The 106,171-nt window shown below is 39.3% G+C and overlaps 2 protein-coding genes across 2 annotated transcripts; both read right to left on the minus strand.

The window, feature by feature from the left end:
* Window positions 1-4,891: 4,891 nt before the first annotated feature.
* NDUFA12 (NADH:ubiquinone oxidoreductase subunit A12) lies at window positions 4,892-27,194 on the minus strand. The gene is made up of 4 exons (XM_069095178.1): window positions 26,994-27,194; window positions 19,985-20,067; window positions 19,038-19,125; window positions 4,892-5,172 (listed from the first exon to the last, which is right to left on the minus strand). The coding sequence occupies exons 1-4, from the start codon at window positions 27,077-27,079 to the stop codon at window positions 4,992-4,994; spliced, it is 438 nt and encodes a 145-aa protein (XP_068951279.1). The 5' UTR covers window positions 27,080-27,194; the 3' UTR covers window positions 4,892-4,991.
* Window positions 27,195-42,179: 14,985 nt separating this feature from the next.
* On the minus strand, window positions 42,180-103,515 carry NR2C1 (nuclear receptor subfamily 2 group C member 1). The gene is made up of 14 exons (XM_069095066.1): window positions 103,274-103,515; window positions 99,963-100,047; window positions 96,650-96,880; window positions 90,669-90,750; window positions 83,111-83,290; window positions 79,628-79,775; window positions 79,420-79,510; window positions 75,292-75,476; window positions 73,010-73,175; window positions 64,530-64,651; window positions 56,325-56,464; window positions 54,833-54,970; window positions 48,320-48,425; window positions 42,180-44,149 (listed from the first exon to the last, which is right to left on the minus strand). The coding sequence occupies exons 1-14, from the start codon at window positions 103,513-103,515 to the stop codon at window positions 43,975-43,977; spliced, it is 2,091 nt and encodes a 696-aa protein (XP_068951167.1). The 3' UTR covers window positions 42,180-43,974.
* Between the last annotated feature and the right edge of the window lie 2,656 nt (window positions 103,516-106,171).

A 106,171-nucleotide genomic window follows, 5' to 3' on the forward strand; every position in this document is an offset into this window, starting at 1 on the left:
AGGAAGGAAGGAAGGAAGGAAGGAAGGAAGGAAGGAAGGAAGGAAGGAGGGAAGATGGGAGGGAGGGAGGATTTAAGTACTACTATGCCAAGCACTTTAAAAAGATTTCATTTGATCCTCACAGCAACATTCGAAGATAAGATATATTATTATCCCCATTTTACAGTTGAGGTAAAAAGAAGTTAGGTGACTTGCCCAGGGTCACAATGTTTGAGGCTGGATTCAAATTCAGGCCTCCCTGACTTCAGGCCCAGAGCCCTATCCACTGCACCACCTACCTGACATAAATTCATAGATTCTGAGCTGGAAGGGATAAGGAAACAGGGGCCCAGAGAGGGTCTGACTTGTCCAGTTTCATATAGGTAGTAAGTTAACAAAGGCTATATCTGAACTCAGGTCCTCTGAGTTGTAAACTAGCGATCTTTTCACCGCACATAAAAGCTCATCACAACCTAGCCCCAATATTCCCAGCCTCATTATATAGTATTACTCTTCCTGTGTTCCACATGCCAGGAAAAACGGCTTCTCTGCTTTGTACACAACACACCCTCTTCTCTAGCTGTGTGGGCTCCTCCTAATGGAATGTAAGCTCCTTGAGGGCAGGAGTCATTTCAGTTTTGCTTTGTTTTCGATACCTAGCCCAGTGCCTAGTATGTAACAAATGTTTAATAAATGCTTGTTGGTCATCTCCTTTTTAGAAGTGCATAATTTTAGAATAAGCAATATTTGATTATTCTGGGATGACTAAGCATAGGCAAATTTATAAGTGAATTTTCATACCAAGAAATTTCAGGTCAACCAATATGCTAGGCTAACATATTCTATGCCATACAATGCTGCCATCTGCAAATACACTGAAATTCCTAGATGGGCATTGTCCAAGTATAAAAAATTAAATATCAACATATTTGGATTAAACGTACAAATGCCATGTTCATCACTTGAGCTAAACAGAATGCTCAAAACAATGAATCCATTAGAAGCTACTTGTGAGATACACAGGTATTGCTGAAATACCTTTATCTGGGAGACTAGTTCCCATTTGCCATCTTCGTGACTTTCTAAACCATGACTCCCTATTTCCTATATGTACTTCTTCCATTAAGATCTCATTTCCTTGAGGGCAGGGACTGTCTTGCTTTTGTATCTGTATCACCAAAACCTAGTTCAATGTTTGGTACATTTTCATTCATTTGTCTTAAGAGGAATGTGTTCATTTTACTTAACTCACCAAAGCTATTGTCTCTAATGGTTTTGAATAGCTCTAAAACACTTTTCAAATGTAGGCAGAGTCCCATAATATCAATATATTTATCTGCAAACCAGCAAGTTTTCAAAAATAGAATATAACATATATATATTCCTAGATAATGGAGTAATTTTCTACATTTAAAGTTTTTGATTTAGGGCACAGCTTTTACGTATTACATAGCATGAATCTGCCACCTTGTTTCTATGCTTTGAAAATACTGGCCAATTAATCCCTTATGTTTATGGTTTTTATGCTCACTATTTCTTAGTCACATAAATTTTTTTTTGTAGCAGTCTTTAGCATTTCATAGGAATAAATTTCAAAATATCTGGCTCAGGGACTCAGGCCTCAGCCTATCCCCAACTCTAAATTTGTAGCCAAAGCTGTAAACCTGTCTTTACTGGAAAGCCACAGAATTCCCTATGAGGTAGATAAATGAATAAACTGCGCCAGCAAATGCAAACAGTACCATCATTTGCATGAATTTCCTAAACTTTAAAAGGATCCTCAAATACATAAAGACAGACTACATCAAAACACAGGCTTGATTGATTAGAGAGATGCAAATCAAAATAACTCTGAAGTACCACATCACACCTATCAGACTGGTTAACATGACAAAACAGGAAAATGATAAATGCTGGAGAAGGTTAGGAAAGTTGGAACACTAATTCATTGTTGGTGGAGCTGTGAGCTGACCCAACCATTCTGGAGAGCAATTTGGATCTATGCCCAAAGGACTATAAAAATGTGCCTACCCTTTAAGCCAGCAATACCACTTCTAGGTCTGTTTTCCAAAGAGATCATACAAATGGGAAAAGAACCCAAGCATACAAACATATTTATAGCAGCTCTTTTTGTGTGGCTAAGAACTCGAAACTGAGGGTATGCCCATCAATTGGTGAAAGGCTGAACAAGTTGTAGTATATAAATGTAATAGAATACTATTGTGCTGTAAGAAATGAACAGGAAGACTTCAGAAAATCCAGGAAAGACTTATATGAACTGATGCTGAGTGACAGTGAGCAGAACCAAGAGAACATTGTTCACAGAAACAGCCAGTGTTCCATGACTAATCTTGATAGACTTATCCCTTTTCAGTAATACAAGGACCTAAAATGATTCCAAAGGACTCATGATGGAAAATGCCATTCATATCCAGAGAAAGAACTATGGAGTTGGAATGCAAAGGGAAGCAGAGTATATTCTTTTTCTTTTGTTGTGTTTTTTCTTAACCATGGTTTTTCCACTTTGTTATAATTCTTATATGTAACATGACTAATGTGAAAATGTGTTTAATAGGAATGTATGTGTAGAGCCCATATCAGACTGCAAGCCTTCTTGGGGAGGGAGGAGGGAGAAAATTTAAAACTTATGTAAGTGGATGTTGAAAACTAAAAATAAATATATTGGAAAAAAAACAAAACAAAAATTTGAGCTTTGAAGATAAAACACTACATCCTGCAAAACGGCAAAGATGACAAAAAAATAGACAACATTGGAGGGCTTATGTACAATAATATACCGTTGGTGGAATTGTGAAATGGTACAACGATTTTGGAAATTACATTATTATTTTAGAAATGTAATTATGTAAATAAAGTGGCTAAATATCCATACTCTTTGAATCAGAGACTTCATTAGTGGGCTTATGCCCCAAGGAAGTCACTGATAAAAAGAAAGTTCCTATGTGTACAAAAATATTTTTAGCTGCATTTTTTTTTTTTGTGAGAGCACAACAATGGAAACAAAATTGATACACATTGATTGGGGAACAGCTAGACAAACTGTGGCAAATGAATGTAATGGAACATTACCACACTGTAAGAAATGATAAATTTGATGAATACAGAGAAGTATGGAAAGATCTACATAAACTAATGCAAAGCGAAGTCAGTAAAGACAAGAAAAAGAAAATGCACAATGGCTGCAACAATGCAAATGTAAAGAACCAGACCCCAAAATCAAGTAAATATAGCAAAATAATAGAAATGAAGAGATAGGAGACAGCCCCACCCCTTCTTCATGGAGGTAGGAGATCCATAGGTGGTAGACCTTGCACATTTTCAGACATTTTTAATGCAATGATTGGTTGTATTGGTTTTTGTCCTTTTTATAAAATCTCTAAAAATACTATTTTAATATATTATTATATAAATATTATATTTATTTATTATTATATAAATATTATATAAATACTATTATATATTATATATATATATTTATTTTTTATATGGGATGGGATGTCATATGGGGAAAAACTATGATGATATAAAAAACAGAAGACATTCCCCCAGTGACCCAGGTTCACAACTCTGGGGTCAACCTTGAATTCTCAGTCTCATCCCACAATCCCACAGAATCATGCAATCTCTTGCCAAATCTTGATGTTTCTACACCAACAGCCTCCCAATTAACCTCTGCCTCCAGTCCCTCCCCTCTCCCAGCCATCCTCCACACAGTCACCAAATGATTGTCCTAAAGGCCTGACCATGTCACACCCCATGCTACTCAATGAATTCCAGTGGTTCCCTTTATTTATAGATGTCTTCCCATCAAGCTCTGTATCTATTTCCTAAGTATATGTATTCTCTCCTCCAACAGAATGTAAGTCCCTTGAGGGTAGAAACTGTTTTGCCTTTTGTTTTTATAGCCCAAAGATCTAGCACAATACAGTCAACAAGAGTATCTATTAGGTACCAGGTACTGAAAAAAGCAGGTGTTTAATAAGTACTGAATGAAAAAATATGGTGGTCTCATTTTCCTTACAAACTCGAATACTTCTATATAATTTTCTAGGAACATAGCTGCCACAAATACCAATGGATTTACTGTACATTTGTGAGGCAATGGTACCTCATATGCATGTATAATGGTATATATTTCTATATATGATTTTTCACTAAAAATACAGCATTTCTCTTCAGCAGGAGCATTAGTGAATAGTGATGTAGATTTGCCAAAATTCACCTCACTGCACATATAATTACAAACACCAGAGATGCCCATCAATCTATCTGGAGTCACTATAGCATGATATTGGGGTAACTAATGTAGTTTTTCTTCCCGAAAGATGCTGACTGCTTCTGTTTGGGTTTTTTACTTATTCATTTTTATGACTGATGCCTGTTATTTCCCAGTGGGCTTTTGTCTTATGAAATTTTAAAATGTATTGCTTTTGTTTTATTATAGGACAGATGCTGTGCCTTTAGCAATGTTATTAAACCTGTTCATTACCAAATGAGCTCAGCTCAGCACCAAGGGCAGCAAGGCAGTGTCCAGTATAGGTGCTGCAGAAGGAGTGATTCACATGGTGCCCTTACCTCTGAGTGGGGCTGCTCCAGCATTCCAAGTTGTCCTTGGGCCTTTCGGGCCAAGAACCAACAGGGCTACCATAAAGTTGAGAGCCATCAGGCAGGCTTGGAAAGCTTCAAAACCCTCTTACTACACACTACATGAAATAAAACTTTTGAAAAGTCAAAATGGGGGCAGCTAGGTGGCATAGTGAGTAAAGCGCCGGCCCCGGAGTCAGGAGGACCCAAGTTCGGTTCCACCCACACAAAAAATCTAGCTGTGTAACCTTGGGCAAGTTACTTACCCCCAATTGCCCTCCAAAAAGAAAAAAAAAAGTCAAAATGGTTGTGAAGACGCAATACAACTTTATTAAAGGATTTAAGCATAAAATGCACAATTTCCCCACACCAGAAAACAAAGTTGGAGCTTTTCTTCTCAACTGGGTCTATCTGGAAGGTGTGGAAGGTGGAGCCCATTCCTGAATCTTCTTCCGAGTTGTAGAATATGGGACGTACTGTTCGGGGGTGCCACTCAGGTTGAATTTGTGGTTCTTCCAGATGAACTTACGAGGAGTGGGGGGGACAGTTGTGGGAGGGTCATCAGTCATGCAGTGGAGCCAACGGTGCCTAAGATTAAGAGCAAGCAACGGTCAGTAAACAAATGTAACTGAGTGGTGGCCTCTAGCCACCCAGGCCCAAGAGGCCAATCTGTGCTTGGGGAGTGATCCAACACTCGACATTAAAAACATCTTCAGCATATACTGTGTTAGCTAAGCACTAGAGAGGCAAATATGAAAAAAAAATGACACCATTTTTGCCCTGAAAAGGCCTACAATCCACTGGGAGGATATGACATGGTCACTGATAAATATACAACAAAACAAAGGATGCTAGGGACAAAGGGGAGAAGCTAAAGCATTATAGGAAAGTCTGAAAAGGGAGGTTTTCCAGCTGGGGTTGAGTGGAAAAGGAATGCAGGCATCTGTGGGGAGAAAAAAGGGTCGGCTTGGGTCTGCATGGGTAAAGCAGCTAATTAAGTCCTTGAAGATATTTTCACATACATCGGTCCACTTATCTCCAAAAGGCTTGGTAGTGTTTAAGACAGTTTTGCCTTTCTTGCCCTTTTGGTTCAGGGACTGCTGCAATTAGATTAGCTCGAGTGAAGTCACTTAATGGTTGGCAATAGCCAAGTAGTTCTTGACCAATGTGTAAGAGTCATCAGCAGAACCCAGACAAGTTCTAAGTCTCTAAGATTTAGTGGGTGTGGCCTTTGCAGGCTTGGTGCTCATGTCCTGCTGAGACACAATGTGGCTCAAATGAAGCTCTGCAGCCCAAGGAAATTGGTCAACCGGCAGCTTCAAACCCACTAAGGGCTCAAGAGAGGAGCCCTGAAAGAGAGGGATGATTATAAGAGACAAGAAAAAAGGTGTTCCCAGTATGGGAGAAGTGCCCAAGTGGGGCATCAATGTGGAAAACAAGATCAGGGAGCAGCTCATCATTCACAGAGTACATAAAGAGGAACAAAGTAAAATAAGTCTGAAGAGATCGGCTGGAGCCATCCAATTCTAGGCCTCCTGCAGGCTCTGAGCAGGGGAGTGACCTGTGGTCAGCCCTGCGTGGGCTTTAGGAAGGTTTTCCTGGAAGATAAGGAGTAGGCTACAGAAGAGAGAGATTGGAAGCAGGATAGGAGTTGGGAGACCTCTGGAAGCCTCCAGGGCCTGAGCTGAGGGTAGAAGGATGAGGAAAGAGAAGGGGGATGTAAGAAATGTTACGGAGATAGAAAGGCAGAATCAAGGCCCCGGGGACACGCCCTCAGAACTGAGGATGACGATGAAGAACCCACTGGTGACATGCTGTTCAACTGACAAACAGAACATTATTTCAATACTGAGCCCGGTGAAGGCCTCTCTCAGAAAAGAGTCCTCCAGTCCATCACTAGGCTCAACAGCATACCTAGCATCCACCTACTTTTAATGGCCTGGGAAGCTTAGAACAAAACAGAATTGTTTTTCTTCTACTCTGTAGTTTTGTTTTTTAAAAAACATAGTTTCCTTCAAAATTTTCCAGTCATAAAAACTCCAGAGGCTAAAAGCTAAAGAATTACAATGTGAAGCTGAAGAGGCAGACAAACTGGAGCTCGGCGTTCTGGTCGATCATCTTTTGATCATATACCACACAAGATGCAATTTGTGTTCTCTGGCTGAGAAGTTCAGCCCTGCCTGTGTCCATGGGACTGGGTCAAAAGCATGACAATTTGCTATAAGTGCACAGTCAAGGAAACCAAAAGTTGTTTCAACATTTTTATTGTTTAAACAAACAAAAGAGAGGCAAGACACACTCCTTAGAGTCCTTTCCCAGGCTAAAATTTCTACATGAATACGTTTCACATTACTCAGAAAAAGATGAACAGAAGTGTTTTTCCATAAAGAATTAAATCATGCATGCAAATAAAGGGCTAAAGTGTATAAACCCGCTGACTCAGAGATCCCAATACTAGACAAAGAGATCTTGCTAGGCAAAAGATTGCTGAAAAAAAGAAAGTCTCCACATATACCAAAATATTTATAGCAGCACTTTCTGTAGTAGCAAAGAACTGGACACAAAGCCCGTTGCCTGGGAATGGGAATGGCTTAACAAACTGTGGTACAGGAATATAAGAGAATATTACTGTTCTGTAAGAAACAGGGAATATCAGAGAAGTATGAAAAGACTTATATTAACTGATACAAAGCAAAGTAAGCAAAGACAATGTACACAATGAATACAGCCATGTAAATAAAAAGTACACCCACCACAAAATAATCAAGAATGAATGTTGCAAAATTACAAAAAATAAGCTTGGATTTAAAAATTAGATATGAGAAGACATCTCCCTCAACGCCTCTGCAGAGGTGGAGGGTATACAGGTGTGACACGATGCATATAACGTAATTTTTTCAATGAAGTGATCCGTTTTGAATCCCTTCCCCCACTTCATATAAAAAAAAAATCCTTTGGCTCTCTGGCAGAAGGAAGGGGAAGGATACAGAGAGAACTCTAGATGACACAAAACAAAAAGAAAGCAATAAAAATCACTTTTAAAAAGAAATTATGGTACAACTATTTAAATGGGATTTGGATGTTGGAAATTTCCTTCATAGTCTAGAGCTATAAACTAGAGAATTCAAAAACATCCCTTAGCCCACTTCTTATAATACCCCAATTAAGAATGAGGCTGCCAACTAACTCACAAAAATTGTGAAAGTCATCTTTAATTTTCTTTTCCTTTTTTTTTTTTTTTTTTTTATCCGGGTTAAGTAATTCGCTCAAGGTTACACGGCCAGTTATTTCTGGGTGTGGTGATGAGTATCTGAGGTGTAGTGTGGTATCTGAGCCTGGGATTTGATCTCCAGGTCATCCCGACACTGGAGCCAGTGCTCTTACGCTGAACCACCTGGCCGCCCCTAAGCAATTGGGGTTAAGTAACTTGCACAAGGTTACACAGCCAGGTGTTTCTGGTGGGTGCTAAGTGTCTGAGCCCGGGATTCAATTTTCAGTTCATCCCAACACTGGAGTCGGTGCTCTTACTCACTGTGCTACCTGGCCGCCCCCATCTTTAATTTTCAATCCTGGGAATGACAAGTAAATTTGAAAAATATAAAGTAATCATCATGAGGCAGTGAAATAATCTCTCTTTATTAAATTATTATATACAACACTGAAAACCAAGAATTCAGGCCGACTTCCAAAACAAACAAGTAATAAGAATATCAAAGGCCTACATGCAAGTGCTAGAATATCAAGGCATCAAAATTAAGGGGTTTTTTTGATACACACACACACATATAAATATATATTTATATATAAAAACACATATATAAATATATAGCAAATCAAGGCATCAGAATTAAGACTTCTTACTGAAGTCTTACTTAATTAAATCAAGTCATAATTTTGATTATACAAGATGGGGGGAAGGAAGGAGTGGGAGGAGGAAAGCTGCTTCAACCAGGCCAACAGCAGCTGCTGACTCATAAAGAATACCTATTCATGTACACAGCCAGAAAAAAAGAGAAGGAACCTCAATAGAGGTGGAAGGCCTCTGAAAAGTTCAAAATGATGCCACTAACCCCCAACAGCTCTGAAAAAGAGATCTGAGGGAAAGAGGAACCAACATTTAGGTTTGTCCCCATGACAAGTGTTGATTTTGTTACCTAACTTCACTTAAGAATCAATGTGAGACATCATTTCTTTCCCAGAAGATGAAATAATTTTTTCCCCTTCCAATTCCATATTATCTAAAAGTCTCTTAGCTCCTTGGAATTTCTGCTCAGAATCTCAGATGAGACAATGGTCCACTGTTAAAAAACACCATTTTCACTAATAAGAGTGTAGCACTTATCAAGATATCCTTGACTAGAAAAGATGGGAAGCTTAGATAACAAAGGACAAAATATTTTTGAATACCACCCTCTCTACTAACGATACATCTGTGAATCTGATGTCCAAGATGGTGTGTTGAAGGAGAAAAAAAGAGGTCCTAAAGAAACCACCACAGTATTTTCCACTTATCAATTAATGCCACAGGCAAAAATATGAGGGCAAAAAAAAGGTTCTGAAGAAGACACAGGGCACCCTGGAGTCAGGAGGGCTTGAGTTCAAATCCAGCCTCAGACACTTGACACTAACTAGCTATGTGACCCTGGGCAAGTCACTTAACCCCTACAAGAAGAGGAGAAGGAAGAGACAGAGGTTGCAGATTCAGAGCCATCATTCTCCCCCAAAAGATTTCTCAATTTATTTTTTCTTCAAAAATCTACTTTTTCAGTGATAAGCAAGAAAAATGTATTCTTGTAGCCCTTGCCCTATCTCTGTATCAATGCATAGTTGGAAGGGGTGGCTTTCTATCATGTCTTATATCCAGGCTTAGATCAAATGCAAATCACTCTCTTCAGAACCTTCCAAATGAATTAAAAGTACAATTTATGCCAAAAGTTCCATATTTTCCAACAACAATAATATTGATAATAGCTAACATTTAAATAATGCCTATGTGCCATGCCCTACAATAAATATTTACAAATATTTGATCCTCACAACAACAATGGGAGGTAGGGACAATTATTATCCCCATTTTGCAGTTGAGGAAACTGAGGAAAACAGAGGTTAAAGGACTTGCACATGGTTAACAAAGCTATTAAGTGTTAGGCCACATTTGAACTCAGGTCTTCCTGACTCTGCTCCCAGCACTCTATCTACTGTGCGCAACCTAATTTTCTTTACAAGTTCCTTTGTTCTCAATTGTATTTACTTATAAGGGTTAACCAGGGGACTACCTCCTAATCCAGCACCTAATTTTCCAATGGCAGTAATTACTCATAAAATAAAGGATACTTTCCCAGAAAAGGAGATGAACTACAACACGTAGATAGTAGTACAGAATACCATCTTGTCGAAGACCCACTTCTTCCCATAAAATGAGAGACAGAAGTTAGAAGAGAGGAAAGTATGCATCAAGTGAACATAAAGAGATAGGAAATACAGAGCTTGTTTGCCCACAAATATTATTTTTTTTAGTGTTGGGCTATCACCCCATTCTAATTTGACAATCTAGTATATAACACTCCTGAAAAAGAGTGAAGTCTTACTAAAAATTAATTTTAAGGAAATAAAGCTATAAAGTGACAAAAACCATGGAATCTCAGTGTGGACAGGGAGTTCAAAGGTCATTCTTATGCATGGACTACTCTCCATCTTTACCTCTCTGCCTCTTGGAATCCTAGCTGCATTGAGGGCCAAATCAACTGCCAATTATTAGAGTTCCCCTGCTCCCACAAAAAGTTACTCTGTTTTTACTTTCCATATATTTTGTGTTCACTTCTCTGTGTACACCTTGTTTCCTTCAAGGGAACATAAGCTCCCTGAGGGCTGGGGCTGTTTTTTATTTTGTCTTTTGTATGCTCAAGACAAAGCCCAATGCCTGCCAAACAGTGAGCACTTAATCAATGCCCAGCAGCCATAGCACACCTTGGCCAGATCTCTGCTACCTTCAGAGACAACCAATTCCCAATCTGGGGCAGCTCTAACAGCTGGGCACACTGGACTACACTGGAATTTCACTGTAATGAGGAAACTCAAAGTGAAGTTCAGAATATCTCATTACAATTCAAAGAAACATTTTTTTTTCAGATTAACTACAATCAATTATGTCCTCCAATGGATCAGCAGGCAATTATTCTTATGAATGTGATTAACATAGAGAACAATACCAGATTTTGCCACATTTTCTTTTTCTCCTGACAGAATCAACGGCTTCTACAGTTGATTTTTCTTCTTGAAAAGAAAACTGCCTAAATTTCCTGCCTCCTTATGAGCCATAGCTGTGGAATGAGAGCTTCTTCACAATGACGTAGTCCACTTATGCAGATGCTATTGTATACAACAAAGACTATGACATAGGCAACACTGCAAAAATATATCATGGGATTGGATTGCTGACAGAAGCAAATTGTGCTACAAAAATAAAATATGATTGTTGTTAGCCACTGTCCAAGATTTTGGAAATTGCAATGAAATTTGACCTCCACTCAAGCCTGGTAACAATAATATAGGATCTGTCAGCACCACGGAGAGCACTTAGCTATTCTATGGACCCATATTAAACTATGGTTAATAATAATAATAATAAACCCACTATTAAACTATGCATTTCATTAGTCCCAAAGCCATGGAAGGATAACAGATTGTTTTAAAAAAATAAATAAATCAAACTCTAACCAAGGTGTCTTAACGTTGTAAGTAAGAGATCTTGCCCTCGAATATAAATGCTATTTTTTGGTAACTAACAAAATCTGTAACTAAGAGATGGAGCTGGGTTTTCATCAATTTACTAAGGATACCTGTACAGGCCTGAAGAGTTTATAAAGCTTCCACATGCACTACTCATTTGATCTTCACAGATCAAATGGCAGATCACAAAGCAGCTGCCAAATAGTGGGAAGGAGGCAAGATTTGGAGTTGGAAGAGCTCAAAGGCTGAGATGTCCAAGTCAGGTAACCTCTCTGAGCCTCAGTTTCCTCATCTATAAAAGTTTCAATGGAAATATAAACTGGGTACAACTAATTTACTGACAGAAAGTTCATTATTTAAAAATAGGAATCCTGGGGCGGCCAGGTAGCACAGCAAGTAAGAGCACTGGCTCCAGTGTCAGAACGACCTGGAGATCAAATCCCGGGCTCAGACACTTAGCACCCACCCAGAAACACCTGGCCATGTAACCTTGAGCAAGTTACTTAACCCCAATTGCTTAGGGGCGGCCAGGTGGCTCAGCGAGTAAGAGCACCCGCTCCAGTGTTGGGACGACCTGGAGATCGAATCCCGGGCTCAGACACTCAGCACCACACCTCAGACACTCATCACCACACCCAGAAATAACTGGCCGTGTAACCTCGAGTAAGTTACTTAACCCTGATTGCTTAATAAAAAAAAATAAAAATAGGAATCCTAAATGTAACTAACTTAAGAAGACATGAAAAAAAACATAATCCCTACATTAATAGAACACGGTATTTACTTATTTGTTATTTCCCCACTAAAACCTAAGCAATTAAAAATACATCTCAACAACCTGATAGAAATAAAATGTTGCTTAGCATCTGAAGATATGAGGAAAGGAGCCATTCCAAAGACAGAAAACCTAAAGTATATTTAACCTCAAAACATTTCCTTGGAAGGAAAGAATGGTAAGGATGGCTTACTGATGGAGAAAGCATTTTCCTCCATGTGACTGGCTGACTTCTTTCAGAAACAAAAACAGACACCTACAGTTTGGTACAATGGCCATCATGCAACACTCAAGGCTCTAAAACAGATACGCTGCAGATTAGAAGGACTCGGGCAATGCTTCACAGGAATCTCACCACAGAATTTCTCTGAAAAGCCAACTGTGCCTCATTCTACAGACCTACAGATTGGGTTTAGTGGGTTTCCTAGCAAGCCTAAAAGTGCTGCCATTCTGTGAGCTGCCCATGGCCTCATGCTCACAATTACATTACCACTGAAATAGGCAGCGTGGAACACGGGAAAGAGAATGGGATGGGGAAGTCAGAGAGCATGGGTTCAAATTCTGCCACTGCCATTTACTACCTGCATAACCTTGGACAAGTCAGTGAACCTCTCTGTACCTTTGATTCCTCATCTATAAAATGAGGGAATTGCAAGAGATGACAGCTACGGTCCCTTTCAGTATCTATTGTTCTGCTCTAGTATGTTAGGTGGATCAAAGTGGGAAGAGTGGTGAAGGGGGCTGGCACAGGCTGCCTCCTGTGTCTCCTTGGGGGGACCTGGCTGCTTCAGCTAGGTTGGCTTGCATGCCCTGTGAGGCAGCTGGTAGAGATAGCTGCTTCCTTAGGAAGCATGTCCTTAGGAGCCACATCCCCAGCTTATAGCTGTGAAAGCGAAGCTGGAAACAGACATGGTGGTCTAGGCAAGGTAGGGGATAGGGGTGCTGTGACTCCCAGGGTTCCTGGGCCTCTCTGCTTGTGAGTCTAACTAGGGCACAGAATTATGCAGAATTTCCTTCATTCTGGACACAATGCAACTGTGAGCAGATTTTTTTTTTAAACCAATACTAGGACTTTACATGTATTCCTACTAAATCTTGTTTTATTAAAGTCAATCCATCACACTATCCTATAAAGATAAATCAGTCCTCTTCTTGGAGCCTGACTATCCTCAGATGCTAGCTATCTCTCCCAGCTTTTTGTCTCTTTACATTTAATAATCCTAACATTCACCCTTGGAAAAAATCCTGAACAAAACAGAGTAAGGGCAAATCACTGGGGCAGTCCACTAGAGATCTCTGCCCACCTTCTCCTCCTCAATCAATCAACAGTCTTTGGGTCTGGTCATTCAATCAGTTCTGAACTGATTCAACCATTCTAACATGTAGCCTATATATCTCCATCATTTACAAACAGATAACATAAGACACTTTTGGAAATGCCTGCTGAAATCCAAGTATAGTAGATCTATGATATTTCCCTAATCTATCTATCTAGTAAACCAGGTGTGTCCCCCACACCCCCCAAAATAAAAGAAACATTACTGATTCCTGATAGAACCATGAAATTCAGAAAAGTAAACTTCCTAACAATTATAGCAATTATGACTTCACATGTATAACGAGTATCATATTGCAGTGGGTAGAGGATGGGGCTGGAGAGAGGGAAAGAAACTCAAAATAAAAAAAGAGCATTTAAAAGCATAAACAAATAAATATAAACATATGAGCCATATGTGGTAGAGTGGATAGTGAGCTGGTCTCAAGGCCTGGAATAATCTGGAATAGAATATGGAATATTCTATCTGGAATAGAGTCCTATTTCTGACTTACTAGCTGGGGGATCCCAAGAATTTAACTCACCTGACTTCTCAGAGCTCTAGGCAACTCTCTAAGAAAATAAGCTGCAGAGAAAGCGCCAACCTGCACTGGTACAGGGAATTTCCTCACTGAGAGTTCTCTAGACCAAGGAAATCACAGGGCTAGTTCCCATCCCCATATCCTGGATACATTCAGAAGTTCAAGAAGCTTTTTACAAGGTAAAAAGAATCCTCATCTCTTGTCCCTCTGGTGGGTCCTCCAACTTACAACTTTTCTCACAGACTTAGGAAGGAGGACAACCCATTTTAAAAATTTTCTTTCACACTGATGTCATAGAGTGAGCTGGGGCATAAAACAGCAAAGCCAACACAAAGCCTAATTCCAAGATGCTGAGAGAAAACAGAGCTTCATTTTTGTGGTACCTGGGCATGGCAAAACCTCTCCATCATCTTTTGTCCTGAAAAAATGAAAGGGTGACATAGAACATCCTACTTTCTAAATTTGGAGAGAAACACTCCATGAATTCTTTCCATGACCAGTTAAAGCTTCATCTTATCCTAAAAAAGACATAAGACACAGAGCATTTAAACAAAGGACAAATAGCTCAATGTGAAATAGGTCTGTTGAAACAAAAGAAGTATAAACAAATCTCATGAATGTATCTAAAGATTCACAATTAGAATACCACCTGTGGAGAAAATACTGAACTTGACAACCTCCTTCCCTTTCTGAACATTATTAAACATAAGTAGCCAAATTATTTTAATTGGTCTCAATCAGCATCCCACCACACATGTAGTTTACCCTGCAAGATTAGAATTTAACCCTCAGTAGTGTGATCAGAAGACAAAAACTAAAGATAAATCAGCATCCAAAGGAAGGAATTCTTTCTGAAGGACCAGAAAGGAAAATATTATGGAAGTTCTAAAAATATTCTATTAAAATGCTTTTTATGGTACAAAACAACTTCAAAGACCATTTCCAAGTAATTTGTCATTTATTTTGAGGACATAAATAGGTTCTCTTTATTTCTAACTCAATTTCACTCCACGCAAACCATCACCAAAAGGGCAAACTCAGACCTCCCATCATTCCTTCTAAAGAACTCATACGTTTTAGTGGCAGCCAAGCACAGAGAAAGAAAAAGGCTGTCTACATGGAAAATTTTTCAATATCCATTCCACTGCACAGTATGATTCACTAAGGCTTTGTCAGAAAGGGTTCAAAATGGGTTTTTATCTAGAAGCCTTCAAATTTTTCCATGAGTAACTGTGCCCAGCATGTACTATAACTCTGATAATCTGTGAAAAGGAAAAAGATTTCTTGAGTGGCAGAATCAAAAATACTTCCTCATTCACCCCAAGTTATCAAACAGACTTAGCTTCAAAGCCCAGGTTTGGAATTTCCCCAAACTTCTATCATGTAAAATGGAAGCATCAGCCTAAACTGACATGCTCTAAAACATACACACACACAAACACACACACAAGCACACACACACACATACAAGTCTAGGAAACAAAGACTGCATAAGAATTAGCAAAATAATTTAGAAGGGAAAAATATAACCCTGTCAGTTGGTTGCAAATTATTTTTATATGAAAGATAAGATTATAAATTAGCAAGAGTAACACTTTGTTATACAAAATAATCTACTTTAAAATATGCCTTCCAGACATCCAAACAAAACCTTAATATTCATATACTTTGGAAAAGAAATTCAAGAGAGTTCTATTTGACACCAACTTGGCAAGAGACTGTTTCAAACAATTTCTGAATGAGCAGTGCCTGCTTCTTGGAAATCTGCAACTGGAGCCATGCTGAGGAACAGGTTATCGTCAGAAAGGGAAAAATCAGTGGTAAATTTGGTCCAGAATTTATGCTGGATTGGGGAGAAACTGATGAATGAATGTCAAAAGCAAAAAATAAATATTTTTAAAATTAAATTAGCTGCAGGTGACCACACACACACACACACACACACACACACACTCCACACCATTACTCCAAGGTTTCAAAATTCTTGTGAAAGCACATCTTTTTCAAAATTCTTACTCAACAAAGTAAAAAAAAAATTTTAAATAGCTGCTTAATACCTGCTAAATTTGGAGTGGGAAACCTTGTGTTCAAATCCCTACACTGCCCATCACTATCCACATGACCTGTTTCCTCAGTTGTAAACTGAGGTGTTTTAGACCAAATCAGCAGGGTCCCATTCCTTTCAGCTCTAAATTGATCCAATGGTATGTTTCCTTGAACTAGCACAGACATCTGCTGACAGTCTGTATATTGTGTACAGGTATTAAATCATGAGAGTCCGTCCATCCATCCATCCATCCATCCATTCCTCTCTCCCTCTAATCAAAACCCAGTTAAATTCAAACTTCCTCTAGGAAGCCTCTCCAATTACCTAAGTTACCCTGTTCTCTTCCTCCTCTTTTGAAAGAATATAATCTATTGTCTGTGTTAATCACTAAGCACATAATTATATACCACCTTATAAACATGTGCATCTTCCAATCAAATACACCTTTTATGTTATTATATAATCTTTCATATGTATTTAGCTTTACATCTTTCCCCATATACACTGTAAATTCCTTACAGACAAGATACATATGCTGCATTCCCAGAGTTCTTAGTGAAAAGTAGCCTGGCCTAGTGGAGGGTGTGCTGGACCTGGAACAAGGAAGTCTGGGGTCTAGCCCAGCCTCAGGTGCTGTAAAGCCACGCGGGAACAGCTTTCCAGAGGACTGCTGCTGTGAACAGCTTTCAAGCTTCTGATTACATAGTATAGCAAACTCTCTATTCAAGAACAAATCAGAGCAAAACATTTACAGAAAGTCAAGGTACAGCATTCAGAATGTTACAACTCATCACAGAAATTCAAAATACAGCATTCACCATGTCACAACTCAACAACTTATCACTAAAATGGCCACAGTCTTCACCAAAGTGGTCACATAGTTTTGAACAAAGTACAATCATTTAGTAACTCAATCATTCAGTCGTCCTTAAGGAGGCAACAGGGGTTCATACCTCCTGTTTCTTTACAGAGGCTTAATTTGAAACTAGGTGCTAAGTACCTGTTAGCTTAGCAATACAAAGGGATCTTCAAATTTCATTACTATTATAGGTGCTTGTTAGATGTGTGATCTTGGGCAAGAGAACTAAACTCTGTGCCTATGAATAAACTTCATGAATAAGCTCCATGAAACATCCTTCTGTTAGAGCAGAGGTTCTTAACCTGGGTTGCTCAGACGCTTTGTTCAGGAGATCTATATAAATCTGAATGGAGAAACCCCTTTACCTTCACTGCCTTCTAACTGAAATTTAGCGTTCCCTTCCATTATGAATGTGAGAAATACTCATAATTGTGAGGAGGGCTGCATGGACTTCACCAGACCACCAAAGTGGTCCATGATACAGCAGGGTTAAGAACTCCCATGCAGAGTGAGTGTGTCCAGAAGGCACTTTTGGAGAAGCAACCTTCCAAGATTCCTGTGTTCTTGGAAGATGTTACAATCCCTCATATTGTATCATTCTCATAGGAAGAGCTGCCCAGCCACATGAAGCCAGTTACAAAAGCAGACAGACAAGATGCTATACATCCTACATAGGGCTAATGTTAAAATTAAAGTTTTCCTTAGCCTAGAATATCAATTACTATAATTCTGCCAATGGCACAAAGATAAAAAAAAAAGTCCCTACTCCAGGTTTATGGAAAGAAGCCAAAGATTTGAAAGTGAACATGAGATGCCACCACATGGAGACAAGCTCTGCAGAGGGAAAAAACCCAGGGACCATATGATCTTTGCTCTGTTCCAAGCACAGGAGATACAGAGATGAAAGAGTCCCTGCCCCAAAGGTGCTTACTTCTATTTAGACTTGCAGATAAACACAAGATGCATAGAAAGTGTGAAGATAAAGGAGTTGGGGAGGCCTTGGGTAGGTGATGCCTAAGCATCAGGGGTGAAGGGACAGGCTCTTTACAGAGTTTCCAGAACAAAGCTCAGACAAGGAGACCAGAGAAAGAATGTTGTGTATGAGGACTCGGGTGTCTTGGGAGGGGTAAGAGAGAAAGGTGTCAAGCCTGAATGATGCCATCAAGAGAAATAACAATGCTCAGAAAAGGGCAGGGTTCTTGGGGGGAGGGAAAGGAGTGTAGGTAATTGGTTCAGTTTTGGACATGCTGAGTTGGAAGCCGAGCTGAGATGGGGAGCAGTGAGCATGTCTGTAAGGAGTAAGGAAGGAATCAATAGAAAGAGAGAAACAGAGGAGAGAGTAGGAATCCCTTTGGGGTCTTTTGGTCAATGGCCTCTTTGGGGTATAAGTGTCAATGGATCTAGGGGCATGAGGAGAGATAGCATGCAGATAGCAGACTACCTGGGATCTCAGAAGTAACAACCAACATTAGGAATCCTATTCAATGGGTGTATGAGTCTTCAAAGAGTGTAAGCTTCAAGGAGAAAAATAAGAGTGCAATAATTCAGTGCAATACTAAAAAATGTCATAAATGTAAAGGATAGGATAAGAAAATGAAGTTGTTAAAAACAAAAGGCAAATAAGGAAAACACTAAATCTGGGATTCAAAAACATTTTAGTTCTGTAAATGTCTACATCACAGGAAAAAAAAGTCAACCACAAGTCAACCAAATCAGAGACAAAATTTAAGAATATTCATGCACATGGCAGAGCAGAAAAACATCCCTGGGAAACCAAGCTCTCTTTCTTACCAGCACAAAATTGATGTTATAAGTACAGTAGCTCCTGATCCCTTCTGCCCAGGATCCCAAGCCACTCTCTGAGCTTCTCCTACCTATTCAATGCCATCCTACCCATGGTCAATAGCTATTTGGCCCATAAGTATTTATTAAGCACTTGTGTGCATAGAACTGGGATTGGTGGCTCTCCAAGAGTGAGGAAAGAACCACCTCCCACTTCTCCATAACATCTCAATGTCCTGGGCCCACATCAGGCCAGCCTCCTTGATGGCTGCTCATGGGCTCCCAGATTTGCAATGGTTCTTTACATTTCACCATATTGTTTCCTTTAGTCAATATAGTTAAAGTTCAAAAAGAATAAATAAGCATCCATACATAATACATAACAAAATATTCCCTTGCTTTACCATTCGGGGGGCACCATGCTTCCATCCACATCCCAGAACGTATTTTTGCCATTCATTTCAGTGGTATAGATAACCCATCGATGTCGGCCTGAGTGGAAGGAAACAATACTATTGTAGAGATTTGAGCAGCAGAGAATAATAAAAAGTATAGTTCTATGAAGATAAACAAGTCTTCTGATGAAAAAGATATTTACTATAATCTTTGAAGAGAGCTGTTCTTAAAGGAATAAATTATCTATTTATTATATTGTAAAGCCACTTCCCAAACTCCACACACTCAAATTATGACCATGTGTACCCCAAAGAGCTGCTCCTTGAGGAAGCCCCACTACAACGCTGTCAGAGCCCCCACTTATTCCAGCTTGCCCCAAAGCCCTACTCCTTTCTCTTCCCTTATTAAGAATCCTTGGCTTCTGAAGGTCAGGGGCAGAGGACAAGATCTGCTTCCTTGATCAGGCTCACAGTAAAAGCAAAGAGGACCTTCCCCTTGCTGGGTCTATTGAGTGGAAGGCAGTCCAATTACCAGTGTGGAATTCAGATTGCACCTTCCCATAGAAATGATGTTAAAAATGGCAATCAGGCTCCCAGCGTGGCATACAAAAATCTTCTAGCATAAACAGTAAAACTACATCATAGGCAAGTCTTTTAGTATCCCTGGGGGTCAGTTTTCTCATCTGTAAGATAAGGATAATAACACCTTTAATTTACTGGGTTATCACGAGGACCAAATGGGATGTAAAGGTACTCTATAAGCTGGAAATTGTTACACAAATAAAACATGATGATTAAGAGAACAGTGATAAGCAAGGATATTTTCATCATGCACTATTTGGTTTATATGAAATATACATACTAGACATAAATTTTAAAGCTCTTAGGCCTGCACTAAATTCTAACATCTAATACTGTGCTCATTTTTAAGTCTCCTTACCAGATATTTCACTTACCAAAAAACTGTTTGTTGTCTTCATAATATTTGTTTCCATGTTTGTCTTCCCCCACTAATGTGCCAACCCTCACGTCATTTACCCTGCAAATTCCCAAAAAGAAGGAAATATTTTAAGGTATGTGTGATTCTTTGTGCAAAGTGAAGTCAAACTCTATTCATCATTTTTTAAAAATATATATTTTACTTTTTTCCCAAATTACAAGTTAAGACAATTTTTTAGCATTTAAAAAAATTTTGAGTTCCAAATTATATCCATTCCTCCCCTTCCCTTTCCCTGAGATGGCAAGTAATCAGATATAAATTATACATGTGCAATCACGTAAAACATTTCCATATTAGTCATTTTGTACAAGAAGACTTAAGTGAAAGAAAAAGTGAAAAATAGCATGCTTCAGTCTGTAGTCAAACAATATCAATTCTTTCTCTGGAGGCGGAAAATATGCTTCATCATTATTCCTTTGGAATTGACTGGGATCACTGTACTGCTAAGAATAGCTAAGTCATTCACAATTCTTCATTGTGCAAGGTTGCTGTTGCTATGTACAATGTTCTCCTGGTTCTGTTCACTTCACTTTGCATCAATCAGTTCATGTAAGTCTTTCCAGCTTTTTCTAAAATCATCCTGTTTGTCGTCATTTCTTACAGCATAATAATATCCCTTGATCCATTCTTTTCTTTTTTTTTTTTTTTGCCTTTTTTTTCTTTTGAGGGCAATTGGGGTTAAGTAACTTGCCCAAGGTTACATGGCTAGTTTTTGTGTGTGGGGGGGTGTTAAGTGTCTGAGGCTGGAACCAAACTTGGGTCCTCCTGACTCCAGGGCCGGCGCTTTACTCACTGCGGGATCCATTATTTTTCAAACAAGAAGTTTCATTGAGTACTTCAATCAGAAGAGCATCAGCATTCAGAATATGTAAAATCAGAACAACTTTTGCATGCCTGGAATCACTCTGGCTACCAAGAACTACCAGCTAATTAGGCTAACAAGGCACAACAGGCAAAATGAAAGAGTGGAAAAGGCCTTGCCCCATGAGGCAGGAGGCCTGTGGTTAGACCCAGCTCTGCCACAAACTACCTCGGTGACCTGGGGCAATTAACTTATTACTTCTGGACCTCACAAAATAGGCCAATGGTAAAATAATAATACTCACTGTCCTTGATCTCAACACCAAAGTTCTATGTGTCTCTCAGAAGGGCTAGAGGCAATGTTTCCCAGCAGGTGGATCCCTCTGGTCCTCAATCTCTCCCCTCCCCCCATTCATATTCTCCCAGGGCTGATGTGGACTTTGCAGAGCAGCAGGCACTTACCGACTTTGCCAACAGCATTATATGTATACATGGCAATGAGAGGCACCAGAAAGAACTTCACAGAAGAAGTGGGAGGCCACTTTAAGGATGCAGGCTTAAACACACTCAGCTGGTAGGGGCCTCAGAGGCCATATAATACAAATAGGAATCCCCTTTCTAACACAGCCAGGAACTCATCATCCACTTTGTTTGAAGACCTCTGGTGAAGAGAAAACCACTACCTCCCAAGGCAGTTCATTCCACTTTGGAACAACCCTAATTGCCAGGAAATTTTTCTTACATCCTGCCTAAATCTTCATAATTTCCACCTACTACTCCTTAGTTCTGCCCTTGGGGTCCAAATAGAACAAATCTAAACTACAGCTGAATATTGAACTGCCCAATAAAAAACCAACAATGCTGGCCCCCAAAACACAACACAGCTTCCCTTTCCACCCACAATCTCTGTCATGTGTTACCCACCAGAGTGGACAGAAGGCTGAGTCTTTTACTCCACATCTAAGACAATTTCTCTCTTCAAAGGCCCTTCACCTAATGACTCTGGTTCCTTCTCATTGTCTGATTTCCATTCAAAGTGTTACTTTGGGCCGGCTAGGTGGTACAGTGAATAGAGCACAGGCCCTGGAATCAGGAGGACCTGAGTTCGAATCCGGCCTCAGACACAACACTTACTAGCCATATGACCTTGGGCAAGTCACTTAACCCCAATTGCACTGCCCTACCCCCTCCAAAAAAGGCAAAATAAAAAATAAACAAAAATAAAACTGTCATCCAAAGTGTTGCTTCTGAGTTCAAATCCAGCCTCAGAAACTTACTGGCTGTGTGACCCTGAGCAAGTCACTTAACCTGTCTACTTCAGTTTCCTCATACATAAAATGTGAATAACAGCCCCTACCTCTCTCCATTGCTGTGAGAATAAAATTAGATGCGGTTTGTAAAGCACTTAGCACAGGGCCCAGCACACAGTAGGCTAGCTCCACAATTATTACTACCTGTACAATCTTGGGGGCACATTACTCTATGTCCTTGGTTCTCATTTTCCCCCTCTGTTAATAAATGAGGGTGCTGAAACAAATGTCAAACCTGAGCACTCTATCTGGTTACTAATTAACCAGGTAATATTGTATGACATAGCTCCATGTGTCTTATGTAAACATCATATCTCCCTGACAGCAAGAACCTTAGAGGTAGGGACAATATTAAGTGCCAAGCATGGGCAGGACTTGACTTCTGTGATTCAAAGACCAAACCAGCTACGACTGGAAAGGGAGGACCGCATTGGTCCCAAGTTAAAGTGAGTATTTTTACCATACCAATTCTTAGGAATGGTCTACTTACATCAAAGAGGGCTGGCATCAGATTGGCTAGACGACCTCTAAGATCCCTTCCAACTCTGAGATTCTTCTGTATGATTCTATAGGTAGTATCACTCTGTCCTTTTGGCATTAGGTAGAAGGTTATACCTTTTACGCAGTAACTACACAGCTGAATTCAGTAATTCAATCCATCAAATGTTTATTAAGTGCTTTCTGTGTGTCTGGCTTTGTGCCAAGCTCTGGAGTTCCAAGACAAAAAGGAGAACAGTCCCTGCCCTCAAAGAGTTTATGTTCTACCCTATAGTAAAGTAAAAAACATGCAGAGTATTATGCACTAGGAGAGATGGATAAGACACAGTCTCTAATTTCAAGGGGCTCCTACTTTTTAGGAGGATGAGATGAACATATAGAAGACCTGATAGACAGATTCCACAGTAAGTGCTTTAGATCACCAAGTAGTGATGTGGGATCTTCTCATCCCACCCTTCACTGTGCAGAGGAGAAAGTGAAGCTAAGAGAGGAAAGTAACTTCCTCATAGTCTCAAGGGCAGGAAATCCAGCATTCGAACCCAGGTCCTCAGATTCCACGTCCAGTGCTCTATGACATTACAACTGCCTAGGGCACTGATTCCAAGGACACATCCTCATCACCAAAGACCACCCCAGCCCTGAGTCTATAGCAGGTCTTCCCAGAATGGCACCCAGGCTTCAGGGCTGCAAGGGACTCTAAAGGCGGGTTTTACAGTGAAGAAAACTGAAGCCCAAAGTGACCAGCCTGGCCAAGGCAAACAACTGAGGTCAGTTTCAGACCCAGTACTCGGACTCTAGCTGCCATAAGACAAGGGTGAGGGGGCCTGAGACAGAGGGTGGTGGCCTAGAAGAAGCACTGGAAGGAACATTAGATTCAGAGCTGGAAGAGACTTTACATAAAGAGGAACCAATTAGTTCAAGCCCCTGATCATTTTAAGAAAAATGATGTGGAGGCACCTTTGCCAAGGTCCCACATGGAGTCAAGTTGCAGAGCTAGGATTCCATGGATAATCACATCAAGAACTACAGCTTACGATGATAAATGGCCTTCTCTGTTACTTTCACGACACTAATACTAAATCAAATAATAATGCTAAAGTATACCTATTTTAATTCACCCTGCTCATTCTGCAGAAAAAAAAATAATAAACAACTTTGGGACAATTCCATTCCAAACAAATCACTCTCAAGAAAACTTCACCTTTCCTCACAAACAACTCAGCCTAATGCAAACATTTTAAAATGTAGTTAGCTTCATGGACAAGGTTAATTCTTGACTAGATGTGCTGATATTGGAGAAGAATAATCCTTATTAGAGAATTATGTTAATAGACGAATGGGTAAATGAATAATTAAAAATGCTTAGCTTTTGAATACTGTGCTGGATTTGGAGTTGGGAAGAACCAGGTTCAAATCCTTCATCTGACATTTACTGGCTGTCACCATGGCCAAGTCATTTCATTTTCTTGAGCTTTAGTTCCCTCTTCATTTTGAAAAGCAATTTGGCATTAGGCAAATATTAGACTCCAAGGAGGCAATCAATAAGAAGAAAATCCCCATAAACACCAAAGTATTTTTAGCAGCATCTGTTGTGATAGCACAAAACTGGAAGCAATGTAGACACCATCAATTGGGGAACAGTTAAACAAATGGCAGTAAATAAATGCAATAATTAGCGGTCTATGAGAACTGATGAGTGTGATTCAGAGTGAAGTAAGCAGCGCCCAGAAAACAAGATACACAATGCTTACAGCAACGTAAATTGAGAAGACTGAAATGTAAAGAAATGAAATGTAAATGTAAATGAAAAGACACATCAAAAAATCAAATGAAAACAGCAAAACCATCAAGATGAAGCAGGTCTCAAAAGGAGATTTGAAGGGATACCCCCCCAACCTACTCCTGTGATGTGAGAAGTACAAAAGTGTTACACATTCCACATGCTTTCACACTTTTTTGATGTATTGATCAGTTATGCTGATTTTTTCCTCTTTATTTTCTTTGTGTGTGTGGGGGAGGTCTTTAAAAAAACATTTGTTATGTGTGAAAAATTTCTTGGAGGGAAAGTAGGAGGGATACTAGGGTGAAGACTGAGGATATAAAAAATGGGAAATCAATATAATTTCTTAAAAATCAAAAGACAGATTGGAATACAAGAATTTCCTTCTTTTAATAATTATACTTTTGTTTATTTTAGAATTCACTTTTTAAAATTTTGAGTTCCAAATTATCTCTCTTCCTCCAGCCCCTTCCCTAACCATTGGGAAGGCAAGCAATAATATATCACTTGTAGATGTGAATTCATGCAAAATATATTTCCATATTAGGCATTTAGCAAAAAGAAAAAGCAAGACAACTAAAGGTTTTTAAAAAAAAGTCTGCTTCAGTCTGCACTGGAGGTCCACCAGTTCTCTCTCTTGAGGTGGAGAGCATTTTTCATCACCCATCCTTTAGAACTGCCTTAATCAAAGTCGTGGAGTTCTTCACAGCTGATCATCGTGAAGACATCCCTGTTACTTTGTATAATGATCTCTTGGTTCTGCTCACTTCACTTTGTTCATAAGTCTTCTCAGGTTGCTCCGAAACCACTCCCCTTGCCATTTCTGACAGTGAAGAAGTTGGAATTCGAGAATTACAGACTCCAAGTCCAGCACTCCATCTACTAACACCTACCTCACACTTCGTGATGATGTGCAAACAAAATAAAGATGATGACAGCTAGCATTTCTGTAGGGCTTTAAGGTTTGCAAAGTACTCAATATATTATCTCATTTGATTCCTCCCCAAACACTGTGAGGTAGGTGCCATCACTAACTCCATTTTACAGATTTACTTACAATAAAAATTGTATTAATGACTTTTGTTGTTTACATCCTCAAAGTTTTCCCCAGTATCTCTCCCTTTCTCCCTTCCAGAGAGTTATCCTATAACACAAATGTGATTTTTTTAAAGACCAAAAGGCTAAGAGAGATTCAATGACTTGCCTAAGGTCACACAACTAATAAATGTCTAAAGCTGGATTGGAACCTGGGTCCTCTTGACTCCCAGTCCTAATCTAATATTCAGGGTAACATATGAAAAGTATTTTGTAAAACTGAAAGCCCTGGAAAATTGTCAGTCACTATTACTGTAGTGTGTATGATACAATAAAAAGTTAGAACTTTTAAAAAAAGTGGTAAGCACTGTGTTTGGACATCAGGGAATCAGGGCTCAAATTCTGGTTCTAGCACTTTCTGAGGAAGGTGTGTGATCCTGAGAAAGTCTCTTCTCTGGGCCTCCATTTCCACACCTATATAAATGAAAGGGCTTTATTAAGACGGCTTCTGAGGTCTCTTTAAGATGCACTTCTAGGATTCTTACTAGTGCTCTTTAATTAATTCTAGTGCTCTTACTACTTGTGTGCTATGCAATTGTTTTCAGTTGTGTCTCACTCTTTGTGACCCCGTTTGGGGTTTTCTTGGCAGAGATACTGGAGAGGTTTGCCATTCCTTCTCCAGCTCATTTTACAGATGGGGAAACTGAGGCACACCGGGTGAAGGGACTTGCCCAGGGTCACACAGCCAGTAAGGGTCTGAGGCCGGATTTGAACTCAGGGAGATGAGTGTTCCAGCTCAGGTTCACTGAGCCATCCAGTTTCTTCATCTTTAAAGGAGGGGAGGAACCAGCTGAAAGAGGAGCTGGATGCAAGGGAGACACTGATGAGGGAAGGCTTCCCAGCTCCCTCCAGTTCTAAGGCTATGACCCTAAAAAAAATGGTGTTTGTATTCCTGGAATCCAGGAAGACATGAGTTCAAGTCTCACCTCTGACATCTGCTGGGTAGTGTGACCCTGGGCACATCACGACCTCTAGGCTTTAGGGTCCATTTAGGAGACACTGGCGTCACTGCTGGGTCTGGAGTCTGGGAGACCTGGATTCAAATCCTGTCTCAGGCACTTACAAGCTGTGTGACCTTAGGCAAGTCACTTCACCGCCTCCTGCCTCAGTTTCCCCATCTGTAAAATGGGGATAATAATAATAGCACACACATGCCAGGGTTGCAGCGAGGGCAAAATGAGATAATTGTAAGGCTACTCTGAGGTCCCTTCCGGCTCCAGGTCTATGAGTTTGTGATTCTCCCCCCGCCCCCAACTTGACAGGAGTCATGGCCTGCTTTGTATCTCAGTTTCCCTACCTGTAAAATGAGCGACAACTAGATGGTGCTGTTTCGAGGTACTCCCAGTTCTAGTTCGGAGAGCCTGTGACCTCCCTGGGCCTCAGTTTACCCCTCCCTCTTCGGCCGTGCCCTTGACCTTTGGGGCGCCCCAAGGTGACCCCGTCCCCTCCCGCCCCAGGTCCTGGCGCAGCTCTACGCTCACCTGAATAACTGGCGCAGATAGCCAAAGACACCTCCGTGCCCCGTCACCTGGCCGAAACCCCGGCCCAGCACCCGCAGGTACTCCATCGGGCCCCCACCACCGCCGTCTCCTCACCGGAAGCCCCGATGCACTCGGCAAACAGGCCCGGCCGGAAACCGGAGCTCTGGCCCCTGTGGTGGCGCCTGGAAAGTTCCGCCGCCCCGCCTCCCGGCTCTCCGCGAGACTAGAGCGAGAGCGTAGACCCCGCCCCTTCCCGAGGCTCCGCCCCCGACAGCTGGCTGTCTCTCAGAGCCTCCTAGACGTAGAAGGGAACCATCCGACCTGAGGAACATCTAGTCTGGTTTTACAGATGAGAAAACTGAGCCCCAGGGAAGTCCAAGTTCACAAAGACAGAATCTTAGATCAGAGATCTAGAAGGGAAAGGGACGTCAGGGGCCTTCTGATCTAACCCCCTTATTTTACAGAAAAGGAAACTGAGGCCCCCAAAAGAAGTATCACCCAGGGAGAAAGTCAGCATTTGGACTCGGGTCATAGATTCAGAGCTGGCAAAGACCCCTAGAGATGATCTAGTCCGACCTGGATATTTTACAGATAAGAAAACTGAATCTTGGAGAAGTTAACTTGTCCAAAGTTACATACCTAACACAGTCAAAATTTGAACCCGGTGTTCTCCAGGTCCAAATCCTGCACACTTTCTGAAGTAGCGAGCTGGCAATCTAGTTTACATGATACCAAATGAATACATGTGCACAGATAAAATGAAGTAATTTGGTTGCAGTGGAGAGATCTCTCCAGGGGCCAAGTAAGACCTTGTGTTGAATCCTAGATCTATTTGCTGGTGGACATGGGCAATAATAATAATAATAATAATGGCAGATATTTACATAGTATAATATATCCCACTGAGAGTTACTTCTATGACTTCTGCCAACATTGTCAGGGTGGGACCCCAAGAAGCAACTCACTACTTCTCCCCTCGATATTGGCTGAGGTTTCTAATAAGATTGCTCATATGCCCCCAAATGGTGTGCTCTCCATTGATTATCAGTCAGTCATACTCAATTTGTTTTTACAAAAGGTATTTACTAAAAAGAACAGTTAATACACAACACCCCCTCCCAATTGGGGGCATTCTCTCCTCTTGCATATAAAAGGTTCTTGGGCAGACTGGACTCAACCCTAGGGAACACAGACCCTGATTACTGGAGGACCTTTCTCAAGTTCAAAGCCAGGATTCTTTTATACTACAAGGGGGTTGTGCTTCTTGAAGGCTATTTTTCCCTTAGGTGACTATCTTTCTCAATTGATCAACTATCAACCAATTATATTTACTAAACACCTACTGTGTGGCATGCACCTACTAAGTGCTAGCGACACAAAGAAAAGCAAAAGACAGTCCCTGCTCTCAAGCTCACAGTCTAATAGAGGTGGTAATATAAAAATAACTAGGAGTTTACAGAGATTTCTGCAAGATGAATTGGCACTAGTCTAAGGAATTGCAAAGCCTTTCTATAGAGTCCTACGCGTCGATCTGGGTCACCCTTGTCCTCAGTGTGGAAGTATTCTTCCCTGCTCTTGGCTGGACTCATTGTCACCTACGAGTTCATGGTCATCATGAAGGGGTGGTGCTGGACCACTTACTCCAGGATCACTTTCCGCTGGAATAGACACAAAGGTTAACTAACATATTCATGGCTTTCCTGAGTCTTGGGGGCAGAGAAGATACACTGCTTATAAAGTGCCGGGCCTGAAGTGAGGAAGACTTCAGTTCAAATCTAGTTGTGTGATTCTAGTCAAACCATTTAGCCAGTCTGCCTCAGTTTCCTCAATTGTAAAATTGGGATAATAATAGCACCTACTTCCTAGGATTATTGTGAGGATTAAATGAGATACTTGTAAAGTGCTTAGGACAGTACCAGGCACATAGTAGGTGCTTAATAAATGTTTCCGACCTTCCTAAGCCTGGAATCTCCTGAAATTTGATTGTTTCACTGTTGAACTTTCATGTCATATAAAGAGTGAACCTGAAGTCGAAGATCGTGGGAAGAGCTACCCTAGCACTTCCATTTACTATGTCTATGACCTTGGGCAAATGGCTTAACTTCCCATGGCCTCTCTTTCCTCTTCGAACCTGATGGCTTCTCAGGTGTCTTCTGGCTCCATACCAATGATCTTTTGATTCTATAATACTATGATACAGACGAATGGTATCAAACTGAAATACATAGGATCCTTGTTGGGCTGTATATTGACTTAGAAAACCACCAACTAATATTATATTGCATTGTATTTATTGTTGTAAACATTTCCCAATTATGTTTTATGAAAATTATTCCTGCCCTGCCTAGGAGGGAGTTTGACACCTTTTTTTTTTCTTTTTTTAAATTCAATTTTTAATTTATTAATTTGTTTGTTTCCTTTTAGTTTAAAGGATTCAATTCCACAATTCCTTGAATTTCACATTTTGTCCCCCTCCCTCCCCTCCCCCCACCATGGCGGCTTATAGTCAAGTATAGGATCTGTAAATACTTTCACATTATACAATGGTCAGGTTATAAGGATGGATTATACCAGCTGGAATGAAAAATGGTAAAGAGGACATAAAATCAAATAAGAGAACGAAAAAGATCAGGTATTTTGCTTCCACCTGGATATAAATTTAGTTCTTTCTAGTTCTTTCTCTGGATGCACGTTTTTCTCTCCATCATGCGTCTTTTGGGATTGACATATCCCTGCATTGTTGAGAAGAGTCCAGTCTATCAAAGTTGGTCATAACACATACGTTGTGTCTGTAATTGTGTACAAATTCCTCCTGGTTCTACTCTTCTCACTCAGCATCAGTTCTTTTAAGCCTCTCCAGGTAAATATGAAGACCTCCTGCTCCCCGTTTCTTATAGCGCAATAATATTCCATAACATGCATATACCACAACTTGTTCAGCCATTCCCCAATTGATGGACACCCCCTTAATTTCCAATTCTTTGCCACAACAAAAAGAGCTGCTACAAACATTTTTGTACATATGGGTCTTTCTCCCATTTCTATGATCTCTTTGGGATATAACCCTAGGAGTGGTATTGCTGGATCAAAGGGTATGAAAGTATTTATAGCCCTTTGGGCATAGTTCCAGATTGCTTTCCAGAAAGGCTGGATCAATTCACAACTCCACCAACAATGCATTAGTGTTCCAGTTTGCCTACATCCTCTCCAGCATTTGTCATTTTCCTGTTTTGTCATCTTAGCCAATCTAACTGGTGAGATGTGGTACCTCAGAGTTGTTTTGATTTGCATTTCTCTAACCAATAGTGAATTAGAGTATTTCTTCATGTGCTTATAGATAGCTTTAATTTCTTTCTCTGAAAACTGCCTGTTCATATCCTTTGACCATTTATCAATTGGGGAGTGACTTGTATTCTTATAAATTTGACTCAGTTCTCTGTATATTTTAGAGATGAGTCCTTTGTCAGAGACATAGGTTGTAAAGATTCTTTCCCAATTTCCCACCTCCCTCCTAATCTTGGTTACATTGGCTTTATTTGTACAGAAACTTTTCAATTTCATGTAGTCAAAATTATCCATTTTACATTTTATAATGTTCTCTAATTCCTGTTTCGTCATAAAGTCATTCCCTCTCCACAAGTCTGATAGGTAAACTATTCCTTGTTTTAGCAGACTGCTTACAGTATCAACCTTTATACCTAGATCATGAACCCATTTAGACTTGATTTTGGTATATGGTGTTAGATAATGGTCTATGTCCAGTTTCTGCCATACTATATTCCAGTTTTCCCAGCAGTTTTTGTCAAATAGTGAGTTCTTATCCCAAAAACCAGGGTCTGGGGGTTTATCAAACAATACATTACTGTAGTCGTTGACTTCTGAATCTCGTGTGCCTAATCTATTCCATTGATCCACTCCTCTATTCCTAAGCCAGTACCAAGTAGTTTTGATGACTGCTGCTTTATAGTACAGATTGAAATCTGGTAAAGCTAGTCCACCTTCCCTAGCATTTTTTTTTCATTAATTCCCTTGATATTCTGGACCGTTTATTCTTCCAGATGAATTTTGTTACTATTTTTTCTAACTCTATAAAGTAGTTTTTTGGTAAATTAATTGGTATGGCACTAAATATATAATTTAATTTAGGTAAAATTGTCATTTTTATTATATTAGCTCGACCCAGCCATGAGCAATTGATATTTTTCCAATTAGTTAGATCTGACTTTATTTGTGTGAAAAGTGTTTTGTAGTTATGATCATACAGGTCCTGGGTTTGTTTTGGCAGGTAGATTCCCAAATATTTTATAATGTCTACAGTAACTTTAAATGGGATTTCTCTTTCTACTTCTTGCTGTTGAGTTTCATTGGAAATATATAGGAATGCCGAGGATTTATGTGGGTTTATTTTATATCCTGCAACTTTGCCAAATTTATTTATTGTCTCAAGCAGTTTTTTACTTGATTCTCTAGGATTCTCTAAGTATATCATCATATCATCTGCGAAGAGTGATAGCTTGGTCTCTTCTTTGCCTAACTTGATTCCTTTGATTTCTTTTTCTTCTCTAATTGCTACTGCTAACATTTCTAGTACCAGATTGAATAAGAGGGGTGATAGTGGACACCCTTGTTTCACCCCTGATCTTATGGGAAATGCTTCCAGCTTCTCCCCATTGCATATAATACTTGCTGATGGCTTTAAATAGATGCTACCTATTATTTTAAGGAAGGCTCCATTTATTCCTATACTTTCTAATGTTTTTAATAGGAATGGATGTTGTATTTTGTCAAAAGCCTTTTCTGCATCTATTGAGATGATCATGTGGTTTCTGCTAGTTTTATTGTTGATATGCTCAATTATACTGATGGTTTTCCTAATATTAAACCATCCTTGCATTCCTGGAATAAATCCTACCTGATCAAAGTGTATTATTCTTGAGATAAGTTGCTGTAGTCTTTTGGCTAGTATTTTATTTAGAATTTTTGCATCTATATTCATGAGGGAGATTGGTCTATAATTTTCTTTCTCTGTTTTATCTCTTCCTGATTTAGGTATCAGTACCATATTTGTGTCATAAAAAGAATTTGGTAGGACTCCTTCTTCACTAATTTTCCCAAATAATTTGTAGAGTATTGGAATCAATTGTTCTTTAAATGTTTGATAGAATTCACTAGTGAATCCATCTGGCCCTGGAGATTTTTTCCTAGGGAGGTGACTGATGGCTTGTTCAATTTCTTTTTCTGAGATGGGATTATTTAAGTAATCTACTTCCTCTTCAGTTAATCTGGGCAACTTGTATGTTTCTAAATATTCATCCATTTCCCTAAGATTGTCAAATTTATGTGCATACAATTGGGAAAAATAATTCCTAATTATTGTTTTGATTTCCTCTTCATTGGAGGTAGATTCACCCTTTTCATTTTTGATACTCATAATTTGGTTTTCTTCTTTCTTTTTTTTTTATCATATTGACTAAGGGTCTATCAATTTTGTTGGTTTTTTCATAAAACCAGCTCTTGGTTTTATTTATTAGTTCAATAGTTTTCTTAATTTCGATTTTATTAATCTCTCCTTTAGTCTTCAATATTTCTAGTTTAGTATTTAATTGGGGATTTTGAATTTGTTCTTTTTCTAGGTTTTTTAATTGCATGCCCAATTCGTTGAGCTCCCTTTTCTCTAATTTAATCATGTATGCACTCAGGGATATAAAACTTCCCCTAAGAACTGCCTTTAATGCATCCCACAGATTTTGGTATGTTGTCTCATTATTATCATTCTCTTGAATGAAATTACTGATTGTTTCTATAATTTCTTGTTTGACCCACTCATTCTTTAGGATCAAATTGTTTAATTTCCAGTTAGTTTTTAGTCTGTCTTTCCCTGGCCCTTTATTGCAAATAATTTTTATTGCATCATGATCTGAGAATGATGCGTTTAATATTTCTGCCTTACTGCATAGAATTGTGAGGTTTTTATGCCCTAGAACATGGTCGATTTTTGAATATGTGCCATGAACTGCTGAGAAGAAAGTATATTCCTTTTTATCCCCATTCAGTTTTCTCCAGAGATCTATCATACCTATCCTCTCTAAAATCCTGTTCACTTCCTTAACTTCTTTCTTGTTTATTTTGAGGTTGGATTTATCAAGTTCAGAGAGGATCAGATTAATGTCCCCCACTAGTATAGTTTTATAGTATAGTTTTGCTATCTATTTCTTCCTCTAATTCCTTTACCTTCACCTCTAGGAATATGGATGCTACACCACTTGGTGCATATATGTTAAGTAGTGATATTGCTTCATTCTCGATGGTGCCTTTTAACAGGATATAGTTTCCTTCCTTATCTCTTTTAATTTATCTGAGATAAGGATTGCTACCCCTGCTTTTTTTACTTTAGCTGAGGCATGATATATTTTACTCCAACCTTTTACCTTTACCTTGTGTGTATCCCTCTGTTTCAAATGTGTTTCTTGTAAACAGCATATTGTAGGATTATGATTTCTAATCCATTCTGCTATCCGTCTCCGTTTTATGGGAGAGTTCATTCCATTCACATTTACAGTTATGATTGTTATCTGTTTCTTTCCCCTCATCCTATTCCTGCCCCTGTTAATGTTCGTATTTTCCCTCCCTTCTCCCTTCCCCCCCTTAATAGTTTTCCTTTTGACCACCGCCTCCCTCAGTGTTCCCTTTTCGGCCCCCCTCCCTTTTCCTCCCCTTTTCCCCTTACTACTTCCTTCCCTACAAATCACTCCCACCCCCCTTTTGTAACCCTTTCCCCCTCCTACTGCCTGTAGGATATTGTTATACTTAATGAGGTATGCTATTTTTTCTTCGCATCAAGAATGACAGGAACAGATCTCATGCGAAGCTCCTCTCCCTCCCCTCTTTCCCTCTAAAATGATGTGTGTTCTCCTTGTTTACCTTTCTAAGTCACTGTTGCTTCTCGTAATTGGAGGTTGAATTTTCCATTGAGTTCTGGCTTTTTTATCAAGAAGGTCTGGAACTCTGTTATATCATTGAATGACCATCTCTTTGCCTGGAAGAATATGCTCAGTCTTGCTGGGTATGTGATCCTTGGTTGTAATCCAAGCTGTTTTGCCTTCCTGAAAATTGTATTCCACTGCCTCCGATCCCTCAGTGTGGAGGCTGACAAATCCTGTGCAATCCTCACTGTGGACCCTCGATATTTGAATTGTTTCTTTCTGGCCACTTGAAGTATCTTCTCTTTTATCTGGTAGTTCTGGAGTTTGGCCACAACATTTCGAGGATTTTTCAGTTTGGGATCTCTTACAGCAGGTGTCCGGTGGATTCTGTCAATTTCTATTTTCCCCTCAGGTTCTAGTATCTCAGGGCAGTTTTCCTTAACGAGCTCTTGGAGAATGTTGTCCAGGCTCATTTTTCCATCATAATTTTCTGGTAGGCCTATGATTCTCAGATTATCTCTCCTGGATCTGTTTTCCAGGTCAGTTATTTTTTCTTTGAGGTATTTTACCTCTTTTTTTAATTTTTAATTTTTGTTGTTTTGCTTGGCTAATTCTTGGTTCCTCATAGAGTTATTTGTTTCCATTTGTTTAATTCTGGCTTTTAGCAAATCATTTTCCTTGGTTAATTTTTGAAGCTCCTTTTCCATATCATACACTTTTCTTTTTAGAGAGATGTTTTCCTCATTATAATATTTTTCGAATTCTGCTATTTTTGTTTTGAGAGAATTATTCATTTTGTCTTCTATCTCTCTCATTTTGCTTTCAAAGTTCCTTTTGATCTCATCTAGGAGAGCCTTCTGGACTTGGGATCCATTCCCTGTTGAAGTCTCAGCTGTGGGTGTGGAGTCCACAGTGTCTCCCTCTGAGGTTGGTTCCTCCCTCTGAGGATAGTAGGACTCTAGAGTCTTTGTCTTTGTAGTCTGCTTTCTCCCCATTTTGAGGCAGTGTCCTAGCCACGCCCTTCCTCTAGGATCCCAAGCCTTTACTGTAGAGGGTTTTGCCCTGGGGAAAGAGTTACTATATTTTCAGGGTCAGAGGGGGGGTTTGGAGCAAGTTTCACTCTGCCATCCTTGTCTTTGGAGGTACTGAAAGGGGCTTGCTCTTTCCAGTCCCAGTCCTTTGGTGATAGGCCTGGTAGTGGACCTTGTGGTTGGTGGGAAGACTTGCCCTCCGAGTTGATCAGGCCCCTTCCAGGCCTGCGTCCCCCACGCCTTCCCGCACAGGCCGCTGCGCCTTCCCGGCCTGCGCCTGCCGCGCTGCCGCCGCCGCACCTTCCAGTGCAAGCCGCCGCGCCGTCGCCCGCTATTATTCCTTAGTAGAACTTGTCCTTCGCATCTATGTATTGATAAATCTGGAAACGGCCACAGCTGCTGCTGATCTGGAGTCCCTCTGGCTGGTGGCTGGTCAGGCCCGCCCTGGGGCTAAAGCCTCAGCGTGGGGCTGGGCTCGGCTCCCAGAGCGTTGCGCTGGCCGATTTCTGCCGGCCTGCCGGGCTGTTCTCAGCGGGAGGTTAGCTTCTCTGTGTCATTTTGTGGGTTCTGCAGCTCCAAAGTTTGTTTAGAGTCCCCTTTTTACATGGATTGGGGAGGGTGGAAGCCGGAGCCGGGGGAGGGTCATGCCTCTACTCCGCCATCTTGGCTCCGCCCCCTCGAGTTTGACACCTTTGATTTAGGTCATTGGTACATATAGCTGGAACAGGCATTTCAGATAGATAATGATCTGGGTCCAGTACTGAAGAGGAAGAGAAGGCCAGTCTGGATCACATTTGGGAAAATTGTATGGCACCTGTGATCATTCCAAGTTGATCTCTTTCACCAAAGTTCATCTTTTCAACACTAATAATCTCCGGGGCTATAAATCATGGAATGCTGTGACCCTGTTAGGATCAGAATTCCACATGACACAAATAGTAATGGAAAGATACATAATGGGTAGACATAGGCTACATCAGAATACCAACAATGACTTGAATGCAAGAGGTAGCACAAAAGGTACCATTAATCACATTTGACCAGAAAAAAATTAGACTGGTCATGCAAAGAGAGGACATAGCATATGGACAGCCAGAAAATTACACCAAGCCATAAAATACTAAAATAATAATAATAGTAACAATAATATAGAGGAAGGCCTCTATGACTCATTATAAGCATGTTGAGTGGGTTGTCTATGGAGGATTTGTACAAAGACAGGGTAAGAAGATCTAGCTGGGTTCTGATCTGTTTCAGTGAACAGAGTACACACACCAATAAGATCACAGCAATACAAATATATTGAAGTGTATATTTACCTCCCATATATGTGTGACTTTTTCATCTCTGAAATCATTATGAGAATGATTCATATACCCACCTCTAAGAAGGGAATAGGAAGACATTTGTAGATTATTTTCTATAGCAGATGTCTTCACTATCATACAGTTGACTGAGAAGTGTTAAGAATGTAAAATCCCACTGTGTTCACTGTTTGCTGCTTAGAAATAAAAATTTGATTCAGTATCAAAAACATCCTTGAGTGCTCTAACAAGGCACCTCCTAAGTATATAAGTCTGTGATATATACAACCACAGGGATCACTTTTATACTTTTTGGTGTCACTATCAAGCAAAATACAAAATGGGGAGATGAGATGTATTCACCAAGAATCATGTTTCTAAAGAATTGGGGGGGAAATGTTTGGTGAAACCTATAGATCCACTTCTCAGAATCATGTTTTTAAAGAATTAGGAAAAATGCTAAATTTCAGTTAAAGCTTAGTAAAAGTGAAGATGTAATTTTTTTTCCTTATCTAACTTCACGGACTCCTAAAATCTGTCCATGAACCTCAGGTTAAGAACATTTGATCTAGTCCAATCCTGCTCTATTTCAGGGCTTTTGTTTGTTTGTTTTTGCTTTTTAGAGGGGTTTCTCCCCCTCCAGGGCAATTGGGGTTAAGTGACTTGCCCAAGGTCACACAGCTAGTAAGTGTTAAGTGTCTGAGGCTGGATTTGAACTCGGGTCCTCCTGACTTCAGGGCCAATGCTCTACTCACTACACCACCTAGCCATCCCTATTTCAGCTTTTAAATGCTGATGAAAATACTTTTTTTTAGAGGAGCTACTATATATACTTCCTTGGCTATTATGTTTTCCTAAGAAGAGGCAACCTAATCTTTTAAGAAGTTTCATAGGTTCATGGATCACAGAATTAAACCTAAAAAGGACCTTGGAATCATATGGTACAGCCTCATCATTTTGCAAATGAAGAAACTGAGGCTTAGGGAGGCTAGGAGACTCACCCAAGGTTATAAAGGTAATAAACATCAGAAATGGAATCAGAGCTCAGGTCCCCTAATGCCAGAGAAAGGGCTCTTTCTACTGTACCTAAGCAGCTAGGTGGCCAGAAGCTAGAGTACTGGACCTGGAGTCAAGAAGACCTTAGTCTGAATTGTGCTTCAAACACTTATGTGCCCCTGCACAAGTCACCTAATCCCTGTTTCCTCATCTGTAAAATGGGGTTTATTAAGAGTATGTACTTCAGTTGTTGCAAGGATCAAATGAGAAGACATATATAAAGCATTTTGCAGAACTTAATAGAAATGGTAGCTGTTATTGTGTTTGTGTGTGTGTATGTGGGTGTGACCATGAATGTTTTAGGGAGTTTATTGTTCATAGACGTTTTCTTAGGCCACCGAGGAGGAGATTCAGTCCTGGTCTCTCTTACTGAAGCAAATGCTTTCCCTGTCTTTTGAAAAGGTCTCAGATTAGATTGATCTTTTGTTTGCTCTTAATAAATGTGTTAAAGATGGTGGGATCCTCTTCCCTCGAAGGCTTCAAGTGAGGCTAGATGACTACTCACTGACTATGTTATAAAGTGGATTCTTGGTCAGGCACTGGTCAGCCTAGATGGCTTGGGAGGTCCCTTCAGGTTCTGTGGTCCCTACTGGCTTAACATCCTTGTGCCCAGCAGCCCTCAAAGACGATGGAAGTTCCTATGCTCAGACTGCCCTCTAGTGGCAGAACTGAGGAAAGAAATAAAATGAGCCTTTAGCTCAGCCAGAGCAAGTGTCTGTTGTGAACGTTCAGGCACTGCATTGGGTAAAATTATCCAGTGATAAATCACATAGGATGAATGCTTCAAGGTTTATAAGCTCTTACATCGTTGCCAAATGCAATAGCTCATTTTTATTCCTCCTCCTCATTGATTTGGTACTGTTGGCTACCCCTGCTTTGGGATTTTCTCTTCTCCGTGGATTCCATTACCACACTCTTCTCATAACAAGTTCTAAGTTATGTACTGGGGTACTAGTATCCCCAAATGTGACAGGAAGATGCTGAGGCTCAAAATGTGAGTGATGCCCATTATCACATAACTAGTTGGCCTCAGAGCTGGGGTTTGAACTCAGGTCCCTTGATTCTTAAGTCTAGCCTTTCCCTGGAACCCACAATGTTGATTGAGGTCCTTTTCACAGACAAAATCCTGCACTAAGCAATGGGTGTAAGGAGGAGAAGATTAATCAACAGTTTTTGATGAGTGATTCAACACTGTGATAAGACCTATGCACAAAAACACAGATTTAAAGCTAAATATAAAATTTCAGAGCTAGAAAGGATCTCATCTCTCTTGTTTTTTTTTCAGTATTTCCTTTGCCATAGGTTCCATCCCACCTGCCTACCAACATGGTCTGGTCTCCCTAAATCCTAAAAAAAGTCATCTGGCGATCAGTCCATCCCATCCAGCCTCTTTACCAGCTCTTCCCCATCCCTGCCGAACTTTTTGAAAAAGTTCTACCTGCCACTTCTGCTTCTGTACTATCCCCCCTTCCTCAACCACTCTGCTGAAATTGTTTTCTCAAAGGCCACCAGTGACCTCCTAATGGCCAAATGCAATAGCTCATTTTTATTCCTCCTCTTCGTTGACCTGGGTAGCACTTGGTACTGTTGGCTACCCCTGCTTTGGGGTTTTCTCTTCTCCCATGGCTTCCATGACCACATTCTTCTCTACCTCCCATTCTATGGTCTCCCTTCTTCCTGGTCCCTTAAGGTAGATGCTTTTGTCTTTGGCTCTTCTGTTTCTTGGTAATCTCACTGACTCCCACAACTTCAATTACTACTTCTGTGCAGATGATTTTCAAATTAATCTTAATCTCCAGTTTAATCCAATTCAAAAAGCATTTAAAACATGCATATGTGCAAAGCATGACAGGAGGGAGGGATTGGGGTAAAGAAGACAAAAAGAAAAATAGTACTTGCCTTCAGAGAGTTTACATTCTACTGGGGACATAAAACATTAAGCTTATATGTAATGTATACACACACATATATAAACCCATATAGGTATACATGTGAGTATATGTATATATACATATAGATACACCTATATCTAGATATAAATATACATATAATAATATATGAACACTCTTATTCATTAATTTATTTATATGGTGGCAAAGTGGATAGGGTGCTAGGCCTAAAATCAGGAAGACCCCTCTTCCTGAGTTCCAGGCTGGCTTTAGATACTTACTAGCTGGGTGATCCTGATAGACTTTTCCCTATTGGCTGAGAAAAGTTCAACCTTCTTGGCTTGTCCTTTGAGGCTCTCCACCATCTGGCACCATCTTGTATTTCCAGCCTTATTCCATTCTCCCCTCTATGTACTTTACTCCCTAGCTAAATTGTACTTTTCATCTCTAGAACACTGTTCCCTATGCCTGGAATGTCCTTCTGACCCTCCCCCCCCCCCCCCCCCCCCCCCCCGCTTTTTATTCCATTATAGTAGGTAACCCAAGCCTTAGTTTCCGCGACTGTAAAGTAGGTAAAATAATACATAATATTCTACCTTCAGAATTGCTGAAAAACCTTAAATTGCTAGGTGAATATAAATTATTACTTATCTGTTGAATTCCTACTCATTCTTTAAATCCCAATTCAGACATTTGCTCCTATGATCAGTCAGGAACTGGCCTCCACCCCTTCAGACCTCACAGAACATTGTTTGGCACCTTTCTAATCCACTTTGGGGCAGGTGCAGTAGATAGAGTACCAAGTCTAGAGCCAGAAGATGTGTTCAAATCTGACCTCAGAAACTAGCTATGTGACCCTGGGCAAGTCACTTAACCTCTATTTGCCTCAGTTTCTCATCTGTGAAACAGGGACACACTGGAGGAGGAAATAGCAAACTACTAGAGTATCTTAGCCAAGAAAACCCCATGGATAAAGTAAATGGGAACATGTAGAGCTGGCCATGATTGAACAATTAAACAACAAAAATCTACCTGTGTTATAGTTGTGTGTAGGTAGCATATTCTCACCAACATCCAACCTTCTTCTTTTAGAATACAAGCTTCAAGCAGACAGAAAATTAAACACTACATTTCCAATTTATCACTGGCAACCAAACTAACCCGGTATCCTCTGCTGCTGATACTACAGTGACTGCTACCACCAAAATCCAACACTTTTAAGTGCTGCTATGAGAACCTGGGTTCAAATCCAACCTCTGAAGCTTGCTGCCCCGCGTAGCTTTGAGCAAGTCACGTCTCTCCTTGGGCCTTTGCCCTCATCTGTAACAGGAGTGGATTGGGTTAGGTGATCCCAGAAGCGGCACTCACACGCTCCCACCTGGCTGGAAATTACAAACAACCCAGAGAGCATCAGAAAGGCAGTTCATCTGTGGGCATAAGGAAACTGCTGCAAATAACAAGTGATGTCTTTTCAATATGAGGACATTGTACAATGGGAAAAGGAGATGAGATGGAAATAGAAAGAGGAGAGAGAAGGACAACTGAGTAAGTACATTGGCAGCTGAGATGTTAAACATGATGGTGAACTGGGAGTGGCACATTGGGTAAATCTGTGTGAACAGAGAGAGCATAACTCACACTGCTAAGGAGGTGACAATTTGCATCGGCGGAAGAATGACACTGATGAAATCATACAACCAAAATTTCAAATCTGCCTCAGGCGGTTCCACTGAAAGGGGCTCCCTAGGTGGTGGATATTTCCCCTCCCTTGGACCTCTTCTAAGTGGAAAGAGGTTCTGGAGAAGCTCAGAATTCCTTCGTATTCCTTTTTACCACCCAGGTTATTCTTTCCCTCTCCTGAAGCCTCATCAATGGAAACTCCCAACTTTAAAAAGTCTCCTATCTGAGATTTCATGCAGCTCTCCCCCCAAGATCCAATGAGCAGAGTCGAGGGGTGCAGCAGGTTCTGCAGTTAGTCCTCCTGACCAATATTCAGCCACAGAAGAAATCACTTGGATGATTGAGAGAAACCCGGGTAGGAGCCTGGAGGATGTTAAAGGAAGGTGGGAGACACAAAGGAGAAAACCAAGGGAAGGAGAAAATAACAAGCCAAATTTGCAATCTGACAATGGCAACCTCACTCATCCTCTGCCCCACCTTCCCTTCCTCCCTCAACTCCCAAAGCAAGGAAAATGGATCTAATTTAGAACCAAATGGAACCCTATGAAAAGGGATCATCTAGTTATTAAAGCAGCATGGTATATATATATAGTGAGAAAAACACTGGTGTTAGACAGAAAATCTGAGTTCAAGTCCCAGGTCTGACCCTAAGACCACTGAAATTCTCTGCACCTGTTTCTTCATCTGTGATATGGGAACAACAATTCTTGCACTGCCTTTTTCATGGGAGTTACTGTGAAGAAAGGCTTTTGTAAACCTTAAAGCACTCTTAGAAAACTGGTTGTTACTCCAATTCCCTCATTTTCCATGCGAGGAAGCACACTAAGGCTCATGAAACCTCTCTAAGTATACACTGGTAGCAATACTAATAGTTCTTTATAAAAATTTTTAATCTAATCTTTAATCTTTATTTTTATATTTCTATATTTTATGTTTATATATTTATATTTTTAAATTTATTTTTAGGGTTTACAAAGCACTGGCCTCACAACTACCTTACAAGGTAGACTATATAAAACTATCTTCATTTTATAGGGAATTGATATTGGGGCAGTGATGTGCCAAGGTAGTGCAGAGAGGTGCCAAGAGCCAGAATCTGAACCCAGACCCTCTGACTGGGATCTTTTCCCAGCTATGGCGTGCCAATCACTTGTACTCAGACATTCTGTCGCATGAGCAGTAACACCTCATTCCTTTCTGAATGGCAAAGGCTCATAACGAAAAGACGAAAACAGCCTAAAGAGAATACAACGGAGTAAGTAAAGCAAGGAATTTTAATGAGACTAAAGACACAAGACAGAAATTTGTAACGCAAGTGATATTTTAATGCAGTTCTTTGAAACACTTCCAAATATAACTACAAGTTCAATCAGGAAAATGCCTAAAAGACACATATCTCTTAACTGTATGTACATTGTTTTTAAAGGATTATTTTCCTGAATTCTTGTCTTGCTACATTGGATTTTATAAAGTATAAAATTATTTTTTTTCCATTTGAAGGTTTTATACTAAATGTATTGTTCCTCTCAGTTTAAAATTACAAACCTGTTGACAAAAATGTCATTTTTTAACTGGCAAAATAGCCACCCTTAATAAACAGGTGAAGACCATAGGCGAACACATTTTAATTTCTGATTTACTAGATAGTAATGATTAGTGAACACAACAAGAAAAATCCAGCTCCTCTTTTGTTACAAAAGACTTTACCAAAAATTCATTTTTGCTACCTGTAATGAAATTTCCAGATTGGTTTTTTACAAATCGGTGAATTTAAACACTAAACAATTTACAGGGGGAATGTTTTAAAAATTAAAAAAAAAAAAAGAAATGTTTTAAAAATCAATACCAAATTAGCTCAGAAAAACATGTATTATGAAAGACACTGTAACCAAGAAGTCAAAATGTTTTTGAAATGGCAATAATGGGACCTTATGTGTCTACTATCATTAAATACAGTGAGCTTCCTCACATATTTCTTCCTTTCACAGCAGTTAAGAGACCTGCTGCCAAATGAAAAATATATGATCAATTTTTAAAAATTAGGCACAGGCACACAAAAAACTCAAATTTGTCCTTACAAATGGGTTATTTAAAATCAACAAATTTATTTTCCTCACAAATTTTTTTTTAAAAGCTAAACTTATGATGGCAAAATCATCCAGTAGGGTAAATGTGCTTTGAAATTAGTCAGAAATGTGAGAAATGAAAATCCTGAGGTCAGAATGCTCTTTAGAAAAAGAAGAGCAAGAGATACTAGTGTTAGAAATGCTAAAAAACCCAAACCAAACCAAAACACAACTCTGGGCTCAGTTAGTGTGGCTCTCTTAAAATACAGTGGATAACTAAAAATAGGAGAATATAGAATAAAGTGTCTTGGCCAACACTTTACTCATAAACCAATTTTCTACTGCATAAATAAAAAGTGCTTGTATCTACTAGTACACAACACTAAAACATCAACCCTGAACATCCAGAATTGCCCATGACCCATTGCCAGCAATGGGAGTGGTGTACTTAGGGGATGCCATGGTATTTACAAAAGTTAAAAAAATTTTTTTTTCTACTTTGATTTCCCTGCAGTTTTAATGGCATCATCACACCATTAAGCAAAAAACTATTTCTTTTTCACATATCAACTGAAACAAAAGTGAGTTCTATTACAGAAATGTGAAAATTGAAGGCAATCCCTGGGCTCTTTAGGGATTTCAGATCACTGAGTTTTCATATTGGTTCATGATTAAATTAAACATAAATAGAACAACACTCTGAAAGGAAAATGAATTTATTATTATTTTTCTAACATGAAATGTGCAGAGACATCTTAGCTCACACAGGTCTATGGTGCTCCTGATGGCTCTTTGCCAAGGCTGAATTCTGAAGACTCCTCATCCACTTAAATATGAGAGTAGGAAGATGTTGCTCATTTCTGGTACGTGCTGAGTCTCTTACAAATTCTTGACGGTCACATGAAAAAGAAAACCATTTTGGATTTCAGTCAGATATTAAAAATGAAATGTCCAGATATGGTGGAAGGACCAGATACAGTCTGGTGTTCTGAAGAAACGAGTTTATGTCTACAGCACTACAACATCAAGCTTTCAAATGCCATGACCAATTATTTGAGAGTTATAATCTGCAGTCTCCATCTTAAAAATGTATGGGATGACGCTGTCAATTCGTACATTGCCAATGAGACCTTTAAAAAATAATTCTTCTGTGATAGTAGCACTCATCAGCCTTAGTGCAGGCAATCTGAGAAGAAGCCTGGACAACCTAAAAAAACGACAAAACCAAGTCAGAAATCAGACAAAGAAAAATGCAGGAGAGCTTATAGGCAAAATCTACAGTCACTTATTATCTCCTGGGCTTGTGGCTTCACCTTGTATGGCTGTTTTCTTGTGCTGTTGGTTATATAGTGGCATACTGTTTCTTGTCAATAAAAGTTATAGTAGTAACACTCATAGAATTTAAAGAGGAAAAATAGAAGAATTTTGTATGTATACATGATTTGTGGCTTAATTTAAATCTCAGATTTTGGAAAGTTTAAAATGGAAAATGAAGTTCTTAATTCAGTTATCCATAAAATGGAGTCTGCAGAGATGTGTAGTTAGTGTTTAGAGGGGGAAGGCGAAGGAAGAAGGGAGGTGTAGGAAATCACCTTATGATAAAGGGTAGGATCACCAAAGACTTCTCTGACAAAAGCAACAGATTTTTAGAGGGGAAATGAAGCATGAACAATACACTAGAAATCTCTGAAAGGGCTGTTTGTCCTTCATTTTTGAAGAGGACATCTCAAACTCAGGATGTCCAAAGCAGAACTCACTATCTTTCCCTCAAACTCTCCCCCCTTCTGTACTTCATTATTATAGTCGAGGGCAGCACAATCCTCCCCCTCCCTCTGCTTTGTAATTTGGTGTCGTCTTTGGCTCGTCAATCTCACTCCATCCATCCAATCCAATGATGAATCTCATCATTTCTGCTACCACAACCTCTCCTCTATGTCCCCTTCTTTTCCCTGACAGTCACTAAGCTAGCTCAGGTCACTGTGATCTCTTTCTAAATGGTTCTAAAATGCCTCAGATCTCTCCTTGCTCCAATCCATCCTCTTTTCAGCTGCCAAGGAGCCTGTCTACAGTATGGTCTGCCGATGCCACACCTTCTCCTCACACCCTCAGTAAGGTCCAGTGGTTCCTACTGCCTCTAGGATCAAATATAGGGCTCTGCTTGGCCTGTAGAGCTCCGCCTCCAGCCTCCTTGCACTTTGCTCTTGTTCATATGCTTCCTGAAGTAGCTCTCTGTTGGCTTCCTGATTTATCCCTTGCGTGTGACATTCCACCTTCTGTCTCTGACTCCATACTGGCTGTCTTCCCTCCTCACCTCTACCTCTTAGCTCCACTTGGCACCTTCAACAGGTAGCTTAAATCCCACGCTCTGCTGGAAGTTTCTCCTGCTTTTTCCTAATAGCTGGGGAGCCTTCTCTTCTGAGATTACAGTACAGCTGATCTGTATACATCTTTTAAGTACTTCCCTTAACATGTTTTTTCAATTCGCCCTCAGCTCCATTGGATGGTGAGTGTCTGAAGAAAGGAGTTGTTTTGTCTATATCCCTAGCATTTAGCCCAATGTCTAACAAACAGTAAACACTTAATAAATGCTTGCTGACTGGTTTTATATGACATGAAATTCTTTCAACAGTAAAGTACTAAGGCAATAAAAAAGTGATCACCTTAAAAAAAAATCACACTTCTTTTGAATTTTAAATTCTACAAATTACTTTACTCACCACAAACCCATGAGGTAGGCAGAGCAAGTATTACCATCCACATTTGACAGGAGGCTGAGGCTTAGAGAGGTTAATTATCTGCCCCTAAACTTACACATACAAAAAGATTCCCAGCTGGGATTCAAACCAACATCTCCTGACTGAATGTATGAAAGGAAAAGGTCACCAGGGTATGTGAGGAACATAAAAAATGATACATGAGCTTCAATGGGTCTCAGGGTTTAAGGAAAAGTCATCCTAACCACCTTCAGATAGGAAGATAGCTGCTAAGCTATGAGTTACATCTCAGGAAAAGGATCTGTGTGCCCATGAATACATATATCCACAAATATCAACCCAAAAGAACCAACAAAACAGGAAAGGCACCAGAAACAAAGCTGAAATGACCATCTTTCCAGTCAAAGCATGACAGTAGCCATCTCTGGAATACTCAATGCAATTCTGGTGATTCTATATCAAGAAAGACATAATAATGCTGGAGAAAGTTCAAAGAAGTGGAAGAATTAAGAAATGGAGGCACTTTCACCTGGAGCAAGAAAGGGTAGGTTTTCTGATTTAAGGCTTTACTCTAAAAAGAGAGGACTTGAGAAGAAACACAAGTGTTGGCCAGATAGGTTTACTGAATCCCCAGATTCATCACCACCACCTAAAGCTCAAATAAAATTTACACAAAGATCCAAAGGGTTTGTTCATGGAGAAGAACAATTTCTTGTCAATAAGTCAAATGAGAGGCATTTGGGGGAGCACATGGCTGACTTTCTAAGGTTAAAATTATAGGAGTATAGATCTAGAGCTCAAGGGACCCTAAAGGTCATCTAGGCCAACCCCCTCATCTACAGGAGGAAGCAAAGGCCATCAAGAGCCAGAAATGGCAAAGCTGGAGGTCATATATTATAGAAACAGGGGAAAGTGTGAGCAAAGAGGTGGAGATGGGAGAAGACAGTATTTGAATAGTAGATGAAGATTAGTTCCCTTTGTCTAGAACAGAGTATGAGATGGGATACAGAGAGTACTCAGACCTTGGTAACTGGTCCCATCACTTCCTGGCAAACAGGGAGAAGAAATGGAAGGAGAGTCATATTTCATATTATTGGGCTCAAAGATGACTGCAGTCATGAAATTAAAAGACGTTTGCTCCTTGGAAGGAAAGCTATGGCAAACCTGGACAGCAGACTTAAAAAGCTGACACATCACCTTGCTGGCAAAGGCCCATATAGTCAAAGCTATAGTATTCCCAGTAGTGATTTGTGACTATGAAAGTTAGAATATGAGAAAAATTATAAAAACACTTTCAAAGTGTGGTGTTGGAGAAGAACTTGAGAGCCCGTTGATAGCAAGGAGATCAAATTGGTCAATACTTAAAGAAATTAACACAGACCATTCATTGGAAGGTCAAATACTAAAGCTGAAGCTTAAATGCTTTGGTCACATAATGAGAAGACAGGACCCACTGGAAAAGCCCTTGATGCTGGGAAAGACTGAAGGCAAAAGAAAAAGGGGACTGCAGAGGATGAGATGGATAGATAGTGCCATGGAAGCAATACACATGAGCTTGGACAGACTTCGGGAGATAGCAGAGGGACAGAAGGGCCTGGTGTACTATATAGTCCATGGAGTCACAAAGAGCTGGACATAACTGAATGACTGAACAATAACAGAGATTACAAGAAGAAAGGGCTGGATAAGTAGGTAGTACTGTACAGGGTCCTGAACACCAAGATCAGGAGGTTGTATCTCAATGGAAAAGCAATAAAGGTTTGTGAGGTATATGGGTGACAAGGTCAGATCCATGCTTTACAAAAATAGCAGGGCAGCCAGTCAATAGAGACAGGCCTTGGAGTTGGTAAGACATGTTTGAGGATCACCTTTGACACTATGTGACGCTGAGCAAGTTACTCAGTCTCTCATGGGCCCAGGTAGCTAAGATTTTAATCTGCTGAGCAGTTACTGCATTTGAAAACATTCTGAACTGATTTCTTCTGCCCCCACCCCACTCCACCCCACAACACTTCCATATATAGCAAAAGAGCAGAGTATAAAAACCTCTATGCTGCTGAGTTAAAGTTTATTTAAATGTTTATGACTGGGTCAGGTGAGGTAGTACACGCCTGTAATCCCTGCTCCTGGGGAGGCCAAGGTGGGGTGGATTGCTTGGGTTAGGGAATTCTCAGTTGGGTACCAATGATATGGCAGGCTCCAGGCTGTGTATGGAGGTGCAACCTGGCACAGGTACAGAACCTAAGCAAGTCAGTTTCCACAGATGCTTAGCAGCAACGGGACTGAGCCTATGGGTATGACAAAGATTGAGCTTCAAAAAATAAATGAATGAATGAAATTATTCATTGAAAGGAAACTCCTGACACACTCAATGACACAAAAATTTCTTGCCCCAATTTTTGAAATAAATCTAACTATAGAGGTATTAATGCTAATTTCTAAAAGAATTTCTAGTGAGCATAACTGAATTAGTCTTTTTTGTAATCCCCAAGGAGGTGCTACTACTACTACGACTAAGTACTAACCACCACCACCACCTCCCCCCCACCCACCACCAGCAGCTGGCATTTATACGGAACATTTTGGGTCTGCAGAACAGTTTGCATACTTCATCTCATTTGATACAGAAAAGATTATTACATAATCATCTAAGTTCTACAAACCTGTAGGTATCATCTGGGTATGTTTTTGTTATGTAATCTTGAAACTCCATGTAAGCTTTTTCTTGAAATTTCTCAATCTGTCCCATGTTTTCTAGACCTGGATGATCTGAAACAACAAGGCAGATGTGGTTATCTTAGGTCAGAAAGGCTAAACAGGTGCCAGGCCTGAGCAGAGTGGCTCAGCGAAGAAGTACTGTTAGGGAATACCAATACCAAAGCTGAGCATGCGCTTTCCAGGAAGCCACTGACTGCAACTACAGCTCCCTCACCCACTGGTCGCTAAGCCTGGAGTAACAGCTGAAGATCTGGACGGAGAAGCAGGTGCCTGTCTGGGCTCCGGATGCTACCAGTCCATGCCCCAGGGTTGCCATTTTAATCCTCATTAACCTGAGTCTCAGATGCTAAAGGACTAATGCCCTTATGGATAAAAACCATAAGAGCATTTAGATGAATTCTGACATGCATTTTCCTCCACTAAATTAAGTTCAACTAATGTTTATTAAGTGACTCTTTAGGCAAATGACTTAACTTGGGTGGGCCTCAGTTTCATTATCTGTGAAAATGAGCATGTCTCTAGGAGTTAAAAGAAAGAGGGAAGAAATCCATAGCTACAAAAATATTAGCTACAGTACCTTTTAATGTAAGAAAAACTAGAAAAGAAAAGAGTACCCATAAATGTGAATGGCTGCAAAAATGATGGTATAGGAAAATAATGGAATACTGCCACACCATAAGACATAACAAAATGAACAGTTTCAAAGAACAGAGGCCACAGAGAATAGAGAACAGGATTATGAGTAATAAGACATGGGAAGCTGAACCGGGTGAAAGATTATGATCTGATAAAGGTGTCTCAGAATGTGGGCGACAGCTATCTCTGTCTGTAACTGACAGTGAGAGAGGAGAAGGTCACAGGAAATGAACAAACTGAACAAGTGGGAAGTCGAGCTAATGAAGGAACCTCAATATGGAACAAAACCACTGCTTAACTCAGCGCCCGGTATACGGAGCAGGCCCCTCAATGCTTACTGATCGATGTGTATGTAAGTGCCCTAGCATCTGAGCAGGAGTGTGGAGAAAGACTAACGTAGGCACTGAAGTCACTGAGGAAAGGAAGAAAATGCTGCAAGAGTTGATAGATAATAGTCATAAGAATCTGAACTATTTAAAAAATGCTAAGAACAGCAATTAAGAAAAGTAATGTCCTTGAAAGGCATATTTTATTTGGGGGTTTAAGTTCAGAATGAGAGCTGCTAGGTGATGCAGTGGATAGAGCTTCTTCAGGTCCTGGAGTCAGGAAGACCTGAGTTCAAATTCAGCCTCAGACCCTTACTAGCTGTGTGACCCTGGGCAAGTCACTTAAACCTGTTTGCCTCAGTTTCTTCATATATAAAATGAGCTGGAGAAGGAAATGGCAAATCATTCTAGTATCTCTGCCAAGAAAACCCCAAATGAGATCATGAAGAGTTGGACATGACTGAAAACAACCAAACAACAAGTTCATACTAAAAAACATTAAGCATTAGCCTAAAATAGATTCCAAGCAGTGGTGGTCTTTATTCCATAATCTACTTATCAATCAAGTCTTTACCTTACCCTGACTCCAGTGCCAGGATTCTTTCCAATGGCACCAATTTGGGGAAAACCAAAGGTATCCAGAACTAAGAACAGGATGAGAATGACAATACTAATGCACATTCAGATAAAACCAGAGATCCTGACATACTAGATGGAATCAGTTTGCAAGTGACATAAAGGTGAACTGGAAAAGACATCAGTGATGAAACAGGATGTGAGCTCTATCTTCCAAGATGGGTGATCTGGAAAGGTCACTGAGTGAGGAAAGGGAATGATACTAAGATGAGAGAAGGCACAGACCAGGAAGGAGCAGGACACGGAGAGGAACAAGGCCTTGAAAGTTATGAAGAAGCTCAGAACCACTTCGATCAGGAAGTAGTGCGAGTTTTCTGAGGAGGGACAGGATAAGAACCAAGTTTAAATAAAACCAGCAGGACAGCTGCACACCACACACATGTGGTGGAGGGAAGTCATCACAAATGCTGCTGTAGATTTTCAGGTGTGTAGAGTGATGTGAAAATGGACCAGAAAGATCAGGCAGAAGAAATGTCTCCAAGGAAGAATGAACAGAGCTCAAAGTGACTAGAATTAAGAAATAAAGAAAGAACTGAAGATGACCTCAAGGTTCTAAGTCAAGATAACTGCACAAGTGATGATGCCACCAAGGGACAGAAGAAAGACCAAGGTGGGGCCCTCTGGGAGAGGAAAGTCCTGTCTGTGAGGAAGGCATATGAGTTTGGTTTGGGACAAGATGAGTTCAGGGCAAGACTGGCCACTGAGCACTGATGTGGCCCACAAGCTTCTGGAGACCTAATAACAGAGCTCAGGACAAAATATGCGGTAATTGTTTCTAATAACTAGGAGATCATTTCAAAAAGTCAGCTTGGCAAGTACCAGGTGGGAGCCCCATAGCTAGACGGTAGTTCCTTTGAAAGTTCTGGCACACTAAAGTTGGTGTACTAAAGCTCAGTGTGTGTAAACAGTACCATGGCAGCTAAAAAAGTTAATGTGGTCTCAGTCTACATTATGAAGGGTGTAGCTTCTGGGAGTGAAGAGGTGAGAGCCCTATAACCTCTCCTGCGAAGACCACAGAACTGATGGGTACCACATTTTAGAATCCAGACAACAACCAAGGTATTGAAGAACAGCAACATTTGCTCTTTTACATCACTGGCCTGGAAAAGGGCTTTGCAAATTACAAAGTTCAATAAGTATGCTGTTGTTCAGTCATTTTAATTATGTGCAACTCTTCATGACCCCATTTGGGGTTTTCTTGGCAAAGATGCTGGAGTGGTTTGGCATTTCCTTTTCCAGTCATTTTATAGGCTACTGTAAACTGAGGCAAACAGGCTTAAGTGACTTGCCCAGGGTTACACAGCTAGTAAGTGTCTGAGGCCAGATTTGAACTCAGGAAGATGAGTCTTCTAACCCCAGGCCCAGCACTCTATCCACGTCCAGCAATAAGTATAAGTTACTATTATCAGTGGCATAATATACACACTGACACCCAAGCAGAATTCTAAAACTTGGAGACTTCTAGATAAAAAGAGATAACCAATAAAGGTAACAAAAAGAAATGGAAGTAATTCTTATTATTTTATGCATCAAGGAGAGGTTGAAAACAAGATACTAAAAATGTTCCAAAAACAGTAAGAAATCTGGCAGATCAGATTCTGTACTACATTTTTAATAAGAATAAATCATTCTTACTGCTTGAGCCAAATAGTTTTGAAACTACAAATTTTGAAAACTGTTTAACCTTTGCAGGCAAAACATTGCTTGCACATAGTAAAGAAAAATTATTCAAGGCAATTATCAATAGCTATAATAGCAAATGCACAAAAAGATACCAATAATAAAAATACATTACCAATTAATATTCAAAATTAAGAAAAAGTTAAAAAAGATAGGAAGGGTTCTCTGGTGATTACAATAGAACAAAAAATGATGTCTGCGGGTGGGAGCTGCAGCCAGACGCCGAGCCAAGCCATCCCGCTACCTGTTGGGTGGTGCTCAGCGACAGTGTGCAGCTGCCACCTGTGGATTACAGCACCACCCCTGGAGGTACTACCGTGTTTCCCCGATAATAAGACCTATCCCAAAAATAAGCCCTCCCCTTACTGTGTAAGATTCCTCTAAAATAAGCCCTCCCCCGAAAATAAGCCCTATTGAGATTGCTACTGTAGTGAAGGTGATCCCCTGTGATTTGCTTATTGAATAAAGGTACATTTTTTTGTTCACATTTACCTGTTTATTAAAATTGCTGTCAATGTTCATTAAAATAAGCCCTCCCCTGAAAATAAGCCCTCTGGTGTTTTTCTGTCCAAAAAAAAAAAATAATAAGACAGTGTCTTATTTATCGGGGAAACACGGTAGGATCATCTATGACTGAAAATTTTTGATGGAGTGTTGTAACTCTCCTGTGGCCAAAACACCTCCCTGGGATCTGCCCACCATTCCTGGGGTCACCAGCCCTCCCAGTGATGAACCTGCTACTGAAATGAACCCGAACCACCTACCCAATAGGCATGAGGACAAGCCAGGAGGCCATGAGGAATCACAGTTTGAGATGGGCATTTAAAGGGCCAGCCACCAGAATTGAGCAGTGGCCCCCAAGACCCACAGATCCCGTTCAGGGGAGGAGACACACTGGTCAAGCCTTATAGGAGTTTTTTCCAGAGCTAATGCCAAGGATGGGGCTAGATGTCCCACTCCTTCCTCCCCCAGTGGAACAGCTCCCCCCTCCCCAGAGCCAACACCAGCAGATACTTCCAGCAATGCCAGGAGCTGCCCTTCCCAGGGGAATTGCTACAGAAATCGACCTTGTGCTGCACAGGGACAAAATTAGGGACAGGAGGAGCCTTATGAACTTGTCTAGTAAATCTTCAGGTCTCATCCTGAATGGATGTGTCCACCCCTTTCAAGTTTGTGCCCTGTGGCCCACACACAAGGTCACAGGAATGTCCCCTCTAGAGAGGAAATAAAAGCTGGTCGGCCAATTCTAGACCTAGGACCAAGAGAGGAAAAAAAAATAGAACAAAAAATAAGAACTAAAAGGGATCTGGAATTATTTAACTTAATGCAGTTAAACTGTATGTCAGCTTGAATAAATGTTTCACTTTTAGCTGTGTCTGTGAGCCTGGGGAATAGTATAACAAAGTTGGCAAACTGGCTAACACAAGGAATGGGAAGACATGATTAACTCATGTAGAACATTAGGAGCAGTAATAATTAAAAAAAAGAGCTTCTCTAGTTTTGTTCATGTCATTTAGGGCCAGCATATTTTCTCATGGTTCACATCATTCTGCACAGTCTTTGAAAATCAATCCAAAATCATAAACATGAAAAATATATGAGCATAGTCAAGTATGCAATATTCAGCAGCTGATAGTCCAGTTTTTGTTCATTTCACTGGAATTAATACTAGAGAAGTAACAGAGAAATAACAGTGCTGAAAAATCAAAGTGGAACATTTTCTGTTAGAAATTTACGTGAGAAAGAAAAGTAGGAAATTGGGGGAAAAATTTTTATAGTAACTGTCTCTGATAAAGGCTTCATTTCTCAAATATATAGAGAAGTTGAGTCAAATTTATAAGAGGAGTCATTTCCTAACTGATAAATGGTTAAAAGATATAAACAGGCAGTTTTCAGAAGAAATCAAAGGTATTTATAGACCCATGAAAAAATGCTCTAAATCACTACTTGATTGGAGAAATGCAAATTAAAACAACTCTGGGATAATACCTCATGTCTATCAGATTGGCTAATATGACAAAAAAAGAAAATGACAAATTTTAGAGGGAATATGGAAAAACTTGGACACTAATACACTGTTGGTGGAGTTGTGAACTGGTCCAAACATTATGGAGAACAATTTGGAACTACCTCCAAAGAGCTACAGAATTGTGCATACTCACTGATCTGGCAATACCACTACCAAGTCTGTATCCCAAAGAGATCAAAGAAAAAAGAAAAGAACCTATTTATACAAAAATAGTTATAGCAGCTCTTTGTAGTGGTAAAGAACTAGAAATTGAGGGATGTCCATCAATTGGGGGATGGCTAAATAAGCTGTGGTATGTGATTATGATGGAATACTACTGTGCTCTAAGAAATGATGAGTAGGATGGTTTCAGAAAAACCTGGGAAGACTTGCATAAACTGATGCTGATTGAATTGATCAGAATCAGAACATTGTACACAGCAATAATATTGTGTGATGATCAACTGTGAATTAGATATTCTGATCAATACAATGATCCAAGACAATTCTGAAGGAATTATGATGAAAAATGCTATCTACCTCTAGAGAAAAAACCGATCAAGTCTGAATGAAGATGAAAGCATATTTTTTAACTTTATTTTTCTTGTGTGTTTTTTGGGGAGGGTGTCATCTATATTTTCTTTTGCAACATGGCTAATATGGAAATATTTTGTATGATCTATAACCTATATATCTATATACATCTATAATCTATATCAAATTGGTTGCTGTCTCAAAGAGTGGGGAGGAGGAGGAAGAAGGGAAAGAATTTGGAACTCAAAATCTAAATAAAAAAAGGTTAAAAATTCTTTTACATATAACTGAGAAATATTTAATGAAAACAATAAGAACATATTGAGGGGAAAAAACAAATTATGGTGAGGCTTCTGGAATTTTACCTGTAAAGACAAAGACCCTCATTTCTTAGATCTGGGCCATCCAAAGATACCTAAAAGAGATATGCTAAGAAGTGCAACACTGGGCTAAGATCAGAGCCAGGGTCTCTACCTACACTGCTCTTGGGGTAGAGAAGGGACTCCCACAAGGTGGGATGAAACGTCCCACAGGGAGGATGTAGTGCACCCGTGAGCCATGAGTATTCTATCAGCAGCAAGAGCTGGTGCTCTGGGCAGACTTGCCTATAACTTCAGAATAAGCTCAAGTTTACCCACCTGGACTGAAGAGCACTATGGCTTTCAGATAGGCATACTCATAGCCATCCAGGCAGAGTTTGACCATGCTGTTACAGAACTCTTGGAGCTTAAAGATGTGCTCCATCATGACTTTTCCTCTCTCTGTTGACAGTTTATCTGGAATGACAGAAAAAAAATCCTGGTATTAGCAATAATGGAAAAGTAACATATCATTTTTTTATGTGCCATTTGATCAATCTGACAATTCTGATAGCCTTACTAAATCTGAGAACCTCTGAAGAGAGCATGAAATGGAGTAATCATGCAGGACAAAAGGCAGCAGTTATTCAGCATACAAAAACATGGAGAAAAATACTAAAGGCAAAATTTCCTCTTCATAAAATGTCACAAACCCAACATTTAGAAGTTTGGATCTAAGAGAACACACTCAAAAACTACTATCTGCCAAAAACAGGAATAATTAAAACACTCCAAAGATTTAAAATTTTGGGAACTGAATTCACTCATATTTATATTTCTTTGAGGAGGGAAGGGGAGAGGGCACAAATAGAATTTTCCAGAATTTTTTAAAAGTTACAAACAACATTTTAGGCTGTAAAGCCTGACTTGGTAAGTACTTGGATAGGAACAAGGTCTAGAAACCTAAAAGTAAGATGTATTCAAGTTCAAGGATAAGAGATGACTGAAGCAAAAGACATTTGAAGGATGAAATATTTAGGTCAGGAGTCGCATCTTCTGCGGCTGATATATAACAAAGACGTTATAAATGCTGCTCCAACATCACTATCTCCTCCTCTGCACACGCCAGGTGTTGAATGAATGACTAAAACTTGCCAGACGTGAGCCTGTATTAATGTATGACTTGTTACTGATGAAACTGAGGCACCCAGCTAAATTATTATAAGCTGGGGTGCAAACCAAGAACTTCTGATCCCAAATTACTGCCTTTTTATTTTTTTTTTAACTAATAAGGCTGCTATCAGCATTGCATAAGGGATGAGGGACCCTGACACGCTGACATAAATATCCAAGCCACATGGCAAATCTAAACCAACTCTGAAGAGTGATTCAAATCACCATCATATGATAAAGATATCCCTTGCAGACAGCCAACTCCCTTTATCCTGATTCTACATTTACCAGGAAACCTGGTGATAATTAATCCAATTTGCCACAATGTGGTAGACTGACCAGATGATGTGAGTCATTTTACCATAGAAGTTAACGAACTTGCACTGGGGCAAGTCAGCCATAAGTGCGTCTGGAAGGCCTGACCTGTAATGGTGTGCCTTCCTCACACATTATTACAACCTCTGGATGCTATTTTTTTCTGAACTCCTTTGTAACAAACATTTTCTGATAGTTAATGAATGTAAAAGAGGAGAAAAGGTACTCGATACATGAGACATTTGTAGACTTTCCAGACATCAAGTTTTTAAATGTTCACCTAAACAAGACTTTATAAAACATTTTCCTCTATCCTGAAAAAAAAAGAGGTATTTTTTTTTACCTTGCTGAAGGCTACTGTGAAGACGATTAACAAATGCTGCTAATATTGTGGCCACATTCATTACTTGAGAGCACTGAGCAAGACCAAGGGTAAAGAGTTCATTCCAATATGCTTTCACTAATGAGATGCTGTTTTCTTGACTGAAAAGAGAAAAAGACAACACAATGCAAAATTCAGTTTATTTAACTACTCCATCAACAGTATGTAATAAATATATCCATTTAAAAAGTAAAATACAGCTGAACTAAAATGATTTTAAGAAGACTAAAGAGGAGGGGTCATGGCTAATTCTATGGTTTAAAGAGTTAATAATGCGATAAACAAGTAAATATTTCAACCAACTTGTACTAAATTCAATCTATTCATCTGAGATGTCTTCATTGTTTTTAAAATGTTTACACCTGGCCCTGGAGTCAGGAGGACCCAAGTTCGGTTCTGGCCTCAGACACAACACCCACACAAAAAAACTAGCCGTGTAACCTTGGGCCAGTCACTTAACTCCAATTGCCCTCCAAAAAGGCACAAAAAAAAAATGTTTACAGCTATAAAAATTTGGAGTTTCATTTCATATTTCTCAGTGACAGCAACTAAAATAAGTTATCCCTGCAACAATTATAAAGAGAAAATGAATTTATATAAACAAAAATGTAAAAAATCTCTAAAAACCCAAGTATATAAACCTGATAAAGTTAACATCTACATAAAATTAATGAGTTAAAAAACCATGCCTTCAAAGTCCGTACAGATTTTTTCCTTGATGTTTACTAATAATACTTGAAAGTTTATTCACAGGCATTTAAGGAATTTTCTTGGCAAGGGGTCACTTGATCATCCTAAAGATTACAACTGTGAGTTATATACTATAGAGGTATTTCATTTATCTTTTTATTCAATTTTATTGATCCCTTTCAGGTTTTTTACATCTTTGTTATTTCATGATGGATCCTGTCTGACACTACCATACCCAGAAACCAACACATCTCGGAGCCCTCTCTCACAAGAAAGAAAAATAGTTTAATAAAACCTAATAGCATCTGCAACATTACATACCTGCAGTCCCCCACCTCTGAAACGAATTATAAGGGCATTTTTACTAAGAGCAAAATAAAGAAAGTGAAAGCGAAGAGTTCTGAATAAGTGCTGTGACCAATAATCAGCACATGGTTAGGTCACAGAAAATAAATTCACTGGCCCATGGCAGGAAAAAACACATCCTAATATCACAGTAGTGATAAATTTAAGGGGAAGATTAATGGATTTCACTGATGGCTCCTTCCCCCGCCCCAGGCTATCTTCCCCATCTCCACAGACACCTCCCTTGAAAGAATTAAAACCACTAACAAAATAGACCCACAAATGTATATTCTGCACCTGTAACGCAGTGCAGGGAAATGTCTCATTATCTGTTTTCCCCAGTCAAGACTGTTTACTACAATTAATAAGAGCCTAACTGCCTTTTATAATGTGGTTTTTATTTAAGTTACTGTAACTGTTTTGTACAGGCTGTTCTCTTGCTTTCTTCTCTCTATATCATTTTTCCCTATTTCTCTGAATTCCTCAGTTTTGTTGCTCAAAAATATTAACATTATCTCTAAGTAGCAGAATTGTCCAGCTATTCCCAAGTCAAAGGGCATAGCCTTTGTTTCCAAGTTTCTTGCTGCCACAAATCTTTTGTTCTGTGTTAAAGTTCTCTGCCTTTGATCTCTGTGGGGTTCACGACCTGGATCTGTGGCTATAAGTTTAGTGGCTTGTGTCCCAGTGCTCTAGGAAGCAGTCTTCATATTGGCCCTTATTAATAATCCAACCAAGACCCTCATGAAAAGTTTAAGTAAAATGTTTCGTTTCAGCCTCCCAACACTGAGAGATGGAGAAACTGGAGGTGATTCATAGAACAGTAGTTAAGAAACCAGACTAAAGACAGATTAAAGATACTACTTTTGAAGACAATATCCAAGAAGTGGGGATAGAATAGCCCCATCCCCATCAGAAAGAAAAGCTTATTTTGTCTGAGACTAATCAGTAACAGTCTATTTCCTTAGTAGGGACTAAGACAGGAGAGTCTGTGCCCTAGCAGAGGAAGCAGTAAAAAGGCTGCATTAGGACAAGAAAAAAGAAAGGAATGGGCCTATAATATACTAGGTTCCCATAAACTCTACCTGCCAGTAAAGCCACTTTGCCCTTGTTGAGTTTGCATTTGTAATTCACTCCTATGAAGAAGTAGGCAGGGCAGGCCCTGTAATCTGCATATTAGAGAAGGCAGGAAAGGCAGACCTATACCCAGGATGCTCCCACCTTCCCAGAAGTCCCAAAGGAGTCTTCTGACTCATTATTGTAACTATTTGTCTAGACACACTAACACCCTTAGGAGATCATAAGCTTCCTGGAGGAAGGGACCAGCTAAGACATCTAGGCAAACATCTTGCTGTACCCAGCCCAGGGTCTTGCATATAGCAGACATTTCTATTTGATTCATCAAGAGAGCACAGGACATCTGTTTTAAAATGACTATGTTTAAATTTTGCTTTTAAGCTTTTCAAGAAATAAAGTGAAAACGCTTTAAGAAGTGAGCCTCTGACAGATGTAAGTTTGGAAAACGCTGAAGCCGAACCACCCACCGAGGGTTAATATTAGCTACCTGTGGGAGGGAGAAGTCAGGAGAACATAAGGCAGTATGAGAAGCATGGTTTCTAGAGAAATCTTTTCCTGCACATGGTGTGTCTGATAACCCTGTCTACCCTCCATAAGAAGGAAGAGTCAAGAACTTGGAAGAGCAGTGTGTCTCAGCCACAAAGGGAGGAGCAGGGAAATGCCTGGAGAGCCACTGCCTGAGAGTATCTATGGAACACAAAGGGCTGGAAAGAACCTCGAAGGCCACTGAGGCCAATGCTGACAGGAAAAGAGAGAGAGCTGCCCCGTGGCACCACATGGCCTCTCCACGTACAACATGAGTCCCCGCTAACATTTTCCATGAGTGAAGATGAAGAGAAGTAGACCCCAGAGAGTCATGAGAAAATACACAGGTCAAGGGAAAGAGTCAGATTTAAGTTCAGAGAAGCTGACTGTTACAACCTGTATGACTATGATCAAGTCCCAATTCTTCCGGGCTTCAGTTTACTCACCTGTAAAATGAGGCTGGACTAAGGTCCCTTTCAGGTCTAAAATTCTTATTCTATGAAGCTACTCTGAAGTGCCAAGTGCTGGCAAAACACAGCCAGCACTGAGTATGGCAAGTGCAGATGGAAACGCTGCTCACCCTAAGAGGTCCTCTGGGCAAGAGAGAAGGAGGAGCTTGTCCTGAGCCCGGGATTCGATCTCCAGGTCTTCTCAACACTGGAGCCAGTGCTCTTACTCGCTGTGCTACCTGGCCGCCCCCCTCATGATCTCTTAATGACCAGATCCATTGACCTTTTCTCAGGCCTCATCCTCCTTGATCTCTGTATCCTCTGACACTATCAGTCATTTTTTTCTCCTGGATACCCTCTACTCTCTAAGTTTCTGTACTGAGGACTAATCAGAATTAAAAAGAATGATGTAAAGGGCAGTGATGTGGGTCCTGAGTCTGGAAGACTTGAGTTCAAATCCAGTCTTAGACAATGACTAAATGGGTGACCCTGGGAAAGTCACTGAACCCACGTCTGCCTCCATTTCTTCATCTATCAAATAGGGATCACAATACTACCTAACTCCCAAGGTTGTTGTGAGAATCAAAGGAGGCAACACTTGCCAAGTGCTCGGCTTAGTGCCTGGTACACAGTAAGCACTATATAAACATGAGCTATCATTATTAGTAGGAGGCGCAATAGGGAAGTGGGGAAGAAGAAAGGGTTTGGGGGAAATTACAGTGAGTTTGGTTCTGAACACCCTGTATTCCAGATGTCTACAGGCTGTCCAGTTAGAGATGGTCAAAAGGCAGCTGGAGATGTGAGACTGGAGGACAAGAGGCTGAAGTTGGACAAAGAGATCTGACTGAGAGTCATCTGTCTAGAAGTAATATTTGAATCCATGGGGGCTGATGAAATTACTTCACAAAATAGTATTAAAAGGAGAAGAGAAAAGGGCCCAGGACAGAGTTTTGGGGGACACCTATGGTTATCAGGTTACTGGATGTATTAGATGGACCCAGATAAAGCAGCAAAGGAGACTGAGAAGGGGCCAGAGAAGAGAATCAGCAGTACAGAAACTTAGAGAGTAGAGGGTATCCAGGAGAAAAAAATGACTGATAGTGTCAGAGGATACAGAGAGATCAAGGAAGATGAGGCCTGAGAAAAGGTCAATGGATCTGGTCATTAAGAGATCATGAGGGGGGTGGCCAGGTAGCACAGCGAGTAAGAGCACCGGCTCCAGTGTTGAGAAGACCTGGAGATCGAATCCCGGGCTCAGACACTTAGCACCCACCCAGAAACACCTGGCCGTGTAACCTTGAGCAAGTTACTTAACCCCAATTGCTTAGGGGAGGCCAGGTGCCTCAGCGAGTAAGAGCACCGGCTCCAGTGTCGGGATGACCTGGATCAAATCCGGGCTCAGATACTCAGCATCACACCCAGAAATAACTGGCCGTGTAACCTTGAGCAAGTTACTTAACCCCAATTGCTTTAAAAAAAAAAAAAAGAGAGATCATGAGGGGGTGTGGCTAGATGGTGCAGTGAATTGAGCACCAGCTCTGAAGTCAGGAGGACCTGAGTTCAAATGTGACCTCTTACTGTAAGACATGTAACACTTACTAGCCATGTGATCTTGGGCAAGTCACTTAACCACAGTTTCCCTGCTTTCTCCCCTTCAAAAAAAGCAAAAAGAGAAGATTCACTGGCTAAGTGTGAAGGTACCTGTGTGTATAAATATACCCCAAAATAAGAATGGGATGGGAAAAAAAGGGTCAATTAAAAAAACTTTTAAAAAAAGGGATCATGAGACCAGAAGCCAAACTGAAGAAAGTCAAGATAGAGTGAGAGGAAAGAGAGAAAAAGGATTAATTGTAGAGGGCCTTCTCAAGGATTTTAGCTACAAAGAGGAGGAGAGACATGGGACAACAGCTAGTGGGGATGGATGGATAGATAAGTGAGTTTTTTTTGAGGATGGGGGACACATAAGCATGTGTGTAGACAACAGGGAAGCAAGAGGAGATAGTGAGAGGCTGGAGATGAGTGAGAGGGGATGAGAATAAGCTGGAGAAGAAAGGAGAGAAGGGGGTTACTTGTTCTGTTAGATGGGTTGGCCTTGGCAAAGGGCAGGGCTACCTCTTCAAGTAAGAAAAGGATGAAAGAGGAGAGAGTAAGAGAAGACATCTGAGTGACAGAGATGATGAGGATGGGGAAAGAGGAAGCTCTCGGCAAAATGGACTCGGTTTTCAGTGAAGCATAAGACTAGGTTCTCAGCTGAGAGGGTGGGAAAATGAGGGTTCACATCTCACCTCTGACACATACTGGCTGTGTGACCTTGGGCAATCCAAGTAACCACTCAGTGCCCTAGGCAATTCTACCACACTGTTAGTGGCAGAGCCTCATCCAGAATTCCCTGTATTGATAAAATCACAGGTTCAGTTTTTATTCTCACGGACAAGAAAAATGAAAGTTAAATGGCTTGTCCATAGGGATGACAGTAAATTTCAGGAACAGAATCTTAACTCCTTCCTTCCCCATTCCAAGTGCAGTGCTCTTAAATAGAGTCATTTTCTAAGCATTATGAACAGCAGCAAACTGAATGGGGTCAGAAAGAGCAGACAGAGTTCAGGTTCTGCCTTTTGCCCCACCCCAGCCAGAGACTTTCCAAGACTCTCTACTGTGTAAGAGTTGCCCTTCTGCTCTAGGTGACAAGGATATTTCTCACCAGATGTTTCCTCCATCAATGAAATCACAGGTCTGGACAATAATAGCAGGATTTTTAATACTTGAATTAATGAAGCCAACAGACTACTAGTATCTATAAACTACATAGATTAAGTTAGTAAATGAGACAGCCTACACTCCAATGAATGCCCTTGAATACTATCACCTCATCACTTATTCTAATTTCATAAATCCCTGTGGCAGTTCCAACAAATAGATTTTCCTCTCAGACTCCAGATGGCCATTACTAAGGCTATGGAAGTAATGATACCATCACCTGAAGTTGCAATGTTCTTTTTTCCCCATCCCTTCAATATTTGGTTTAATTACAGTGGGCAGTTACACATAATTGAACAGAAGTACTTAAAATCAATGGTGTTATATATGACAAGGAAATTAAAATGATTTCCACTGAAAGATGCCCTTTCTTTTGCTATTGTTACTAAGACAATCTAACAAGTCTACTATTGAGGATAAAAATATCTCCTTTTACTAACTGATGTGTGAGCATGTCAATCAGCAGTTCAGTAACCTTGGGAGTTCCCTGGCATTAACAATTTCTTAATATCAGGTAAATTTACCCTCTACTGAAAAATATAGATAACCAAAACATAATTCTGAAAGCAAATTTTTTTTGTCCCTAGAGGTGAAAATTATGCAAATCAAATCATCAGAACAGTCACAAGTGACTTCTGGAATTTTTTCCAGGTTCTCCATCTTTTCCTTTTCTGGTGTTCTCAGGGTGGTGGGAGGGGATAAGAGGCACAGGAAGAAGAAAGATGAACGCAGACCCAGAGGACCCTCTGAACCTAGGCCTCCTCCTCTGGAGCACAAGCTGGTGTAACTCCGAGCTCCCTTCTAGCTCCAGATGTATAATCCTGTAAACTGGGCTTGAATTCTAGCTCAGCTACATATCCCTCACTACCTGGCTTGATCCTGATCAGGTGTTTGTTTAATCTTACTGAGACTTACGTTTCCTCATCTCTAAAATGAGAGGTTTGGACCAGATATCCAATTGAACTATTTTTTTTTTCCCAATTGAACTATTATATAGAAAGTGTCTACTATGCAAAAGACACACTGTGGAAAAAAAGACAAAGAAATGAACCCATCTTTTCTCTCAAATCTCATAAGGTCCCCAAGTCAATCATCTGTTTTATAAGCAATCCCTTCCTTCCACATCCTCCTGTTTTCATAGGCAGTTATATTTTAGGGGATGTGATTTACCCATTGTACATCTAAATCTGCTTCAAAGCAAGTCAAACTGCAATGCTGGGAGCCCTCTATCAATGACTTATGACAACATGTCTTAAAGTACTTTGGATTTAGGCTTCTCAGTCTTTTTCAAAGGAAAGCAGGTGGGAGGCACCACTGATGCAGGCAAATGAGCCAGGTGGAATGCAGGGTAGTTAAGGGGCACTGCTCAACAGCACAGACCAGGCCAGGGCTTAAGCTTTACAGACTGGGCTGCTTATGGTCTAAGATTCGGCTGCTCTTTGTGGTTGTATGCTAACAAAGATGGGGGTAAAGTCATTTCATGTTCACAGGGGAGTCCTTGGGGGGGGGAGGGCTGGCAACATGCTCACATCTGACTTTACATATATTTGCAAAGCCACATAAAGGGCAGATAATGCTCCTTCCCACCAGTCTGACAGAAGAAGCCTCCGTAGTTGGCCTCAGGGCTCCTTCCCAGCCTTTTTACCCATCATTCCCCTCTGTTCACTCTCCAGTCCAGTCATGGTGGACCTCCTCCTCACTGTCCCCGCACCAGAAAATACTATCGCCCCTCTCTGGGCCTGGAACATCCCCTTCCTCACTTCCACCACACAGAATCCCTGGCCCCCTGCCTGACTCACCTTCTCCAAGAGACTTCTCCTGGCATCCCTCAGGTGCCTCTAAGGGCAACATGTATCTATGTGTTCATGTATCTACTTTGTATATGTCCTGTAAACCTAAAATATGTTTGTATGGGAATGTAAGCTCACTGGGGACAGGAACTGTTTCACTTCTGTCTTTTTATCCTCAAGTCAAAATTTGGCACAGTATCTGGCACAGAGGAATTGCTTGATAAGTGCATATTCACTGATATTCCAGAAATAGTATGCAATCAAGAACATGCTGATGACAATCTTGTTTTAGGAAATTTTATCTGCATACTAAATTTGACACAAATTGATTTTTAGGGGCTATTCTTATTTTGAAAAATAACTAGGAACTACAAATAAACATTTTAAAAATAACATGGTGGAAAAAAATAACTAAATTTCTTGATTTATTACTCATCCCCCAACACACCACCCTTCATTCTTGTCCCCAAATTTCTTATTCAAAATACATTTGTGCTATGAATAGTGTTTATATTCAAGATTTGCAAAACACTCACCCCAGAGCCTGGAAGGATGGAATGGAAAGTGCCCAGTGCATGGACAAGAAGAGTAGTCTGGAGGCAGACTCACCGATGTAGTGAACATTCAGGTATTCCGGCATAGGAGAAGGCATGGTAAGCTAGTGGTAATAGGGGAGTTAGATAAGTTATCTCATGACTGAAAAGTCTAAATATTAATTTACTTCGAATAAACTTGGAATGAGCAGAATGTTACAGTCTAAAGTCTTGCTAATATAATATACATGCTATTAAAAACGTAAAACTCTAAAACTTGGTCCTATCTGCCTTTTAACCAAACAAAGACATTTCCACAGGATCACAGACCAAGGAATGTAAAGGAACCTCAGAGGCCAACCCTCTCATTTTGACAAGCTGAAACCTAAAGATGTTAAATGATCTGCCCAAGGTCACACAGGACAAATGACAGAATAAGGATTCAAACCCATAGCCTCTGACTTCAAATCTAGCTCTGAACTATATTCATATATGGATCAAGTCTTGTAACTGAATAACAAACACAACTGTGACATCCACTTTTATAAAACACAGCTGTGTTAGGTACAGATAAAGAGTCTATACAAATATAGCTTTGCTGATATGCATACACTGGATATTGTTTAATAAGAATTACTACATGATAGAGGTCTCTGTGTAACAAATTCCAGAGCAGAGCAGTAAATAAAATTTAAATTTATGTACACAGGTACAAAACCACCTGGGATCACTTCAGGTTGTTTTCAAAAATCTCACCAGATAATTAAACTACATGAAATAAAACTTTTGCTCTTTTCCAAAGAAACTGTACAACCTATTGCCTTTAAAAGAAAAATGCTCATTGTCTTTTAAAAACTGTCTTTTTTTCAAACAAATAAAATTAATCAACTGGTTAGATCTCTCTGCATAAAAATCATTTCCCCTCTTCCCACTATGTGCACACTGACACTGTCATTGAAGTAATTGGATTAGGACAATAGGTGTGAATTCTGAGTATTTAGCTAAGTATCAGGCAAATGGCTTTTTTAAAAGGTATCACATTGGGCGGATATTTTATTTGTTTTGACTGATGGCTGAGGAGACACAGAAACTAACAAGGCACTAAATGATAGAAGCAGTCACATGATCAAAGTATTTCAGAGTTGCAAGGGACCTTTTGCGGTCCATTAAGTATAATTCATACTGGAGTAAGAATCACCCTGAGAAAAATAATTCAGCAAGTGTCATCCAGTCTCCACCTTAGGACCTCCACTGAAGGGGATCTACGACTTCTGGGAGCAACCCCCATTCTACTTTTGAACAGCTCTACTAGGAAGATGTCAGGGTCTGCCCCTTTAGGATTCCCATTTATTGCTGCTAGCACTGCCCTCTGGGGCTGAACAGAAAAAGGCTAATTCCCATTGTACCTGACAGGTCTTCAGAAACTAGAAGATACTCATCCTCTCTTCACGAGGCTAAACATGCACAGTTTCTTTTCAATTGGAAGGTTGGATATTTCATCAGTTACTGCTTATGGTTCACAAGAACAAGTTGACAAGGAATCAGACTACAAGCCCTAACATAACCATACACACAAGGAGGATGTCCAATTTTCTTTTTTAAAAACTGGATCTTTTGGATATAGCTTTTGTGTACTTAAATACCATAACTATTGTTAACAAAATTTTAAATTTCACATAGCATTGGTGCTTTGGGTTTTGGAAGAGAGGTAAAACATATTCTCTATGTATTGGTGAGAGAGCTACAATGATTTTCTTCAGATCAATTTCTATTGTTAAGGTATTTGCCACTGGTGTCATGGTAAAGACAGTGGTTGTTTTCACTGTCACTGAATGTTATTATTTAAAAATCAGATGGAAGGTCAAATTGAAAAAGGTGGGGTTCTGTACTGATAAAACATGCTATTCGTCATCTGCCAGAAATGACAGAATCAAGATGCAGAGAAGACATACATTTTTGGAAATGGCCAATTCAGGAATTTATTTTTCTAGACTAGGCATACTTGCTAAAAGGGTTTTTTTCTTCTTTTTTCTTTTTCTCTGATGGTGGGAGATGGGAAAAAGAGAAAAATAAACACTTGTTAACTGAAAAAATGATTTTTTTTTTTAAAGAAAAAAGTTCCAGTCAGTTCAGGGTGGTAATTTTAGGTCTAATAGCACTCTTATGCACTAATTTCCTATTATAACTTTTTGTGTACTTATCAGTTTCCCTACTAAACTGTAAGATCACTGAGGGTAGAGATTATGCCTCATCTCCCAAAGTGAGGAATAATGCTATGTATATGGATGTTTGAGAGATTATTTGTATGTAAATAAAAGTCAGGTAATAAAATGATAGTTTAGAGATTACTGATAAACACACGTTTCCTTGTACATGTTTTCTACTCCTGGGTGACTGGGTGACTGGGAGCTTCAAACCAGGGGCCTTCCTTCTCTAAGACAGCTTCATGTTGTAGACTTTAAGCAACAGATAAACTTTAATGAGGCACCTTGTGAGTTCTCATTAGGACAAATTAATAAAGTAAAGCAATATTGTTACTAGAAATCACTTTTTAACAAAAAACCTACTGTCAAAATTGGCCATTAAATTCTAGGTCCTGGGGATAGACAAACACTGACCTTGCTCTCAAGTAGCTGAGAAAGTAATTGGGAAGAGATAGGGAAGACATGTATACAAAGAGCTATTGCTCAGGGAAAAGTTTTAAGTACAAAGGACAGATCTAGGCAAAGTACTATAGGAAATTTCAGCAATGAAAATTCACTTTTGCAAGGGGAAGATTAGAAAAGGCTTTAGGAGAAGGTAGCATTTAAGTTGGGGATAGAGGGGAAAAAGGAGTACATGGCATTTACAAGGGATAGTATGGACAATGGCACAGAAACCAAAGAGGAGAGAACAAAAGAATGAGTACACCATGTTGTAAAGCTGAAAGGGTAGACTGGAATCAGATTTTGGAGGGTCTTATAGGCCAGGATTAGGAATTTATACTTTATTTGGCAAGGAATGGGGAACCCCAGAAAGTCTTTGAGATGGAAAGGATGGAATCAGAAAAGTGCATTAGTAAGATAAGATTATTCAAATTGCAGTGTGAAGGATAGATTGGAGAAGAATAGACTGAGGCAGAAAAACCAATTAGGAAGCTATCACATAGAGATGAAAAGAAATGAGAGACAAAGGTAACAGAGTTGTTAGGAAGGATGGAAACAAGTGTAAGAAATATCACTGAGGCATCCATAGGACTTGGCAAGTGATTGGTTATGGGGAGCACAGAAGAGGGAAGAAAGTTGATTTTAAAGTTGTGGTCCTGGGGGTAGGAAAAAACTGTGGGGCCCTCACTGGAAATAGAGCAGTTGGAGTTAGGAGCAGGTTTGGGCTAGGGGTGGGGATGAGGAGGAGAAGGAAGGATGATGGTTAGTTCAGTTTTAACATGCTTACTTTAGGGTGCTGGGCATTAGACATACAGGTAGGAAAAACTATTTTAATTTAATAAAAACTTTTTGAAACATAAGATTTTATTTTAAATACAGTAACTGTTTTTGGTACAGAGAAAATAAAATCAGGACACAGGTTCTAGCTCTTGTTCTATGATGTAGGTGAGAAACTTCCTCTCTCTGGTTCTCAGTTTCCTCATCTGTAAAGAAAAGAGACTGGACTAGATAATTTCTAAGGGTCCTTCTACAGAGAATATTCTAGAAGCCTAAGAGACCCAGAGAAGCTAAAAACCAGCAGAAAGGAGAAGAAGCCTGAGCCAACTGGCTTTGCTTACTGAAGGTATCATTATTTTGGAAGCTACTGCTTTTCCCAAGTTTGTAAAAATTTGCAATGACAGTACATACTGAACATTTTTTTTTAATATGCAATGAACACTTATTTTTTTCACGCAAATAAATCAAACATCCAGGTCATAAAACAACAGGCCCCTTTTGTATTTCAAATGAAATGAAGTTTAGATACAACATGGAATCTTCCATGTCCCATTAAGCTTTTACTTAGCTACTTTGCATTTTACAATGAAGTAAGTGTCTTTAATGCGTTAGCCCTTGTCTTTGCTACTATAGCTGATGGACTACAGAGGGGCTCTCAGCTAAAGGTTCAACAGAAACATTACAAAGCTAAAAATGAATAATGAAATGAAAATGAAAATCCAACTGCCTTTGTTCAATATTAGCCATAGCTCTTTTACCCATCGTAACAACAAAATGATCCAAAAGGACAAATGCACTCACATTTCATGTATCAAAAACCTCTCTGAACTTAACATTGGAGAAATATTGGGGAAAAACACAGAAATGTAATTGTTTGAGACATTTCTGGAGAGAACTGCAAGTAAGCAGATGATGCAACTGACTAGGTTAAGAAGTAGATGAAAAACAAATTGGGAACCATCATACCTTTTCAGAACTCACCAAAGGTAAGTGGAAAAAACAGCCTAGAAAATTAGGGGAATTATCAAAGTTTACTAGTTTTAACCAAAAAAGATTAAGAGTATTTAACCAAAAATCCTGTGGTTGGTATGTAGGTTAATTACTTTTTAACAAATCCACAGCATTTGCAATATCAAAATTATTTTATCACAGCACATATTGGCTAGTATATAATATATTCACATGGAAGCAGATCTATTTCATGTATAATAATGCCATCCACTTACATATATGAGTTTAAGCAATAATTCTCTCCTTGCCTACAAGCTATTTTTTCCCTTCTCAAAGTTAAGATAGGAAACAAAATCGCTTAGTATAACACACCTACATTTAGCCAGTGGGAACAGCAGTGAAAATTTTTCGAGGTAAAAAAAGGCCTGGAAACTGAGGAGCTAAGCATGAAAGGTGACTAACTGCAAGAATGAAGGCATGGATTCTTTTTTGCTTCATACAGATTGTAAACTATTTTCTTGTTTTAAATGCATTCCAAAGACTGAAGATTTCGGACTCCATTTATCTTGGATAAATAAGGACTCACTTACTAGTGCATCAGCTTTATAAGCTAGGTTTGCTTAAAATATGACATCTGTATCTTTCAAGTGAGCAAAGTGGTTTTGGCTAGGGACGTAATAAGCCATGAGACATGTCTTTCATGGAGAAAAGATGCCCAAGTCCTTCAGATATCCAAGTGTGTTTCTCTACCTTCAGCTTTACTGCCCTAGTGATAAAATGATGAATGTTTTCCAAACTGCAAAAGGGCAAAAAAAATTTTAATCTTGGTTTAAGTTTTTCATAACTGAGTGAAGAAAACTAGGGCAACCAAAATCCATCTGGCTTGAATCAATTCTTTTAAGAGGAGATTTTTTTTCTAAAACCATAAAGTTTTATTTCTAATTTATAGATGCTCCCATTTGTTTCTACAACTTCCTGATCCTTTTTAAAGACAAGAATAAGGACATAAAATGCTGCTAAAAGCCAGCCTGGTAACATGTGATCTCCCCATGTCTCCAATTTCTTCTCTGAAATTGTGAACAAAATATCCAACCTCACCAAGTTGCAACAAGAACCAAATGAGAATGTATGAAAAAGTGAATGGAAAAGTACAGAAGGCTATATTAAAGTAAATTGGCAGCAAAAACAAAACAAAACAACTTGTTTCTTAACAAATATACTCTTAATTTCTGAACATTCTGCTGTACAACTTTTACCTGATTCGACCATTTCAGAGTTATGGGCCTTAGATATTAATTATCTACTCTCTGTGGGTCTTGAGGATCATGATACTCAAGAGGCCCCATCTGATGGGGTAAGAGTCTCTAAATGTAAGGGACTCTGGAGGTGATCAAGTCTAGCCCCTTAATTTTACAGACAAGTAAACAAGTATAGTAAATGTAAGTAACTTGCCCTGAGTCACATAGCTTATGTCTGAGATGGGATTTCCCTCCAGTCTTTCTGACTCCCAGTTCAGTGCCCTATCCACTCTACTATGTTGCCTTCTTATCTCCTATGGAGATAAAATATTATTACATTATTAATAAAAAAAAATCCAAATACTCTAATATACATCTTCAATCACTGGGAGGCCTAGGAAGAGAAATAAAGGCAGATTTCCAAATGACCTGGAATATCTAGTATTAGGATGGGGATAATGAAGACAAGGAAACCCTGATGGGATCTAAAAATATAATATTACTCTAAGTACCAAGGTCCTGGAACTCAATAGGGGGTCACAAGAAATAAGCACTCTGGTATATGCCTGAAAACATCTGCTAATCTTAGAAACGGAAATGTGTATCTAAACTACAAGAAAGATAAGTAGATTGCCTTAAAGTACCTATACCCTTTGACCCAGCAATACCACTACTTGGTTTATTTCCAGAGATGATTAAGGAAAAAGGAAAACAACCTATAAGTTCAAAAACATTTACAGCAGTTCTCTTTGTGGTAGCAAAGAACTGAAAACTGCAGTGATGCCCATCAATTGGGGAATGGCTGAACAAGTTGTGGAATATGATTATGATGGAATACCATTAAAAATGATGAGGGGGCAGCTAGGTGAGGCAGTGAATAGAGCACCGGTCCTGGAGTAAGAAGGACCTGAGTTCAAATCCAGCCTCAGACACTTAACTGTGTGACCTTGGGCAAGTCACTTAACTATAATTGTCCTGCCTTCCCCCCTCCAAAAAGACCAAAAAAAAAAAAAAATGAGCTCATTGAATTTAGAAAAATGTGGAAAGACTTGCATGAAACAATGAAGAGTGAAATGAGTAGAACCAAGAGAACATTGTATACAACAACAGCGATATTGTTTTAAGAACGACTCAGATTGAATAAGTTTTTTTTGTCTATTATAAATACCCAAATTGACTATAAAGGGCATATGAAGAAAGATACTATCTGCATCAAGAGAAAGAACTGATAAATAGAAATATGTACAGTGTGCACAGTAGATTTGCAGTTTCATGTACAATTGCCTTTTTTATTATACTATGTTATAGAAATGTTTGTTTTATTCCATAAATTAAAATAAAATAAAATAAAATAAAGAAGACAAGTAGAGAACATGGAAGTAGTTCCTGTGTCTGTGATAGAGAAAGAAGAGCAGGGAGAGGATACCAGGCTTCCTAAAGCTGAAGGTTTCTCAGACTGGAATTTTAAGTAGAAAAGAAATTAGGTCAGACCAGGTTAATCAAGCCCTAAAACTGCTTCAACAAAGGTGGAAACTGCCTGTTTCAACAAGAATATATTAGGATGAGAAAGAATTAACAAAAGAATTTTCAAAAAGTAAACATTTTTCTAATTGCTAGAACAAAGGGGGGAATAAACCTTATGACAGAAAGGAGAATGTCGTGGACTATTTTTGTATAGGAAACTTTTTTCTAAAATGTTGGACATCACATAGGTTTCAACTGATATCTCTAGAGGTAAAAGCAAGTAAGCCATACCCTATAGTGTTTCCTGGATTGGCAACTATTTTATCTAAGAAATTCTAGATTAGAATTGCTATGAGCTGATCATGACAGCCCCAGCCCCACATAGAATGATCCCATACTTAAGCATTTGCAGAGCTGCTCAGTTTGGGAGCAATGCTTTCTTTTATTTGTAAAACTAAAAACTCTAAGGACTACTCTAGAAAAATCCCTTAAATATGAAAGAAAAATAAATTAAGTAAGGAACTACTGATTCCTTCTGACCTGAAGAGTGAAATTAGGGTTTATCTAAGCTAGACATATAAGACTGAAGCAATGAGATAGTTGGACAGCAAAAACCAGGGCTGACAGATTTTACAAGTAACTTAAAGCTTCAGTCCAAACATCAATGAAGAAAGTTGATCATCTTAAAAAAACTTACAGTAGATAAAATATTTTCTATCCCTCTGTTTCTTCTTCAGTTATTATAGGTTTTAAAACTGTTAATAGCAAGTTACCACAAATGTATCCTCTTCACTCCTACCAAAAAAGGTTCCAGAATTCTGAAAGCTCTCAAATCTTAAGAATTCACCGTAATGGTGGCTAGTTTTAGCTTCTCCTTCTCTGTTAACAGCATTCAGAGGCACCTAATCTGAATAACATTTATTGAGAAATTTAATCAAGGGAGGAATTTAAACTTTGCTCAGAATAACAAAGAAGATTATTTTCTTTGTATGGCTACCAGACAGCCAAATGTCTTAGGTCTGGATGTATCTTTTCTGAAAGAGGAAGTAGCTAGCTAGCCATTGAACAAAAGCAGTTACCAGTTCATCAGAACATGAATGCCAGCACATACAAAGTAGTTAACATTCCATGTTCAAATATGTACTAAACTTAACTTTTATGTAAGGTCACATGCACATGAACCCCATTAAGTGCACTATTGATAAACTTGTTTATAAATACAGTGTGCTATTAGGGACACCCCTCCATGAACAGATATGCTTCTTAATATAACATTATTGCTACTATGAAAGGTTTGACTAACTTCAAAAACAGGAGAAAAAACAATACCTTTGAAGCTGGGCCAAGATTAAAATGAGGCTGAATAATTAAGAACACATTGTAAGTTTAGAAAAAAGGGGACAAATACCCTGAAAGCTACATGTGCATCGCTGAGAAGTGGTCCCTCTATTTCGACGATATTCATGCTTGCCTCTCCAGCCATCAGGTGTACGCTTGCTTCCATGCTCTCTACTGAACTCTGACATGCTGCACTCTCCCCTGGGTTTAGAGCTTTTGCAAGGGTGTCAAATGCCCTACAATGAGAGATCTCAAGTAGTGAGCAATGCCAAACTCCAGAACAGAAAGAAATACATGTAAAATTCAGATGCTAAAACTTTAGTATGGCATCATTTAAAAAATAGCACCTTGGGGCAAAACCTCCAATTTTCCCTCAGGCAACCATGCAAAAAGGCAAAGATTCATACATAAGGATAATTTTTTTGTGAATTTTTTATAAGCTAAAAATACCATCAAACATCTAGGGGCCCCTTTAAGATATGCAAATTAAATAAAAACGTATTTTGAAGAAGGTTCCTCTTCAAAACCTGGGGTTATAGCATCTATTTTCCACTGAGAAATTCTTTAGAAAGGTGTATAATAAGCTATGTCAACTTCATTAGGAAAAGGGGAAGAAGTAATCTTAACTTAAAGTTAGAAAGATCGAATACCATATATCCTGAACATACAGCAAGTACACAAATGATCTCATAAGGATTCAATTTTGATGCAGTGTTAGATTCAAGATACAATAAATATCCTCTGGAGGATAACTTTAATCATGGAAAAAAATAACAAAGTCTCTGTAGCACTGAATTGCTCTAAATTATCTTACTCAAATGCTGTGCTAGTTTTTTAAAAGTATGGTGTACATAGTTACATCTAAACATAAAATTATAATCATCTGAGATGCTGGGCCCATAAATTGTGGCTTAGAGAATATCAGAACCTTAAGGGCCTGGGCAGCGTCTGGCCCAAGTGTATACCTGATTCTTGAATCTCCTCTAGACTCCTAACTTCTGCTTAGATGCTTTCAATCACAGAGAGCTTAATACCTGACTGGGGAGCACATATCAAATGGAATAACACACATAAAATGTTTTCTAGATTGCAGAGATAATAATGATGATGATAATAACTGACATGGATTATTACATTTTTGAATAGCTCTAATTTTTAGGAAAGCACCTCTCCTTTTCACTGAGCTCCAATTTGCCTTACTGGATCAATTCAATGGTCAGATTTTTAGCCCCTGATGCCCTACAGCTCATCACTACTCCACAAGACTGCCCTTCAAAAAATCTAAATTATTGCACTTGAAAAATGCTATCATCTTCCTCTAAGGCTTCTTTTCTTCAGACTAAATTTCTCTACTTGTGACACTCAACTGCCTGCCCTGTCTTTTTAGAGTACAGGGTCTTCCAAAGATGCTTAGAAATGGGAAATTTATTCATCTACATTTGTATTAAGCACCTTAAATCATGGTTTTCTCAATATTTTGAATGATTCATAGAAAGACATTAAAAGTCCCAATTAGCTCTCTAAACTCTTATCTATTAATATTGAACTTTTAAGTAAAAAAATTGGACTTTAATAGCAGATTTTTAAAAACTAATTTTCAAAAAGATATGGAAAAGAAATTCAAAAGATTTTGGAGAAGTGTTATTGGTAAACTGGAAAAATACTGTTTTTAAAATAGCCCTTTCTTCCCCCACCAAAAGATGATTAATGAAAACTTCTTGGAAAAACATTTTACACCACACTGCCAAGACACTGATACCTTTAAACATTTCCAGACATGACAGAAAAGAAAACTTGACTTGGGAGCTGAGACCTAGGTTTAAATCCTGAATCTGTCACCAATACCTATGTGACCTTGGGCTAGTCCTTAACCACTCTGAATCTCAATTTTCTTCTCTGTAAAACAAGGGGGTTGGAACTCATGGCCTCTGAAGTCCCTCCCAGGTCTAAATCTATGATATTATGATGACTTTCCTTTCTACATATACACATGGGCAAAATGATATGGTTAATCAAACATTCTAAAAGACTAGAACCTAATTATCATCCTGTGAAAAGTAAAACAAGTCTTAAAGTATTTCCAATGCTTCCCACATATATAATTTACTATCATTATCTAGTGAAATATCTGTTTTGTTATTTTAGGTAACACTATACTACCTGAAATTTTTCTCTAAATGCTCAATGTGCCTCATATACTATATATGCGTATAATCTTCACAAATCTTCTTGAACAGACTATATACTGTTTCCTTGTATACAATTTTTTAAATTAAATGTATGAATATGATTCTTGCTGAAAAAACATCAAACAGCAATGCTTCCCCATTAATGATCCAACAGATGCCTTACCTCGTCACATCGCTGCTGGTCTGTACCTCCGGCTGCAGGTCAGATAATGATGTGTCTCCATTACTTAAGCTTTCAATCATTGAGAGCTCAGGACTGCTTTGTGAAATGTCCTTTGTTTTGCCAAGATTTGCTAAGGATGTTACCACACTGGCCAATGTACTTAAATCTCCCTGACATGATTCAGCCTTTAAAAAAATCAAAAGGAAATAATAAGCATTAGTAACCTCCCCTTTCTGGTATTCACGAGCTTCATGCTCTGAAATATTCAAGTTTAGCTTTTGAAATGTAGAGAGAGACATCGTGGGGATTTGAATTAACGAATGTAAATTCTAAATTAAAAATAACAGCTCCAAAGTTTTAGAAATGCTTTCCATATTTCATCTCAATGTACCAAAGAAAAAGATAGAAACCATCCCAGAATCTGAGAGATGTAATAAAACTGACATTTTATAAAGTGCTTCTTTATCGATAACCTGTGAGGTAGTTAGCATGAACATTATAATGCCCATTTTCAGATGAGGTCAAGTGACTTCCCAAAAGTCATATCACTTAAATGTCTGAGATGGGGTTCTAAGCAGAAGGCTGCCTTGAGATAGATGCCAGGAGCTCTCCAGTCCAACCCATATCTGTATAAGAATACTCTCTACAGTATAGCTAGTAAGTGATAATGTGGACTTTTCTTGAAGACCTTTAAGCAGAGGGAAGCCTGCTCCCTTCTCAGGAAGTCCATTCAACTTTTAGATAGTAAAGTTTTTCCTTACATCAAACAGAAATAGGATTCTCTGCTGCTTCCACATCTATTGCTCCTAGTTCTGCTTTCTGGGACCAAAAAGAAAAAACAGTTAATCTTATTTCCACGTGCCAGCCTCTGGCGCAATGAAAAGGGCAATGAGCTTAGAGTCTTATGATGTGGGTTTAAATGCTGGTTCTGTCAAACTCACTACTTCTGTGGCCTTGGGAGAAATGTTCAAACGCTCTGGACCTCAATTTTTGGGTCTATTAAATGAGGGGACCAGGAAAAATAACTTCTGAGGCCCCTTCCAGCTCTAACCTTACTATGTTATGATCTTACCTGAAGATGGCCATTGTGTCCTTGCCCTTTGTGTAATCCCCTTTGTGTAAATCTTCTATTCTTCAGGGGAAATATCAACCAATGACAAAAATGCCCAATGCCTATTTTATGGGAAAAGTCCTCTCAGGATGGAAAAAATCCTTATCTACAGACTGAAAAGGATGGTGGATTGCTATACGCATGCGTATGTGTTTATGAGTGTGTGTTTTGGGGAAGGGGATTAGGAGTAAACATGTTCCTTGAAAAGCAAAGGGCTGATAAATTAAGCATATTTACTTTTCAATTTCTAGTCAAAAAACTACCAGACTTTGCTTTTAAAATCATATCTTAGCCTCAGTAGTAAAGGTGTTTGGGGTTTCCTCATTTATCAAAAAGAAAAATTCTGATTTCTACTCTAAAAAACAGGGAGTACTTATCTTGTTTCTACTGAACACAGAGTTCTGGTATACAACATTTCTTTCTGGTGAATTTTCAAATTACTGCTGTCAAGGACTCTTAAAAGAAGGTAGTATTTGGTTGTGTTTTTCCAACTATCAGTATAAATGGAAGACGTGAGTACAATTAGTCATTTCTTAATACTAAGTTACATCCTATATAAGATGTCCCATGCCATTTTGACAAAGGATTAGTTTGTCTAATCACTACCTCCAGAAATAAACTTTCAATGGTGAACATCTTAAAAATCTTAGACCTGCAAACAAAGCTTATTTTCTAGCCAGCATAACAATTTTTTACCTTTTTTTAAAAAAGGATATGCCTAGCTTAAACAAATTGGTTCATTCTATTTTCTCCTCTTTCCAAGTCTTAGAGAATGAATTTCACAATCTCTTTTCTAAACTACAGTCACCTTGCAATACAATCACATCCAAATCTCATTTTCATCCTTTATCCAACTGTCAGTATTGCTTGGTATTTTGTGAGAAGCAATATAAGTAGTTTTTTCAAATTCCAAGAATCTTTCTACTTGAGATATTGGTAATCATAAAGCATGGCAGCACTCTAAAAACTGTAGGAATGCAGAAGAAGCATTAACAAATCTTAATAGCATTCATAACAAATGTTTTCACTGTCTAAATTGAAGTAAAAACTTCTCTTGTGGAGAATCAAACATTTCTATCCCCAACTTACAGAACTCACCTATTCAACAAGCATTTACTTATTAAGCACTTTGTGCTAGATGCCAGAGCTACAAAGGCAAAATGGGAAAGTCCCTGTCCTTGAGAAGCTTGTATTCTACTTATGGAATATAATATTTAAACATATAAATACATCATTTGAGGAAGGAGAGCCTACTAACATGAGGAAAGGCTTTCTTTGGAAGGTGACATCTGAACTTTAGATCTAAAGGAAAAGAAAGCTTCTTAGATGCAGAAATAAATCGGAAAGATGTTCTATGCTTGCTGGACAGCCTATGAAACAACATGGAGATGGATTTGGGTAAAATGTAGAGTACATGAAGAGAAGGTGAGTAATATAAAGGTAAAATGGAAGGGGAGGTTAGAGCCAGCCTACAAAAAGCCTTCATTGCAAGTTGAGGAGTCAATATTTTATCTTAGAGCCAACAGTGAACAACTGAAACTTCTCAAGGAGGGCTAACAGTATGGCCAGCCAGCCCTGGGCTTTGAGAAGAGCATATCATAGTTGGAGGATGAATTTGGAAGAAGACAAAACGGGAGAGACAAGTCCAATTAGGAAGCTATAGGAAGGATCCAGGTAAGAGGCGAAGATGAAGTAAATCAGGATGTTGGCTGTATGAGTGGAGAGATAAAGCTGAGAGATATTAACTCCAGAAGCTCTGTGATACCACTGGGATCAAGTATGAATTCTTCTAATTATCTCTTAAATCCTTTCATAAGCTGGCCCTAACCTCTCTTACCATACTTATTCCTCATCACTTCTCTTCATACACTCAAGGATCTGGCTAAACTGGGCTTCTGTTTGTGCCCATGGTCACATACAAGGCAAGCAGGCCAACCTCACTGAAGAAGTAAAGTAGCCTGAGGGAGAGACAGGAGGCAGCATGAGCCTGACAGGTCCAGTCATGCCACCATGATTACTATCTCCCTTCATACTCTGATGGGAGGCAACCCAGTACCCTGAAACCAAGAGCACTGGGAAGAGCAAAGCTTCCAGGCCAGTGTCCTTGGCCAACATCTTGAGAAGCAAGCCCTGTGCAGATGTAGTCTGGGGACTGTTCCTCCCAAATTATAGTGGCAGCTACTACAGGTCCAAAAAACAAAGTTCTTATCACCAGTCTTTAGCTCTGTCAAATGGTTCAACATCAGAAAGTGATAGGATTTTATCAGTGGAGAAGACACTAAAGAAGAGGTATGAGCACTAGCTTTGCTGCTACATTGAAATACCATGGAACCTTTTTATCTGACCCACAGCTAAAACCTTCCATGGGGGTTTTCTCCCCCATTAAAGTATGAACTCAGGGAGGGAAAGGAGTGCCTGACTTTTCTATTTGTGGTCCCAAAGCTTAGCAGAGTGCTCTGCACATAGTAAGTGCTTAATAAATACTTCATTCATTCATTCTTTCTTCTCATGTGATACCCCATCTCCAGTCTCCATGCTTTTGCACTTGGTTGGTGCCCAGGCCTGGAACACACTTTCTCTTCACCTTGATCCCAGAGTCCCTTGCTTCAAGGCAGAGTTTAAATACTATCTTCTAAATGAAGTCTTTCCAACACCCCTTAATTTCTCATGCCCTTCCTCCCAAGCATTTTCTCTTTAAGGACCATGTATTTATTCTTTTTATATTTATTCTGCATATCATTACATATACATATATATATATTCATTTATATACCCTTATCTCTCCATTAGAAGCAAAGTTCCTTGAGAAGAGAAATTGTTTAGTTACTCGTCCCCAAGGTCTAACACAGTTCCTGGCATAGAATAGGCACTTAATAAATGCTTGTTGGTTGACTGATTAACTAATGATCTAAGACCAAACATCCTGGGAAGACTGATGCCAAGATATAAATGTAATGGAAAATTCTCAAAACCTTGGCCAATAATTTTAAATTGGTCTCCAGTAGTTGCCTACTCACCTTATCAGGGGTCATCAGCATAGCTGACTCTGATTTGATTCCAGACTGATGAATATTCACAAACATTCCAGAATCCAGCAGGCCTGCAGACCTGGAACAAACAGGCATATCAGCCCCTTTCCTCTGGGAGGAAAAACAACCAGATGCTATTTCACATGTACAGACTGCCACACCATGCCACACCACGCCACACCAAATTACACCATACCTGGTTGTTTCATTATCTGTTACAAAAGTTGGAGTTGCAGCCAACGGACTTCGAAGATCTTTTCGGATGTAAATTTTTTCTGTTGAAGCTGCACAATTGGAAGATTTCTCTCGTGATACTTCAATGGGTTTCCTTTCACACTGAACAGCTAGATAAAAAAAAGTTTTAAAAAAGTTATATCATAACCAAGAATTTCTGAAGTTATAAATGAAAAAGAGGTGGTCATAATGGGGGAAATGGCTAGCATAACTGAAACTGACTGAGAACCCCCAACCATAAGAAATTAGTTTCAAATTCCTCTCCTAAAGAATGCAACAAAAAAAGCTGTCTTACAACAAATTTACTCAAACATAACAATTTCATCTAAAAATATGAGGGGTAAGAAAAAAAAAGGGCATTAGATAAGGAGGCAGAAAAGAAGCAGCCAAAGAGCTGGGAGAACCAGGAGGGAATACCACCTCCCAAGCCAAGAAAGGATAAGGTATAAAACAAAGATGGTGGCCAATAATGTCAAATGCTCACAGTAGAGTCCAGAATGAGGACAGAGAAAAAAAGACTGGGGATTTAATAACATGGAGGTCACTGGTGACTTTTTTTTTTTTGGGGGGGGGGGTAGTTTTCAGCAAAGAAGACAAATTACAAAGGACTGAAAAAAGAGTGGGAGACAAGATAGTACCAGCAATGGGTGTGGGCTATTTTTTTTCAATACATTTGTCAGGTAGAAGAAATATGGGATAGTAGTTCCGGCAAATGAGCCACGAGAGAGGGAGAGGGAGAGATTCAAGACAGACTAGAGAAGGATGATTAAGATCCTAGGAAAAGTAAGATGAAGTAGTATAATCAAAAGTACAAGAAGAGGGATTAACCTTGGTAAGGAATAGGGAAAGGGAGGATGGAGCAAAGAATGGAAAAAGATAATGACAAGTGTTGAGGTAGAGAAGAAATTAGGCAAATCAGGTCAAATGGCATCTATTTTCTCACTGAAGTAGGTGGAAGCATTATTTGCTTTAAATATGGGGCTAGAGCTAAGACTGGGGTTTTGAGAAGAGATGAAAAGATTTGGAATATTTGCTATAAGAAATAAAAGAGGATCAAGAAATGATGACAAAGAAGGTTGCTGGGCCCAAATGAGGTGATGTACCCACAAATTCACAGTGGATAAAATCAGTATATGGTCATGAGCCTATTTTTCCAGTGATGCTTACTCTCAGAAACAGGAATCAGAAGGCTGAATTACCCAAGGTTGAGTATTAGCAAGGAGGGAAAAGTTGACAGGTAGGAAAGGATGGCATTCTTGAATGACCAAAATAGCAACCAGGGGAATTGAGACTGGGCATAAAGGCAACTGAAGTGAGACTTGGGGAGACAGCCAAGGCAACATGGAAGGACATCCAAGGGCCAGAGGTCAGAATCACGGGGAAGAGTATGAATTTCAGGAGGGAAGACAAAGGGAGAAGCAAACAATCAGAAGGTCACAGGAAGACCAGCACTTCTAGGTCCAGCGTTCCTAAGTCTCACGTGCTAAGGACACAGAAGGTGTGTGGTCAAAGTAGGGCCTAGAGTTGGGTACGCTGAGGAGTGATGAAGCCTGAGTGTTCAAAAGGGTTCTTTGACAACATGAGACGACAGGAGATGGATTGGAGAGGAAGACTGAGCCAGGCACTAGTCACTGAAGAAGATGGGCAGGAGACCTAAAAGGGAAACATCACATAAGTAAAAAAAGCAAACTGGAAGGTATAACATGATAGCGTTGGCCCTGAAGGTGGGATAGTACAGCAAAGATACTGGATAACAAGGAGTATAGAAACTCTTCCTCTTGGTCTTGGGGTCAAGAGACAGTCGAGGAAGAGGGAGAAAATAGCCTCTAATGGAATGCTCTCCTTCCACCATCTGCCTGGAAAAATCCCTGGCTTCCTGCAAAACTGAGCTTAAGTTCCCCTCTTTTTTGGGGCCTGAGTCCACTCCCCAGATAGTGCTTCCTCTAGGCCCCAAAATTACCCTATATCAATTCAGTAGATACCTTATACCCGCATGTTGTCTCCTCCATAAGTATGTCAGCTCCTTGAGGGCAGGGACAATTTGGTTTTGTCTTTGTATCCCCAGCACCTAGTACATAGTAGGAACTTTAATAAATGCTTGCTGATTGACATTTTATACAGATCACTGTTAGGAGCTAAGGGAGACAAATATGACTTGGTCCCTGCCCTCAGGGACCTTACAGTTTAAAAGGGATTTCAAAAACTATGCTATTTTTATGCAGAAACCATACATCAATTAAAGCAAGAAGTTTGGACTGACCAAGGAAAAGTTTAAAGGTAGAGAGGAGTTTAAGAGCAGAGGAGGATCCTAAAGATTATGACGGAAGGAACCAAAGATGGTGTTAGTCACAAGAAAGTAAGATCTGTGCAGAGGTTTGGGGAAGGAGGGACAATGGCAGGAAAGCTGTCTTCAGGTATTTAAAGAACTGTCATTTTGAAAAGGAGTTAAGATTTATCCTGTTTAGTGCCAGAGGGCAGAGCTACGACCAATGGATGAAATCGGAAGATTTTGGTTTCATAAAGAACACCTGGGTACAGTCTGGTAGGGAGGAAAATGTGACCTACTACACCAAATGTGGTAGATAGTACAACATGGTCAGCAAGGACTCAGAACTTTGCTCTTAGTACCTGTATGATTCTAGGCAAGGTGCTTCCTCTGTCTAGACCTCAGCAGCTCTTAAATGAGCACACACTAGACAATTGCTAAGATCTCTTTTAATTCCAGCATTCTATGACTTATGTGTGTGTGTGTATAGATTCTCTGAGACTCAGGGTAAACTCAGAATATAAAGGGCTCTCTTGTATTCTTCCTTCCACTAGAAGCATCCAAGCAGGGGCCAGATGGTCACCTAATAGGGATATTGCAGAGGAAGTTACTGTTTGGACCAGAGTATTGCATTACATGACATTTCAAGTCCCTTCCTATTATCTAAAACCCCAGCTTTGGGAGATTTATGACAAATGTCTGATATGTTTGACCAGTTTTACCCCTCATATTGAAAACCTCTCCACTTATGTCACAGAATGAATTGGTCAAAAATAATACATGCTTATGAAAAATACTAATATTACACAGTGATATTTTTTAAAATTAATGATTACCATCCATCTTTTAATCAGCATTCAGGAGGAGGAGGAACATCTAACAGTTATACAGTTAGGATTTCAGTACCAGTTTGCAAAGTCAATAAATTCAATTCAGTAAACATTTATCAAGCACCTACTATGTGCAAGGCACTGTACTAGAGAAAACCATTTCTGTGCTCCCGCAGAACAAGTCTAGTTATTTCCGTGCACCAACTGAATGATTAAACCTTTGAGATACACCTTACAAGCTTGAGGTCTTTCCATATGTGAATACAAGTAGTCTAAAGTTCAGCTTTCTCTAAGACTATCCACAGTGACTTTCCTACTCATTTTTTTTACACTTCATGCTCATACATACAGTCTTGTTTCATTCCAAACGCAATGCATCTCTGTAACCTGCAGTACTGACAACGGTTTCGGTGGTGTTTGTTGATAATACAGTCCTTTGATCCTCGACACGAATATACTAAATTTTTTCGGATACTTCTTTTAAAAAATCCCTTGCATCCTTCACAGGTTACTGCTCCATAATGACGACCTGGATACAAAAGCATATGATTCCCTTAAAATCATTTTTATGTCTAAAAAGAGTTTAACAACTAAAACATTAATAATAAAATGTTTAAAATACTGGATTTAGTATACGGAATTTCATTATCTGTAAAAAATGGATACTTATGATACAAGGAACATAAGACGACCTTCAAATGAGATCAACAGATAGCTAAATATTTTCCTGATAATTCTTAGACACTATTAGTTTAGTCATATATTGTTACATAATGGCTACTGGGTCATAAAATTGAATGTGAAAAGGAAAAAATACACCGCCCCAGAGTCGGGATGACCTGGGGATCAAATCCGGGCTCAGATACTCAGCACCACACCCAGAAATAACTGGCCGTGTAACCTTGAGTAAGTTACTTAATCCCAATTGCTTTAAAAAAAAAAAAGAGGAAAAAATATCCTCTGGTACTTAGAAAAAAAAATTAGCACGTGGTTTCAAAATAGCTTATTAAGTTATTAATTTTATTATTAATAAAGTTAAATGTATATTAACATCATGATTCATCATCACAAATGTACCACTTTATTTTAATTTTATTTTTTTTTTAACGCAATCGGGGTTAAGTAACTTGCTCAAGGTTACAAAGCCAGTTATTTCTGGGTGGGTGCTAAGTATCTGAGCCCAGATTTGATCCCCAGGTCATCCTGACACTGGAGCCGGTGCTCTTACTCGCTGAGCCACCTGGCTGCCCCTAAGCAATTGGGGTTAAGTACCTTGCTCAAGGTTACGCCAGGTGTTTCTGGGTGGATGCTAAGTGTCTGAGCCCGGGATTCGATCCCCAGGTCATCCAGACACTGGAGCCGGTGCTCTTACTCGCTGTGCTACCTGGCCGCCCCAATGTACCACTTTAGGACAATAATATATATTCCCCAGTCCTTTTGAATAATTTATGACAGATAAGGATATAATGAGAAAATAAAGCATTTCAAAACTTCAATGGGCCTCGTCACTTAGGGCATTCTTTCTACTGGTGTGGATTATAATCCATCCTTGCTCTGTTGTCATGTTTAATTCTCATCCTTGACTCTTCCCAAGGCTTCTGGAGTATGCTACAGGTCTTCCTCTGGTGCTCTTAACATTTTGTGGGTACCAATACAACAGCCAAAGCTCACCTCTGCCCTCCCTCATTCTATCTGTATGACTGGCACATACTCTTTTCTAACTAGTCATGTCCTTTATGTCTTATCCACAAGTCATCCCTGCGAAAAAGCAAATTTTGTCTAATTGCCCCCTACTATGTGTCTTCCCATTGCCCTTTAGACCACCTGCAATTGGGATTCTTCTGAGACCATGGTATTCCCTGATTCACAGCCATATAGCTTCTTCATCTTGTGTTGAAAAGATGGTTATTTAGTGGCAGGAAAATGCTCAAAGTTCATCAAAAGTGCTGCCCTGTTTCTCCAATGAAATTTAGCCTAATCTTTCTCCTGTTCAATACTTGGCCCAGCTCACCATCCATCTCTCTAAGATACTGTATGATAGACTAACTTTATAGGTGGGCACATTCAAGTAATGGACATCATCCTCTAGACACTACACATTCTTTGTTCATTCTGTTTTTCTATTGTAGAGACCTATGCCAACTCCTTTAGAGAGACTAAAACTCTCATGAATTAGGTCCTGTGATTTGGGGGGATTCAATATGGATAGGACATTTTGCATGGCACTGGTGATGGGTCTTCTAGTTTAGTTCTTATTTGGTACAGATATCCAAGGAGAATAAAGTCTACTCATTAGCATGACTGCTTTATGTCAATCAAATATTGGTAAGAAATGACAACAGAGTTCAAGTCTTTATTATTACTAATTTTCATTTTCCAGAATCAAAGGCACTGGTTAGGGTGCCTCTGGCACACATAACATCTTCAGCTCTCTTCCTGAAGAAAGTATTCATGACAATGGAAGACTTATGTGCACTGATAAAGACTGAAATAAACAGAACCAATGTAAATTAAAAGATAATTAAAAACAAGTTGAACTCTAAGTAACTGAAAAACCCATGCCAAGTCCTGAAAAAAATGTACATATAGATAACAAAACATTTTTAACATCTCATGACAGAGATGCAGTGGACAAACAGGCAGAACACTGGATACACTGTGGGGGGCAGTGACTCCATTGGATGTTTTTCCTCACTTGTTTTTCTTTGAAACTAGGGAGTGTTCCATATGTAGGGGAGGGGAGGCCCTGTTTAGAGGGGGTTTTGATGACAGAGATATAAATTAATATATGAATAAGCATTTATTAAGGGCTATGGGCCAGGAACTATGCTAAGTACCGAGGGTACAAAGACAAAAATAAAACAGTCCCTGCCCTCAAGGAGCTTATACTCAATTCAATTTAACAAACACATATTAAATACCTACTGCAGTAGACCACACATTATTCTAAGTACTAGATACACAAAGACAAAAAAAAAAAAACCAAATCAGTCCTTTCCCTCTAAGAAACTTAGGTTCTAACTTGTAAATACAGAGAACAAATGTGTAAATAGGTACATAAAGAATAAATGACAGAATAAGAATAAAATAATACTAAGTAGGTATGCATGAAGGGCATGTAGAACCTTCTTGCAGGAGACTGCACTTGGGGGCTATATCATTGAGAGAAGGTCTAAGTCAGGAGTAAGAAAGGAGAGCCTTCTAGGCAAGACAGAAATACAGTACAAAGGTATAGAGATGGAAGATGGTGCACCATGTGGAAGGATGCTCCCTATGGGCTCCTGGCTCAGGTTAGATCAAAGATCCAGATTCAAGGACTTACAGAAAACTACAACATGCATAAATTTTATTAATGTAGCTCAAGAAGCAGATGGACAGACAGATACACACACACACACACACACACACACACACACGATGGTAACCGAGACAGAAATTCAGTCATACAAGGCCAGGGTCACTTGGGGAGGGAGATGTGTACAGTGGCAAAAACTTTAAAAATAGGTTTGGTTAAGAAAAGTTAAATGATGCTGGATGAAGAAGGGAGTATTCCTAATCATATAGCCACTTATCAATACCAGACTTGGGTGGGGAAGTTTCCTAAGTAGGATCAGAAACGAGGGCCCAAATCTATGAGTGGGGATCCCAGAGGAGGATATTGGCATGCAGCCTCTGGGGGCAGGTCAGGAACCTCATCCAATCAGAAGATGCAATTCTTTACATGTCTGACATGGTCAGAAAAGGGTCAGAATAAGTCAGGACAGTGGAAAAGTACATGTTGGCTGTTATTGCTTCTATGTTTATGCTTTTAGGACCATTCAGAAGAAGGGACTCCATAGAGGAGTCCTATTGATTATATTACAACATCAAACAATATATTCTAAAAAAAAAAAAAATCACAATTATCACAGAGGTTCAAAAAGAAGACCTATCTGTCCAGATCACAGAGTATGGGAGAAGGTATACTATAAAATGAGGTTAGGAAGAAAGAATGAAAATAGGTTGTCAAAGGCTAAACAGAGGAGTTTATATTTGATCTGGAGGCAAGAGAAAGTCACTAGAGTTTACAAAGGCAGTAACATGGTCATACCTGGACTTAAGGAAAATCACTTTGGCAGCCACAGGGAGAGCAGAAAAACTGGAGGCAGAAAGCTCAATTAGGAATTTGTTACAGAAATCTTGGCAAGAGGTAATGAGGAACTGAACTAAAGTGGTAGCAGTGTGAATAGAAAGAAAGACAGAGGCAAAAGATGTAGCTGAAGCAGAAACTGCAAGATTGCACATGTGACTGGCCATGTGAGGTAAGCAAGAGTGAGGAGGAGAGGAGAAAAATGACCCCATAATAAACCTTAGTCATCAGAAGAATTGAGGATGCCTTCAACAGAAATATGAAAGTTGGGAAGAGAAGTGAAGTTGAGGGGAAAAGATAATGACTTTTTTTTTTTGCCTTTTGGAGGGCAATTGGGGTTAAGTAACTTGCCCAAGGTTACACGGCTGGTATTTTTGTGTGGGTGTTAAGTGTCTCAGGCCGGAACTGAACTTGGGTACTCTCGACTCCAGAGCCGGTGCTTTACTCACTGCGCCACCTAGCCGCCCCTAGATAATGACTTCTTTTTAGGGAACATTTTTTAAGAAGAATCTGGGATATCCAGTTTGAAATGTCCAGTAACTAGTTGGACAGTTAAGACTGAAGCCCAGGAGAGAAGCTAAAGAAGCACACACAGTTCTATGAATCATCAGTAGAGAGGTGATAGCTTACCCTATGGGAACTACTTGATGTCACCCAGAAAAGAGTCTCTGGAGAAAGAAAAGGGATCAGGACCGAGCCTTGGGAATCCCCCATAGTTTTAGAAAAGTGACATGGATGATGAGCTAATCATGAAGACTGAGAAAGAGAACCAGTGTTATAAAAACATAGGCAGGAAACAGTAGCCAGGAAGACTGGGTGGTCAAGAAGGAGGACTGAGAAAAGACCATTAGATTTAACAGTGAAAAAAGGTCACTGCTAACTCTGGAAACACTTGTTTCAGTTGACTGACAGTCAGACGTCAGACTGCAAAGAGCTGAGGAGAGGAAATGGAAGCAACAAATAGAGACAATTTTTTTTAGAAGCTTGACTGAGAAAGAGCAGAGATCTAAGGGTGATGGCTTAAAGAGATTGGTAATGTCTAGTGATGGGGATGGAGAATTTTTGAAGGATGTAGGGATGGAATCAATAGATGGGGAAAGACTGAAAATTAGAGAGAGGGTGAATAAAAAAAAAAGTCATCAACGAAATGTTTGTTTGTAATAGTGATTTTTAAGCCTTTGTTCTCATTTATTGATTGCAAACCATCTTTTCCAATACATTTTTGTCATCCTTTCTTGTGATCACTTGATTACTGACGTCACTAAGTATCAAGGTTGATGGTGATTTGGTCTAGAGGATCCTGCTGAGTTCTTTACAGAATTTCATTACCTCTTTACCCTCTAAAACAGATGCTGACATGTAAGTGATAGTACATGATGTGGTTTGTCTACTAATGTTTATCACAAGCAAAGACAAGATGACTAAGTGTTCCATGAAATGATGTTTCTTGTTGCCTTGGGCACATGATGAAACCAACTCCTTTCTCTAAGGCAAATCTGAGAACATTCCTTCAAATTAATTGCAACTTCTTTATGTCTGCTGGCTTCCATTTACAACAAAAAGACCAGCACTCACCAAGAATGTATCAAACTCACTGGACATTGGGCAAAGATCGCACATGAGTTCAAAAAGGTAAAATGAGGTCTGTAGGCAGGTTAAAGAGCTGTGTGATTCTTAGCACATTCTGCCCTGGTCACTGAAGAACTGGAGCTACAGGGGGGCACAGCATAGTATGGAGGATCACTTCTGTTTTTGTCAAGGACCAAGGTCACCTCTGTACCACAATGATGATACTCATTTGTCATCAACCACCTCTTCCTGGGGTACTCAAGATCAAAAAGCTAGGATGATTCTATCAAGTTTTATTCTTGTGTTTTTATTATTTGTTTTAACAAAAAAAAAGGGGGGGGGAGAAATAAATCAAATTTTTCCACACAATGAAATTAAATATAAGTTTAATATAAAAAATAAAATATCTGATTCTTATCTTTAATCCTGGACAACTGAAATATTGTCTAATAAAAACAGTCATGAAATGCTACTACTTAGAAATGGGAAAAAAAATAATGCATTTTTATCTATGATGGTTAGATGGGTATGGCTGATTGTAGGTTGATATAATCACTTTTAAATTTCATAATGTGGAAAATGAAACTAATAACACTAGACAAACCAACACCATTCACCATAATGTGCAAAATAAGCAGGGTAATCCATACCAGGTATTTCTAGGGTTCCTTCTTACTCTAAAATTTCATAATTTTAATAATAAAACAATTTAATATGACAGAATTCAGCAGAATTCTGACTTTCTGCAGGGTCAACTCACAATCCACTATCCGAATGAAGGAAGATTAAGTTGGTTCTTGGCTTTTATGTAACAAATATGGAAAGAACTATATGAGTTCAGGGTGGATGAATCATTATTAATATCATATACAAAGAGATTTTTTTAGTTCCTATTCTCTCTCTATATATAGAATATCAATACAAGGTTTCCTTGCCAACGATTTAGTGCTTTGTTCCTATTAAATCATTGGCAAGGAAGCATTGTATTGATATTCTATATTAAAATCTTCTGAAATGACTCTTTGTAGAATATTTGGCTTGTCTATTTGCCGTGACAACTCAAACACTAAATGATAATTTATTCTGCCATATTTGGCAACAAATTAAGGCAGGGCATTCAATTTAATTGAACAAACCCATATCAAGTACCCACTTAAGTAATTAAGTACCAGGCACTCCAATTACCACAGAATAAGAATATATTAGTAGTAGCTATGTTACTAGCTCAAATAAGAAATTTTAAAAATATACTGCCTAACAAGACCAATAACCAAAGTACAGAGCAATACTCAAGGAAAGTTGTTTAAAATTTTACAAAGTGTTTTTATGGAGATTAAATGAGCAGGTAAATAACTTTTATGGAATTTAGAAGATGGGAGAGGGGGAAGGGAGACTCATCAGAAAACATCCTCAAGAGTCTTTTTCAACTCCTGATCTCTTCATCAAAAATCACTTTGGGGTGGGGGAAGGGCAAGGAGGCAATTGAGGTTAAGTGACTTGCCCAGGGTCACACAGCTAGCACCTGAGGTCAAATTTGAACTCAGATCCTTCTAACTCCAGGGCCAGTGGTACAAATGAACTTTTAATGGATCCTTAGAAGACATAAATCTAACAATGTTCACCTTCTTGGGAACACAAAAAACCAGAGGAATGCTGGAACTACCATGTTAAACTTGAAACAACCTCCAAAATGCTATAGGTAGTAAACAATCATAGTTTATATGCACTCCTGTTTTCTTCCTTCCTGCATTTCCTCTTTTACTTTGTATAGAGAAATGTTTATATATGTTATGTTTGTCAACTTCAAAATAAAAGGGGCTTTTAAAAAATGAAATGACACATTTTTAAAAATATCACCTTCTATAACTTTTCCTCTTCTTCCCTTTAAAAAAGTTTAAATTATTTTTCATATTCTTCTGATTATTAATTTTTGTGTACCTAGTTAACTATAAATCACATTGGATGCAAGCAGAACTGTAATGAGAAAACATTTTTAGGGTGCAATCTTTAGAAAAATCCAATCAACTTTCTTAGATTACTTTTAAAACAGATGACCATGAAATGATATAATCCTATTTTTAGCTATAATTTTAAAAAGTACTATTTAAGCAAATAAATCAAAAGATGCTATGGATGCTATATAAAGATTACTTTAATAAGAAGCATAGCCCAAGGTCAAGTTTTACAAACTGTTTAATAAAAAATTTACCTGATGCTTTATCTCCACACACTACACATAGATCGAAAACTTTATTTGGTGTCTGGTCTGAGGAAGAATGATCTGTTAAAATCTAAGGAAAAAACAACATTGTTGTTACTTAGCAATTCTCTCTATATAAAAAAAAAACCAAAAAACAAAACATCCACCCCTCCCCTGGTTATTGTCCTTGAAATCTAATATCCACTCTGAAGATGGCTTTTAAAAAATTATTTTTCACTAGCCTTAAATTGTTTCTGTTAGGATGAAGAATACAAAAATTATCATGTGATCCTGAAGAGTTTTAAGAAGAAAATCTTTAAAACTATCTTTACTTGATAAGAAAACTAAAGATTTCTGCCTAACAACAATAGTTGGTTTTAAGTAGAATGTTCTCACACACTCAGGAGTTAAGCCTCAGCTAATATCACCCATGCACAGGGACACAAACTGTTACCACAAAACAAGAGTAATAAATTATTTTTGATATCCATCTCTGAAGAACTCAGAGTAATGATGCCTTCAGGGGTCTGGGGGGGGGGAGGGTGTCTGTATTGCACGATTACATAACACAGAGGAGTTTGAATCTAAGCTCACTCCTCCTTCCTTCAGGGAAAGCCTCCCAGGGCTCTGAAAAGTCAAAGCTGCTTTCTCTAACATCTTGTTCTCCCTTGTCCTTCAGGGAAAGATGTGTCAGTGCACTATCGAAATATTAGAATTAACTGTCTGATCACATGAATTTAAGATTTGTAATTTAAAAATTGCTCAGGACCAAAATCATCCTTCCTTTTACATAAATACATCATAGAAAGCATTTTACATTCTTTAAAGAATTTTCAAGCAGATTATCCCATCAAACCCACAAAATAATCACATGAGGTGGATATTAACAGATTGTTTTACAGTTGGGGAAACTGAAAAGCACAATGAAGTGCCCATAGTCTCACAGATTATTCAAGGTGCTATCAAGAACTAGAATACAGGTCCTCTGATGCTTGGAGCCTATATTCTTCCTACTAAATTGTCAGAAAAGTTGGTAAGGCACAAATATCACCTCTATTTTATAGCCAGGGAAATTAAAGCATGAACCAGGTGTTTAATAAGTGACTTTCTGATGATAATGCAAATCTTTTCTGGCCACTAATACAGAAAATATTACAAAACATAATCTCAATATTTAAGATTAAAAGAAAAGAAGTACAATTATAGAAAATATCAGAAACCTATCAGAAAATGATAAAAAAAAACCCAACATTAGCTCTATAAAGTGATATATAACTATAAGACAAATGCCTATTTCTCAACAGACTAGTGGTGTCAAAGGATATGAACATATCACTTTCTAAGGAGAAAATGCAAATTGTTTAATGACAGGAAAATATGAAGAATTTTCCCAAAATTAGATTAATGTCTATCAGAGTAATTTCAAGAAAGCAGAGTTGGGTCCTCTAGAGAAACAAAAACAAGAAAAAAAGTTAAGATATAATGGCACGGCTACAGGGAAAGGAGTACCACACCATATTGTTGGTGGTGTGCATCTATCTCTGCAAATATTTTAGCAAACTTACTGTTGGCACATTGCAAAAACAGCCAAAATAAGCATACCTTACTAAAACATGACTCTAAAATATCAAACACAGTGGTCTTCTAGGTTTGTAATCACAAAAACAAAAAGCAAAAACCTCCTTCCACATGCCTTACTGAGACTTGGGCACCCAAGGTGACACCCTGGGTTCCTCTAAGGGGCCCTGATGGAGAACAAGGTTAGACAGGTTCTACCACCCTGGGAACAAAGACCTGGTGATAGCCCAGCCTAGTTAAATACAAGGTGGTTCCTGCCCTCTCACAACTGGTCACTTAGACATACATTCACTGTGACAACTCAAGAAATAAAGTAAGTTATACTATATCTTTCTGTCTTATCCATTGTCTTTCCATTTCTGAAAGTGAATAAAAAAATGGAGCTGACAGTACTAAGAAACAGGTCATTTTTAAACCATCCTGTCAACATTTACTGACGGTTACTCTAAATGTACAGCTAAGGGGCACAACAACACACAAAACGCTAGGCCTGGAGTCAGGAAGACCTGAGTGTAAATTCGAACTTAGATCCTTGACTAGTGGTGGGACCCTGGGCAAAGCACTTCACCTTTCAGCCTCAGTTTCCTCATCTGTAAAATGGAGACAATCCTAGCACCTGCTTCCCAAAGTTCTGGGGAGGATTAAATGAGATAATATTTGTAAAGCATTTAGCACAATACCTGGCACATATTAGATGTTACACAAATGTTGGCTAATAACATTATTATTATCCAATGACTAATAAGAAGACCTCCTAGAGAACTAAACTTGCTCCATCCTGACATTTGTGTTATTAAAAAAAACAGAAAACAAAAAGAAGTTGCAGATAAACAGAAGGATGATGAGAGTTGCCAGTATCATTTTATCACACACCCAAAGACAACAAGAAGCATTATTTCACGGCCTCTGGGCCATCTTGTACTGTAGGGCATGTCTACCATGAATATAACTGCAGGTGAGCCCAACATTGGGTACAGAGGTTGAAGCAGTAGAAAAAAAACTCTGCAAATAACTTGATGACACCCTACAAATCAAACCAGCCTCCACTTTGACCCCCCATGACTTTAATGCAAACAGGAGTTTGGACAAGGACAGAAAAGACAGTACAGAAGAGTAAGGAATAAGAGAGGCTTAAGGTTTGTAGATGACAGAGGCCTCAGGTCTAAATATGAATATTTTCTCTGAAAAAAATAGCCAGGAAATGCCAAATAATTTCACCAAAAAATGTAATTAATTATATTTTGACAGGAAAGGACTCATTAGTAACATGGAAGTCATTCTTGAAATAGCTGTCTGAATACAATCAGACATATCTAAAGCAAAGATAACAATTAATACAAAACTAGAAGATTAAAAAATGATAAAGATGTGTCATTCAATTAAAACAACTGCAAACAGATACAATGAAATAAGTGACTAATAATAAAAAATAGGGAAAAGAAAAAGGAAAAGACATCAACACTAACAGTGACAATTTTATTCAGAAGTCTGACTCATGAGAAGTAACTGCTATCACAAGAAAACTAAAAAGCCTGAACTACCTCTGCAAGGAAATACTTTATCTCTTTGCAAAAGGGGGAGATTTGGCTACCAGAGGGAAAGAAATCCAGCCTAAAATGTAAACCCAGAGGTAAAGCTAACAGATAAGAACAGGGAAGGTACCCAAGCACCCCATGGAGACATCAGGAAAAGCAAGTTTGGTGAGAAACTTAACTAATTCAAGGGCATTTTAGGATCAAACAGGGACAATAAGAGACAAAAAAATGTAAAAAAGCTGCAATATAATGTGTAACTTTTTCCCACTCAAGAAAGGGGGGGTCCCACTGTGCTAGACCTCTATCCACACCATCCTTGATGTGCTTCCTGAAGAAAAGAAAATAGTACTAGAGAAAACAAACAAACATGGGCATAACAGCTGAGTTGGACAAATTATATACTTTTGACATGCATAGGAAGGAGCCAAAGGAGAACAGCTTTGAAGACAGTACTCTTCCCTCTACTAAGTCAAATACTTTTATTTTAAAATCATCAAAGACCAAAAAAAAAGTAGTAGGAGCTCACAGTCACTAAACAGACTACATGTAAAGTTGTGGTTGGCCCTACAATATCAGCCGGTGAAATCCTGTTTGTTCCTTTTCAAAGCCTTCTGAAGGCTGACCTTAACACATGTGGAGATCATTCTCATAAAAATTTTGAATAGATGGGAAAATAGTGATATATAGGTGAGAATAACCTACACACATCAAAAACAACTAAAATTCTTCAAAAGATATTAGATAAGCCTTGCCTGATGGCTGTGATTATTAATATCAAGTGAGAAATTAGTCAGGAAGATGTGTCAGCAATGGTGTTCATTTCTGTTATAGAGGAGCCCTCATAGAGAGTATAAAGTCAAAGAAAAGGAATCTCTATAGTTGATGAGAACCACGACTCCTTAATCTGGGGTCCATTATTGTCTTTTTCAAAATATTCTGATAACTATATTTCAAAGGAGGCTTAGAAGAATCAGTCAGCCAGTTAGGAGGAAAACTAAAAGAGATTAATTAATTAGCAGGATAAAAACCCATAGAGAAGAGATTATCTAGGAGCAGAGAAGAGTCAGTAGTTAATGCTGCAAAGAGGTTGAGGATCAAGTAAGGGCCATCAGATTGGGCCAGTAAGAGTTCATTGCTAAACTATGGTGAAACAAGTGTCAGCTGAGTGATGACTTCAGAAGGCTGAGTGCAAAGGGCTGAGAGGGAGGAAAGGAAGTAGAGGCAAGCAGAAAAGAAAGGAAATCAGGAAAGGCTTCATAGAGGAGGAGGAGGCAGGAAAGGCATGTTCCAGGATGGAGTGATCACTAAGAAAATGTTGGTGTGAGAAAAGGCAAGACAAGGTCAAATTAGGGCAGAGAGTGCATGAAAAGGAGGAGAGTTAGGTAAAGCTGGAATGTGAACCATAACATCCCTTTAATGCCAGGGTAATTAATATGAATTTTTTCCTGTAGGAAAGAGAGAATTAGTGAAGAGGAGAGATATGATGCCACCTTCAAAATTTAGAATGATAACTGTGTGAGAAACCAGTTGGGAGATTATTAAACTAGTCTAAATGAAAACAACAAAGCCCTGAGCTAAGGTGGTAGCAGTGGACATGGACAGGTGAGGAGAGATGGAAAACATATTTCACAGGTAGACTCAAAAAGACTTAGCAAATGATCAGAAAAGAATGGCAACAATGACCAACATTTTGAGACAGTGAGTGAAAAGGTCCACAAAACAAGGTCCACAAACTGATCTGGCTGTTTGAAAAACTGTATGTGACTAGCAAGAGTTAAAGTCGTCATGCAAATTAAATGTTACATTGATGGCAGAATTAAAATGTGCGTCACCTCAGGCCCTTTGGATACCAGGTTATTTTACATGAGTAGTATATTCAACAGGTTCAGCAGATGGCTTAGTACCTTGCACATAGTAATTGTTTATTTACTTTTTACATTAAAGGAATAAGGAAAAAATCTGTCTTATTTTCTTGCTGATAAACCATATGCAGAAAAACATCTGAATAATCTAAGGGTTGTAAAAATATGATATTAGGGGCAGCCAGGTAGCACAGCGAGTAAGAGCACCGGCTCCACTGTCGGGATGACTTGTGGAACAAATCTGGGCTCAGAAACTTAGCACCCACCCAGAAACACCTAGCCGTGTAACCTTGAGCAAATTACTTAACCCCAATTGCTTAGGGGCGGCCAGGTGGCTCAGCAAGTAAGAGCACCAGCTCCAGTGTCAGGATGACCTGGGGTTCAAATTCCGGCTCAGATACTTAGCACCACACCCAGAAGTGACTGGCCGTGTAACCTTGAGCAAGTTACTTAACCCCGATTGCTTTAAAAAAAAAATGATATTACCCTCATTCAGAAAACATATAATTCACAATTTCAAACAGAATTCTCTTTTTTGTGTTTTGGAGTGTGTATGGAAATACTTTTTTGGTGTTTAAGTTTAGAATTTAAAAGCAAAATTAGAAACAAAAGAATGCATATATGATTAAAATTTAATTATCTGCACCAATTCAGGAAAATGGAGGTTTGAATACCACAGAAGAGTTAGCTCCAAAGTCACTTGGCTTTAAAACTCAGTAGAAGGTGCCCTGCCCACTTAGAGAACTCCTACACTCGCTTTCTCTCTGTCTAGCCTTGACCCACTCTTGGCTGAGCCTACTGCTGCAAGTCTAGGAAAGAAGTGCAATGAGACCATCACCACAAAGAATGGACAATGCAGACAATCCATTCACAGATCATCAAAATTCCACTCCTTGGCAATGTTTAAACTAGTGAAGAGCAATGGTATTTTGCAGTCCTACAGTAAAAACTTCATTAGGTCCTTTTTTTGTATATAAGATGAAAAAAAGACTTTTGGGAATCCACTCCGCTTTACCTGGATGTGCTGTGCAGACAGATCAGGAGTTGCAAAGAACAGCTGGTTGACACTTGCAGCATCTGGCGTTGTGAGGAACACCTTCCCTGGAGTGGAATCTTGCCTGGCGAGAATTACTTTGCTTGGGGTGGCACCATCATGATTGGTCAGGATGAACTGCTTGCCTGGTGTGTTCTGACCCAAAGCTGTCACAATCTGAATTTTCTGTCCAGTCTGCTGGTCTGTAACAATCTAATACATTAATTTTGATTTGTTATTCTATATTATTCTTTTATTCTAATCCCCCACAACCCAGGGAAATAGGAATCTTTTAATGGCTGGCATATAAACTAGAACATGTTCAACATGACATATTAAATTTATACATGTAATCCCACAAACCTTTATACACAGTCTAGGATAGGGGTCAATAACCTATTATCTTGAGACAATTCTTGCTTGTTTCATCACTGCAAATGGCCAAGAATTGAAGACTCTGGCTGGGCTATGTTATGTCTTTGTGTGCCCACTCTACTTCTAGATCTGAAGGAGAACCTATAATAAAGCTAAACTCCACTTTTATTTATTGGCATAGTATGTATTACTGCATAGTGTGGTTAAAGGAGCACTGGATTTGGAGTCAGGAAAACATGGTTCTGCCACTAAGCATGTGTGTGACCCTGAGCAAGTTGCTTCACCTCACTAGGCCTCAGTTTCTTCATTTGTAAAATAAGAGGGTTGGACTATATGACATCTGAGGTCCCTGCAAACACTAAGTTATGACTTTATCTTTTTTCTTATGACATTAATATTAGATCAAATTATAAGATATATTATTTTCCTAAAATTCAATTTCAGAAAATTATAATAAAATCAAAGCATTTTTAAAAATCTTTCCCTGGGGGTGGCTAGTTGGCACAGTGAATAGAGCACCAGCCCCAGAGTCAGGAGGACCTGAGTTCAAATCCAGCCTCAGATACCTGACACACTTACTAGTCATATGACCTTAGGCAAGTCACTTAACCCCAATTGCCCTCCAAAAAGCAAAAAAAAAAATCTAGCCCTAGGATTCCACTGGTATAAGGAGCTTTCTTTACCAATACAGATCTGAAGCTCCTCTGGAATGTGGTCACAGTATTGTTTTGGGCCCCAAGAGGGAAGTGACATGTCTAGAGTAACAAGGCCATTATGTGTCAAAGGCAAGAAATGAACCTCGTTCTAAACACCAAACTATGCTGCCTCTGAATAAAGTGCACTTTCAAACCCTCACTCTCACCTTTTAAAACAAAGATCCCAAAATGCATCAAGTTATCTGTACAAGGTAAACTCTTGATTAGCTATAGCTACAGGATAGTATGATCCAGGGGTGGGGAACCAAAATGAAAATAAAACATTTATATTTATATTTGAATATGCTTTTGTAAACAATATAGCCTATGCTTGGGAAATTCACATCAAATAAATCAAATGAATTAAATGAAGCTGATCAATAAAAATCTGAAAAAATGTTCAACCCAATAATAAATTGAAACAAATCTGAAGTATACCCTCATGCCTGTCAAATTTGGGATAAAGAACTGGAGATCAATGGAGACAATGTTGGCAGAGTTGTGGCTAAATATGTGGTCTTACCCTGCTGGTACATTGGAATCTTTTCTGGATACCACATACAAATGTTAGAACTGGAAGGACTTTACGTATCATCTAGTTGTTCCAAAGCCTTTATTTTAAAGAAGAAACTTAACCCTGATGACATCAAAAGATTGACAGTAAAGCAAACTTTCCACACGTGTTGTAAGCCATGGTCAATGCATCAGGTTGCTTTGGTTAACTATTTCTTTGTTATGAGAGAGATTTCTACTGGGGAAGGAGGATTCAATTGGGAAATGACAGCATACTTTTAAAAAACAGCAAACAAAGAAGCTGAATATTAATGGTCATATAACAACAACAAAATTATAAGAGAACTAAAGCTGGTGCTTTTCATAGTAGCTTATGACTAGGGGAAGAATTCAGAGACCACAAAAGACACAAAAGAGAATCTGAATTAGATTAAGTTGAAAAGCTTTTGCACAAAGGAATTAAATGTACCCAATATTAAAAAGGGAAGCAGTTGACCAGGAAAAAAAAAATCTTAGTATTAAATATCTCTGATAAGGATCTGATCAATAAACAAGTATTTCTTGAAAAGCCTGCTACGTGGCAGCTAGATTGCTGGAAATACAAAAACAAACAAACAAAAAAAACAAGTTTATATTCTATCATGGGAAACAACCTATATGTGTAAAAGTATAAATGGAATGAATATATACACAGAATAAATACAAGGTAGTTAGGTAAAGACTATTAATAGGAGATATTGGACAAGAAATGCTTGATGTGGAAGGTACTGTGGGAACTGCACTGTGAATAAAGGGAAGGACTCTACGCAGTGGTAATGGATGAATGAATGAGTATATAAATGAAGTACTTATTAAGCACCTACTATGTGCAAAGCAATGGGGATGCTAAGCAAAAAGTAAGACAATCCCTACTCACAGGGAGACAACCCAGATGGAAAGTTTCAGCTGCAAGTCAGAGGGAAAGGTGCCATGATCCTCAGGAGAGGAGGAGGAAATGCACTTCAGACACGGGAGATGACCAGCACAAAGGCACTGAGAGAAGAGATGAAATACATGGAGAACAGAAAGAAGGCCAATATAGCAGCACCATCAATTGCTAAATAGGGAATAATGCCAATCAATCAATAAACATTTGCTAAATGCCTATGTGCCAGACACTGAGGCAAAAGGCAGGCCCTGCACTTAAGGAACTCACAATCTAATGGGGGAGACAATATGCAAAAAAAAAAATGTATAAAGCAAAAAGCAAACTACATACAGGATAAATTAGAAATAATTCACATAGGGAAGGTACTAGAATTAAGTGGGTCTGTCTTCCTGTAGAAGATGGGATTTCAGGTGGAACTCAGAGGAAGCCAAGGAGGTCAGTAGCTGGAGAAGAGGAGGGAGAGTGAGCCAGACATAGGGGACAGCCAGAGGTGAGAGATGGAGTGTCTTGCTTGTGAACAGCCAGGAGACTGGGGTCACTGGATTGAAGAGTACATGGAAGAGAATAAGGTGAAAGAAGGCTGGAAAGGTAGGAGGGAACCAGGCTGTGAAGGGCTTGAAGGTCAAACAGACGATTTTGTGTTTCTTCCTGAAACAATAGGAAGCCATACAAGTTTGCCTTCTTGGGGTGCAGAGGTGAGTAGAACATAATCTGACCTGCCATTTAGAGTGACTGAATAGAGGATGGACTAGAGGGGGGGAAGACATAAGACAGTCCGACCTACCTCCAGTCTATTGCAGTAGTCCAGGCGTGATGTGACCAGAGCCTGCACCAGAGTGGGAAAAGTGTCAGAGGAGAGAAGGTAACACCTTGAATATGGGGGAGGTGAGAAATAGTGAGGAGTTCAGGATGATCCCTAGGTTGTGAGCCTGAGGGACTGGGAGGATGGTGTTGTCATATATAATAGGGAAGATAGGATGGGGGAGGGAATTTAGAGGCGGAAATAATGAGTTCAGGTTTGGACATACGGAGTTTAAAATGTTGACAAAAGGCATGTTGGCAATGTATGATGAAACTTGAAGCGGAACATCCAAAAACTAAGATCTTGACAACTGGGCCCCTCACTTCCTGGCAAACAGAGAGAAAGGTCAGATTTTATATCCTTGGTCTTAAAGATCACTGCAGCGACTGCAGTCATGAAATTAAAAGATGCTTGCTCCTTGGAAGGAAAGTTATGGTAGATCTCGATAGCAGGCTAAAAAGCAGAGACATCATCTTGCCAACAAAGGTTTGTATAGTCAAAGCGATGGCTTTCACAGTAGCAATGTATGGCTGTGAGAGTTGACTATAAGGAAAGCTGAGTGCCACAGAATCAACATTTTCAAAGTGTGGTGCCGGAGAAGGTTTCTGAGAGTCCCTTGGACAGCAAGGAGATCAAATCAGTCAATATTTAAAGAAATTAATTCAAGCTCTTTGCTGAAAGGTCAAATACTGAAGTTGTAGTTTAGTTTGCTGGAGGAGGCATTCCAAAGAGTACAATGGACTAGTTGGATAGCTTCAGAGTGGGAGGCTGAGGGGACTGAATTGAAAAGGATAATAAGGGAATGATTAGTCAGGATGGAGAATGGCATGTGAACAATGGTAACTAGAGGTTCAAAATCATTGGAATGGAGTGGATACGACAGGGTGGAATCATTGGTAAATCACTGAGGAATGAGTTCAGGTGGGTGACCATTTTCCACAGGGATCAAGCTGTCCCAGGGCATCAGGCAGCTATGTGTGGCTAGAAAGGTGCATGAAGGGTAGAGGGTGTCCAAGCAGGGGCAAGGCAAGCCCTACAGAGCTGCAGGTGACCCAAGAAGTTGCCTGGATTGCACCTGTAGGAATTTTTCTTTCTTGATCACTCCTTCTTCCTAAACTAACAGACCCAGCGACCTCCACATGACCCTGCCGCCCTTTGCAGCACTAGTCACACTTCTAGTCACGCTCACCTTACTGACTGTGGCGGGGGAACCGGAAGACTCCTCCTGCCCCACTATAACTTTCTATCACTTTCTCAACTATCCTCACTTAATCCATATTTAATCACTTATTTAAGATTCTGGTAGCTAGCTACTATCTTCAGACACCAGGGTGTTCTCCTTCCTTCGTCAATGAATTTATGTCAGAATCTGGCTCAGTCTCCTCCACTGCTGCCCTCTTACTAGGGGACTTCATCACACATAGATACTCTCAAACACTCTCTAAGCTCTCAATTCCTACATGAACAAATCTCTATAAATAACCATTTTCCCTTTCTTTTTCCTTTGCCATATTCCCTAAAGTGGAATTACTAAATCAAAGAGCATGAATAGTTTTATAGTTCTTCTTACAGTAATAATCTTTTTAAAATAGTATTTTATTTTTTTCCAATTACATGTAAAGATAGTTTTCAACATTCCTTTTTTTAAATAAGATTCTGAGTTTCAAATTTTTTCTCCCTCCTTCCAAAGATGGCAAGCAATCTGATAGAGGTTATACATGTACAATCATGGAAACCTGTTTCCATATCAGCCATGTTGTAAAAGAAGAAATAGAACAAAAGGAAAAAGTCATACACACACACAAAAAAGTGAAAATAATATGCTTCAATCAACATTGAGACTCCATAGTTCTTTCTCTAGATGTGGATAGCATTTTCTATCATGAGTCTTTTGGAATTGGCTTGGATTGTTGTATTGCTGAGAAGAGCTAAGTCAATCAAAGTCAACCATGAGAAAATGTTGTTGTTACTGTATACAATGTTCTCCTGGTTCTCCTCACTTCATTCAGCATCAGGTTTTTCTGAAATCCACCTCCTCATCATTTTTTACAGCACAACAGTATTCCAAGTAATACATTTCCTTTAAAAAGGTTGAGAATGGGATGATTTTGATCAGTATTTCTATTTTTTTAACCTTAGTTTTTATTTTATTCTCCCTATCATTTTTGAGAAAACAGAAGTTAAGGAATTATCATCAGCACACACCTGAGTTTAAATACGTACAGTTTCTTGTTCAAATAACCAATATATTCTTCAATTTTAATATTTACTTATTTTCAGATGCTTTTCTTTTTAGATTCTGAATTCCAAATTCTTTCCCTCTCTCCCACCCCTTACCCACTCAACTGAGAAGGCAAGCAATAAGATGTCAATTATACATGTGAAAACATGCAAAACAAATTTCAGGATTAGCCATATTTCCAAAAAAAAAGCAAGAAAAATAAAGTGAAAAAATCATACTTCATTTTGCACTCACAATTCATCAGTTCTCTCTGGAGGTAGATAGCATTTTTTTTCATCAAGAGTCCTTTGGAACTGTCTTGGATCATTGCATTGATTAAAGTAACCAAGTCTTTCATAGTTGATCATTGTTACAGCATTGCTATTACTGTGCACAATGATCTCCCAATTCTTCTCACTTCACTTTGAATCAGGTCATATGGGTCTTGCAATGTTTTTCTGAAACCACCTCCTTTGTCATTTCCCACAATACAAAACTACTCCATTACAACTATATGCCACAATTTGTTCAGCCATTCTCCAATTGATGAACATCCCCTCAATTTCCAATTCTTTGTCACCACAAAAAGAGCTGCTATAAATAGCTTTGTACATATAGGTCCTTTCCCCACTTTTATGATGTCTTTGGGATTTAGACCTAGTAGTGTCATTGCTAGGTCAAAGAGTATGCACAGACTGGTCTCCTGGTCTCAAAGACTGGTCTCCTGACTCCAACAAGTCCAGCACTCTTCCCATTACATAACATTGTCTCTTAAGAGCACCAAGGTCTTTTCCAGCTTGAATGATTCATGTCTGCAGGATTCTCTGAGTTTAAACAGAAGATCTCCTTCGTCTTTCGTCCCTCTTTAAAATGCTTATACTAAAGATGGCAGAGTAGAAACAGGACTTCCTTGGGGCTCTGGCTCCTACCTCCTCCAATTCATGTAAAAGGTGACTCTGAATGAACTTTGGAGCTACACAACCCACAAAATGACAGAAAGAAGCTAACCTCCCACTGAGGACAGCCCAGCAGGCCAGCAGGAAGCAGCCAGTGTAGCACTCTGGGAGCTGACCCCAGCCCCGCCAGAGCTGGAGGTCTTAGCCCCAGGGTTGCCCGACAAGCTACATGCTGGGGGGACTTCAGATCACCAGCAGCTATGACGGTTTGCAGAATAATCAACACACAGATGCTAAGGACAAAGTGAGAGGTGAGTGCAGTGTGGACTTTGGGACCCAGTAGTTTGGGAGTGCCGTCAGCCTTTATCCCCTGGAGGGAGAAGCCACTGAGGCACCACAGCCATGTAGCCGCCGCCATAGGGCAGCTTCACCTCCTGGCCTGCAGACTGTAGGGGGACCAAGAGACCAGTCTGAGGCTTGAATCTGGATTGCGGTCTAGGGTGGAGGTCCTGGGGGGTGTGACCAGCTTGCCAGAGTTTGTGGAGGCTTCACAGAGGGCACCCAACTAATACCTTCAGCAGCTGAGAAAACTCTAGCAATTGGGAAGAAGCTCCCCTGTCTGATAGCAGAGTACTACTGTGGCAAAAAGCTCAAAAGTCAAGTAATTCAGTGGCAACATGAGCAGGCAAAGGAAGCAAACCAAGCAGAGCAATCCATTTACACTCCTATTTTGGGGACAAAAGGATCAAAGCATGGAAAAGGAGGAAGACAGCAAAGTCAGAACTCCTGCACCAAAAGCTTCCAAGAAAAATACGAGCTGGTTACAGGCCATAGAAGACCTTAAAAAGGATTTTGAAAACCAAATAAGAGAAGTGGAGGAAAAATTGGAAAGAGAAATGAGAACAATGCAGAAAATTATGAAATGAGAGTCAACAACCTGACTGAAGAAAATAGCACCTTAAAAAATAGACTAACTCAAATGGCAAAAGAGGCTCAAAAAGGCAATGAGGAGAACACCTTAAGAAGCTGAATTTGCCAGGTGGAAAAAGAATCTCAAAAGCTAACTGAAGAGAATCATTCCTTCAGAATTAGATTGGAGCAAATGGACGCTAGTGACTTTATGAGAAGTCACGATACTATTAAACAGATAAAACAAATGGAAGAATAGAAGGAAATATGAAATATCTCCTTGGAAAATAGATCCAGGAGAGATAATTTAAAAATTATTGGACTACCTAAAAGCCATGATCAAAAAAAGAACCTAGAAATCATCCTTCAAGAAATTCTTAAGGAAAATTGCCCTGATGTTTTAGAACCAGAGGGCAAAACAGAGGTTGGAAGAATCCACCAATCACCTCCTGAAAAAGATTCCAAAAAGAAAAGCAAAATGGATTGTAGGCTACACAAATGAACCCTAAATGCCTTCTTGTTGGCCTGCCCTGGAGCAGGCCCTCTGACAGTTTTCTTTCCTACTGTCTGTCACCTTCTGGAATGGAAGAAGTCATTTACTGGAGTTTCTAACTTAATTTCTTGATCACTATTTAGTCTGGTATGAATTTCAAGTTTTTTTCTAAACTAGATACATGGGAAATGGACATCCTGCCTTCATGCAGACAGTCATGCTGGCCAGAAGTGAAACTCAGTGGTGTCTCACTACTTTTCTTCCTCACTCTCTGAGGTATCTAACAACCTCACTCCTAGAAATTCTCCTCCCTTACCTTACACAGACACATCTTTCTTTTCATTTAACAGTTCACAGGGCAGTTGGGTGGTGAAGTGAATAGAGAACTGGTCCTAGAGTCAGGAGGACCTGAGTTCAAATCTGGCATCAGATGCTTGACACTTACCGTGTGACCTTAGGCAAGTCATTTAACTCCAATTGCCTTGCCTTCCCCTCCAAAAAAAAAAATGCACCATCTACTTCTTTGACTGCCACAAAGTATATATAGTCAATCAAAGCAAATTTCTACATTGGCCATGTCCAAAAATTATTTGTTTCATTCTTCATCCTGAATCTTCCACCTCTGTGTCAGGAAATGAGAAGCATGTTTCATCAATATCCCTCTGAAACCAGGGCTGGAAACAATGTTTATAAGCATATAGCACAACAGTATTCTATCACGTGTATATGCCATAAGCTGTTCATTCCTTCCTCAATTTATAAACACCCCCTTAAGTTCCCATTCTTTTTTTTTTCACTTTTGTGGAAGAAGAAAGCAGGGCAATTGGGGTGAGTGACTTGCCCAAGGTCACACGGCTAGTAAGTGTTAAGAGTCTGAGGCCACATTTGAACTCAGGTCCTCCTGACTCCAGGGCCAGTGTTCTACTCACTGTACCCCCTAGCCATCCCTAATTCCCATTCTTTGCTACCTCAAATATACTATAAGTACTTCTGTATATCCTTCAAGCTTGTTTTGCTTAAGACTAATCCCTCTCTTAATCTACCTTCCAATTCTCTTTTCCTTCTTATTTCCCTGTTGAATGAATTTGTACTCAATTATGTGTGTATGTATGTGTGTATGTGTGTCTGTATTTTTCCTTCCTTTGACCAGTTCAGATGAGAGTGAGGTTCAAAGTGTCAGTCACTCCATCAGCCTCTCTTCCTTCTTTGTACTACATGTGCACTTAGATTATGATAAATAATTTTCCCTCCCCTTCTTTCCCACCCTGCCTCCATGCCCCAAACAGTGAGTTCTTGTCCCTGATTTCCATTCTTTCCTTAAGGTCTTCAAGACACAACAGAACCATTAGGAGGCCTTGTCTAATTGGACTTTCTCCATGAACCCTGATGATGACAGGGTTCAGAGGGGATAAATGTATTAACTCCCCACATTTGAATGTTAGCAGTTTATCTCTGTTTAGTCTTTTGTCACTGTTCATTCATGTTTATCTTTCTATTTTCTCTTCATTCCTGTTTCAACTTCAAAGTTTCTCTGTATAAAGATTCCCCTGTATTGGCTTGGTTTTCAAATTGATTGTGTTAAAACCCAGAGCTTGTTAATCCTACCTGTGGGATGGACTTGTTGATGTGAAAAGAGAGTCCTGAACTGGGAGGAGCTGGTGACGTAGATTTG

Source organism: Petaurus breviceps, unplaced genomic scaffold, assembly GCF_028583685.1.
Source record: "Petaurus breviceps papuanus isolate PSGF00001 unplaced genomic scaffold, PetGlider_PUasm1.0 225, whole genome shotgun sequence".
Lineage (NCBI taxonomy): Eukaryota > Metazoa > Chordata > Mammalia > Diprotodontia > Petauridae > Petaurus > Petaurus breviceps.

What these genes read in the sequence shown, in the direction of transcription:
- NDUFA12 (XM_069095178.1), bottom strand. Translation starts at nt 27,079, where the DNA reads ATGGAGTACCTGCGGGTGCTGGGCCGGGGTTTCGGCCAGGTGACGGGG. An exon ending in TATCTGCGCCAGTTATTCAG is followed by an intron (nt 20,068 to 26,993) that starts GTGAGCGTAGAG and finishes GGGAATTTGCAG; the next exon opens with GGTAAATGACGTGAGGGTTG. An exon ending in AGCATGGTGCCCCCCGAATG is followed by an intron (nt 5,173 to 19,037) that starts GTAAAGCAAGGG and finishes TCTTAATCTTAG; the next exon opens with GCACCGTTGGCTCCACTGCA.
- NR2C1 (XM_069095066.1), bottom strand. Translation starts at nt 103,515, where the DNA reads ATGGCGGCGGCTACATGGCTGTGGTGCCTCAGTGGCTTCTCCCTCCAG. An exon ending in TGCTGATGACCCCTGATAAG is followed by an intron (nt 75,477 to 79,419) that starts GTGAGTAGGCAA and finishes ATTTTTTTAAAG; the next exon opens with GCTGAATCATGTCAGGGAGA. An exon ending in CATAGTGCTCTTCAGTCCAG is followed by an intron (nt 48,426 to 54,832) that starts GTGGGTAAACTT and finishes TTGTTGTTTCAG; the next exon opens with ATCATCCAGGTCTAGAAAAC.